Source organism: Euleptes europaea, chromosome 13 (genome assembly GCF_029931775.1).
Source record: "Euleptes europaea isolate rEulEur1 chromosome 13, rEulEur1.hap1, whole genome shotgun sequence".
Classification (NCBI taxonomy): Eukaryota; Metazoa; Chordata; class Lepidosauria; order Squamata; family Sphaerodactylidae; genus Euleptes; species Euleptes europaea.
The window spans coordinates 47,039,534-47,153,546 of record NC_079324.1 but is presented as its reverse complement, the minus strand read 5'-3'; the positions used below and the strand labels follow the sequence as shown (position 1 = coordinate 47,153,546).

Below are 114,013 nucleotides of genomic sequence, written 5' to 3'. Positions count from 1 at the left end.
ACCACTCCTGTGCATGCGGCCTGCTGGGTTACCTCAGGCCAGTCACAGTTGTCTCTGAACTCTCAGCTCATGCGGAGGCAGGCAATGGCAAACCACCTCCGAACGTTTCTTGCCTTGAAAAGCCTATGGGGTCACCGTAAGTCAGCTGCGACCTGACAGCGCTTTCCACCACAACCACTAGCCATGATGGCTCAATGGAACCTCTGTGTTCAGAGGGAGTACGTGTATGAATACCAGGTGCCTTTGGCCTCCATCTCCCAGATGATGGACCTTGCAGGGCATCTACTGTCTACTTTAGGCAACATCGGTCTGACCCAGCTGGGCTGTGCTGCTGATTTTACAAACTATTTTCTCTGCCAGGTTTGAGCTACCCAGTGTTCAAAGGGGTAATGAAGAAAGGCTACAAGGTGCCTACCCCAATCCAGAGGAAGGTGAGTGACCGGCAAACTTTGTATTTCGGGACGCTATGTCTGTTTTATAGCACTGACAAAACAAAGGCAGTTTCCCAGGCACTGCAGCTGTGGCAAGGAGGGGGGCAAAAAAGAGAGAAGGGCAGTGCCAGAGTGTGAGGGCAAAGGGGTGGGTGGGATGCCTGAAACCCATCCTTAAATGATGGCTCACTGATGCACATTAAGAAACATTTTCTGCTGTCCATCCTAAACTTGCTTTGCTACCTTTTGGTGAGCAGCTGATCTCCCAGTATCGTGGCAAGAATTTGCTGCTCTTATGGTATCGCTGAGCAGAGAATATTGGATCTGCTGCTCACTGCTGAAATTAAGCCTTCATTGGCTGCTGAAAACTTTGTGATCCACCTTGAGCCTTGATGAGAAAGGTGGGCTATAAATAAAGTAAAATAAAATAGAAGTGGAGCTGGCCTGTATCGATACAGGCTGCAGCGTTCAATTTGAAATGGTACAGTTCAGAAAACAATATCTTTTACTCTCTTGGTTTTTGCTGGTTTTGTGAACTGTTTCTCGTTCACAGTTAAGAGTTAAGGATTAATCTGATAGGTTTTACCTTATTCACATGGGGCTACCTCATTTCAGGCTATTCCTCCAATCCTGGATGGCAAGGATGTGGTTGCCATGGCAAGAACGGGAAGTGGGAAGACAGCCTGTTTCCTCATTCCCATGTTCGAGAAGCTGAAGGCTCACAGCGCAAAGACTGGAGCCCGGGCACTCATCCTGTCGCCCACTCGGGAACTTGCCCTGCAGACTCTGAAGTTCACCAAAGAGGTACACCAAACGTGGAGGAATTGGCAACAAGTAAAAGGAATGGGGAGAGCCAGAGTGGTGTAGCGGTTAAGGTGTCGGACTAGGATCTGGGAAACCCAGGTTCGAATCCCCACTGTCGTGGAAACTTGCTGGGTGACCTGGGGCCAGTTACACACTCTCAGCCTCGCTCCTGGCAGGTATTTGGATAGGAGACCTCCAAGTAATACCGGGAGTGACGCGGAGGCAGGCAATGTTAAACCACCTCTGAACGTCTCTTGCCTTGAAAACCCTATGGGGTCGCCATAAGCCAGCTGTGACTTGACGACAAAAAAAGAACGGGTCTTAGAAACCTGTTTATCAATCCCAAGTCTTCTCCTGAGGCTTTAGAGAGGTGTGGATGGAGCATGTGCTGTTGGCTGGTGGAACATACTTCTACTTGATTTCTGTTAAGTGCTTAGCATGACTTAGACAAGCATATGGTGATACAACATCTAATATGTAACCATGATCCTGATCTTTAACCTAGTGATAAACACATCTGTGCAGTGCAGTCTCAATATAATGAAGGGTGCAAACAGCAGAGCTGTATAAATGAGCCCCCTTCCTTGGCTTGGCTTGGCTACCATTGGGTCTTCAATCCCACTAGGAACTCTTCCTAGTAAGTGAAAGGGCCAATCCACCCCTGAAAACTGACACAATCCGCTCACTGTGTCATCTTTTAATGGTTGCATTTTGCCTTCTTGGCAGAAGTGAGCCTGCTGTCAGCCGACATTCAGGTTTTTCCTATTGCATGCTCCCTGCTGAGGTTTGGGGCCTGCAAACCTGTTTCAGGGAATTATGCAGTAAAGCTATGGCTGCTTTAAAAAATATCTTTGTAACGTTTTTGTTTTTTGGGGGTGGGGGGTTGACAGCGAAGGCTAGGAGTGGGCTGCACGGCCCTTTTGAGAATTGGAAAGTATAGCAGCAAAGTTCCCAAGATATCAGCCTAACTCTCCTTCGTCTGGTGTTGCAGCTTGGCCGGTTCACAGGCCTGAAAACTGCCTTGATTCTTGGAGGAGACAAGTAAGTTTCCGTGTTTCGATTTCTGATCAGTCCCATCCTTGAGGGCGTGCATTGCTTAAGACTGTCGAAGGAATCCTGGATGAGACCAAAGCCCCACCTCGCCCAGCATCCTGTGTCCAGCCAGTTGCCATGACTAGGGCATGAAGTCAACCAGCTCTCTCATATCCTGTTTGGTCCTAGCATCTCAAATTGAGGGGTACACTGCCCCTAAACATAAATGCTCCATTTAGCTGTCATGGTTAATAACCATTGAAAGACCCCTCCATCATAGATTTATCAGATCTTTGTTTGAAGTCTCTGAAGCTGCTAGATAAAAACCAATTAAATAGAATAAGTTTCAGGAACTGGAAGAGTCCCCACCCCAGCAAATCTATCATAGGCTCCCCGCCCCACAAATATCAGCGTAGAGGCATGAGGGGAAATGGTATTTTTGGCAGCACCTGTCTCAGATCACTGCGGGTGGGTGGGTGTTGAAGCCCAGCCAACTCCTTTTTTCATGAGATTGCTCCAGCATGGAGGTAGCCAGCATAGCGTAGTGGTTAATAGCGGTGGTTGGAGCGGTGGACTCTGATCTGGAGACCCGGGTTTGATCCCCCACTCTTCCACATGAGTGGCAGAGGCTAATCTGGTGAACTGGGTTGGTTTCCCCACTCCTATACACAAAGCCACCTGAGTGACCTTGGGCTAGTCACAGCTCTCTCTCTCAGCCCCACCTACCTCGCAGGGTGTCTTGTGGGGAAGGGAAGGTGATTGTATGCCGGTTTGATTCTTCCTTAAGTGGTAGAGAAAGTTGGCGTATAAAAACCAACTCTTCTTCTTCCTCCTTCCAAGAAAGCTAATTGTTGCTCTGAAAAGCAGAGAAAGATGAAATATTTGGTGCAAAGCTTGTGAATGTTGTAGAATAAAAAAGGTTGGCTCAGACATGTGCAAAATAAAAGTAACAGGATTGTGAGGAGTGCCACTTTGAACTCCCAAGTGGAGGACCCCCCTTTTTGGAATGTTCCCTTTCATTTAAAAAGAACTTGTGAACCAGGAAAGAGAGTGGGTAGAACCAGGAAAGAGAGTGGGTAGAACATTTTCCCCTGCTGTGCTGGATTTCCAGTTGCAGGGAGTGTTTTATGCCAAGGAACACTCAGAGCTGGAATCCATCATTGGCCACTGTGAAGTGATGCACCTCACTCTACCACCTCATTCTCCTGCGTGTCTGAATCAGGTGTGAATTGTGGCTTTCTGGTTGAGGGGAAAGGAAGGAATGGTATCTCTGTCCCTCTTCAAATGTTTGTCTGCCATGAATTTGCATTTTCTTTTCCAGAATGGAAGACCAGTTTGCAGCACTGCATGAAAACCCTGATATGTGAGTCAAAAAATTCCTGCTGGGCTGGGCATGTGTGTGTAGTGGAGAGAATTTCTCTTTCTTAACTTTGGGTGGGGACGAGTCATTTAGGATCAAGTCTAGGTAGCTGGAGCTGCCTTGAGACACACCTGTGTTAAAATCTCCATCTGGGAAAGGACTGGCGTTGCTCCTTGTAGCTGTCAATCTGAGGCAGGATTTGAACCTGGGTCCTAGTCTGACACTGTGCAACACTGGACTGTGCCTACTTGCTGGTTTAGGTCAATTTGCTTGCACTGTCACTTAAGTTGTACTCCTACCACTTCTAAGGTCTGTTCCTGCCTTTGCATGGATGCAAAAAGGTACAGGGAATGATACTTTGGGGGATTCCATTGCCGCCCCCCTTCCCCCAGCATCAGATGTAGTTCTGTCCTGAGGAGGTAAATCTATGTCTGGATTATACCACCTTGGACCACAGCTGGAGGCTGGCCTGACCAAATGCTGTTCCATATTTTAAAGGATCATCACACCTAGAAAGCTAGTATATCAGGGAGAAATGTAGGTTAGAACTCTTCTCCTGACATACCAGATTCCCCCCACCCATGTGTAGGTAAAAAGTAAAGGTCCTCTGTGCAAGCACTGGGTCCTTACTGACCCATGGGGCGATGTCACATCCTGCCGTTTACTAGGCAGTTTTTGTTTACGGGGTGGTTTGCCATGGCCTTCCCCAATCATCTACACTTAACCCCCAGCAAGCTCGGTACTCATTTGACTGACCTCGGGAGGGTGGAAGGCTGAGTCAACTTTGAGCAGGCTACCTGAAACCGACTTCCAGGTTCTTTTTTTTTCTTGCTAGGAAGGGGCAGCATTCAGTCACCTACAGTCTGAAATGGTACAGTCCATATTTAGGTTACCTGTAAAAACTATACAGGTTGAGAATCCCTTATCCAGACTGCTTGGGACCAGAAGTGGGTTGTATTTTGGATATTTCTGTATATTGGAATATTTTGGAATTTTTGCTTATACATGATGAGATATCTTGGTTATGGGACCCAAATTAATTTATATTTTATATACACTTCATACATATAGCCTGAATGTAACTTTAAACAATATTTTTAATTATTTTGTGTGCGTTGAACCATCAGAAAGCAAAGGTGTAACTTATCTTGCCAGAATACCTGTATCAGTGGCTAAACAATGACAAACAAACTAACAATTGCAGGCTTTCAGTTCTTCACCTACGATGCAGTTGTACACTGTAGTTTTATTTTTTTCGTTGAGAGGAAACATTGAAAGCAGGCAGCATGGATCTGTCTGCATGTCGTCCGAAGGGTCCGGTTTTCGGATCAGTCCAGTTATGAGATATCTTGATAAGAGATACTCTGCCTGTGCCTCTGTGACCCATTGGAAGGGTGTCGGACGCATCTTGGGATTAGTTCGCACAGGCAGAGGGCAGGAGAGAGAGAGAGAGAGCTCCTCTTTTCCTTACAGCAAGCAATCACTGTTTCTTTCCCCATTTGCCCTCCCACCCCCAGAATCATCGCCACTCCTGGCCGCCTGGTTCACGTGGCCGTAGAGATGAAACTCAAGCTACAGAGCATGGAATACGTGGTGTTTGATGAAGCAGACAGGTCAGTTTGGGTGCTGTTGTCCAGATAAGTTTCTGAGCAATCCCAAGTAGCCATTGTATCCCTGGGCATTGGAGGGGGATCTGGCCAGGATACGTGGGGTCCCTACCAGGGCTGGAACATACTCAACCACCCTTCTAACTAAAGGGGCTAGGAACTTGCTGGGTTTTTTAAGTTTGTAGTGTTGTAGTCAATAGGCACAGAATACTGAAATTGTTTTGCAGGTGATGTGTTTTTTGTTTTTGTTTTGTAATGAATTTTGAGCTATAGGAAATGTGGGGTATCAATATTTTAATAAATAATAACCCCCTTCCAAATGTCCCTGATTTATCAGGATGCCAGGAATAATGCCCTACCTCTTCTTCCAAACCAATGAGTAATACGATATGTGGCTGACTTCCAAAGCCATCTAAAATTTGGGGTTGAAGGTTGCCATGGATCCTGCCCGGTTGTTCTTCCCTTCCATCCCTGCCACTTGCTGAACTTTTTGTGCCACCTCCCTCCCCAGGCTCTTTGAGATGGGCTTTGCAGAGCAGTTGCAGGAGATCCTTGCCCGGCTACCGGAGGGCCGCCAGACGGTGTTGTTCTCTGCCACCCTGCCAAAACTTCTAGTGGAGTTTGCCCGAGCTGGTAAGTGGGCAAGCCTGGTGATGGGGGAGGGTGGAGAAATAGCTTTCTCAGCACCTGCTAGCTGCAAGTGTCAGGGCTTGATTCTGGTTTTTTTGTTTTGTTTTAAGGGGTTTTGCACACAAAACAAGGTGCTCTAGCTAGCGCTGAGGCACACCTCCTTTTCTTGTGCCCTGTGTCAAAATTGTGTCCAACCCAGCTGGTATTTGGAAGGAGATGGAAGCAAGGATAGGGGACTATGAATGATGCAGAGTTTGGCCTTCTGGTGGGGTCTTAGGACTCACCCAGGTGTCATTTTTGTGCTCTTGGGTGGGAAATCTCCCTCTTTTATTTTTCTCCCCCAGAACACTCTTCTTCCTCTGTTTAGGAAATCAGTGCCACAGACAAGTCCTAACAGCTGTGCAAACAGAGGAGGGGGCCAGGGTAGAAGGAACTTCTCAGCCTGCTTCTCGGTTTTGGCACCCATCCCTCCATCCCTGACACCTGCCCCACACGGTCTTCTGTAAGAGACAGGATTCACTCAGGTTGTTTTTTTCTCCCACTCCCTTCTCAGGCCTCACAGAACCAGTACTGATCCGCCTGGATGTGGAGTCCAAGCTCAGCGAGCAACTGAAGGTGGGGAAGATGCAAAATTCTGGAAAAGCTGTTTGTGTGTATGTTGGGGGAGGGTTGTTTTGGTGTCTCCTGAAACTGAGGTGTTAAGCACACCTCTTCCCTATTCAAAACCATTGCTTGATGTATTTGCTGTAGCTCATCTGCACCTTTCTTGCCTATTTGTGTGAAGCCAGCATGGTGTAGTGGTTAAGAGCAGTGATGTGGTGGAGTCTTATTTGGAGAACCAGGTTTGATTCCCCACTCCTACACATGAGCGGCGGAGGCTAATCTGGTGAACCAGGTTGGTTTCCCCATTCCTACACATGAAACCAGCTGGGTGACCTTGGGCTAGTCACAGCTCTTAAAGCTCTCTCAGCCCCACCTACCTCACAGTGTGTCTGTTGTGGGGAAGGGAAGGTGATTGTAACCCGGTTTGAGTCTCCCTTAAGTGGTAGAGAAAGTCGGCATATAAAAATCAACTCTTCTACTTGTGCGCATTAAACCCTTTTGGGTGGGAGGGCCTCTTGGCCTCAGTAGTTCCGCGCACTTCCTGGCTGTGGTTGCTGTTGGAATAACTTCCTACCTGTCTTAATCTCCAGCTCTCCTTCTTTCACGTCCGTGCGGATGACAAGCCAGCGCTCCTCTTGCATCTCCTCAGAACAGCGGTGAGACCCCAGGACCAGACCATCGTGTTCGTGGCCACCAAACACCACACAGAGTATCTAAAAGAGGTGTGTGTGGGTCTCTGGAGATGGGGCAGGGCCCATTATGGCAGTGTGCCTCCTTGGCATCTGTGCAGTGCTGTGATTCCTCCCCTCAAATCCTTCCTCAGATCTATTTCCATTACACGCTTTTTCTTCAGGCCACAACTGAACCAAAGCTTGAGTATATAGCCACGGTTGTCCAGATTCATTCCTTGCTGCATTTGATTGTTTTATTTTTTATTTACCTCCACAACAGCCTTGACAGGTAGGTTAGTCTAAGGGAAAATGACAAGCTCAAGTGAGCTTCATGGGTGAGTAGGGATTTGACCCCTGGTCTTCTCTAGCCACTATCACACACTGTCTTCGCTACCATGGTCTCTTTCCCCCCCATTCCATCCCCAGCTGTCCAAATTTACATTGTGACTGAGAAATTACCATTTTTCTTTGCCTCATAGGGCAAACTAACCTTTAACACCTATCCTGTTTTCTTAAACTATAGTCAGCAGTTCGTGTTGCACATGTAGCATATATATATAAGGTAGTAACATTCTTAAATTTAAGCAGAATGTGTAGAAGTTATGCAAAGTACTGTTGCTAACAGACCTGGAGGACAAAGAGCTTTGCCAGGATTGGATGATAACCTGCACAAATTCTGCACTGGCATGGAGCTATTGGTGCATGTTAACGTAGACATGAGATGTAAAAATTGCTGTAAAGTCATTTATGCAGGATCGATTTTGATGCTCGCTCAAAGCTGTTTTTTTTTAAATCCGCCCTTTAAAATTACTATTCACCGATCCCAATGCAAGAGGAGAAAGTCATTTGCATAGCTAAGCTGGGGCTGTGAGTTTTCATGGTTCCTTCAGTAAATTCTTCGGTTCGGGGGCAGAGCAAAAACAAAAGGTCACGTTAAAGGGGCTCTTAGGGCTTCGCAGTGATGGCTGAATGACGGTTCAGCTGGAATGACGGTTCAGCGTGAAGAAATCAAAAAAATATGCGGGGCACTTCAGCCTGAAATGCGCTGCTAATTAGCAAGCATAAATGGCCTAAGTTTTTTGTTTGGACAGAGGAGCGGAGTCAGTGTCTTGAACTCTTGCGGGGACAGATACTTTCCTTGATCGTGATCAATTAATACAGGCTTTTCTTCTACTGCATATAGTTTTCTTATTTGGACCCCTTCAACTGAACTCAACAAAACTTTCATTTCTTTGTCAGTTGTAAACTCCTTAGGCCAAGACCTCTCATTCTGCAGTGCAGTATGTACATTGGTGTCATGTAGTAATCTCCCCAAGCAGAGTCGGGATGTAGAATCTCCCGTCTGCTTCACACATGCCAGAGAATGAGGGGGCAGGAGGCTGAGGTGACAGAATGGATCATACCACTGTAGTTCAAAATGTTCCTTTGCATAAAATGCTCCTTGTCAACAGAGAACTAGCACAGCCGGGAGGAAGCTTCTACTCCCCTAAGAACATAAGAAAAGCCCTGCTGGATCAGACCAAGGCCCATCAAGTCCAGCAGTCTGCTCACACAGCGGCCAACCAGGTGCCTCTAGGAAGCCACAAACAAGACGACTGCAGCAGCACCATCCTGCCTGTGTTCCACCACATGCTCCTCTGATGCTAGAGAGAATAGGTATGCAGCATGACTAGTATCCATTCTAACTAATAGCCATGTATACCCCTTTTCTCCATGAATATGTCCACTCCCTCTCTTTTCTTGCTGGATTGTTCCCTCCCCCCATTGGCAAGGGAGTTTTTAACATAAGGGGAGCATTCCAGAATGGGCTTCTCCCCCTGCAGTTGAAAGTGCTTCCACCTCAGGTCTCAGCCACCTCCTTCTCCTGAATGTGGGGACCTGGCTGTTAGTTTCTCCTTTTCTGCTTGTAATGGGCTGGACCGTGAAGATGGATAGCCAGTTGTTGATCAGCCTGTGGAAAAGAAGTTAGTTGAAAAGGAGTTAGTTATGTGGAAAAGAAGTTAGTTGAGCTATCCCTGCCCCAGGATGTGGTGATGGCTGCCAACTTGGAAGGCTTTAAGAGGGGAGTGGACATGTTCATGGAGGAGAGGGCTATTCATGGCTACTCGTAAACATGGATACTAGTCGTGATGCGTACCTATTCTCTCCACGATCAGAGGAGAATGCTTGTTTGTGGGCTTCCTAGAGGCACCTGCTTGGCCACTGTGTGAACAGACTGCTGGACTTGATGGGCCTTGGTCTAATCCAGCATAGCCTTTCTTATGTTCTTATGAGAGGAGATTATTCCATTCCCCACCAACTACTGAACTGGCTTTCCCCATACTTCTGGGTCAGAAAATGGCCAAATGGCAGCTTGGTGGATCTAATTCTTGCAAATAGTGGATGGGCTTACCTGTTTCCTGGAATCTGCTGCCACAGATGGAAGGTGGGGTCTTGCAGGATGGACTGCTTCTAGGGGGAAAGCTGTTAGATTCACATTCAATCGTGAGGTGAACTGGCAGGCTGAAATTGTACCACCTCATTTGCTATACGTGGGAACCTTGTTAACTCTTTTAGAGAGTGGAGTTCCTTGTATTATGAACCTCTTTGCCCCTAGGCAGCACTTCAGAAATTAAAGATCTATACCTGCACTCCCATTTTTTTTGCCTTTAAAATCACATTCATAAAACAGCTTCATTAGCATGGCTTTCAAGGATTCATTGTGAACGTGGTATAATCTGCCAGCGACTGGTGGATCATGCTTCTGAAACTATTATTCTTCTGTACAGCCATGAGGGCTAGAAACGTGCCTTTTTAAAAAGGGGAAAAATGAAAAAAGTAAATTTTCAGTTCAGTCCTATGCTGTTTCCATGGAGGGCTAAAAAACGTGGGCAGTGCGATGCTTGTTTCATTGTTGGAAAGCTGGGCCTACTGACTTACTGATCTCTCTACAGCTGTTGACAGCTCAGGGTGTGGACTGCACACACATCTACAGCTCTCTGGACCAGACAGCCCGCAAGATTAACATTGGCAAATTCACCCACGGCAAGTGCTCTGTGCTGATCGTCACCGACCTGGCTGCCCGTGGGATTGACATCCCCTTGCTGGACAACGTGATCAACTACAGCTTCCCTGCCAAGGCCAAGCTTTTCCTGCACCGTGTGGGTGAGTTCTGGAGGCCTTGATCTAAGCCTGGAGCCTTATGTGTGTGAATCTGTGAAGCTGCCTTATGCCATCAGACTAGGCCCATGGTGCCTCAGGGTCCTCAGAAGCAGAGCACTGATGTAGATATAACTAGAACATATGGCTGCAAAAAATTGATTTGGTTTAGTGATAGGTTTCACATGATCTTTGGTAGTGCCAGCATTGTGGCTAGAAAATGGTGACAAGCAGCCCTGCTCCAAAACAATAAGGGAGTTTGGTACCTCTGGTTTCAGGTCCACCCCATTTATTTTATTTTATTTTTGCCGTCAAGTCATAGCCAATTTATGGCAACCCCATAGGGTTTTCAAGGCTAGAAATGAACAGAGGTGGTTTTCCATTGACTTCTTCTGCATAGCAACCCTGGTATTCCTTGGTAGTTTCCCATCCAAATACTAGCCAGGGCCGACCTTACTTAGCTTCTGAGATCTGATGAGATCGGGGTATCCTGGGCAGACAGGTCCAAGGTTAGGACAACATTTTTTTCATTGATTTATTTATATTTATATTTGCCTGCCTCTTTAGCAACCCTGGTATTGGTTGGTAATTTCCCATCCAAATGATAACCAGACCCAAGTTTGCTTAGCTTCTGAAATCTGATAACATCGGGCTCGCCTGGGCCATCCAGGTTAGGGCACTCCATATTTTGCCAGTGTCCAAATAACATCATTTTGCTAGCCATGCAAGTTGCTTATAGCAGATCTCTTCCTATGGTATCCTTTTCCACAAACTGCTCAGTGAAATGTTAAAGAGCTCATATTCAACTGATTGCTACCCCACCTTAATCCTGGCCCCAGAAAGCAGTCAGAGGATCCAAAAAAACTCTTTTGATTTCTGTATGTAAGGCCCCTTGAGCTTTTCTTTTTAAAAAGGTTAGGGCATACTTAAGTTTATTGTTTACTGCATTTATTTTCTGTCTTTTTCATTGAGACTCGGGACAGGTTACAGAGTTATAAGGGCAGTGCACAAAAGACCAGTGTAATGTATACAACAAACTGTGGAACAAGACTGGGTTGCACAATTTGAAGAACAGTGGAATATAAAACAGTGCCATGCGTGTAACAGCCTGGATTTCACAGATCACCAGATCCTATGACCTGGATATGATAACTGGAGAAAAATGAGTTTGCATTCAATAAAAATGGAGGGGGAAAGTAAGAGGTACCTTTTGAGTTTTCACAATCATATTCTGCATTTGACACTTCCTTTTTTTATTTCCACCCAGGCAGAGTGGCACGTGCTGGGAGGAGTGGAACAGCCTACTCTTTGGTGGCACCGGATGAGACTCCGTATGTCTTTGATTTGCACCTGTTTCTAGGCCGTCCCCTTATCCTTGCCAGTCCCCACAAGAAACCCACAGGTAGGTAATCCACTATCCAGTGTGGCTGACTGGTGAGTGACAGTCTTTCTGTATGTGCTGGAGTTTAAAACCGGAAAATCTGTATCGTTATTTGTTGGTTTGCCCACTTTATGCAATTCCAAGGCAAAAACATTTAGACATAACCTTGGCCGATTCAGGCCTAAGCACTGTGATAGAGAAAGTCTTATTTCTCCTTACAGGCTTGGAGCCAGAGGTTTCTCACAAGGTTTCCCTTTTTTCTCTAGCAGCAAAGAAAATCTGGGCCACACTAGTGTCTGCACAGATCAGTTAAAGACCTCATTTCTTAGTCATCTGATAAGACATACATGGGACCCTCTTTCTCTTTAATGAAATGAGTTTTAAACTTTTAAAAATGTAACTTCTGACAGTGCCTTAATCCAGTTTTAGAGTATTTTACTTTTTATTGTTTCTTGTAATGGCTTTTGGCTTTATGCAATCAAACTAAACTGAACTGAACCATCTTTCCCAAGCTGTGGCATGAGAGGGAGGGGTGCGTCATCAGGGAAGGTACATGGTAGCTTGTAAACTGTGGCTCGACTATCAAACGTAGTAATTACAGCAAGGAAAAGTTTGGAGAATTTTTTTTCCCCAGGCCATGAGCAACCAACATGGCCTAGCAACAAAAAATGTTGATGAGCGAGTAATGTTTGTAGACTGATAGTAAGGTTACTGCATGGCATCTAGGTGTTCCTCCAAGCCTTCTGGTGTGATTCTAGTTCTTCTCTGCTGCAAAAAGGATGTCCGCACTGCAGGAGATTGTGAAGGTAGTAATGGCAATGGCAGCATAGCGATATGGCCAGAACGAGGCTTCCTGACTGCCTGCAATAGCTGTTGGAACCAATAGCTTCTACAGTCCACTGGAGGCTTCTAGTCGTGCAGGGATCTTTAAGACTCTTACGAAAATGGCGGTTTGTAGACGTGGCAACGAGCCCACATCTCATTCATGCTAAAAATGCATAAACGTTTGCAACCAAGGGAAAATTTATTCTGCCTTCTCTGTGTACATACTTTCATTAATTTTCCTGCTAGGTGTTTGTTCCTGCTAGACAAATATGGGGCAAGGAGCTGTACAGAGAATTAGAGACCCTCCAGCTTAAAAAATTTCACCATGCATAGTACAGAGCTTGTATGCTTTTTGGCTTAAACTTTCAGCCCAAAGAATTAGGCACCTAATCACACACAACCAGAAATCTTCAGATCGATGAACTCCAAGCTTACGTACAAGTTGGCACATTCTTAATTGTAGGTTGGGGAAGTGGTGGAGTGGCTCAGTGGTGGAGCATCTGCTTGATATTCAGAAGGTCCCAGGTTCAATCCCCGGCATCTCCAGTTTAAGGGAACCAGGCAAGTAGGTGATTTAAAAGACCTCTACCTGAGACCCTGGAGAATCGCGGCCGGTCTGAGTAGACAATACTGACTTTGATGGACCAAGGGTCTGATTCAGTATAAGGCAGCTTCATGTTTTAGGTTAATCGTAAGTTGCCCATTGGTATTCTGCTGCCAAGGCTGTTCTGTCAAAACTCCCTCAGGCCCTGGCATTACTTCTAGTTGGTGGCAACCCATTTGCTTCTGAAACTGGATACTTGGCTGTATCCTGCCTTGGAGACTTCTCCATCGCCTGTTCCCACTCCTGGGCTCCGTGGCCAATCTTTTCCTCTGTTTCAGATACAGACGGCGTCTTTGGTCGTGTGCCCCAGAACATCATTGACGACGAGGAGAGTCTGCTGCAGACGGACCACGAGCGCTCGCTGGAGCTGCAGAGCCTGCGTCGAGTGTCCGACAACGCTCAGAAGCAGTACCTGAAGTCCCGGCCGGGTCCGTCGCCGGAATCCATCAAGAGGGTCAAAGAAATGGACTTCTCCCTTCTGGGCATTCATCCTCTCTTTAGTGAGTATTCTGCCCATAGAGTGGGAGTGAAATAACTGGAGCCTCTGGCTGCAAACAGGCCGAGTAGCAAGAGTCCCATGGCTTGGCTTCTGTGGCCCTTTCTCTCATGGCTGGCTTGGAATTCTGGACTGCACCATGGCAGATGGTGGGGGAGGCTGACATATGTTTGAATGTTCTGCCCCTCTTGTGGGAAGATTCCCCATATATATTAAAAAAGCCCATCAGCATTTAGCGTAGGCCTCTCCCAGACATTCTCATTTGGTGATTTCTGCCTAGCCTAGAATATGCAGTGACCTCCTTTGCTTTGTCTCTCTTCAGGTTTGCGCTTTGAGGGGGATGAGATAGAGCGGCTCAAATTTGTGGATAGCATCAAAACGTACCGTTCCAAGGCAGTAAGTGTAACAGCGGGCTCCTCTTGTCAGTCCCTGCCTGCCTTCCTGCTGTCAGTGGGGAGGGGCTGTGGCTCAGTGGAAGAGCCTCTGACTTGCATGCAGAAGGCTCCAGGTTCAGTCCCCCAGCATCTCCAATTAAAGGCAACAGGCTGTAGGTGATGGGAAAGACCTCTGCCTGAGACCCTGGAGAGCTGCTGTCAGTCTGATGATATAATACTGACCTTGATGGACCAATGTGAGTGTCATGGGAAAGCTATACAGGGTGAAATGACAGGACTGAGCCTACTTCTCCCAGCCCTTGCAAACTGGCTCCATAGTTCCTTTTGCTTACCACTCTGCACCATGGGGCTCCCAACCCATCTAGTAGTATAAATATAGCCTGGGACTTAGCTGTACCTGATGGGAGTTTCATTGGGGCATGAACTTCCAGTTCTGTCTGGTGTAGATTAGTGGGAAGGAGGTCGCCTCTGCCTCCGCCATTCATAATTTTGTGGGTTTTTTCTTTGTCATGCATCAGACTATCTTTGAAATTAACGCCACCAACAAGACTCTGGCCAGCGACATCATGCGAGCCAAACGGAACCACGACTGGCAGCTCATCGACCGGCACCAAAGGAAGCAGCAAGAGAGATTGGCCTTGGCAGCAGAGAAGGTCCAAGATCCAGCTGTGCTAGTTGCTGCTGAGCAAGATTCCGAGGAGGGGGAAGAAATGCTTCAGGTAAGGCTGTGGGTTATGGACAAGGCTGTGTGTCGCTTGTGCTCAAAACGAATGAACCAAAATCTCGCAAATTCTGCAATGATAAAAGCGGAATTCTGCAACTTGTATAAATTAAGCAAATATGCTTGGACATCTTCCTCTTCTTAATTGGATTCTGCTTCTGATAATCATTGCAAAGGGTTCTAGTGTAGGACTCAGAAGTCCTGGAAATATTGATTAAGCAGCTCTTCTTATGAGAGCCCATTGGTAATTTTCTCTATGCCCTTTAACAAGGACTAGAAACTTGGTTCCTTTTTTAAAAAAGGAAAGAGCCTCCATTTTCAAGAAGCTTAATTCTGTGACAGCTACTGGCCGCTCTTCCAAGAGTTCTGGAGAGTTGTGATGTGTGCAGAGTCCTGCTTAGGAAGAATGCCAGTGGATGTTCAGTAGAAAAGAAGAAGAGTTGGTTTTTATATGCCGACTTTCTCTACCACTTAAGGGAGACTCAAGTTGGCTTACAATCACCTTCCCTTCCCCTCCCCACAATAGACACCCTGTGAGGTAGGTGAGGCTGAGAGAGCTCTAAGAGAGCTGTAACTTGCCCAAGGTCACCCAGCTGGTTTCGTGTGGAGGAGTGGGGAAACCAACCCGGTTCACCAGATTAGCCTCCGCCACTCATGTAGAGGAGGGGGGAATCAAACCCGGTTCTCCAGATCAGAGTCCACCGCTCCAAACCACTGCTCTTAACCACTACACCATGCTGGCACAGTAGCACCTTAAAGACAAAGTTTCTGGCAGGGTATGAGCTTTCATGAGCCACAGCTCACTTCCTCAGTGGATGTCCAAGGAAGTCTTTCTAGGATGACCCTCTTGGAGTGTGGAGGCGGGCAGGCTCAGAGCATGGTGTGGAACAAGGGTGCTGTGCTGGGGGCCTTGTGGTTTCAGTGGAGCTGGCTCATGTTCCTGGCAGGGGGTCACTTACTGGTCTTAACTCTTCTGCCCCAGGATGTCTTCTCCACCGTGGTTGGAAGGAAGCGGAAGCAGCCCCAGATGGGAAGAGGCACAGGGAAAAAGAGGAAACAGGCGACGCAGAGAGACGAGGAATTCTACATCCCTTACCGGCCAAAGGACTTTGATTCTGAGCGTGGGTATGTCAAGGGTGTTGGGGGCGAAGCCTCTGTCTGAGCAGGGGGACACTCTTAGAATCATAGAATCGTAGAGTTGGAAGGGACTTCCAGGGTCATCTAGTCCAACCCCCTGCACAATGCAGGAAATGCACAACTACCTCCCCTCCCCAACCCCAGTGACCTTGATGTCCAGAAGATGTGGGGGGAACCCTCCAGGATCCCTGGTCAAACTCACCTGAAGGAAAATTACTTCCTGACCCCAAAGTGGCGATCGATCAGCCTTATCCTGAGCATGAAAAAAAATGGCCATGAGAGCCAAACACAGGCGCAACCCTTCCTGACCTTCTGACCTTGTTCTCTGCGGCCAGGCTCAGCATCGGCGGGGAAGGCAGTGCATTTGAGCAGCAGGCTTCGGGTGCCGTCCTCGACCTTATGGGTGACGAAAATCGGAACATGAACACAAGCAAGCAACTCCTGAAGTGGTGAGTGCCGGGTTTGAGGCAGGTGGAGGCTAGTTGATAAATTGGTTAGATGAGATGGGATGTGTATGCGGGAGGGGGAAAACAGGTTGAAAATGTCCCCCGCTGCGATGCTGGAGCTGGCTGAATTCTCTCCCACCCCCACCCCGGATGTCTTTCTCCCACTTTAATTGATTCTGCTACTGTATTAAATGTCCAGTCCCATCTGGAGTGTTTTCAGTCCTCGGGGTGATGTTTTTAGGCCATCCTTCCTTTTAAAAAAAAATGTACAAAGGCATATTTTTCTGCATACCTGTAGGTATCTGAGTAGGTTGATTCCCTGTGGATGCTTTCATTTTTCTCAAGATGACTGTTTTTCTGTACGGTGAAGAACTTTTTTTTAAAGTGTAAAGTGCTTATACAAGCTGCAGAAAGCAAGTGCCATCTTAGAAAAGACATTTCTCTTTTCTTCCCTCACGGGAAGGAATGCTTTTTTAAAGGTGGTGTCTGCTGTGACTCACACACACGCACCAGCTTGTTTTTCTCTTTAAAACATTTGTTCACTTGCAGGTTTTTGCAGATTTAATTAATTGAGCAATTAAAAGTCTTACAAATAACTGACGTTCCCCATCACTGGGCTACTGCCCCAGCAGAAAAGCCTGGAAGGTCGCACCCGGCATCCCGAAGGCTTTAGCGTTAACATATAGATCAGGGATAGAGGAACCGCAACGCGTGTGCCAAACAGCACCCCAGAGTGTTTTCTCAACACTCAGATCTGTGCCTGAGTAACCGAGGTGAGCCCCTGATGTGCTTCCAGCATTCCTGAGGACAACTGCCTGGGAGAAGGCAGTGGGGGTGGCTTATGCCCATCACCTTCTCCTGGACCAGCGCATCTGCTAGCTGGGCCCAAGGCAGGCCTCCTGAGATGCTGATCGGGAGAGGAATTGCATGGTTGATATTTATCGTTGCAAAAAAAATCAACCTGGCAAGTTGCAGGCAGCCTTATTGGCCCATACAAAATCCAGAGCAAGAAACCAAATCCATGTCAAGAACATAAGAAAGGCCATGCTGGATCAGACCAAGGTCCCTCAAGTCCAGCAGTCTGTTCACACAGTGGCCAACCAGGCGCCTTTAGGAAGCCCACAAGCAAGACGACTGCAGCAGCATTGTCCTGCCTGTGTTCCACAGCACCTAATATAATAGGCATTCTCCTCTTATCCTAGAGAGAATAGGTAGGCATCATGACTAGTATCCATTTTTACTAGCAGCCATGGATACCCCTCTCCTCCAATAACATGTACACTCCCCTCTTAAAGCCTTCCAAGTTGGCAGCCATCACCACATCCTGGGGCAGGATGTCATATCATTCTATTATGGCCAGCTAAAATGACCCAAAAGATTGTGCAAGCCCTTCATCAGGTAGATGTTACAAAAAAGTTAAGGAGGAAAAAGGGCAGCCTGCCATGCCTGTTGTGGTAGTACCAGATACTGACAGGCACACGGATTAGCTCAATAGCGGTACATGTTAGATTCTAGTACTTGCAACATGATGCCTGCCCCTCCCATCCAACCACCAGTGAACCAGAGGTACTGACAGCGCTCCCGGGGCTGTGTTTGGCTAGGTACAACCCTTGTCTTTCTCTTCCTGCTGCATCTTGGTTTGCCAGTTCACCAACACCATCACTGGTAGATGTCGCATTCTCTCCCACCCCAGCACTTAGGCCCAAAACGTTGCTTTACCTTTGATGTAAAACTATTTTAATTTGGTTTTCTCCCCCCTTCTTTTCCAAACAAATGACATTCTGGACAAACGCTTTATCACGCAGCAGCTGACATTGTTAGTGGCCAGTTTCAAATACTGTGGGGGCCACATGTTGTCCCTTAGGGTGCCTTTTTCCCCCCACAGCCCATCAAAAGAATGGGAATGAGACCCCAAAATCTGCCATTGCTTGAAGTCAAAAGACAAACAAAATACAGGATGGGGTTTTCTGGTTTCTGCAACCCTCCCTTAACCTCTTCATTGTGTTTCAGGGATCGGAAGAGGAAGCGGTTTGTGAGGCAGATGGGCCAGGAGAACAAGAGGAAAATCCGAACCGAGAGCGGGGCATACATCAGCAGCTCATACAAAAACAACCTGTATCCTTCCGCCAGGTTGAGGAGGGTGTCACTGCTTAATAAAAGTACTTGCCCAGAATTACAAGCAGCAGGAGGGACATTTCCTCTTTTGTTGTGACACAGGAGGGAATGTCTCTTCTGAAGCTTATGACACCTGCCACACCTCATCCTAAAACCAAAGAGTGCTTTTTCCCCCTCAGAATCATTTTGTTTGTTCATGTGCCGATTTTAGCCGATTAAAATGTGTACGGTTGGGTAGGATTTCTTACAATGGGTGACAGCCCTGTTGAGGTTAGCTTCATGGCGTCTCCTGTTTGGCCCCCCCAGCGCATCAAAAAAACCCAGTCACAGGTAAAGAGTCTGTTATCAAAGAAACCACCTCAGCTGCAGCTTCCACACAGCTGAGGTGATGTGACCTGTGTGGCAAGAGATGGGAAATAGTTTCCTTCTTAGTGCCTGGGGACAGGATGGGCTACTTGTGGAGAAGGCCACAGCTCCCCCCCCCCACTTCACACACAGAGCCTCGGTTGCGTGGGAGCTGAAGAGAGACCAGACCCCCCTGCTGTTCCTGTTAAAGTTGTCTTTATGGCATTGGTCCGTCTCACTCAGTGTTGTCTGCTTTGATTGGCATTGGCAATGGTTCTCTATGGTCGCAGGCTAGAGAAAAGCATTTACCCGCATCCATGACACTTTCTAAATGGAAGTGCCAGGGATTGAACCCGGGGCCTTCAGTACATGGGTCACATGCTCTGCCAGTGCCGAGGGGCTGCCTCCAAAGGCCTTTTAAAATGAGATTAAATGATGCCCGGGCAAGTATTAATGAGCTATCAATGCTGCTCAGGAAGGGTCCGGAAAGTTAAACTTCCTGAACGTGCTCCCGTAGTTACGAGAAATGGAAAAAGAGAAACAGGATCGATGAACGGGGTTCGGACTCAGAGGCTGAAGGAGAGAACAGAAGTGGAAAGAAACAGAAAGGCAGAGGTGAGTGGGGCTGCGCAGGCCAAATCTTACAGGTTCTCCTGTCTGGCTCAGTCATAACGTCTAGCGAATATTATGTAGCTTAAGCTAACCTGGACTCTGCTACTTCGTTCTGCAGGTCCCCCCCTACTTTGGTATATTTGAATGTTTGGGATTCTAAACTTCATGACCTGTATTCGATAGCTGAATGTGGCTTCTCCAGGCACATCTTAAGGGTACCTAACCGTGGCTCTGAGTATGTAGGACAAAGGATCCCCTCTGAACACTGGGACCTCTGCAGCTGTACGTCTTTAAACACCTCTCTGCCACCGTGCAACCTAGAAACTTGCTTTTGCTTTCCCAAAGACAACTTTTACAGGCTGTCGAATTCCTTACAGGTCCCAAATTCTTGACTCTTGTGAGAGGTGCTTTTCAGGCCAAGCAGACGACTTGTAGCTCTGTCTTCCAAGGGACAGAGAGCTGACCCAGAAAGGAGAGGGGATTCTTTGTAACGTGACCATGTGGCTTCCTTTGTAGGGGCACGCCCTGCGCCTTCCTTCCAAGGCCGCCGTGGCTCCCAGCAGACTCAGGCCCGCTCTGAGCTGAGAACCAAGCAGCAGATCCTCAAACGTCGGAAGAAAGAGGAAAAGCAGCACTTCCTGCAGAGCGGGGGTCTCAAACGCTTGAAGTCCCGCAGCCGTCAGCACGTCCAAGACCTCCGCCGGAGCGCTTTTGGGCGCGGAAGCTTCAAAAAGGGCAAGCTGCGGAAGAAGATGTAGGGGTGTGATGAGGGGACAGAAGGCTTTCCGCACCTGTTTCGTTGTTTGCAAACTCTGGGTTTCGAGGGAAACATTAAATGTTTCTAAAAGCTTTGTTTACAACTAATGTGTCTGAAATGGTTCTTTCGATCCATCGGGCCTGGTGCACCAATGAAGCCCTCCTGCATCTCCTGTTCTTGTGCCGATCAATTTGGAGTAATATTTCACCCCCAGGGTTTGGTCTTCTCTGTTTTCTGAACTGGATTTAGAACAAGCCTGTACAACATGGGTCTTGGCCTAGCCAAACGCAGTTTGCCAGTTGAGTGTTAAGATCAGCAAAGTACCTGACCTCTAAACCAAATGTATGCAATAAAAACAAGGGGCTTAGTGTATTCTCAGTGGAGTTTCATCATATGCACCCAGAGGGTTAGTTCGGGCTTTGTAAAATCTCGAGTGCAAGCTTAGATTACAGTCTCTTATATCACACCCCGCCAGTGATAGCATATGAAGCTAAGCCTACAACAGCATATTAAGAGGGGGCTAATGCACAGTAACAATTCCTAGTGTTAACTGTGAATGTGATGTGCCTGGCTAAGGGCCTCTTAATTGCCAATGAAAGAGATGAAGTGGGCCTCAATATGATGTATCATTAATAAATGTATATGCTGCCTTTCTTCCTAATACCGCCCCCCCCCCAAGATGGCTAACTTTTTTTCTTATTATGAACAAACAGCCTTTTAAAACATTGGAAACTAGAACATTTTGGGTAAACTCAAGTATATTCAACATAGTCTGTGAAAATCATAGCCATGGTCATGTGAGACAACACAGGGGTTCCTAGTTTGGCTAAGGTGAATTAAGACCTGTAGAGGATGAGAAATGCCTTGTTTTTAATTGGTGAATACAACATTCAGCTCTAATTTTAGGAATGGTGGAGAGTGTCTGCAGTAGTACGTCCTGGGAGATCAAAACGGTTCTCCCGGTGGTTTCTAAACGTTGCCATTTTTGATGTCAGGTTGGTGTCCATTTATTCTTTTGTGTAGAGAGTGATGTGTCTGTCCTGTGTATAAAGCAGAAGGACATTGTTGACAGATCATCTTCCAGAACATGGTTGCTTAAATGCAAGTAGCTGCTTAAATTTAATGTTTGTCGCTAACCCAAGTGGGAACATAAAAAGCCTTGTTTGTGTTTCTGAAAGACACCTGACCCACTGGAGAAGAAAGGGTGCTCTGAACTCAGAGGGGGCTGAACGGAATTTGTTCAAGGTTGCCCACTGGTCATTTCATCCCTGTGAAGAGACTCAACCTTCTTCCCATTGTGAGAGCTAACCCTTTATTCCTCCCCTAAATCCTATCCTCTTATCCCATGACTGCTAAATTTATTCAGGAGACTTTGATGAGGAACTTTCCAAAACCACAGTGGGAGCTCATCGATAACATCTGCTGTCTCATGTTTGTGGATAAACCACGAAGAACTCCAAAAGTTGGCGAAACAGCCCTTTGCCGAAGCCGTGCTTGTTCTTCTGTGTCTTTATTCCTGTAAAGTTACTGGGAACTGATGGTACACTAAATGGCCTGTAATTTCTTAGACTCTCCCTTTAGAAGAAGAGTTGGTTTTTATACTCTGCTTGTCTCTACCTTTTAAAAAGAATCAAACCAGCTTACAATCTCCTTCCCTTCCTCTCCCTACAACAGACACCTTGTGAGGTAGGTGAGGCTGAGAGCGCTCTAAGAGAACTGTGACTAGCCCAAGGACACCCAGCTGGCTTCATGCGGGGGAGTGGGGAAACCAACCCGGTTTAACAGGTTAGAGTCCGGAGCTCGTGGAGGAGTGGGGAATCAAACCCAGTTCTCCAGATTAGAGTCCACTGCTCTTAACCACTACTCCACGCTGGCTCTATAAAATCTCTTTATAAAATCTGCATTACTATTTACTACTGCATTACTACTTTTCAATCATGTGATACAAAGAAGTTGTTTACAGCTGTACTGGTCCAAATGCAAACTCCAAAACCAACAATGCTATCTACCTAATACCTTTAATTAGGACCAACCAAATAACATAAAACAGTCTGCAAGCATTGAGTTCACTCTTCATCTGGCTTCATGTTACAAAAACTAAAGAGAGTGGGGGGACATGATTGAAAGGCTCCCCCTCAACAATTGGCTCCCTGAATGGTAAACACTCTAATAATAAAAATCTAAAATAACTATGAAACCATTAACATAGTTGAAATCACCCATTATTACAAGACGTTCTCTTCTGACTATGGGAAATGGAAGAAGTCAGAAGAGAACATCTTGTAATAACATTCTCTTTGGACTTCTTCCCTTATTTCCCAGTTCAAGCTTACCTCAGTTTTGGTCAGGTAAGCAACAGTATATCCCAAGTATTCCTCTCAGTTTTCAGAAGGTACTTCTGAAGTAAAAAATAACGGTGTTGTATTTTGGGGGGAACCATCCAGATAAAAAGCTGAAATTTCTTGGAAGCAGAATCCTTAGTCTTTCCTGTGCTTCCACAGAACATTACCCACAGCTCTACAAATTATTACACAGCCTTTCAAGCTGTAGGTGACTCCTTATAACTTGGAAAAAACAAGACTGCAAACAATTGGTGGCTGTTTGCTGTTGAGATGGCTGGCATACTGGCAGATACAGGAGTAGCTGATGTATCTACTCACCTAGATGATGGATATGTCTTGGTGCGCTCAGACTGAGGAGTTGCTGTTGGCTCAGGCTGGGGAATGGATGGTGGGTCCCCTTTGCGGAAGTCAGCCAGGATGTCAATTAAGTCTACCATGCAGAGCTTGACCTGGTGGAGTTGGAATAATATGTATTTGTCAAGGTGTGCTGGGTAGAATCTATTGGTATTTTCATCCATGTAACCAGAAAACTATGTAGCATAGGGTCTGATGGTTCAATGTATCTAATCCAAGAGCCCTGGGTTCAAATGCCCCTATGAAGGTGGCCTTGAGTACCGTAAGTCACTCTCCTCCACTCAATTCTCCATCTGTAAAATGGGACTAGAACAATTGAACAGACTACAAACGTTGAACAAACAGTACCCTCTGCACAGGTAAGGTAGGTAGTGAGTAGAGATGTGGCTTTTTCAATGGCAGCACCTCACCTGTTGAACGTCCTCTCCCTTGAGACACACCTGGTTCTTATTCTGCTCTCTTTTAGGTGCTACACCAAAACATTTCTTTTTACCCAGGCTTTTAATTAGGGGGTTATTTATAAATTGCTTTTCCAATCTGCTTCTAGTTGCTACCTTTTATTATTATGTTTTATGTTCATGTTTTTATACGTTTTTAGTAAGGTTTATCAACATTGTGTAACTAAATTTATTGTACGGCTCAAGAAATCAGGTTGAAGGGGCTTTGTTAATAAAAGTAAGTAATCTGAGGACTGTTAAATGGATCACATAGACTGCTATATGTTTTATGTGTTGAGTGCTTCTATGCTCCGGCTTTTTATTGACTGAGTTTTTTTAACTGTTTGCTAATTTTAATGATTTTATTATTTTTTAAAGAGTGACTTGTTTGATTTTGTGAGCCAACATTAGTAGATCTCTGAAGAGGCAAAATAATAACTTATTTTGCACTTGCCAAATAAATAATTCTCCAGCCTGCAGTTATGTGAGCGCTCATAGATACTGAATACATATCTTGGATCCTACAAAATATGCTTTCTAGTAAAAACAAATGAAGATTCTTTATACCCAGTCAGACAACTGGTTCATCTACCTGAGTATAACATCTATCTATAGGGTTATTAAGAAGAAGAGTTGGTTTTTATATGCTAACTTTCTCTACCACTTAAGGAAGAATCAAACTGGCTTACAATCACCTTCCCTTCCCCTCCCCACAACAGACACCCTGTGAGGTAGGTGGGGCTGAGAGAGCTCTAAGAGAGCTGTGACTAGCCCAAGGTCACCCAGCTGGCTTCATGTGCAGGAGTGGGGAAACCAACCCAGTTCTCCAGAATAGAGTCCACTGCTCCAAACCACTGTTCTTAACCAATACACCACGCTGGCTCTCTCTGCTCCCCATTTTATCCTCACCACAACCATGTAAGACATATTGGGCTGAAGTCAAGAGTGACTGGCCCAAGGTCACCCTTGGGAATCTGAGCCTGGACATCACAGATGTTGGCATGACATTCAAACCACTTCCCCAGCCAGGTTCTGAATGGATCAGTATTGTCTAATCTGAATGGTGGCAGCTCTCTATGACTCAGGCAATCCCAGGAATTGAACCTGGGACTGTCTACATTCAAAGCACAGGCTTTACCACTAAGCCGCGGCCCCTTCTGAATATAAAAGACTGCAAGTTACTAGCCCTTAATGTCACACAAATGTGCCTGGAAGTGAATGGTCTATGCCTGATTTATGCTCAGAAAAGAGTCTGAATGCAAATCTCCTGTGGTTTGAAATACAAAGCCAGAATTTAGTGCCCTGAAGAGTTTTTCCCCCCAGGTAAGCAAAAGCAGAATAAATTATACAAAATGATAATAAAAACATGCCAGCTTTGAAGAATGTATACAGGCTGCAGAATTTGGATTGTCTGGGTGCAGAAATGGGTGTGTGTGTGTTGCAGCACAGAGCACACAGAGCTCTATAGCTGTCCCTGAGAGTAATTGGGGTGGGGGCAGACCTTCCATACATGAAACTAGTATACAGTGAACCAAACTGGATCTATCTGGATCTCAACTGACTGGGAACAGCTGCCTAGCATCTGAGGCAGGGATCTCTTCCAACTCTGCTGTCCGAGATCTTCATTTTGCAATGAAACAGACGTTCGCTGGAGAGGACTGGGCATGGAACCTTCTGTGGGAAAAGCCTACAACTGGGCTCCTGCAGAAAATGATTGACACTGACCGCATCCAGCTGGGCGTCCGTGTCCTCTCGGGCCACATCAGCCGGCAGTTTCCTGTGCTTGGCCACCATCTGGAAGAGGTTCAAAGCCGCCAGCTTGATCCGCCCCACCTCCAAGGTCTTCTCGGCCGCTGTGTTCTGGATTCTGTTCCAGATGGACTCCTGCAGTGAAAGTCACAGAACAGGGACTTTCTGGCAAGAACACGGCTGTTTGCAATTCCCCCCCTCGGAGTGCATTCCAGCATGCCCAAAGCTCTGCATTGTGTGTTGTTTTAAGCTACAGAGGCCCTGGGCCACCAGTAGCTCCCTCGCAGGTAGAAAGAAACTGACGGCACCTCGAGATTCAGCAATGGCAGAGGCTGAAGCTGTTGATTTGTGCCTGCTATGCAGTTATGAAAGGAACAGAGACTCACGGAGCCAGCGTGGTGTAGCGGTTAAGAGCTGTGGACTCTAATCTGGAGAACCGGGTTTGAGTCCCCACTCCACGTGAGCAGCGGACTCTAATCTGGTGAACTGGGTTGGTTTCCCCACTCCTCCACATGAAGCCAGCTGGGTGACCTTGGGCTAGTCACTGTTCTCTCCGAACTCTCTCAGCACCTCCTACCTCACAAGGTGTCTGTTGTGGGGAGGGGAAGGGAAAATGATTGTAAGCCGCTTGGAGACTCCTTAAAGGTAGAGAAAACCGGTATATAAAAGCCAACTCTTCTTCTTCTTCTCGGTCCACTAACAAAAACCAATCCTAGGATTCCCCCACACCACAGGCCAGGTAGAGTTGTCAGCCTCCAGGTAGTAGCTGGAGATCTCCTGCTATTACAACTGATCTCCAGCCGATAGAGATCAATTCACCTGGAGAAAATGGCCACTTTGGCAATTGAACTCTATGGCATTGAAGTCCCTCCCCAAACCTCGCCCTCCTCAGGCTCCACCAAAAAACCTCTCACTGGTGGCAAAGAGGGACCTGGCAACCCTAAGGCCAGGAATGGCCAACATTTTCAGCCTGAAGGCCAAACTGGTGTCTTTGCTTGCTTTTAAGGGCTTTCAGTTGGGTGCCCGCTCTTCCCGTTGCCAGCACTGAGATCAGGCAGAGGTACCGTCCAGCTCAGAGCTCTTGGAAGCAGAGGAGGCCAAGGGGAGCCCTAGCACACGAGCCACAGCGGCAGTCCGGCAGGCTAAGGCTCCTGACAAACTGATAAACAGCAGGAGGGCCGGGTGAAAAGCTCCCGCAGGCTGGAAATGGCCCCTCCCCGAGCTTTAATTCGCACACACACACCTGCTGTAGACCCAGTCAGTTCACCTGCCCCAGAATGCAGTTTCCTAGGATTCTGACCTGTTGCTACCTCTGGAGAAGCGGCCTTTTCTCCATCTAGCTAGTAGATTGTGGCAATATATCATTGTAATGTTACAGTGTTGTAGCAATCTAGCAATTGCTGATTTTTGTAAAAGAAAAAAGCCTGGAAAACCACTCCGTTGGCACAGGGGAAAACAGCGGTCCCAGGCTGCCGAGGCAAGGAAAACGGTGCCAAAATGGGAGGGACCTTCAAAAATGTGCCTCTTCCTGTCCACACAGTGTGCAAAAGTATGACCTTTCCAAAAAGATCATATCAAACCAGGTTTGGGAAAGATTGCAGCAAAACTAGGGAAAAACATTGGGAAGCAGATGATTAGGTAGGGCTGTCAGATGCCTGGTGGCAGCAGGGGAACTAGGATTGCCAACCTCCACGTGAGGGCTGGAGATCTCCTGCTATTACAACTGATCTCCAGGCGACAGAGATCAGTTCACCTGGAGAAAATGGCCACTTTAGAAGGTGGACTCTGGCATTATACCGCATTGAAGTCCCTCCCATCCCCATCCCCAAACCCCAACCTCCTCAGGCTCCACCCCAAAAATCTCCAGGTATTTCCCAACCTGAAGCTGGCAACTCTAAGGGAAGCCTCCACCGATGGTCCTTGTCCCATTCCCCCCGCCTCTGCCGGTGCTTAATGGAGAGGTGGGGGGAACAGTGTCAAGAGATGTTGTGACATCATTTCCAGCTCAGAATCTGGAAGTGACATCGCAACATTGTGTCACACTCTAGGAATTTCCTGATCTCTATGGTTTTTACCATTGAGCTTCAGGGGGACACTAGAGCATCGAGCAACACAGTGATGTCACTTCTGGTTACACAGCCTCAAGTGACAATGCGCAGTGCCATTCTCACCTGTCTCCATTCCCCTAAGACTCCTGCTGGTTGCCAGCCAAGGGCCAGAGCTTACAACCCTGTGATTAAACAGTGTCGTGTGGACGCTCCAAAAATCCCGCTGCAGTTTGGATGCCAGGCCAGAGCAAAAGTTCAATGCAGAAGCAACCTAAGCAGAGTCAGCCTACCCCTTCGTGAACCCTGATCTGGGCCTGTTCCAGCTGGGCCTGCAGCTGTGCAATCTGGTTGTTTTGCCGCAAGATCTGGTTGCTGCTCTCCTCCACGTATTTCTGCAGGCGGGCGTGTTCCTCTTCCATGGCTTCACGGTTGACAAGTTCCTTCTGCACCAACTTGGCCTGGGTAGCAATTAGGGTCTGGAAACGGCCGATCAGCTCCGGGATTTCCTGAAACTTGGGGTTGAGAAACAATAATAAAATGGACAGCAGGAATGTGATCATTCTCCTGAGATAACAGACACGAGTCCCTTCACTTCAACCTGTGTACAGCCAGAGTGCTCTACCGCAGAAGGCCTTAAACTAGTACCCAAGAGGTGTGTCGCTGCTTCTGAGCCTGACCGGCATTTCTTTCATTTCCCAGAAGGGTTGCCAAGAAGATAAGAAAGTGGTACCATCACTCGGACCCTGGGGCAGGCAGAAAAGCATTGCACGCCTTCCCTGCAGGAGCTCCTCCTTTTGGAAAGGGAGAGAGGCTGCATAGCAAACAAATCTACGGGACCACCTCTCCTGGTGTGTTCCGCAGAGAACGTTAAGATCTTCAAATACTAATTTACTGGTGGTCCCCAGCCCAAAGAGCATCCAGCTGGCCTCGGCCAGGGCTTTTTCTGCCCTGGCCCCTGCCTGGTGGAATAGTCTCCTTATGGAGTTCCGCTGGGCCTGTAAGACAGAACTATTCCACCAGGCTTATGGTTGAGGCCAGCTACGGTTTTCTCTATTAATGCTGGCCTCTCTACCTTACTCCACCTTGCCTGAAAGCAACCATTCCATCAGCAGGGTCTGCACCTTATGTGAGCCATCTGCAGGCCCTACTGTAAGAGCCAGCGTGGTGTAGCGGTTAAGAGCACCGGTCTGGAGTGATGGACTCTGATCTGGAGAACCGGGTTTGATTCCCCACTCCTCCACAGGAGCGGCGGAGGCTAATCTGGTGAACTGGATTTGTTTCCCCACTCCTACACATGAAGCCAGCTGGGTGACCTTGGGCAAGTTACAGCTCTGTTAGAGCTCTCTCAGCCCCACCTATCTCACAGGGTGTCTGTTGTGGGGAGGGGAAGGGAAGGCGATTGTAAGCCGTCTCCCTTAAGTGGTAGAGAAAGTCGGCATATAAAAACCAACTGGTGGTCTGAGAGGAGACCCAGAATGGGTCACATGGCTCCAGCAAGCTAAACCAGAGGTGCTTCCACAGGAGTTTGCTCAGAGGACCAGACCCTCAGTTGCTGTACACTGCTGAAGAAAGAGGGGGAATAGGTGCCCTTATTACCTTATTACCAAGAGGCAGCAACGGAGGCACCAGGGCTGCTCCCGCAGTGCTCTATACATGCCCAGCTGCTCACTGACCGGTCCGGCAGTACCAGTTACATGCCAGTGATACCACCGGACATCTGTTATGCAGCTTAAGGAGTGACCATACCCATCTGCCACAGAGTTCCAGGATGCAGACCTTGGCTTGCGCTGAAATAATTATTGTGGGGCTTTTTTCCTGGCATCCTCGCTCGGGCTCCTCCACTTGTCCCTCTCACCTGCTCTGCTTTTGCTACAACTTTTTGCAGGTATTCGGGGAAAGCATTGTGGGCCTCAAGCCGCCGCTGCAGCTTCTCCTTCACAGAGAGCAGCCGGGTTATTTCCCGCTGAAGGTGCTCCGCTTCTGCTCCTCTCTGCGCTGCTTGCCGCTGCTCTTCCTCAGCTTTCCACAGGGCCCGGCTGCGTTTGGCATCGTTGTCCTACAGGAGAGGAAATATGGGGTCAGGCCACATTTCCCCTGAAAAGTTCTTTTTCAATTGCACTAATTTAATTAACTTGATAGCTCTTAGTATACAGCTTTTAGACCACTTTGGCCTCTGCAGTTTCAGCCTGAGCTAAAAATCTCAACCCCAACCCTCGGTGTAAGTATTCCTAGCCCCACAATAGAACATCTGGCAACATCAGCTGACCCCTCCTCCGATGCCTCCAGACCTTCAGGAACTTGTCAAACTTCAAGACCGCCTCTTTGAGCTGTTTTTCCTTGCTCTCCAGCTCCTCCCGACGATGCTGCAGACTCTCCATCTTCATCTGAAACTCCTGTAAAAGGAACATCAGTTGGTGGGGAGGAGACTACATACTTTTGAACCAACGGGTTGAAATTAAATTACAAGTTTCCGTCTAGACATTAGGAAGAATTTTCTAACACTTTGAGCTGTTCCTCAGTGGAACAGGCTTCCTTGGGAGTTGGTAAGTTCTCCTTCCCTGGAAGTTTTTAAGCAGAGGCTAGATGGCCATCTGTCAGCAATGCTGATTCTGTGACCTTAGGCAGATCATGAGAGGGAGGGCATCTTGGCCAGCTTCTGGGCATGGCATGGCATGGTGGTCACTGGATGTGTGGGGGGAAGGTAGTTGTGAATTTCCTGCATTGTGCAGGGGATTGGACTAGATAACCCTGGTGGTCCCTTCCATTTCTATGGTTGACCAAAAAAAGAAGGTAAATACATGTGGCAACATTTGAGCGGCTAACCTTTCAACCTGCCACTGTAGCTGTGCTTGTAACTGCAGCATGATAACTGGTCTACGACAGAGGCTAAGGGATGCAATCCTAAGCACACTTACTAGAGAGCAAGTCCCATTGAATGCAATTGTACAATTCTTTTTATATATGCTTACAATTGCACTCCAAATCAGGAAGGTCCCCAGTTCAAACCTTGTCTCTGTCATGAATTCCTCAGCTAGCCTTAGGCAAGCCATTCACTCTAAGCCTCACCCTGCCCATCTGCAATATTATAGGGTTGGGTTTTTTTTAGATTACCATATTTAACCCCTCATAAGTGTTAACAGGACCCCAAAGGAATATGCTGGAGAAGTCAATCTGTATAAGCAGATTTGCTGCAAATTTACGAATACGAAGCCTTTATTGGCATTAGTTATACAACATCTATATAAACATGATAAAAACAATTTAGAATCATCTCCATAAAATTGACACTAAAACAGGTTTAAATACATTAGAAGTTACTCACTTCACAGCCCTAAAATTACCTCATGAGTTGCACAAGCTTTCACGCACTTTAATTGCCCTCAGTAAAAATCTTGCCACCACATCAATTATTAGTGGATCCTGCGCGTTCATAAGGATGGAGGCCTTAGTGCTTACAGGTAGCCATTCTTTGTCCGCGAAAATTGGGTCTAATAATTGAAAATGACCTCTAGCATACAGAGGACAGTTGATTAAAACGTGGGAGACTGTTTCAATTTTACCCTCCCCACAAGGACATACCCTTTCTGCAAAAGGGACTTTATTATATCTCCCTTGCAGCACGGCAGAAGAGAGAACATTTAATCTAGCCAGCATATAGGCTCTTCTTTGATTAGGATCAGTTAGGCATGTTAAATATTGGGGTCTAGAAGGGCTGTTGAGGGAAGGCTCCCAGCAGAGAGGTGAACACCTACTGTTTGCCAGTCTCCTAAGGTCCAGTTGTTCCATATCTAGAAATCTGTGCTTGATCAGGGCATAAGCTGCTTCCTCTGTGAGACAGTACAGCAAATCCAAGGGGATTCCTATTTGTTTAATTTTGCTTTCTATATGGTTTAACCAACTGGAAGATTTGCTGCATTTGTTCTGCTCCTTGTATTTAGTATTCAGGTCTTGAGTTTGATCTATGGCACATGAGGGTACCAAGTGCCACTGGATCCCAAAGTTATTCTGTTGTGTTGCCTGAAAGTTGTGATTGATAGTTTCATTGGATTTGTAAAGCCACTTTTATGAGTAAACTATAGAAGCTGGAAAGATACATGTTTATGTAGGCAGATTTCTTGAAATATGGGGCAAGGTAAATTATTGTTTCAGAACAATACTCAGGATAGAGTTAAATCTTATGTATTTTTTAAATGTTCTGTCTTTTTCTTATTTGTATTTTTTGAAAATTTTAAATAACACGTAGAAAGATATAGCAAAAACAAAATGATTATATCAACTTAATATGCACAAAGCCCTGTGAACACTAAAAATGTTAGCATTCCCATTCAGGTGTAGAAATTAGCAAGCAACGATGCTTATCTTCAAGTCATGAAAACCTTCACTGGCCGAGATCTGCTCAGAGCCTAGTTATTAGTGCACAAGAACAGGAGAAGGTGGGGGTTTTGTAGTCCACTGGTGACCCCCAGTACCAAGCACCACCCAAAAGTTTGCAAGATGACATTAAGTTATTGGGTTTGCAACCACTGCTTTATCTGGGATGTGGTACAGACTGTTCTTTCTCACATGCAATTTTTCAATATTAGGGTGCATGGAAAAACTGCTTATCTGCATACTATATTTACTCCATTCCTTCTCTGGAAATGTTGAGAATTTTAGTATTCTGCACCTTCAGGAAACTAAAGTTCCACAAATGCTTTGCAGGCAGCCAGGACAACCTTGCCCTAGTAAAAACCTATGACAATGAGTTTGCCGGAAGAATGAGGGCAGAGCTCGAACAATGCTGAAGATCTTGCATCTCAGTAAGAGACCCTTGATTTTTGTAGATGTAGAAGAATTCGTGCACATCCATCAACAACGGAAGCCTGTCCTGTAGACCCCTCTCATCCTAGTTCCTTCAACAAGCTCATGCCAGTGGCATAATTACCTCTTTCTGGGCTAAGAGCGCTTGTTGCACCTCCGTCAATTCTCTCCGTTTCTCCAGCAGGCAGCAACCAGGGGGCAAAAAGTCATCTTCTCGTTCAGGGATTTTCCTGGAACAAAGATTCAAGGACCACATCAACCTTCTCTTTGCTGTGCACTTTTGGAGATAACTGGTATCAATGTACAACCCATTAGATTCAACGTGTGCATTCTTCAGCCAAGTCCTACAATTGGCCATATATGTAAGGCAAATACCACTGCGAGAATATCTTTGCCTAAAGAAGTCTGTGGACTACAAGAAATTTCCATTTACCCACGCGGTGAAATATCAAGCAACAATATTAATTTACGAACTGAAGAAGACCTTTACGAAACGCTGCCAAAATCTAGAGGGCACGTACTCTTGGATTAATATTGTATTTTTGCCTGTGTTCTTTAACAGGATTTGTGCTTCCTGTATGTGAACTTGCACTTTGAACTGTATGTGGTGAATTCACACCATAAAGAATTGTATAAATAGTGTGTAGAGATTAGTTTAGAATTAGAATTAGTTTAGGATTAGTATTAATATATGTTTATGAAATTTAATAAACATTGTATTGAAGGACAAATTGAACTTTACTGAGCCCTTGTGCTGCTCCTTGAATTATAGCCTAAGTCCTACAACACAGCTTAGAGGAGGACCTATACCTCAAAGGTAGAACATGAAATTGACTCGTGGAACTCCCTGCTATGGGGATTATAGCGATGGCCACTATCTTAGATAGCCTTCAGAGAGCACTGGACAAGTTCATGTAAGATAGGTCCATCCATTGCTATTAGCCACTGGGTCCTCTTTGTTCAGAGACAGTATACAACCCATGTTCAGAGGTGGAGGGACAGAGCAACAGAGGAAGAGAGTTAGCTTCTGTGCCCCTGCTGTGGGCCTTTTGGGGCATCTAGATGGAAAACAGGAAGCTGGACTAGATGGTGTGATCCAACAGGGCTCCTCCTATGCTTTGAAAGCAGGAAATCCCAAATTCAGTCCTAGACATATACAGTTGCAGGTACTGAGGAAAATGTCCCTTGGCCTCAGACTCTGAAGAGCCGCTGGCAGTTTAACAATGCTGAGCCAGATGGACCGGTGGACTGAATCAGTATAAGGCAACTTCATATGTTCATACATGTCATGATGAGTTACATGGATAAAGGGGCCATCCTAGATCTAACACCATAAACAGACTTCCATACAATCTCCCATGCAATGCTTCTCAGTGAAGTCAGGTCTCATGCTCAACTACCCAGTCATCACATGCTTGGAAATCAGCTGATGTATATGAATACAAAAACAGCTCTCATGTACACAAACATGCACGCACCAAACAATACTCTGGTGTTAAGAGACACATCCAAAATATTATTGGGAGCCACGAGACCCTGAATAATAGATAGCCTACATATAGCATATTTCAAGTGTTTCAAAAGAACAATTGCATAAGAACTCAGTAGAGCTTACAACAGCCCTGTAAGGTAGGACAGATGAAATGCAGTTAATTTAAGACATTTGCTGCCATCATCTATGATGATGCTTATGTGGCCGTTGAAAGGGGGATTATACAGATTAATGGATGCCTATCAACAGCTATGAAGTAGCAACAAGAAACAGAACTTCAGTATGAACAGGAAGCATGCCACTGAATTCCAGTTGCCAGAGAGCAATGGCTGTGGAAATCGGTTGCCTTTATATATTTTTATAGGCTTCCTGGAAAAATCTGTTTGTTACTGTGGAATGCTAAGTTGCTTTCAGGTTTTTTCTTGCAGTTTCATGCCTAAACTTAAGCGGGATGCATGTGTTTGTTTTTTAGCATCTACACAATGTTGTCCACTATGCAGGTTCACCCTTGCTTTTCTCCAGTCATACACTTGGACTCTGGGCCACTCACAAGGTTGTTGTAAGGATAAAATGGAGAGGAAAGAACAACGTAAGTTACTTTAGATCCCCACGGTGGAGCAAGGCAGGGTATACAGTGAGGGGAAAAAGTATTTGATCCCCTGCTGAATTTGCCCGTTTGCCCTCTGTCGAAGAAATGACCAGTCCATAATTTTAATGGTAGGTGTATTGTAGCTGTGAGAGACAGAATAACAACAGGAAAAACCCCAGAAACCTAGAAGACAAAAGTCAGAGATTGATGTGCATTATAATGAGTGAAATAAGTATTTGATCCCTTTGCAAAAGATGACTTAGTACTTGGTGGCAAAACCCTTGTTGGCAATTACAGAGGTCAGACGTTTCTTGTAGGTGGCCACCAGGTTTGCACACATCTCAGGAGGTATTTTGTCCCACTCCTCTTTGCAGATCCTCTCCAAGTCAGTAAGATTTCGAGGCTGATGTGTAGCTACTCGAACCTTCAGCTCCCTCCACAGATTTTCGATGGGATTAAGGTCTGGAGACTGGCTAGGCCACTCCAGGACCTTAATATGCTTCTTCTTGAGCCACTCCTTTGTTGCCTTGGCCGTGTGTTTTCGGTCATTGTCATGCTGGAATACCCATCCTCGACCCATTTTCAATGCCCTGGCTGAGGGAAGGAGGTGCTCACCCAAGATTTGACGATACATGGTCCCGTCCATCGTCCCTTCGATGCGGTGAAGGTGTCCTGTCCCCTTAGCAGAAAAACACCCCCAATGCATAATATGTCCCCCTCCATGTTTGACGGTGGGGATGGTGTTCTTGGGGTCATAGGCAGCATTCCTCCTCCTCCAAACACGGCGAGTTGAGTTGATGCCAAAGAGCTCGATTTTGGTCTCATCTGACCACAACACTTTCACCCAGTTCTCCTCTGGGTCATTCAGATGTGCATTGGCAAACTGCAGACGGGCCTGTACACGTGCTGTCTTGAGCAAGGGGACCTTGCGGGCTCTGCAAGATCTCAGTCCTTCACGGTGTAGTGTGTTACCAACTGTTTTCATGGTGACTATGGTCCCAGCTGCCCTGAGATCATTGACAAGTTCCCTCCATGTAGTTCTGGCCTGCTTCATCACCGTTCTCATGATCATTGCAACTCCACGAGATGAGATCTTGCATGGAGCCCCAGACCGAGGGAGGTTGACAGGGTTAGGGTTAGGGTTGTCACCTTCTCACCAAGCTGCTTGGCAATAGTCTTGTAGCCCAGTCCAGCCTTGTGCAGATCTACAATCTTGTCCCTAACATCCTTGGACAGCTCTTTGGTCTTGGTCAGGGTGGCTAGTTTGGAATCTGATGGATTGATTGCTTCTGTCGACAGCAGAACCCTAACCCTAACCCTAACCCTAATCTGGCTGGTTGATAGGGAATCAAATACTTATTTCACACATTATAATGCACATCAATCTTTGACTTTTGTCTTCTGGGTTTCTGGGGTTTTTCCTGTTGTTATTCTGTCTCTCACAGCTACAATAAACCTACCATTAAATTATGGACTGGTCATTTCTTCGTCAGAGGGCAAATGGGCAAATTTAGCAGGGGATCAAATACTTCTTTCCCTCACTGTAAATGAAGTAAAATCAAATAAATAAATAACCTCAATGGGGTTTAATTTTGGATAATTTTGCATTCAGCACCCAGGCATGAGTCTAGGGTTGCCAGGTCCATCTTCGCCACTGGCAGCAGGTTTTGGGGGCAGAGCCTGAGGAGGGTGGGGTTTGGGGAAGGGAGGGACTTCAATGCCATAGAGTCCAATTGCAAAAGCGGCCATTTTCTCCAGGGGAACTGATCTCTATCAGCTGGAGATCAGTTGTAATAGCAAGAGATCTCCAGCTACTACCTGGAGGTTATAGAAAAAAGGCACTAATGGCATATACAAATATCAAATAGTACAATTTGTACAAAATAGAATGTTGCTAAATACTTTATAAGAACAATGCAAGAACATAAGAATTATATAAATTACAATCCAATTAAGACAATAATGGTGTCACAAGGTACAAGCAAAATAGAGGACACTAAGAATGGGGAAATAGTCTTATCATAATGGTAGATAAGGGTTCATAGTTCAAAAGCCAAGAGAAAGAAAAATGGGATTCTGGTATTATTCCCCATTTTGCATCATGCTTCTTCAATTTCAAGTCAGCTTCTTCAGTTTCAGGTCAATTCTGAAGACTACCTGAATAGTCTAGCAGCTCTTGTAGCAAATATTTTGTAGTGAGATTAACATTCCTTAGAACGTTTGTTCCAGGAAAAGGACTGTATCCTGCGTAACAAAATCTTTACTGATGGATGGCCAATTATGCCATTAGTGCTTTTTCCCCATAACTTCCTATTGCTGGCACGAGTTTTTGGTTTTGACTACCTGGAGGTTGGCAACCGTACATGAGTCGGAGTGGAGAATGCTTGGAGATAAGGCCTGCAAGCACAGCAGCTCTGGCCAGCCCGATCCCATCAGGGATGAGATGCAGAGGCAGGCAATGGCAAACCCCCTCTGCTCATCTCTTGCCTTGAAAACCCTATGAAGTGGAAGGAACTTCATGGGCTGGCCATGAGCTGGTTGCGACTAGAGGCCACACTTCATCTGCACCGTGAGGTCTGCAAACACGTTATCCTGATATGATCTACATTTCAAAAATACATGAAGCTGCCTCATACTGAATCAGACCCTTGGTCCATCCAAGTCAGTATTGTCTACTCAGACCAGCAGTGGCTCTCCAGGGTCTCAGGCAGGGGTCTTTCCCATCACCTACTTGCCTAGTCCCTTTAACTCACTGGTTCCCAACCAGGGGTCCGTGGACCCCCAGGGGTCCGCGAGAACTAAATTAAGGTCCGCGAAACAAAGTTATAAACCCATAATAAATTAATATTTTCAATTAAAAGTTCTCTATTATAAAAATATATATTCCAATATTATTCTAAGCTTAATGTTTAACTAACAGTTATGATTAAACACAGTGGGTAGCCGTGTTAGTCTGTTTGCAGTAGTCAAAAAGGGCAAGAGTCCAGTAGCACCTTAAAGACTAACAAAATTGTTAGTCTTTAAGGTGCTACTGGACTCTTGCCCTTTTTGAGTTATGATTAGTTTATTTTCAAATTCTTGGAATTTTTATTTTGAACCCTGGGGTCCCTGCACTGAACAAAAAAGTCCTAGTGGTCCCTGGTCAAAAAAAAGGTTGGGAACCACTGCTTTAACTGGAGATGCTGGGGATTGAACCTGGCACTTTCTGCATGCCAAGCAGATGCTCTGCCCCTGAGCAATGCCCCCCCCTTTCATAACTCAGGATATGGCTTAAATTCGACAGCACCAGGTGCATGAAGGGAAAGCCCATCGCGTGCTTCACGTTGGGGATGATGCTCGGGGCCCTGGGCGCACGGGGTCGCTCACAAGCCCAAGCGCTCCTGCTGGCACGGCTTTCCCCCCACCCCGCCGCCGTCGAGCATCCCCTGCAGCCCCGCTGCCGCCGCCCCCCGCAGATCTTACACGAGCAGCAGTTTGTCGCGGAAAGCCGCCCGCACTCTTTCCTCCAACTCCGCAGCCATGGTTCCTCGGTCCAAGGGCCACCTTACCCCCCCCACCCCCCGCCCGCGGACGCCCTTGCTGCAAAGGTCCGAGGGAGCCGGCAGCTTGCAAACCTCCCTCCCAGCAGCGTCGCGAGCCCCGCCCGCCCGTTGCCACGGAGACGGGCAGCACAACGTTCTGTTGCCATGGGCACGCGTCCGCGAGGCTTTGCAAGCGCTGGAAAGTTTTCTTTTTTTCCAGCGTGCGCGCCGACGGCTGGATGGGGCTGCAGGAGAGGGGGGCGTTTCTCGGTAGAAAAGCATTTTCGCCTTTCCCCGCCCCCCCCCCTCCGTCCAGGAGGGGGGTGTAGCTGGGTGGGTTGCGAGAGTCCCTGAGCATTTTATTTGATGCTCGACTGATATTTATGAAGGACACTGTTTCTCGACCATTGCAACAGACGGCTTTCTGTTCGAGCGCACAATAGCCAGGAGCCTTACAAAAAATAATAATAATAAAAAAAAAAACCAACCTGGAAGGGCAGGAGGAAGGGATTTCTTTGTTACTGCCTGCTGAAGTGCAGAAATGTATGCCCCATCGAATGTGCCAGCAATGTCAGGGGGCTAGAGCAACTGCCCTATGAGAAGCGGTTAAAAGGCTGGGGGCTGTTCAGCTTAGAAAGAAGGTGGTGAAAGGGAGATATGATAAAGGTCTATAAAATTATGCATGGTTTGGAGAGAATGGACAGGGAGAAGCTTTTCTCCCTCTCTCATACTACCAGAACGCGGGGGCATCTGCTGAAGCTGGAGGGCGAGAGATTCAAAACTGATAAAAGGAAGTATTTCTTCGTACAACGCATAGTTCAGTTATGGAACCCCCTGCCCCAGGATGTGATGGCTGCCAACTTGGAAGGCTTTAAGAGGGGAGTGGACATGTTCGTGGAGGAGAGGGCTATCCATGGCTACTAGTCAAAATGAATACTAGTCATGATGCATACCTATTCTCTACGTTATCAGAGGAGCATGCCTATTATATTAGGTGCTGTGGAAAACAGCAGGATGCTGCTGCAGTTGTCTTGTTTGGGGGCTTCCTAGAGGCACCTGGTTGGCCACTGGGTGAACAAACCGCTGGACTTGATGGACCTTGGTCTGATCCAGCATGACTTTTCTTATGTTCTTATATCTTTAAAGCACCAAAAATGAAAATGTGAATACAAACCAAACAATGAAAATCAGGAATCTAGGCAAAGCACAATAAGCAGGAGATAAAAATCATAAACAAGTATCATATAATATTATGCCAAATGACTGGGATGTAACTTACATCACACAGTTGGTGTGCTTTATTTCTAGATTCCATCATGAAATGTGTGGTTAAAATACTGATGTGTGATTTTAAAAATATTGGCTCAGTGGGTAGATCCTAATGGGACTGGTGAATCGAGGTGGGGCCCATGAAATGTGAGGACATTATATCAAATGGACACCTGCAGCACCTTGTGGTTGGTAATCCTAGGTTAAAATCAGTTCCATTTTGGTGACAATGTGTCTTGTTGTGTAACATGAAGAATGGAGCACAATCTGAGACTGCCTAATGCAGATCAGATGTTCAGAAAGCTCCACCCCCTAACACTCTGCCTTTGCTTTATGTGGAGTACATACCAGTAGCAGTGAACAACCAGTCACCGATGCCACCTTGTCTTTCAGGAATCAGGTTGATGCTGTTGTGAGGGGGAAAAAAAAAAACAATCTTTGAGATCGTGTGTTAGGGTTGCCAACAGGCATGGAGGAAAAAAATGTCCGGCCCCTTTTCAAGAGGCTTTATGGGATGTTATTTACTTTTATGCCCTGAAAAGCTTCACCTGCCTATTTCAACACATTAAGCTTTTATTAAGGATTTTCCTTCAGGTCTGTTGGCAACCCTTTGCGTGTGTAGCCAACCATATCTCAGTTTTGTTGGGATCAGAACCAACCCTGTTTGCATCTTTTGAAACTGTGGGCATAATGGGAGAGGGGGAAAGAGGAAAAAATATGCATGCTTAGAACAGGAAATACCTGCCTGCAATCATAATAATAAATAATATCAGTACAATAGCAGAATGCTGAAAAACAGCAACATACTGTCCCAGCAACATACTGAACTTTCTGAGCCAGGACAACCCAAATGGCGTAGATTTCTTTGTTGATCTTTGTAGGGGAAAATGCCTGTTAATAAAACTCTACAATAACAAAAGCTGAATGTTACTGCCTCTGAACATGACACAGATTAACCCACCTAGCACGATTGCTCTTATTCTGCATAATTTATTCTGTGGTTTTACTAGTCTGTATAATTTATTCTGCTTTGGCTGATCAAGGGGAGATGTGGATCTCTCCAGGGCACCGAAAGCCCTGCCCAGTCTAAGCACCGAAGGTCTTATTCAACATCTCCTCTAGCTTCAGAGAATTCTCTGGGCGCTGCCCACATATTTCCCAAACAGATTTTGCACAGCTAGAAGTTTTTTTTTAAATGAAAGTTAAGATTCTTAGGCAGCCAGATTCTACTGCCAATACTGACGTTGCCTGTTGTTCTGAACTCTGGCAAAACTGTAGCACAGACACAACTTTGTCCGTTTGATTTTGTCAGATTCACACCCCAGCTGGCGATTAGATTGTGAGGCTGCACTTTACTTACGCAACAAGGCTTGGCTCTTTAGAAGAAGTGAGGATTTAAATCCTGTTTACGCCTGACTCTGTATTTGGCCCTCTGACGGTTATGCAGGAGGAGGAAATTAGGTGGCGAGCATCCTGTTTGTTCTCCAGACGGCATCCATTTTTCACTCATCGTTCGTGGCACTCTTAATTGTAGTGGGTGGCTGCCAAACTTTCGGAAACGCATCCAGGCTTCAGAGCCTTGCTTCTAAAAGAAGATTGGTTCACTTCTTGCAAGGCGTACGTCTTGCAGCCATCGAACTCTGCTGTGCCTCTCCAGTGTCTTAAGACAGGGGCATTAGTGTTCGTTTCACAATTCGGCATTAAAGATGCTACTGTCCCAAACGGTCAGCTCAAGATAAAACAATTGGCTAATGCCCACTTCTTCATAAATCACAATCAATGGGTCAATAACACATAAGAAATACATTATCGATAAGAGCCAAACGACAAATTAAAAGTGGGCGATCTGTAATTAGGGCTGCAATTCTATGCACGCTTAACATAGGAGTCAGCCCCATTGAACTCGGTGGGAATTGCTTCCGAGTAAACATGGCTGTACTTCACATTTCCATTTCACTTAAAAGACCTTAGGGAGGGCTTCAAATAGGGATGCCAACAGGCCTAGAAGAAAATATCCTGTCCGTTGAATAACGGTTTAATGTGTAGGAGTGGACAGTTGAAGCTTTTCTGGGTATCTTCCTCCCCTTGGGGGAGAAATATACAGAGAAAAAACAGTGATCAAGAATGTCACGGTGTGATGCTCTCTTTGTTGTCTTTCAAAAGGCAGTTCAAGACTTTGTCTTTTCCTTTGGTCTGACTTCAATTGCTGATTTGTTAAAACTGTCATATCCTGAGGCATCTGTAGTACTGTGTCTTTCGCTGGTTGTGTTTGATTGTGCTTCCATTTGGTTGTTTCTATTGTTTTTGACTGCAAATTGCTCCGTGAATTTTAATTAGAAAGCAGAACTGAAATGTTTTATAGTGGTAAAATAAGCATACTGTGATAGCAATCCGAAACACCATGTCTGTCTCGCTATCCTCTCCCCTACCTGCAAAAAACAAATAAACAAACCCCCAGTAAATTCAAACAGCCAAGAGCATCACCTTTTGACTTTAGAGGACACATCAAGTTGCTTTTGAAAAAAAATGTTTGTTAGATTTTTCACAAGGCACATGAGTAGATTTCCATTCCCTTTCTTCCTGTCATCCCCAGTTTCAAAAGACTGAAACATAAACAGATTTCTCCAGTGTTTCCCAAAGTAGGCATTTGGTGGGGCCTTCCTTCATGAACCACCCAACAGTTGCTGAGAAAGACACACAAAGATCTGTGACACTCTCCCTTCATCGTGACGCTTCCAATTGCAAAGGGACAAAAGTACATCCTTTCAGGTTCTGTGTGAGTCATTGTTCTTGGCGTCTCTCCTGAATGGAATGAGGCATGCTCATGGCAGTGACTCATACAGAGACTCAGGAGGCACCCCCCTCTGCAAGTGAGTACTTTGAGCTCATGGGAGTAATCAATTTATTTCTCCTGGCGCACTATTTGGAAACCACTGCTCTAACACGCTTGGGAGGCAACTGCCTGTTCTCTCTCCTTTTCTCCTGTATCCAGCAAGAATGAGTGAGGGTAATCGGCCCAGCAAAGACTTTTGCCTTGATAACTGAATGGATCCTCCATGTTTAGAGGCCGGGCGCCTGCATTATCAAATGGCAGGGATGAACAGCAGGGATAAACATTTATGTTTTCCATGTGAGTTTCCCACTGCTGGAAACGTTGGACTGGCTGCAGCCCCCATGAAGGGTCACCATTATTTAGTCGACAAACAAAACAGGACACTGGAGATCTATCACCGGATCTTTCTAAGCGTCCTCTGAATGGTAGGGAACACCAAAACCAGGCCTTGATGCTAGGGGCAAGGGACTAAGCCACAAATGCCTCATTAGGGTTGCCAACCTCCAGGTACCAGCTGGAGATCGCCTGCTATTACCAGTGATCTCCAGCCAATAGAGATCAGTTCCCCTGGAGAAAATGGCCGCTTTGGCAATTGGACTCTATGCCATTGAAGTCCCTCCCCTCCCTAAATCCCGCCCTCCTAAGGCTCTGCCCCAAAAACCTCCCACTGGTGTCAAAGAGGGACCTGGCAACTCTACTCATTGAGGCTGGATCTGCACCTACCCTGTCCAGTGGGACAAGCCCACACAACCGCAGCACTGCCCAGGCTAGCACAGAAGCAATTCCATGTACTGTTGAACCAGTCAAGATAAGATGTAACAGAGTTTTTCTTGCTGGCCCTACCCTTCCTGTTTACTTCAGCTGGAGCCCTGGTGCTGCAAAGCTCAGAAGTCAGCAAGCTAGCCAGGGCCATCTTAAATAGGGTTGCCAACCTCCAGGTTCTAGCTGGAGATCTCCTATTACAACTGATCTCCAGCCAATAGAGATCAGTTCCCCTGGAGAAAATGGCCACTTTGGCAATTGGACTCTATGGCATTGAAGTCCCTCCCCTCCCCAAACCCTGTCCTCCTCAGGCTCCGCCCCCAAAACCTCCCGCTGTTGGTGAAGAGGGACCTGGCAACCCTAGTCAACAGCATTATAGCCCCTCGGGCAAAGCAGTGCCCTGGGGCCCCTACCTACACTGCCACTCACAGGAATAAAAATGTCAGTGGTTGATAAAGATATATTTATTGGTACTTCCAACAAAACCAGTGTTCAACCATTTAAAAAAACATGCTGCACAGCAAAGACTAATCAGCACAAACATTTGAACAATATAACATAATATTTATAGTTTAGTACAGTATTTATTTATTCATTGACAGCGTCACAACGTACATAGATTAGCATGGGGCCCCTATGCTTGTGGGGGCCCCAGGCAACTGCTCAGCGGGCCCATGCATTAAGACGGCCCTGCAGCTAGCATCCCTCCCCACTGGCAGAGGATTTGTATTGCATGCAGAAGGTCCCCTGGTTCAATCCCCAGCATCTCCAGTTAGAAGGATCAGGAGAAGGTGATGTCAAAGACCCTGAATAGCCACTGCCAGTCAGAATAGACAAAACTGATGCTGAGACACCAGGCAGCTTCATGTTCAATGGAGCCCGTGTGGTGTTGTTAGGGTTGGCAACTCCCGACTGGGAAATTTCTGGAGATTTGGTGGTGGAGACAATGGGGGTAGGGGAAGGGAGGAACCTCACTGGGGTATAATGCCATAGAGCCCACTCTTGAAAGCAGTCATTATCTCCAGGGAACTGATCTCTGAAGTCTGGAGATCAGTTGTAATTCTGGGCGATCTCCAGGTCCCAACTGGAGGTTGGCGATCATAAGTGTAGTGCCTAGAGTGCAGGGCTAGGATCTGGGAAACCCCAGTTCAAATCCCCCACTCCGCTACAGAAGCTCACTGGGAGACCTTGGGCCTGTCACTCATTCTCACCTGAGCCTACCTCACAGAGTGGTTGTGATGATAAAAAGAGAGTAAGAAAGAATGGTGTTGCGAGCTCTTTTGGGTCCCCACTGAGGAGGAAATAAATAAATAACGGGTACTTGGCCTTTTGAGAGCCAGTGTGGTGTAGTGGTTAAGAGTAATGGACTCTAATCTGGAGATCCAGGATTGAACCCACATGAAGACTGATGAATGACCTTGCACTCGTCACAGTTCTCTCAGAACTCTCTCAGCCCACACAGAGACAGGCAATGGCAAACCACCTCTGCAAGTCTCTTGACTTGAAAACCCTCCATAAGTCCTCTTTGACTTGAGGGCACACTAGGGTTGCCAGGTCCCTCTTCGCCACCAGGGGTGGAGCCTGAGGAGGGAGGGGTTTGGGGAGGGGAGGCACTTCAGTGTCTTAGAATCCAATGGCCAAAGTGGCCATTTTCTCCAAGGGAACTGATCTCTATCAGCTGGAGATCAGTCGTAACAGCAGGAGATCTCCAGCTAGTACCTGGAGGTTGGCAACCCCAGGGCACACACATACACGCTTTTTTGAGCGGAGCAGCCAGTCGGGCGTAAGAAGTCACCAGCTTATTTATAATATTTTTCTTATATCTAAGGAGCCTTGACTCCTTGCAAACGGGGAGCTGAAGAAGCCGCCCTGGTGGCGGTGAAAACGCAAAGCATCCGGACGGCGTTCCAACTCCTCCCGGCGTCAGTTTCTTCTCCCGTCTCTTGTGGGAACTTAAGAGATACACGAACTGTTATTGAGTCTTCTTGACCATATTTGAGACATATGAACTGCATGAGAGTCCTTTTATACTCGATTTTGTACATAGCAGTTCGTTGATTTGTGTCATTGTGTCCACTACTTCTTAGCTAAGTTTCCTTTGATACGTGTGTGCACGTTCACTTACTCTTTTGTCAACACAGGTTTTTGCAGTTATTTGAGAGCCTCCTACTATCCTTATCTCAGCTCAGTACCTGGAGGTTGGCAACCCCAGGGCGCACGCCTACACGCAGCCTTGGCCTTTTGCAAACCTTGTTTAAAAGCACACCACAACATTGCTGAAGGCTTTCACGGTCAGAGTTCATTGGTTCTTTTGGGTTATCCGGCCTGCGTGGCCGTGGTCTTGGCATCTTCTTTCCTCTATTACTCTTCCTACACACTTGACACGGAGAGACCCTGTCCTTCAGCGTGACCCCTCCGAAGATGCCGGCCACAGCTGCCGGCGAAACGTCAGGAAAGAAAATACCAAGGCCACGGTCACACAGCCCGGATGACCCAAAAGAACCAACACCCCAGTACATCGGTTCCATTCCGGTTTAAGGACCATGGCCTCCCCACCTCCAAGGATCCTGGGCACCGTCGAGGAAAAAGAGGCCACCTGCTGGGAAGCCAGGCGTGGCCGGAGAGTGACCAGCCCCTCCCGCAGCGCGGCCGGAGCCGGGGAGGTTCCCCTGGCGGCCGCTAGGAGGCGGCCCAAGCCCGCTCCTCCGCCCGGGCCACCTGCGGCCGCCCCCGACGCCGCGAGCAGAGCGGAGCCGGCCGAGCTGGAGGGTGGATCGGGCGCAGATCGCCGGCCGGGCGGACCGGTTCGCCTGCGTGCCTGCCGCGCTGGAGGCTTGCCCGGCGCGCGCTGCCCAGAAGCCGCCCAGCCAGCTGGGAGCCGCGGCTGCCGAGGAAGTGGGAGGCGGCGGCGGCGGCTGGGCTGGCCGTCCGGCCGTCCGTCGGGGCCGGCCGTCGCATGAACCCCGCGGAGCGCAGCCAGCTGGCCGCCCTGGGCCCCGGCATGGCCACCAACACCTCGCTGCACTTCCGCGTGGTGGAGGCGAAGGAGCTGCCCGCCAAGGACGTGTGAGTGCCCCGGGGGTCGCCAAGCTCCATCCCCCCCCGCTTTGGGAAGCCGGCCCTTTCTCCCCACCCTCCTCTTTTCCTCTCCGGGCCGCATCCCATCATCCCTGAGCCCATGTCCTCACGGGGAGAGCGGTTCCCCGGTGGCCCGGGCTTCCTCGGGAGGTGGTGGGCTCTCCTTGCCTTTGAAGCAGAGGCTAGATGGCCATCTGTCAGCAAGGCTGGTTCGATGACCTCAAGCAGGTCGTGAGAAGGAGGGCATCTTGGGCGTCTTCTGGGCGTGGAGTGAGGGGGTGGCTGTGGGTGGGGGGAGGGAGGGAGTTGTGAGTTTCCTGCATTGTGCTGGGGGTTGGACTAGATGACCTCAAGCAGGTCGTGAGAAGGAGGGCATCTTGGGCATCTTCTGGGCGTGGAGTGAGGGGGTCACTGTGGGTGGGGGGAGGGAGGTAGTTGTGAGTTTCCTGCATTGTGCTGGGGGTTGGACTAGATGACCTCAAGCAGATCATGAGAAGGAGGTCATCTTCTGGGCGTGGAGTGAGGGGGTCACTGTGGGTGGGGGGAGGGAGGGAGTTGTGAGTTTCCTGCATTGTGCTGGGGGTTGGACTAGATGACCTCAAATAGGTCGTGAGAAGGAGGGCATCTTGGGCATCTTCTGGGCGTGGAGTGAGGGGGTCACTGTGGGTGGGGGGAGGGAGGGAGTTGTGAGTTTCCTGCATTGTGCTGGGGGTTGGACTAGATGACCTCGAGCAGATCATGAGAAGGAGGGCATCTTGGGCATCTTCTGGGCGTGGAGTGAGGGGGTCGCTGTGGGTGGGAGGAGGGAGGTAGTTGTGAGTTTCCTGCATTGTGCTGGGGGTTGGATTAGATGACCCTGGTGGTCCCTTCCAACTCTGATTCAGTGGAACCGGCTTCCTCGGGAGGTGGTGGGCTCTCCTTCCCTGGAGGTTTTGAAGCAGAGGCTAGATGGCCAACTGCCAGTCAATGCTGATTCTCTGACCTTAGGCAGTTCATGAGAGGGAGAGCATCATGGCCATCTTCTGGGTACGGAGTAGGGGTCACTGGGGGTGTGTGGGTGTGGGTAGTTGTGAATTTCCTGCATTGTGCAGGGGGTTGGACTAGATGGCCCTGGTGGTCCCTTCCAACTCTATGATTCTATGATTCAATGGAACCGGCTTCCTCGGGAGGTGGTGGGCTCTCCTTCCCTGGAGGTTTTGAAGCAGAGGCTAGATGGCCATCTGTCAGTCAATGCTGATTCTCCGACCTTAGGCAGTTCATGAGAGGGAGGGCATCATGGCCATCTTCTGGGCACGGAGTAGGGGTCACTTGGGGGTGTGTGGGTGGTTGTAGTTGTGAATTTCCTGCATTGTGCAGGGGGTTGGACTAGATGGCCCTGGTGGTCCCTTCCAACTCTGTGATTCTAACTCAGGGGAGAGTGGATCCACTCCCTTCGGTGGTAGGGGGCTGGCCAGAGTGACACCACAATCCTAAACAGACTTACACCTTTCTAAACCCATTGACTTCAGTGGATTCTCCCTGGGGATTTCACATTTAGAGAAGGGGTGAACCGGAGCTCGGTCCTAGGGTCACTCCCTATCACAGGAATGACAACCCAGCGGTTTTGATAGTGGTCTTCCTTGTGATAAGGACTTTGTGGGTCTCCTGGAAGAGTTTTCGGACCCCCGCCCTGCTCCCGCACAGTGGCTTTGACTTGGCTTCACCCCCTGTTACCCCAGGACACCCCCCCCCCACACACACACTCTGTTTACCTGGAATTTTATCTAGGCATTGGAGTACCTTCCATGTAAGAGAGCTTGAAGGGCAAGGGGGCTTTTTCGTTTGAAAAAGAGGGTGACTATAGGAGGGAACTCTATATATAGATTTCTAAAACTAAGTATGGGGTGGAGAAAACAGAGAGAGAGAGAGAGCTTTTTTTCTTCCTTCTGTAATAACTAGAACTCAGGGGGTTATATATGCCGATAAAGGCTTGTGTTGTGTTGTGTAGAAGAACTCAGGGGCACCTGTTGAAGTTGATGGGTGGTGAATCCAGGAAGCACTTTTCCACACAATGCATATTTTCAAAGGTTTTAACTTGCGGAATCTTTTGCTGCCACGGCTGCTGCCTTCGTTGCCTTGAAAAACAAGCAGATTTATGGAGGTGAAAACGACCGACAGCCTTTAGCTGCTGCTGGCTAAGTCAGTGGAACCTCCATGCGCCGAGGCAGTATATTCCTGAATACCAGATACTGAGGGCAACAAAAATAAAATTGGGAAAAACCATCATGCCCTGCTTTCCAGAAGACCTTATAAGAAGAGAGCCAACACAGCAAAAGCAGTTATTTCTTTCTCATACCTCAAGGAGTTTCTGTGGGTACCCACCTACAAATGGGCAACATCAACAACTGCCCCTCCATGTACTTTCTCGTTGGTGCTCTCGCCTTGTGGAATGGCTTGCCTGAGGTCAGGAAAGCTCCCGCTGTCCTGGCTTTCCGTAAAACTATGCAAAGCTGAATTATTCGAGAGGGCTTTTCTGCAGAGGTGGTCGGGCCAGATCGGTACATGGAAGAGAGACCTCTAAGGAAGACTCTGAAGAGGAAGGCAATGGCAAACCCCCCTCTGCTTAATCACTACTGCTTAATATGTCATGTTAATACTTAGGCCATGTTTCAGTTCTTTCTGGTGATTCCAGACTTCTAAAATCCTAACGTACTGGTTATTGAATGTCCCATTTTGTTGATTATACTGACTCACTTTGTGTAATTCTCGTTGAGTCCCTGTGAGCAAAGGCAGACAATAAACAATGTAAATAAATAAATACATTGATATTTCTGGTCCCCTGTGAAACTAACAGCATATATGTGTCTCTCTCCACCCGGGCCCTAACTGGACTCAGACATGTTTCCGTTCAGCAAGGCAGCTGTATCATCTACAATTGAAGTAAGGGTGTCAAACTGGATCTGGAGAGACCTGGGTTCCGCTCTATACCCACCTGGCCACGAGGTTCTCTGAGTGACGTCTAGCCACTCACCATTCCTCAGCCTAAACTACCTTTTTAGGGTTGTTGTGAAGTTAAAATGGAGGAGGGGGAAACCGTGCATGCCTTCCTGAGCTCCTTGGATAAAGCATGTGATAAAAACGTCGTTGATAGAATTAGGCTGGAGATTGTTGGCAACAGGCTGCTAGTCTACAAGGCCCCATGGGCTGATCCTACCAGGCTCTTCTTACATTCTTATGCTGGAAAGGCAGCATCTTCGCTTGACTAAGATAGGCAAAGAGTGTTATTCTCTCTGGGCTGGGGAAACCTAGAATAAGAGCCATGCTCTAAGCCCCGATGCCTCACCAGGTGACCTGTACTGACTGACTCTCTCTCTCTCTGGCCTGCCTCACAGAGCTGTTGTGAGGATCGGAACAGTAAAAACTTTGCGTGTGCCCACCAATGTTTCTTTGAGGAAGGACAGGATACAAATGTAATGAATATATAAAAATAAGAGCACTGTGGCCTAATCCCAGAGAGTTTCGTGGCTTCCAAGAGACGGTTGTTGCTATTAATAAAATTTATAGCAGTTAAAATAAATTATGCACTGCACACAAAATTGAAAGACGAGTCCCTGCCTGAACGGCCACTTATGGCCAAATGACACATGATGTGGGGGGGGGGGGAGTTCAGATTTGGATTCCCAGATGTGTAAAACAAAAACCAGCTGTGGGGGACCCCAGTGTAGATAGGGCTGTGGCTCTAGGGAAGGGGATGTTTAACTCTTTCCTCCTCCACGTATCATTTTCCATATCAGAAATGCACCCCCCAGCCACCCACGTACCTGGAGCAAAGGATGTGTGGGTATCTGTTTTTTTGCTCCTCTTAGAGCTGCTTAAGCAGGAGGTGAGGGGGAGCAATTTCCAATTGTGGGGCTGGGGCTGGTGAGAAGATGAGAGGCACTCTGCTAGATTGGACAAATAATCCATCTGGTTGGCATCTTGCATCACTAACCACTCACTCGTCCTGGAAGGCCATCAGCGGGGCATAGAGGCCTTAACCTGATGTTGTCTCCTGGCACTGGTAATCAGAAGTTGACTGCCTCTGCATATGAAGGTTCCCTTTAATCACCATGGCCCTTGATAGACTTGTCCTCCATGGATCAGTCTTCTCCATATTGCCCTGTGCGTTTTGCAGCTGTTTTTAATGACACATCTGTAATTTCAGAGCCACTAAGATTGCGGCTGTATGGACACTTCCTTGGAAATAAGTCCCACAGAACTCGGTGGACCTTACTTCTGAGTAGACATGCCTGGAGGGGCCGTGGCTCAGTGGTAGAGCATCTGCTTGGCATGCTTAAGGTCCCAGGTTCAATCCCCAGCATCTCCAGTTAAAGGGAATAGGCAAGTAGGTGACGTGAAAGACCTCTGCCTGAGACCCCGGAGAGCCGCTGCCAATCTGAGTAGACAATACTGACTTTGATGGACCAAGGGTCTGATTCAGTAGAAGGCAGCTTCATGTGTGCCCGAGTCTAACTGCATGTTTTGGTACAATGCCTTCCATCCTTCCGAGGTCGGTAAAACGAGTACCCAGCTTGCTGGGGGTAAAGGGGAGATGACTGGGGAAGTCACTGGCAAACCACCCCATAAACATAGTCTGCCTAGTAAACGTTGGGATGTGATGCCCCCCCATGGGTCAGGAATGACCTGGTGCTTGCACAGGGGACCTTTATCTTTACCTTTTTAACATTATAATATCATATGGGGTAGCTGTGTTATCCTTACCGAAGTCCAGTGGCACCTTAAAGATGGAACACATTTTATTCCAATGTTTTATTCCAGTGTTCATGAGTCAGAGCTGGCTTCATTGGATGCACAAGAGAGTCCCTGCCAAAGGGCCCCTTAAGGCCAACTTTAAGTCTTTAAAGTGTACCAAGGCTCCTGTTTCATACATAATTGTGGCCAAAGAACAGTGAAGCCCGAGGTTTTGCAACTATTTTTTCCCGACAGCAGATCCCCCACACCACATGGCAAGCTGTTTTGGAAAGTGCAGCCACGAAACTACTTGTTAAAAGGCACAGATGTAAGCGTGTTTTTGTCTGTAATTCAGACCACAATGTTTTCAACTCGACTAGGCTAACTCAAGCCCCATATGGGAGCCTAAGATGTTTTATGGATCAGAGGATAATAATACTTAATATGCAAATAATATGTGTCCTGTGGGCTTTTTTCACATGAAGTATATTTGGATGGAGCGGGATTTTCTTGAATTTGCTTCAGCAACCTTTACCTGTCAGCGGAGCTAAAGTAAATCAACAGTTCCTACAATCACCATGTAATGTATCATAGCAGATTAACAATACTGGAATGAATGAGGTTGTATGCAAAATTCCATGTGATGCTGCAGTTCTGTGATTAGAAATCCAGATATGTTGTTTGGCCCAAAAAAGTTGGGGAAGCAGATATTAACTGGTGTCATGGTACTGAATATGAAATGGATTGTTTTCCCATGCCATTTCCCCAATTGGAAATCGCCCTCCCCACAGGTGCTTTTAGCCGCAGTACAGGAAATAAGATGGGCACTCATATTGTGCCTGTCTTTTTTCCTTACTGGAACTGAGCAGAGGGCATTTCCAATCACCAAAATGGCCCCATGGCCTTGATCCATATCCCTTCTCTATTTCCCAGCAGGTTTTTTTTTAAGGCAGCCAAATAACATCTACTCCAAATAACAAATAAAAGGGGGCCCCGTGTCGCAGAGTGGTAAGCTGCAGTACTGCCGTCCAAGCTCTGCTCACGACCTAAGTTCGATCCTGACGGAAGTTGGGTTCAGGTAGCCGGCTCAAGGTTGACTCAGCCTTCCATCCTTCTGAGGTCTGTAAAATGAGTACCTGGCTTGTTGGGGGTAAAGGGAAGATGACTGGGGAAGGCACTGGCAAACCACCCTGTAAACCAGGGGTGGGGGACATTTTTTCCGCCAAGGGCCATTTGGATATTTATAACATCATTTGCGGACCATACAAAATTATCAACTTAAAAATTAGCCGACCAATACGTTTCTCCATGGCCCGGGTGGGAAAGGTTAACACCGTTTCTTGGGCGGTCCTAGCAGCTCCACAGCTAATGACTCTTCTGCCAGTGGAGGGGGAAAGATTCCTTTTCTCAGCAAAACAAACTCACATCTGCCTTGAATAGAGACTATTCCTGTCTGCAGGAGGGTGCTGATCACCAGTCTTAGATCCTTCTGAGCTAGAGATCTGCCAGGACCCACAAAGGTCCAGACCAAATGATTTTGCGGGCCTTAAATGGCCCCCGGGCCTGACGTTCCCCACCCCTGCCATAAACAAAGTCTGCCTAGGAAACGTCAGGATGTGACATTACCCCATGGGTCAGGAATGACCTGGTGCTTGCACAGGGGACCTTTACCTTTTTTAATAACATGTCTGGAGTTCTAATTGTATGTTGTATGGCCACAATGCCAGGGACAAATTAAAAAAACAGAATAGCCAATGCTTTTGTACTTTACCTGTGAGTTTTCCAGAAATATCTGTCTGGTTGATGTTGTTAACATTAAGTGAAGCTTATTTTTGTGTTCCCGGGCAGAATTTGAACCCAGATCTTGGATGGTCCGAGAGCAAAATGGACTCTCAGTTTATCTTTAGCACATCGAGGCTTTTTCCTGGGTCAGCTTCAGTGGAAAGCCGAAGGATGGATATTTCTGTTTCCGAGCTGAGTCTGGCTTGTGGCATTTTACTGTTTCCATGGATGTGGTGACGGCTCTTCACGCTGCTAGTTTCAGAGGCTGGCTAACAAGATTGCAGGAGGTTGGGGCGGAGGGGGGAGGTCTTGCTGGTAAGGAGGACCGGCCATTAAATTGTGACACCAAAATTAACAGAAGGCCCTACAGAATTCTGTCAAACGCACTTGGCTACATGGTATTATTACTCTTGCCGGCCCCATGCCAGTTAGTAGGGAACTTAGAGATAAGGGGTTTTGCATCCTTGGGGAACTCCCCGGGTATACAGACACAAATACTTTCTCACACACACGAAAACCCAGTCTGACAAGTGCTCAACATGCTCATGGTCCTGAACGAACCTCAGAACTGCGGTTAAGCAACAGGTAAAGAGGAAGAGAAGGAGCCCCGTGGCGCAGAGTGTTAAGCTGCAGTACTGCAGTCAAAAGCTCTGCTCACAACCTGAGTTCGATCCCGACAGAAGTCGGTTTCAGGTAGCCGGCTCAAGGTTGACTCAGCCTTCCATCCTTCCGAGGTCGGTGAAATGAGTACCCAGCTTGCTGGGAGTAAAGGGAAGATGACTGGGGAAGGCACTGGCAAACCACCCCGCAAACAAAGTCTGCTTTGGAAACGTGAGGATGTGACGTCACCCCATGGGTCAGGAATGACCCGGTGCTTGCACAGGGGAACTTTACCTTTACCTAAAGAAGAAGAGAAGGCAAACAGAGAGGGATCCTTAAGTCACTTCAGGTTCGTAGAGGAGGATGTTAGGATCTAGGGATGCACAGCTCACAGCAGGCATCCCCCAGTCCTAAATCCCTACCGGGCCAGTCCTGGGTGTCAAAAGCATTTAAGGGCTCCGGCCTGTCTGAAGCCCAAATTGCCCTGTCTGAAAAATGAGTTGGGTTCCAAACAAAAACTCTTCCCCCAGTCTGAATTTCCAAGGATCCTTTTACCTGTAGAACCCCTATTCTGAAATTGTGTGTGAGTGTGCAAATTTAGGATGGGGGATGTGTGGGACAAGCCAGCGTGGGGTGGTGGTTAAGAGCGGTGGTTTGGCGTGGTGGACACTGATCCGGAGAACCGGGTTTGATTCCCCACTCCTCCACGTGAGCGGCGGAGGTTAATCTGGCGAACTGGATTGGTTTCCCCGCTCCTACACCCGAAGCCAGCTGGGTGACCTTGGGCCAGTCACACTCTCTCAGCCCCACCTCCCTCACAGGGTGTCTGTTGTGGGGAGGGGAAGGGAAGGTTATTGTAAGCCGGTTTGATTCTCCCTTAAGTGGTAGAGAAAGTCGGCATATAAAAACCAACTCTTCTTTTTCTTCTTCTGACGCCAGTTCCACACTTCTGTTGCTAATAATACAAGGTGAGGGAGGTAAAAATCCCCAATTTCTGTGTTTTGCTTCTCAGATTCAGGGCTAGAGAAGACGCTCTCGTAGTTGTTTCTCTCACCCTCCCAATGATTCTTCGTGAAGCCCCAATTTCCCCCCGGCTCTGGTTTCGAATGGTGATGTGGTCCCCCCGTGAGGGAGGACATTCCATGCCCGTCCCGCTAAGAGTTCAGTAGGCTGAGTCACCGGCTCAAGTTACTGTTATTAGTTATTGAGTTACTATCCAGGCTGATATTAATCTATAAATAATGGAGGTGGGTTGGACATAATAACATGTTTCACAGGGATGCCAGCTGGTGAGAACTCAGCCACGCATGAGGCAGGGAACAGAAGGGAAGTGGGGCTGTGCTCTCCCATTTATGGCTTTGGCCCTTTGCTTCCACTTGGGATGAAATCAAACTCAGGGTCCGACTAGACATGATGTGGAGTTCTGTCTTTCATTTCCTCAAGAAATTAAAAAAAAAAATGAAAAGGAGTCTTGAAAGTCTGCAATTGAGAATGGGAGAGCAAGGGGAAGAGTTCCTTTCCCTCCCTTTATTTTCCCCCTCACGGGTGAGAAAGCCGTTTGGGAACGCTGAGTGGACAAATGGCAGGAAATAGATTAAGGACCTCCTTCCTCCAGCCGTTCTTCCGCTCCAAGTTGCAGCCTCTGAGGCTGCTTTCCGTTAAACCCCCAAGAAAAAGAAACGTGTGACCGTGTGTAACGTGTAGTTTGGCTCGTAGGTCTTTTATGCATGGCTGTTTCACTCACCGTCACCCTCCGACGACTTCAGGTCTTCGGTTGATTATTATTTGATTCAGGAGCGGAGGCCTCTTATGAAGATTATCTTTCAGTTTCTTGATTTTATTGGGGAAGAGGTTATTTGCATCATGCTAGTTTTACTTCTGTGACTTGCCTGGGGTCACAGTTATCTGGAAGAATGGCAAGCTTATAAATGTCTTAAAAAAATTTTTTTTTAAATTGAGCCATTTAGGAAGTGCACGAAATGGGATTTTCTTTTAGTTTAATTTAATTTTTTTAATGCCTAAGTCAACAATGAAATCTCACCCGTTTCCTTGGCTCCCCCAGGTCTGGCACCAGTGACCCTTACTGCATCATCAAGGTGGACAATGAGGTGGTGGCCAGGTATGTAAAATGCTGCTGCTCCTGGGTCTGGAATTTTCCCTCTGTGCATTAGGGTTGCCAACCTCCAGGTAATAGCAGAAGATCTCCTACTATTACAACTGATCTCCAGCCAATAGAGATCAGCTCACCTGGAGAAAATGGCCGCTTTGGCAATTGGACTCTATGGCATTTAAGTCCCTCACCTCCCAAACCCCACCCTCTTCAGGCTCCGCCCCAAAAATATCCTGCCGATAGCAAAGAGGGGTCTGGCAACCCTACTGTGCCTCTACCTTGTTAGGATTTATACATGATCATAGCAATGTGGGATAATGTGTCTCTTTATTGATGTAAGTCACTTTGGGAGATGGTTGTCAGAACAGTAGGGTATAAATATTACAAACAGACAAATAAATCCATGCCTGCTTCCTTCTCTCTCCTCCTTTCATTTCGCGCAAGCTCTTGGTTTCTCTCCCCTCTTCCATCTCCTGTCGCCACTTTTTCTGCTTCGTTGCTCCTTGCATCTAAAACTAATTCCTCAATCCTCTCTTTGTTCTTCAGCCCCCCTCTTCAAGACTAATTTATTTCCAAAGCCTTTTATTATTATTTTAATAACCCCACTGAGGCCTAGTTTAGGTTGCCCATTCCCCCCCCCCCCACCCCGTATTGAAGCTTGCAGTAATTTAGGGTAGTCAATTCTATCTGACCCAACGTTCAGCCTATGCATGCCCTTATTATATTTTTTAAATGTAAAGACTGTCCTTATACTTACTTGAAGCTGCAATGCTATGCACTCTGCTCAGGGAGAGAGCCCTGCTGAACATAGTGGCACTTACTTTTGAGTAGACATGCCAAGGCTTGCACTGTTGGAGAGTCAGGATCTTATCTACACCATTCACGTTGCCTAGTGAATGGCTCTTGCTGCTGGGATTTCAAGTCCAGTATTTGTCAGTGACGTACACTGATGAACCTCTTGAGCTAAAAAATAGACTCGCTTCCCCGGGGATTGTGAACAACCAGTTCTTTCACATATTGATTTAGGCAGCCCCAAGGCAGTAGGAGCTGGTTGGGAGGTGCATTGCCCCTTTTGTGGCAGCCAACACAGAGAAGAGGTACAGGTGAAAAGAGGTTGCTAATATCTACAGGAAGAGCCAGCATGGTGTCGTGGTTAAGAGCAGCGGACTCTAATCTGAAGAACCAGGTTCGATTCCCTTCTGCTCCACTTGAAGCCCGCTGGGTGACCTTGGGCCAGTCACAGTTCTCTCAGAACTCTCTCAGCCCACGTGGAGGCAGGCAATGGCAAACCACCTCCGATCGTCTCTTGCCTTGAAAATCCTATTTTTTATTGGGTTTTTTTTATATGCCGACTTTCTCTACCGCTCAAGGGAGACTCAAACCGGTTTACAATCACCTTGCCTTCCCCTCCCCACAACAGACACCCTGTGAGGTAGGTGGGGCTGAGAGAGCTCTTAATAAAACTGTGACTAGCCCAAGGTCACCCAGCTGGCTACTTGTGTAGGAGTGGGGAAACAAATCCAGTTCACCAGATTAGCCTCCGCCGCTCATGTGGAGGAGTGGGGAATCAAACCCAGTTCTCCAGATCAGTGTCCACCTCTCCAAACCACCACTCTTAACCACTACACCACACTGGCTATGTGGTCACCATAAGTCAGCTGTAACTTGACGGCACTTTGCACACACACACACACAATATCTGCAGGGGATAGTGGAGCCGTGATGTTGGGAAGGCGGTGTTAACTCTTTGTCCCCTGTGACAAAAAGGACCACACAGGGCAGCTTTTAATCCCAATAATGAAAAAAGACAGGTCTTCCCCCCCTACCAGGGTTTAAAGCAAATCTGGGAGAGGACAGCAGCTTCCATCAGGGAAAAGGTGTGGCAGCAAAGTAGTTAATCCCCCCCCTTTCCCTTTGGAAGAGCCAGTGTGGTGTAGTGGTTAGAGCACTGGAATAAGATCTAGAAGACCCAGGTTCAAATCCCCAATCTCCCTTTGAAGCCTGATGGGTGTCCTTGGACCAGTCTCAGGCTAGCCTGCCGCGCAGAGCTATTGTCAAGATAAAATGGAGGAGAAGAGAACAATATAAGCCTCTTTGGGTCCCTGTTGTGGAGAAAGGCGGGTCATAAATGAAGTAAATACATAAACATGTGGGATGAGGGACAGATGGCAGATACTTTGAGGCAGTTATGGTGATGGACAGGCTGAGATGGAGCCCCAAAGACTGGGGACAGATACACTTCACTGGGATGGAGAGAACATAAGAACATAAGAAAGGCCCTACTGGATCAGACCAAGGCCCACCAAGTCCAGCAGTCTGTTCACACAGTGGCCAACCAGGTGCCTCTAGGAAGCCCCCAAACAAGACGAGTGCAGCAGCACCATCTTGCCTGTGTTCCACAGCGCCCAAGATAATAGGCATGCTCCTCTGATACTAGAGAGAATAGGTATGCAGCATGACTAGTATCCATTTTAACTAATAGCCATGAATACCCCTTTCCTCCATGAACATGTCCACTCCCCTCTTAAAGCCTTCCAAGCTGGCAGCCATCACCACATCCTGGGGCAGGGAGTTCCACAATTTAACTATGCGTTGTGTGAAAGAATACTTCCTTTTATCTGTTTTGAATCTCTCACCCTCCAGCTTCAACAGATGACCTCGCGTTCTAGTATTATGGGAGAGGGAGAAAAACCTCTCCCTGTCCACTCTCTCCAAACCATGCATAATTTTATAGACCTCTATCAGGAAAAGCATGTCATCTTTTTGATGTGTTAACGTCTCTCGATTGGAGCAACTATGATCTGGCGGGTTTGAGCTCCAAAACCTGGCACCCAGATTGGCTAATGCCCGATGAGGCCGCATGGGAGGGGGGGTCTAAAAAGGGAGCTGTTCCTTTGCGTCTGGGATGAAGGAGAGGTCGGATTTTATAGCTGCTTTGTCCGCCTTGGGTCTCTCTCAAATTGTGACTAGCCCAACACATGAAAGAAGTCACACTGTGGACTTAATGTTTTGCATCAGTTCTTTGAGGGAAGGTTGGATTTCAAGGCTGGAGATTCGCCCTGCACCATGGTCTGACCACCGGCTACTCCACAGGATAGATCCCACGTTGATGATAACAGGATAGATCCCTTTGAGTATGATCCATGAAGAATGATTTGAACCAGTTCAGCGTGTATTACCCAATAGCCACATGGTGTAGTGGTTAAGAGTGGTGGGTTGGAGCGATGGACTCTGGAGAACCGGGTTTGATTCCCTGCTCTTCCACATGAGCAGCGGAGGCTAATCTGGTGAACCGGGTTGGTTTCCCCACTTCTACACATGAAGCCAGCTGGGTGACCTAGGGCTAGTCACAGCTCTCTCAGCCTTACTTACCTCACAGGGTGTCTGTTGTGGGGAGGGGAAGGGAAGGCGATTGTAAGACAGTTTGATTCTCCCTTAAGAGGCAGAGAAAGTCGACATATAAAAACCAACTACTACTACTCCCCCCCCCCCCAGCTTCTGCCTCCAAGAATCTCAACAAGATGTCATGGTCCACTGTATTAAAGGGAGCAGATAAAATCCATAGGAACAACGAGGAGGCCTGTCCTTTGTCCCATCCTGTTGACTTTGTTGGCTCACTCTGCGGAATTCGCCTTGAGCCCCAGTGAGAAAGGTGTACGACAGTTAACATAAATAAATACACCAGTCAAGAAAGGTGGATGAGCTCGATCAGGAAAGAAATGTCACAGGTTGCAGGTGCACCCCTGGCGGCACACTGTGCATTCAGCAGCCAGTCTCCCACCAAGGCTGGACCAGATGTTCAAGTATTATAAGCTAACTAGCCAATAACCTTTCTTTCATGTTCTTCTATTTACTCAGCTGTACTTAGAACTGTCTTGTAGCTACTTAATGAGTTTGTGCCTTGTAGTAATGAAGTTGTTTATCTAAGGAGCCTTACACAATTCCTTACCCACGGCTGAGATTGCTTGCCAGCGCTACTGTAAAATTCCCCTTTGTTGTTGTACCTCTGGGCAGTGCGAGGGGTGGTGGTGGCAGGCTGTTGGAGATGGGTTCGAACATCCCGCCTAAGGGGGGTTGGAGAGGGGCAAAGGGCTGCAGGTCTGCTAGAGGATCTCACTGGGACAACTCAGGAGAAAGCGCTGTGAGCCTGTACATACAGAAGTACATTTTCAAGTGACATAGCCCTGATCCATGTTGCTCTCCTCACCCATGGCAGCCAAATTACACACTGGTGGGGTGGGGACCAAATCCAGTCCTACACCCCCAACATCATGTGTGGTTTGGCTCTTCCCCAAGGCCCGTACTGTTTTCAGAGCTTTATTCAACATGTAGATTTCCAGTTCAGGTTCAAATTCCCTTCTGGGAGTGGGAATGCTAACCTCCATTTTCCTTTCTGTGAATTGGGTGTCATTTCACTGGCAGCTTGGCAGTAGTTTGGCACCGTGCCCAAGGCATAAGGAGTCCTGATTCTCTCCAATCTTGTTAAGCTGGTAAAATCTTCTTGCCCCATGCGTTGCCTTGACACTCCCTTCTCATCTCAAATATTTGCTCGAAGTTAACGACATTTTAAGGGACTTGAAGCAAGCAGAAGATTGAGCTGTAAAGATTTTTTCTTGGAATTAGTAAGTGATTATGCTGGTGCAGGAGAGAGGTGGGGTTGAGGGTGTGTCACTCCTTGTCCAATGTACAGCCCTCAGCTATGTTCGGATAACCCCCAGAATTCCTTCTTGGGGATTCATTCTTTCTTGGGGATGCCAGAGGAGGAGTTGGAATGCTCCCTTCTTAGATCCAGAGAACTGTCGAGCATCCAAGACCCATTAGCAAAATCTTAGGGCACTTTTACACATACCGAATAATGCACTTTCAGTCCACTTTCAATGTACTTTAATGATGGTTTGCAAGTGGATTTTGCTGTTTCACACTGTACAATCCATCTGTAAAATGCATTGAAAGTGGATTGAAAGTACATTATTTGGCATGTGTGAAAGCGCCCTTAGGGTCTGGTTCACACATGCAGGGAAATGAAGTATCAGACTGGATTGCACTGCTTCTGACTGCAGGCAGAGAATGTCATTTTGGAACATTCCTCTCTGTTAAAAACTCATTGCAAATAGAAAGACAGCTCAGTAAGCAAAGAGAGTCAGTAGAACCTTTCAACCTTTCGTGTGAAGAAATACTTCCTTTTATCTGTTTTGAATCTCTCACCTTCCAGCTTCAGCAGATGACCTCGCGTTCTGGCATTATGAGAAAGGGAGAAAATGGCTGTTGGATTTCCTTAGGCAAAGCCTAATGCATACATTCAATAACATACAATGACCAGATACACATATTTGTTATAAATGATAGGAGCTTTCCACCACCACAGAAGACCACTTCTGGCCACTGACATTTCCATATGCATCTTCTTTGCAGGACTGCAACTGTGTGGAAAAACCTGAACCCTTTTTGGGGAGAGGAATATACCCTGCACCTGCCCATGGGGTTCCACAACCTCTCTTTCTACGTGCTTGATGAAGATACTATTGGGTAAGTGTGGGAGAGAGAAGGGAGAAGTTGTCTATCTGTCTAGCTAGCCAGCCAGCCATCTGTCAGACTGGATTTTGTGAAAGTCCCATGTAATCATCATACTACCCCTCTACAGATGTTTGTTAAAGCAATGTGCACATAAGTGGAATGTGCACCAGTGCACAATTGATCCTACACACGTTGTTGCAATGCGTGTAACGGCATCTGTACTAACATTATTAGCATTATGCTATTAGTAATAATTGGGTGTTTGTGCACTGACCTGGATGGCCCAGGCTAGCCTGATCGCGTAAGATCTCGGAAGCTAAGCAGGGTTGGGCCTGGTTCATTCTTGGATGGGAGACGACCGAGGAATACCAAGGTCATTATGCAGAGGAAGACACTGGCAAACCACCTCTGTTAGTCTCTTGCCTTGAAAACCCTACTGGGTTGCCATAAGTCGGCTGCGATTTGACAGCACTTTACATACACACACACACACACACACATTGTGTACCGGTATTTGTGGCTTGATTACTGTGAATGGGCCTATTGCTGTGGACTTGATCTCAAAGTGACACTCCTCCTGGTACTGGCCTAAGACAAAAGAACATGAATGTTCCTCCATGGCTTTAATTGTTGGGAGATGGTCTGTTGGTAGATCTGTAAAGTACCCATCACTTCGGAGGTGACCCCTCCTCATGGGTGCATATGTAATGAAATTGTAGTTCTGAGTTTGGAACAGACAGAGAAACAAAGTCAGTTCTGAGCTGGCTGAAACACTTTGGGGTACAGGATTTTCCTTTTTTGTCTCTTTGGGCATTTGATGTGGGATAGCAGATTTGCGGCCTTGTCATCTGCATATACCCTAGCAGTACCCGTGGAGTTTGTAATGTGTAGTTGGGTCCCTAGAACTTCTTGCCACTCAGTCAATCAGGTAATGCATGTGATTTTATTTATTTATTTATTTTGCTCATTTGAAGAGACAACAGAGGCTAAAGGAGAGTTGTTAGCAAACGATGGTGGGGAACAAATGCAGTTGTGTGTGTGTAAAGTGCCGTCAAGTCGCAGCCGACTTATGGCGACCCCTTTTGGGGTTTTCATGGCAGGAGACTAGCAGAGGTGGTTTGCCAGTGCCTTCCTCTGCACAGCAACCCTGGTATTCCTTGGTGGTCTCCCATCCAAATACTAACCAGGGCTGACCCTGCTTAGCTTCTGAGATCTGATGAGATCAGCTAGCCTGGGTCATCCAGGTCAGGGCACAAATGCAGTTACACATACATAAAATATAATTGGATACTTTTCTGTGTTGATTTTCATGAGATTAGTCTGTTTAGAGGCATTCACAATGCTGTGAAAAACGTTCGGGGGATGGAAAAGCTCCCGGGTACAAATTTGGCCGCCTGGGCTTGAGTAGGTTCTTTCCTGGAGTTGCCTTCAGCCTGGCTGTTAAATTAATCTCCGTGTCTAATTTTTTTTGGCAAGTGCAATTGTTTCAGTTGTTCCAGGCAGGTAATGACGGAGGAGGTTTCCATGTGTGCTGGAGGGGATGTCAAGAAGGTAATCCTATTATACGAGAAGGAAGTCACGTTGCTTATTTGCACTACAAACTTGCATAAAACATAACATTGAAAGAAACCATGATTCAGTACAGCCCCGGGCAAGTTTGATTTGGAAGTAAGTCCCATTGTGTTCGGAGAGGTAAGGGTGCGTAGGATTGCAGCTGTGGACATATCCCCACCCCCACCCCGGTTGTTGCTTTCCTTTGAACACGCAAAGCTGCCATATGCTGAAAACCACCAACGATCCTTTTGTGCTCTGACTCACAGCTGCTCTCCAAGGTCTCCAGCAAAGGTCTTTTCTCCACACCTGCTAGCTGAGGTCCTTTGAGCTGGAGATGCCGGAGATGGAACCTGGGGGCCTTCTTTGTGCACAGGGGGTGCTCTTCCACCAAGCTAGTGGTCTTCCCCAAGTCCTCTGTACACAAAACGTCTGGGTGGAAGAGGAGTTGACATTTTCTGAAAGCAAAGTTGACATTTTCAGAAAGTACACCACGCTGGGAGCCAGCGTGGTGTAGTGGTTAAGAGCACTGGTTTGGAACGGTGGAGTCTGATCTGGAGAACCAGGTTTGATTCCCCACTCCTCCACATGAGCAGAGGAGGCTAATCTGGTGAACTGGATTTGTTTCCCCATTCCTACACACGAAGCCAGCTGGGTGACCTTGGGCAAGTTACAGCTCTGTTAGAGCTCTCTAAGCCTCACCTACCTCACAGGGTGTCTGTTGTGGGGAGGGGAAGGTGATTGTAAGCTGGTTTGAGTCTCACTTAAGTGGTAGAGAAAGTCAGTTTATAAAAACCAACTCTTCTTCTTCTAAAATAAACCAGCCCTCCCAGAGGGTAACGAGCAGCCCGAGATGCTGGCAAATGCAGCTCTTTCAGGCTCTCCATCACTGCGTGTTTTCAGGGTCAGATCCTAATGCCTAGAAAACAACACAGGTGACTTGGAACAGAAGAGGTGGCAAGGGTGGCATCTACAGCCTGGATGCAGGGCCACAGTTCAAATGGTCAAATGGGGAGGGGCCGTGGCTCAGTGGTAGAGCATCTGCTTGGCATGCAGAAGGTCCCAGGTTCAATCCCTGGCGTCTCCAGTTAAAGGGACGAGGCAACTAGGTGATGTGAAAGACCTCTGCCTGAGACCCTGGAGTGCTGCTGCCGGTCTGAGCGGACAATACTGACTTTGATGGACCAAGGGTCTGATTCAGTATAAGGCAACTTCATGTGTTCATGTGTCAAGAAGGACACAGTGTTGAGTTACCCAAACTGAGGAATTGCAGCAGGACTTGGAGCTTATGGTTAGGGTTGCTAGCTCTGGATTGGGAAATACCTGGAGAATTTTGGTGCAGAGCCTGAGGAGGGGCGGGGCTTGGGGAGGAGAGGGACTTCAATGCCATAAAGTCCAATTGCCAAAGCGGCCATTTTCTCCAGGTAAACTGATCTCTATCGGCTGGAGGATTGCCAACGTCCAGGTATTAGCTAGAGATCTCCTGCTATTACTACTGATCTCCAGCCGATAGAGATCAGTTCACCTGGAGAAAACGGCCACATTGGCAATTGGACTCTATGGCATTAAAGTCCCTTCCCAAACCCTGCCCTCAGGCTCCTCCCCAAAAATCTCCCGCCGGTGGTGAAGAGGGACCTAATCAGCTGGAGATCAGTTGTAATAGCGAGAGACATCCAGCTATTACCTGGAGGTTGGCAACCCTACTTATGGTAGGCAGAAGAAAGAGACTGGTCTTCTGACTTCCAAGTTCTGGAGGATTCTGGCTAGGAATGTCAGACTGACTGGCCTGAAATGATTGCCGTTCTTTCCTCCAACCAGTGACGGCAATGTTGCTAAATGTGTAAATGTGTTGTGAGAATTCTGATGCAGGTCTGAGAAGCCAGGGGAAGAGACCTTCTGCATTCCTCTGTGCAAATAGTCATGCTTGCTCGGTGCATCACCTATTTTGATACCAACTGTATTTGGGAAGGTGGCACTGCACGAACCCGCAAAGCAGTCTCAAACCAATTCAGACCACAGGTCCATCTAACTCAGCACGGTCTCCTCTGGTAGACTGTGAACCTCAATCAAAGAAAGGTCCGCTTGGCCCCTGTGCCTTCAGAGCCTTCTTTATCTGGAGTCTGAACTTGGGTTTTTTGCATGAGAAGCACATATCTTGCAGAATCGGACAAAGGGTGTGTCAAATCCGGCTTTTGATCTCCAACTGTAGCAGATGGCTCCTATATATACTACCTACCACTGAGCCAGAATGTTGGTGTATCTGTCTCAGTATTGGCTACTGTCTAGTGGTAGCTCAGGCAGAGAAACATCCTTTGCAACACCTACTCCCTGAGATGTGTTAAAGGAGAAGATGCCAGAGCTTGAACCTGGGACCTCCTGCATGTGAAGCAGTGTTTCACCACTGAGCAGGGTTGCCAGGTTCTCCCTAGCCACTGGCTGGGGATAGGGGGTAGATTTGCCAGATCAAGGCTGGGAAACCCCTGGAGATTTGGAGATGGATCCTGGGGAGGGCAGGAACCTCAGAGGGGCACAATACCATGGAGTCCACCCTCCAAAGCATCTATTTTCTCCAGGGAAACTGATCTCTGTAGTCTGGAGATGAGCTGTAATCCCAGGGGATCCCCCAGATGTCACCTGGAGGCTGGCATCCCTACCACTGAGCCAAGGCCCCTCTTTGGCACAGCAAGCGAGTCTTGAGCTAAAAGTGTGGGTGGAAGAATGCTGGGTGGCTGGAGAGGAGGCGCTTTTTCTGTTCTCCTCTGCCACCGAAATGCATTTCTTGGCTGTTGTCCGCCCTCTCTGGCCGCACCTGCTATAGCGCCTCAGCCGAGTATGGAAGACAGGGCTCCCAGTTTTTCTAGCTAAATTGTGGGTTGCGTCTCTTTGGTGGTGTTGCAGGGGAAAGGGAATGTTTCTTAAAAGGCTGAGGGTGTTTGTTTTGTTTGTTTTGCAAAAGAGAAGGGAAGGAGGATCATAGAATCAGTTGGAAGGGACCACTAGGGTCAACTAGTCCAACCCCCTGCACAATGCAGGGAATTCACAACTAGCTCCCCCCCACACCCCCAGTGACCGCTATTCCATGCCCAGAAAATGGCCAAAGGTGCCCTCCCTCTCATGATCTGCCTAAGGTCATAGAATCAGCATTGTTGACAGATGGCCATCTAGCCTCTGCTTCAAAACCTCCTGGGAAGGAGCGCTTACCACCGCCCGAGGAAGCCTGTTCCACTGAGGAACCACTCTAACAGTTAGAAAATTCTTCCTGCTGTCTAGATGGAAACTCTTTTGGTTTAAAGGATCCCTGTCGCTTCCCTTTATGCATTAGGCGCCTGGAGCCATTGCTTCTTGGAGTAGCAGGGCAGCTGTTTTGGAGGCACGTGGCAGCTCTGCTCCTCCTCCACCTTTCTTGAATGGAGCACCTGATGATGATGTTGTGAGGGAAAAGGCAGGGGGTGCTGAGGAGGCTGGGTTTCCCTTGCCACCCCCGTCTCACCCTGTTCCATATGAGTTCTAAGGGGGGGGGGGAGAGCTCCAGGATTCGGATTCCAAATGGATAGGGTTGCCAGGTCCCTCTTCGCCACTGGCGGGAGGTTTTTGGGGCAGAGCCTAAGGAGGGTGGGGTTTGGGGAGAGGAGGGACTTCAGTGCCATAGAGTCCAATTGCCAAAGCGGCCATTTTTCTCCAGTGAATTGGTCTCTGTCGGTTGGAGATCAGTAGTAATAGCAAGAGATCTCCAGCTGGTACCTGGAGGTTGGCAACCCTACAAATGGACATTGTGGCGGGTGGAAGGATTTGGTGCTTCCCCTGTCTGGGTCCTTGGCTGAGCTCCACAGCACCTAGCATGTGCCCACAGGAGATATTTGTGACTAGAGAGAAAATATATGGGTACTTCTCTGAGCTCTAGGTTTGGAAGGCTGAGAGGATGAGCCCTTGATCCTCCATCCTGCCCACTTTACATTCCTTGATGCGTCCTCCTTCATCTTCCGCAGACAAGGGGATGCCAAAGCCAACGGAGGAGGCAACCCTGGCTTCTTTCCTCTCTCTGGGTGAAAGATGGACACTGGGAGCTTGCAAATCTGGCGTCTCCCTTCAAGTCCTCTCTGAATCAGACACAGCGAGACGCCAAGGATTTCTCTACACACAGAGACCAGCTGTTGCTTCCATCTGCCCTGCAGAACTCTTTCGGAGGCCTAGCGACACATTATGTTGTCCTCATCCTCTCCCCCGTTTTGTCAGTCAGTCTTGGGCTGGGAATTGCATGCTCAGAGCTAAGGTTACCAGGTCCCTCTTCACCATTGGCGTGAGGTTTTTGGGGTGGAACCTGAGGAGGGCGGGGTTTGGGGAGGGGAGGGACTTCAATGCCATAGAGTCCAATTGCCAAAGCAGCCATTGTCTCCAGGTGAACTGATCTCTATTGGCTGGAGATCAGTTGTAGTAGCAGGAGATCTCCAGCTAGTACCTAGAGATCTCCAGCTAGTACCTGGAGGTTAGAATTCAAAGCAAAGCACAAATACAGACAAGCCAAAATCGAGGCAAATAAAAGAATGTCACAATGGAGTATGCTGATAATAAATATATTATGAGGAAAACCTCAAAAGGACAACCACAGTTGTAAAGAACGAAGGCACAAAAGTCCAAAATATATACAATAAATAGAAACACGAAGCGTTAATAAGTGCAAAAGGCGTAAAAACGCTCACAAATCATGAAAGTCCATATATAGAACAAGAAGCACGGAATAAGAATATAGCGCAATGGGCTTCCGGTAAAATTCCGATTTCATAGGGATTTTTTCAAGCTTTAGATTCCTCCATGTGCTTGTAGCTTCTGAAAAATAAAAATATAACTAGAAGCCATATGTAGAGATTATACAACGATATATCTTACAGTGCTTTCCATATAATTATACAAAGTTAAAAATAGACACATACCATTCAGAAGACAAAGGAATGTACCTTCCTAATATATACGGACGGCTAGATAAGACGTCTGAAGAGAAAAAGAACTTTACACCATTTTAAATCTTACTGAGAGCGCAGTACCTGGAGTACCTGGAGGTTGGCAACCCTACTCAGAACTGAATCCCTCAGCCTGCGGGGCCCACTTAGTACAAGGGCCACAGCATGTGGGAAAAGGGGACTTAATCCTTCTCCCTGTTCAGCTTTCCTGACCTCCACAAACCCTGGGTAGCTACTCCTAGCCCCATTGAAGAAGCTTACTATTCTGATGGGCAACCTGCAGGTTTCTGCAGTGGAGCAAATAGCAGCTCCCTGGAGCCTTTGGGGGCGGAAAATAGCCCTGGCTTAAACCCCCTCTAGCCATGGCCCCAATCCATAAGCCTTCCTTCCCCACGTGCCTGAGAATTAGGTTTCAACACAGAACTCCCAGCTCACATCCAGTCTACAGGACTGGGGTAGACAAGGGGAGAGGGAAGGGTGTGTGTGAGGATGAAGTAACATCTAGTCCATGGGTGTCAAGCATGAGGCCCGTGGGCCGGATCCGGCCCCTTGAGAGCCAGCCAAGGCAGCCACCCCTGCTCTCAGATCTGGGCTGGCCCGACCAAGTGACATTTGCATCACACCCGGCCCTCGTAACAGTTGTGTTCGACACCCCTGATCTAGTCAGTCTGTGGGGTACCCCTACTGAAAAGGAATGCACATTTCGTCAGAGGCAGAGTTGTGACCAAGAGACATGCCAGAAGACTGACTGTGTGTGTGTGTGTGTTTGCTTATTAGTTTAGTCATTTTAAAAACTGAATATCTCATTACATTTTCATTCAACATTTTATATATTAATAGTAATGTACCTGTAGTTAAGACAAGGGATTGTTTCCTAGCATACAGCAGATGTCCCCAACGGGCCCTTAGGGTTTCTACAAACCAAACCACATGTGTGAACACACGTGAAGCTGCCTTATACTGAGCCAAACTTTTGGTCTGTCAAGGACAGTGTTGTCTACTCAGACCGGCAGCAGCTCTCCACGGTCTCAGGCAGAGGTCTTTCACATCACCTAGTTGCCTAGTCCCTTTAACTGGAGGTGCTGGGGATTGAACCTGGGACCTTCTGCATGCCAAGCAGAGGCTCTGCCACCAAGCACAACCCTTCAGTATGGGTTGAGTGGGTGAAGAGTTACACATGATCACACATGCATCTGCCTTACACTGAATCAGACCATTTGTCCATCAAGATCAGTATTGTCTACTCAGACTGGAAGCAGCCCTCCAGGGTCTCAGGCAGAGGTCTCTTACTTCACCTACTACCTGGTCCTTTTAATGGAAGATTCAGGGCCCTGAGCCTAGGACCTTCCGCATGCAAAGCACGTGCCCTGTCAGTGAGCTATGGGCCACCTCAGATCCTCGCCTCTCATAAACTCAGACCATTCCTTTGTCAGACCCCATTGTGTGCCGTCTCTCTTCTTGATTTTTTTGCAGGCACGACGATGTCATTGGCAAAGTCTCACTCAGTAAAGAGTACATCTCGTCCCACCCACGGGGTAGGTATTGGTGGCCAGAGGACTTTTCATCCATCAGGAGGCAGCAAGCCATCTGCTCCTACTGAGAGGCAATGTGGTGGAGTGGTTAGAATGTCAGAATAGGATCTCGGAGACCCAGGTTGGAATCCCTCACTCTGCCATGGAAACTTGCTGGGAGACCTTGGGACCATCAGTCACACACATTCAGCCTAACCTACCTTGCAGGGTTGTGGTGAGAATAAAATGGAGGAGAGGAGAGCAATCATGGCAGCCACTGTGGATCTTCGCTGGGGAGAAAGGTAGGGTATGTAAATAAACCTGCGATGTGTAAGAAGGAGGGATAGGAGGCCTGATGCAGAATCTTAGGCTCCTACACTTAGGCTTCCACTGCATACACACAGTGACACGTTAGTGCTAAAAGTGGTCAAAAATGGGAGGGGGGGAATTATAATAAAACACTAATTTTTAAAAATATATGCAAAGGCCATGATTGAATAGAGCAGTTCTACTGGAGTGTAGTGCCCCCTAGTGTTGTGATGGAGAAATTCTTTTGGATGGAGATGGTGTTTTCTGCTGTACTGTCCACTAAATTTTAATTTCGTGTTTATATACTCTTGAACAGTGGTTCTCAGACTTTTTAAAGTGGGACACACTTCTAAACTTGCTGTATTTTTTTGGAATCATCTAGAATTATTTTGGAATGTACTTGCAAAGTAACTCCATGTTACTTTCTTTCCTTCCCAGTGTTGATTGCAGGGATTTCACAGGACTCTCACAATTAACACAAAATAAGTTTGTGTTTTCTTTTTTCATGCATAGTACACACACATACACACAGAGCAGCAGACTATATGTTATGGTCATTTTTCACATTATGCAGGTGCAAACCCAAATTTGCCATTGAGCCTCTTGGAGCCTCATTTCCCACCTCTTCCTTCCTGGCCTCCTGAACCACCTGTGAGAAAATCACAACCCACTTTTGGGCTCTATCCTAAAGTTTGAGAACCTCTGCTCTTACAAAAAGGGGGGCATTTTAAAGGAATTTTTATATCTCTGCTTGACTTTCCATGTTAACCGAGCCATTCTGTGTATCCTGGAGCTCGATGTGTTTTAGGGATAGGCCTTGTTGGGTTGGTTGTTTACATTTCTCTCCATTTTTATCCCATCCTTCCTCCAAAGTTGTCAGCGTGGCTCTCATGTTTCTTTACTCTTGTATTTTATCTTCATAACAACCCTATGAGGAAATCAAGCTGAGAGACAGTGACTGTCCCAAAGTCACCCAGTAAGCTTTATGGGGACTTGAACCCACATGAACACATGAAGCTGCCTTGGTCAGAACCTTGGTCCATCAAAGTCAGTATTGTCTATTCAGACTGACTGCGGTTCTCCAGGGTCTCAGGCAGAGGTTTTTCATATCACCTGCTTGCCTAGTCCTTTTAACTGGAGATGCCGGGGCTTGAACCTGGGACCTTCTGCATGCCAAGTAGATGCTCTACCACTGAGCCACGGCCCCTCCCCATCTTCCTGGTCCTAACCTAACACTCCAACTGCTACACTGCACTGGCTCTCACTGATGAGCTGAAGCCTTCAGTGTCATTTTAGAAGTAGTGTTTATTAGAATATCTGGATACGATCCATGTTGTGTTACTTCTTTTAGTTTAATAGAAATGAGTGGGGGGTGGCGAGGCTGAGATTCATTCTGCAGAGATTCTCTGCATCTTAAGGCCTGCTGGATCAGAGCACAGGCCCACTGGCCAGGTTTCTGTCTTCTACTGTGTCCTATCAGATGCCCCAGGAGTCCTGCAAGCAGGGCACAGAAGCCAAAGCCCTGCTCAGCCCTGCCTCTAAACATGGAGGCTCAATTGTGGTGGCAGAGTTGGGAACAACGGCCAGCTGTATGTGAGCTAGAACCCAATTCTGGTGAGTTTTCTCCCTGTTGCAGGTATCGACAGCTGGATCAACCTGAGCCGTGTGGACCCCAATGAGGAGGTGCAGGGCGAGATCTCTTTGGAGCTTCAAGTGTTGAAAGAGGCCCACAGACAGGTGCTTAGCTGCCATGTTATTGAAGCCAGGTAGGAGAGGGCAGTAGCTCTGTTTTTCCTCTTCCCCTTCCTCTTCTAGAGAGAGTCCTGGCATTCTCAGAGCTAGGAAGGGACCCAACGGCATGTTCTTGAACAGCTGCCCCTGTTGAGGGTGAGTGGCAAAAGGAAGTGCATCTTCACCAGTTAAACTTACAGAACTCATTGCCACAAGATGTAATGATGGCCACGCACTTAAATGGCTTTAAAACAGGATTCATCCAGGGAGGATAGGTCCAGCAAATGCTACTAGCCATGATGGCCGTGTGTGTGGGGTACAGGAAGGTGGGTTAGATAGACTGATCTTCTTACGTTCTTAAAACCGGTTGTGCCCCCCAAAACGGGAGATGGGGATTGCTCAGTCTTGGAGCAGTCATTGCAATGCAAAGCGGTCGTTGCAGCCTAAGCCCACTGCAATCCACGGTGTCAGGCCTTATCTGTTTGCACAGTGAAGAAAGCAAAAAACAAACAAAAAAAGTCCCCAAATGTTGGGGCTTTGGTGGGGGGCAGCTTGACTGATAATTGGCACTTATTTTTAAATAGACAGAGCGCTTGAAAGTTCTCACTTCCCCACTTGTGAACAGAAAGGGTACTGGAGTAAAAAGGTGTTTGTGGGTGTTGAAAGGGGAGTGTGAATTCTCTGGCCCTCATCTTCCCCCTCTCCAGAGTTCTTTACGAAGTGAGATAATTAACAGCTCATAAAAAAAAATAGCAGAACGCCAAGTTGTGAAAAGCTTGGTGGAGGGGTGGGGTGGGGGACGCTTCTGGGATGTCCTCATTCTGAGCTGAACTTTCTTTCTGGATAAGGTTCCAGTTGCCAGGACAAAATATATTTATCCCTCCCAGCAATTATGTTATTTGTTTGTTTGTCGTGTGTATAGTCCACCTTTCTCACTTGACACTCGAGGCAGATTGCGCAGTGTAAGTTGATAAACAGGCCCTGCGAAGAGACACCCATTAAACACAGCATAGGGCGATACAATCAGTATGAGGAGACACTGAACGAGCAGCATCCTGGGACTAGGATGACCGAAATCTGAATGAGCGAAGCATATTAGGCATGACAAAGGGTGTGGATATAATGAAGAAAAATGGTATAATATCAGTGGGAAACAATGAAAGAACAATAGGGCAATACATACAGCAAGCTGGTAATACATAAGAACATAAGAAAGGCCATTCTGGATCAGACCAAGGCACAACAAAGCCAGCAGTCTGTTCACACTGTGGCCAACCAGGTGCCTCTAGGAAGCCACAAACTAGACGACTGCAGCAGCATTGTCCTGCCTGTGTTCCAAATCACCTAATATAATAGGCAAGCTCCTCTGATCCTGGAGGGAATAGGTATGCATCATGACTAGTATCCAATTTTACTAGCAGCCATGAATACCCCTTTTCTCCATGAACATGTCCACTCCCCTCTTAAAGCCTTCCAAGTTGGCAGCCATCACCACATCCTGGGGAAGGCAGTTCCACAATTTAAATACGTCCTGTACAGTGGTATAATTCACAGTCCCTTTCCCTTCCTAGAGCATCTTCCTGAACCATTCTGTTATCGTATCTCCCTGCTGCCTTTCTAGAAAAGCTTTCCTGTTTTACATCGTTTGCAGAATGAGTGAAGCACGGGAGCCCTCCTGGTCGCCTCCGGCAGGCCATTCCTCAAGGTGGGGGCCACCTCAGAGAAAGCAGGTGTATGGGCAGTTGCTGATGCTGCCGGTTTGCAAGGTGGCATCTGCTGAAGGCCCTGGACAGATGAGCGGAGCTGTTGGGGCGGAACATGGGAGGAAAGGCGGTCCTGCAGATATGAGGGCCCAAGGTTATGCAGGGCTTTGTATGTGATAGTCAGTACCTCATATTGAACCCAGCAGCCAATGGGCAGTCAGTGGAGTGTATAGTATTCAGGCCCCATCTAACTCCTAGTAGCCAATGGGTAACCAGCGGAGTGCCTGCAGAATGGGTATAGTATGCAGGCCCCATCTAACGTCTGTTAGTAACTGAGCTGAGGCATTAAGTGTTTGATAGGGCTGTCATTTAGAGGAGGGCAGGGAGCTGTTCCTGTTGGCAGCAGAGGATAGGACTTGCAGTAATGGGTTTAAATTGAGGGCGGAAAGGTACCGGCTGGATATTAGGAAAAAGTGTTTTACAGTAAGAGTTTGACAGTGGAACCAGCTACCTAGGGAGGTGGTGAGCTCCCTCTCACTAGCAGTCTTTAAGCAGAGGCTGAACAAGCGCTTGTCAGGGATGCTCTAAGCTGATCCTGCATTGAGCAGGGGGTTGGACTAGATGGCCTGTACGGCCCCTTCCAATTCTATGATTAGATGGGCAAGAGTGATCCTTGCCCTGGGACAGCAGCAGAGTAGTATCTTAGGTCAGGATGGACCACTGTGTCACCAACTAGCATGCAAGGTCTCTAGAAAGCTTCATCAGGCTCTTTGCTTGCAGCAAAAACCAGGGCGAGGCAACAACAAAGGGAAGACTTTGGCCTCTGTGCCCTGCTCATAGCCCTGCTAAGGACATCTGGCTGGCCAGTGTGGGAAACGGATGCTCAGTTACACGGACCATTGTTCTGATCTAGCAGAGCTCTTAGGAAGCTATAAGGGATGCTGGAAGGAAGATGGTTCCTAGTTTGTGAGGCACTGCTTTTTGTTTTTGTTGTTAAACGCTTAGGGCTGTTTAGCTTGGAAAGAAGGCAGCTAAGGGGAGACATGATAGAGGTCTATAAAATTATGCATGGTTTGGAGAGAGTGGACAGGGAGAAGCTTTTCTCCCTCTCTCATAATACTAGAACGCTGGGGTCATCTGCTGAAGCTGGAGGGTGAGAGATTCAAAACTGATAAAAGGAAGTATTTTTTCACACAACGCATAGTTAAATTGTGGAACTCCCTGCCCCAGGATGTGGTGATGGCTGCCAACTTGGAAGACTTAAAGAGGGGAGTTGACATGTTCATGGAGGAGAGGGGTATTCATGGCTACTTGTTAAAATGGATGCTAGTCATGATACATACCTGTTCTCTCCAGGATCAGAGGAGTATGCCGAATATATTGGGTGCTGTGGAACACAGGCAGGATGGTGCTGCTGCCGTGGTCTTGTTTGTGGGCTTCCTAGAGGCACCTGGTTGGCCACTGTGAACAGACTGCTGGACTTGATGGACCTTGGTCTGATCCAGCATGGCTTTTCTTATGTTCTTATGTTGTTCATTACCTGTCTGTTAGTAAGCAGTGAGTTTCCAGATCAGACAGCCTGAATTTAAGAACGGCATATCGTACCTCTCATTTTTTAAATGAAGTGCTAGGAATCCACCCTAGCGGAGATGTCCCACTCTGCTGTACAGTTCTGCAGGAAGGCTTGAATGGGTGGGGGAGGGGGGATGTGGAAAACAACTCTGTCCTGGTCTTATGCCGTGTCTCACTAGAGAGACAGTTCATCAAAGCAGAGAAAGCATCCTGCTTCCCTGGAAACAGAAGCGGGCACCTAGGCAACCAGATGGCCAATGGAGGAAGGGGAGATAGCAGAGTTTATATGGAGGGGTGGCTGTAGTGAGTGAGTGGTACAGTCAGATATGGTATTACAGACCAGCATAAGGTCGAGCTGGGGCTACCGGCATCCCTCTGTAAACTTTACAGATCCAATCCCCTTTACAGATCCAATCCAGCCCGGATAACCTACAAGAACCCCTGTGTTTGTTTGCTTTGGGACGATGTTCCCATGATGGGTCAAAGCGTTTGGAACTAAGAGTCCCTCAGCCTATTGAGGAAATGACTGCTTTATGTTTTATGACATTTGGATGTGTTAACTTTTTCTTTTGAATTTAGGCCTAAGGCAGTGCCAGTTAGTGATAAGAAACAAAGTGTCCCATGTGATAGCTACCCGGAGATAATGTGAATGCCAGTCTACCCACCAGTCCCAGAATGCGAAAGCAAATTATAGGAGTACATTAAGTGTGTCAAAGTTAACCAGATACAGTAGAAGAATAGAAGGAAGACACATAAAAACGTAAGAAAGGCCATGCTAGATCAGACCAAGGTCCATCAAGTCCAGCAGCAATCTGTTCACACAGCGGCCAACCAGGTGCCTCTAGGGAGCCCCCAAACAAGACGACTGCAGCAGCACCATCCTGCCTGTGTTCCACAGCTCCTAATATAATAGGCATGCTTCTCTGATCCTGGAGAGACTAGGTATGCATCATGTCTAGTATCTGTTTTTACTAGTAGCCATGAATAGTCCTCTCCTCCATGAAAATGTTCACTCCCCTCTTAAAGCCCTCCAAGCTGGTAGCCATCACCACATCCTGAGGCAGGGAATTCCACAATTTAACTATGTGTGTGTGTGTGTGTGTGTGTGTGTGCATGCCATCAAGTCACAGCTGACTTACGGCAACCTCTTGGGGTTTTCAAGGCAAGAAACATTCAGAGTTAGTTTGCCATTGCCTGCCTCTGTGTCAGCTGAGAGAGTTCGGAGAGAACTGTGACTGGCCCAAGGCCACCCAGCAGGCTTCATGTGGAGGAATGGGGGATCGAACCCGGTTTGACAGATTAGAGTCCTCTGCTCTTCACCACTACACAATGCTGGCTCTCAAGACACTCATTAGATGTTGTTAAAAAACTGGGTTTCTTTTATCGGCAGTCAAGCTCCGACATGTCTTTATGCATGTAAAATGTGTCTGTTTTTAATCTTTATATCCTGCCTTTCTTCTATCACAGAACTCAAGGCAATTTACATAGGATTCCCAGAAGCTATCCCATGCTGGATCCATTCTTGCTTAGCTTCAGCAACATGGTTGTTTGTTGCACCCTCCAGAAACGATTCCCTGGGACCCTAGTAGACCTGTTTTCATGTTACACTGAACATCTGTGCATCCTGCATGCATGCTTCTACATGTGTTTGTACTAAAGATCAGGTGCACATTCACTTTACAGATGAAACCAGGGACTAGTACTCAGATGACTATGGAGCTTAAATCACATGTACATGCATTGAATGTAAAATGAGAATTACTGAATGCACGTTTGAAGAAAAATCAAGTGTACACTTAACATTTAAAGAAAAATCAAGTGTACACGTATGTGCCTTTGCTGTAACTTGTGAATGAGGTGAATGCGTATCTGGGTTCAAAGAACACAAGAAGAGGCTGTGTCTCCCCCAGACACATTGCAGTGGTTCCTTGCAACATCCAAGCTCCTCTTTCCACCTAGTTAGGAATTTTGCTAGCAAATAAAGAAGGTTGGAGGATAACTAGAACACACATCCTTTTGGGATTCAGTAGGTTCAAGTGAGTCTGAAGGGCGAAATAATCCCCCTTCCTTACGAATTGCATCCCCCTACCCTAGATATTGCCTGGAATTCGTAGAATACCTCCAGCTTCTATCTGGCTTCTTTTTCCCCTTAGAGATCTTGCGCCACGTGATATTTCGGGCACCTCGGACCCCTTTGCCCGCGTACTATGGAACGGGCAGGTCCTGGAAACATCTGTGAGTATAATCCAGAAACATTATTATCCCCCCTTCACCACAGATCTGGGGGAATGAACCCTTCAGTAGTCCTTCCTCCACTTAATGAACTCAGTCCTGCCAGCGCTGCTATCTCAATGCATGTTAGCGGTGGGAATTGTCAAGTTCCTGGCAGCCGGTCACAGCTGAAGGTCTTGAACTGGAAACTTCACCGCTGGTGATCAGAACCGAACCTGGTGAGCTGTGGAGATTGTGCCTGTTCAGATTTCACAGCCCCTTGAGGGACAGAGAAGGGTGGGCTACATTAGTGTCTGTGACTGGCACACATTAGGAAGCCTCTGTAATTCCACTGGGAAGACAGCTCATCTCTGGACTACTGAGTTCCCCTGGAGAAAACGGATGCTTTAGAGGGTGGACTCTATGGCATTGTACCACACCGAGGTCCCTGTCCTGCCAGGCTCCATCCCAAAATCTCCAGGAGTTTCCCCATCTGGATGTGGCAACCCAACCCCCCCCATCCCCTACCAGTGACCAAGGGGGACATGGTGACCCTATACCTCGGGGGTGGGGGGTCACCCAGCAGGCCTCATGTGGAGAAGCGGGGAATCAAACCCAGTTCTTCAGATTAGAATCCACTGCTCTTAACCACGATACCATGCTGGCACTCCATTACACCATGCTGGCTCTTCAGGTTCAAGACAGGGAAACCTCTTTCTGTGGGTTCAAGTGCACCTTACAATTGCTTCCACATTTATTTTAAGCAGTTAGCTCCCTGGATTTACCAAAGAGAATCTAGGGGGAGAGGGGGGGGGACTTAAATTTTTTCATCTTCTGCTGTTTTCTTGCTAAAAAAAAAAAAGTCACCCTGAACTGATTTTACCTCCACTGGCAAAAATGTATGGGAACGCATATTTAGGGTTGCCACCTCTGGGACATTTCTGGCAATTTAGGGGTGGAGCCTGGGGAGTCAAGGGACTTCAGTGGAGTATAATGCCATAGAGGTCACCCCCCCAAAGCAGCCAGGGGATTTTATCTCTGTGGTCTGGAGTTCAGTTGCAATTCTGGGAGATCTCTAGGCCCCACCTGGAGGTTGGCAACCCTATTTTTCCTCTTCAGGGGGTAAAACAGGTTCTGGGGGGGGGCGTTTTTCAGGGAGAAAATGGCAGGGGATTAAATGGTTAAACTTTCCCTCTCTCCCCACACAATTCTCCTTCTAGGTAAAAGCAGTCCTAGGAGCTAAATTTGCAAAGGGGAAAATGTCAAAGTAAACACGGATAAAACCATAATAATATAGTTGAGCCCTATGCGTAGTGTAGTTTACCCGTCTGCTCAGATGTGCCATGTGAATAGATTCCAATTTGGGATCCTGACAGACAAGGTGAATGGTGTACCTGAACATGGAAATTTATTGCATTTATTTAGCTATGTATACCCCTCCTTTTCACCCCAATGGGGATCCAAAGCAACAGTAACCCTGTGAAGTCATTTAGTAGGGTTGCCAACCTCCAAGTAGAAGCTGGAGATCTCCTGCTATTACAACTGATCTCCAGTCGATAGAGATCAGTCCACCTGGAGAAAATGGCCGCTTTGGCAATTGGACTCTATGGCATTGAAGTCCCTCCCCTCCCCAAACCACGCCCTCCTCAGGCTCCTCCCCAAAAATCACCAGCCGGTGATGAAGAGGGACCTGGCCACCCTATCATTTAGGCTGAGAGTGTAACTGGCCTAAATGTGGGCTGTGACCTGGCTAACATGCAGCTGGTTACTTCTGCTGGATTCCAAGGAACTCTTCCTGCCCCCGCCCCCCAAGGGCTCTGGTCCTTGTAATACGGACAATCGTCTGCAAAGATGTCACAGTTTGAAGGAATCTGGGCAGCAGTGAGGGGGGTAGGATTCCTGTCTGCCCCGTTAAGCTAGTGTTCCCTAAATAGTGCTTGAATCATGAACTTCTTCCTTTAATCCATGTTCCCTCTTCTGGCACATGCAATCCTCCGTCAAAGGAGAAAGTGAAAGGGAATGGTTACACTCCTTATAGGGCTGGAGAGAGCTTGAGTGTCTTACGCCTTCTCTTGTCTCTACAGATTATCAAGAAAACCCGCTTCCCACACTGGGATGAGGTACTGGAGTTTGTCCTGGAAGAGGAAACTGTCGGAGGAGCCCCCCTTGCTGTGGAGGTCTGGGACTGGGATATGGTGGGCAAGAATGACTTCCTGGGAAGGGTGAGTGCCAAGGAAGGTGTGAACAAAGACCTGGAAGAGACTGGCCGTGGGTCTAATGCTGTTAAGGGCTTTGTAATTGATAGTTAAGACCTTAAATTGAGTCCAGTCATTGACTGGTAAGCCATGGAGTGTCTGCAGAGTTTCCATCCCCTAGCTGAAAGCTTGCAGGAACTTAGGAAGGCAGAGCCTTGGCTTGGGAGTCTCTCTCTCCAGTGTCACTGACCATGTGCCAGAAGACACCCTTCTCTCTTTTGTGCAAGAAGTTTATACCAGAGTACGGGTCCTGGGAGGGTTGTAGAAGTGATGTTGTGTTTTCTGATTCCATTGTTTGCCGGTTGCTCCTCTGGACCTCTCCTCTGATCCTCCTCTGTCTCTGATACACGCAGGTCAAGTTCTCTTTGGACACCTTGCAGAAAGTCCCTCTCAAAGGCTGGTACCGCCTGCTGCCCTTCCCCAGTGCAGAGGAGGACGCTGGGTAAATGTGGAACCTCTTCTGATGTTCTCGCGTCATAGGGTTGAAAAGGGACTGAAAGGCCCATCTGCTCCAGCTGTACACCCAAAAAGCAGATCTGCCCTGTCTTATTTCAGAATTGCATGAAGCAGTTTTTATTGGGCAGTAGTGATAGAAAGCATAGGGGGCGGGGTCACATTTAAGGTTATGTCATTCCAGGCCTGCTCATTTAATTGCATTGCGTGCAACTTTCCCAAGTTTGCACAAAAGAACTCTTCAAATCATCCTTTGCGATCTACATTTTGGGACTGTGTGTATGCTGACTGTATTCTGGTTTCAGTGGAAAGCTGGGGGCACTGAGGCTGCGAGTTCGTCTTGCCGAGGATAGGATCCTGCCCTCCAGGTACTACCAGCCGCTCATAGACCTGCTGATGGAATCCATCTTGTGCCCACCAGAGGTGGGTACTTGACCAGACACTGGCTGGATAGAATTGTGATGGGTTTTTACCTGTTTTGTTCTTCAGAGTGTGGGGTTAAAAGAGAGAAAAAAATGGAAGGGGTGGATCAAGTAGGAACGTATACAAAATGGGGGGTCGTAACAATGCCGAAAAGCAGGTTTTCTTTTTCTAGCCAGATTGAAAACTAGTTGGGAGGTAGGCAGCCTTTGGCAGGTAGGTACAGGCAGCCAGAGTAAGACATTGCAGGACCTTGGAGAGTTCCTTAGAATAGTAGGAGTTGCTCCAGCAAAGTCCATCGCTCAGCAGAGCCTTGATGTTCCCAAGAAGGTCTGAGGACAGCCGGAGCCTTCCCCTTGCACAAAAAAACCCCCTTCCTGTGTGCAAACACATCAAATTACATATGCACATCGTTCCAGTACTTCAGTCTGCACCCAAGTCTATTTTGGGCACTGAAGGAAGGCAGTCTTTAAATGCATATTGACATCTTACTTGGGGATGCTATGCTGCACTGCAGGAGAAAGGTGATGTCACACCCCTGGCCATGCTGGAAGAGGTATGCTCGGTGGAGAGTCGTCAAGATGTGGCTACCAAACTAGTCAAGATCTTCCTTGGGCAAGGCCTGGTGGTACCCTTTTTGGACTACCTGAATCTCCATGAAGTTTCCAGAACCAGTAAGCACTCTGCATTCAGACAACCGTTGTATTTCAACCTGGTCCCAGGTTCAACATCACAACCAGAACGACCACATGACCAGGGCTATCTCTGTGTGTGTTGCAATTCTGTAGGAAAGTCGAAAGCTGCAGGAACTGGGGCTAGGCGCACACTCAGGCTTTCTGAGAATCTCCGTTTTCATTTTTTAAATAAATGGGTTTTTAGTCCATATCAGTGGTCGGCAAACTCATTAGTCAACAGAGCCAAATATCAACAGTACAGCGATTGAGATTTCTTTTGAGAGCCAAAACGCCTTTTAACAACCATTCATGCACGTTAGGTTTTGCCTTGGATTTGCCGCTCTCTGGATGCACATTTTCCCCATCTGCATTCTCAAAACTCTGCAGGGGGGCTTATTGTTGAGTTTTGAGAATCTGGATGGGGAAAATGTGCATCTGAGTGGCAAATCCAAGGCAAAACCTCCCATTCATAAAGGGCCAATAACCCCCCATGCAGAGTTTTGAGAATCTGGATGGGGAAAATGTGCATCTGAGTGGCAAATCCAAGGCAAAACCTCCCATTCATAAATGGCCAATAACCCCCCATGCAGAGTTTTGAGAATCTGGATGGGGAAAATGTGCATGTAGAGAGTACAAATCCCAAAAAGAGAGTACAAATGAATCAAACATGGCTTTGCCCCCCGGGCCCCGACCTCCTCCTCCTCCTCCTCCTCCTCCTCCTCCTCATAAATACACAAACACACACGAAGCTGCCTTATACTGAATCAGACCCTTGGTCCATCAAAGTCAGTCTTGTGTACTCAAGACAGGCAGCGGCTCTCCAGGGTCTCAGGCAGAGGGTCTTTCACATCACCTACTTGACCCTTTAACTGGAGATGCCGGGGATTGAACCTGGGACCTTCTGTATGGCAAGCAGATGCTCTACCACTGAGCCACGGTCCCTCCCTAGTCATAACTATTATAAAAACAGAGATACTTAAACGTTTGGAACGAACCCCTCGCCTTCCTAGCGTGACCGCTTCTCGCAGACTAAGATCCTGCGCCTGCTTACTCGGGAGTAAGCCTAATGGAGGCTCACCGACAAACTGAGGAGTCGCTCCGAGGGTGGAAAGGAGCCCATGAGGAGCCCCGCCGAAGGCTCCAGAGGAGCCCGGATAAAGCAAACTAGGACAGGGAGAGGGGAGGCCACCTCAGTTTCTGCAGCCCCACCCAGGAAAACCTTCGGGGGGGCAACAGGCGGGCGGGCAAAGCCAGCTTTTCTTCGCCACCCTCCCTCCTTTCTCCCTGGGGGCTAAGCGGCTCCCCTTACCCGCGCATGGCTCGACCGCACCACCGCGGCACCCACCTCATCCTCCTCCGGCAAAAACGCTTCGGCTGCCCAGACCGGGGCGAACTTCTCCAGCACGTTGGCGTCCCCGGCTTCTTCCTCCTCCTCTCTTTCCCCTCAGAGCAGGAGCTCTGGATATCAGACTCCTCCTCCTCGCCGCCGCCTGGGCTCTTCCTTCCTTCCGTCCCCGGCTGGCATGCCGTCCGCCCATCCGCCCCTCCTCAGCGCCTCGGCCTCCTCTGCCAGCCAAAACCAGCAGGAAAAATCCCGCCCGCTGATTGGCTGCCGCAGCCCGCCTTGGCGCCGCCGGCCCTTGAGCGCCGCGTGCAAAACCCGGCCGCACTGTGAGGGGAGGGAAAGGGGAGGAGGAGGAGGGCGCTTTCCAGAGCCTCACTCAAGGGACGAAAGAGCCGCATGCAGCTCGCGAGCCGCGGTTTGCCGACCACTGGTCCATATAGATATGCTTGAAAGGGAATGGGTAACAAGTGTGGAACTTACAAAACCCAAAGGTACTAAATAAGATTTCCAGTTATTACAGGGCAGGGATTCAGTGTCCTGTATCATTCCTTGTCCATCTCCATGAGCAGAAGCCGAATAAATTACGCAGACCGAAAGGAGTGCAGCTTTCCTTTCTGGAGGCCCAAAATTTAGCTTTTTATTGGCCCAGAATTCAGGTTTTCTCTGCGCACTAATATGGTAGTAAGAAGCTGAGAGAAAAGGGGCTTGTAGAGGTGGGATTTGAACTGGGGGACTCTCCAGCCCACACTCTGCTATGCCCAACTCCATCTATCTTTGTAACGTTAATGTTATAATAAGGGTCTGGTTTGTAACACACGCCAATCCCAGTCTCTTTCTGTCCTTCCAGCGGATCCAAACACGCTCTTTCGCTCGAATTCGCTCGCCTCCAAATCCATGGAGCAATTCATGAAGGTAAGAGAGAGGCAAAGGAACAACTTGCTGTTCTTGGAAAGCAGCAGAGAGCATACTCGCCTACCCGAAAGGTGCTAGGAAGTAGTCTTTGATAAGAAGTACCCCGTGTGTTTCATGTAGCATTGTGCCAAATATTTGCGGGGCTCCAATTTTTACTGCAAAAGTTGCTATTATGTTGGGAGTGATGGTGGGAAGAAAAGAGTTCCCATCAGAAGAGAAATTTCTCTTTATGAAATATGACTTTGCATCTGCAGTACCTTCTACTGTCATCAAAAGAGGGTAGGGGAGGGTACATTGTGTAGCAGGTTGATTTTAAAAGGAAGATTTATTAATTATTGTAACAAGATACAAGATACCGTATTTTTCGCTCCATAAGACGCACTTTTTTCCTTCTCAAAAGTGAGGGGAAATGTGGGTGCGTCTTATAGAGCGAATGTGCGCACAGAGCCGGCTGGGCGCGCTGGGAGGCAGCCGGGGAAAGCTGCCTCGCGCCGTTCCAGCGCGCCCAGCCGGCTCTGTGCGCCCGCCCAGCCCGCTCTGTGCGCTTGCTCGCCTCCCAGCTGGGAAGCGGAGGGGGGGCGGCTTGGCGCGCCCGCCCGCCTCCTCCCCGCCCGCTCTGAGCGCTTGGCGCGCCTCTCCCGCCCGGCTCCTCCCAGCTCGCTCTGAGCTCTTGGAGCGCCCGCCCGCCTCCTCCCCACCCGCTCTGAGCGCTTGGCGCGCCCGCGCGCCCGCTCCCTGCCCGCGTTTTTAGAGGAGGAAAACAAGATTTTTTCTTGTTTTCCTCCTCTAAAAACTAGGTGCGTCTTATGGAGCGGTGCGTCCTATGGAGCGAAAAATACGGTAATATTAATAGCAATAATAACAAGATAATTATTGTAACAAGATATTGTAACAAGATACAAATACTAAATACACAAATTATCTGAAATATAATAAAGTGTAAGTAATTTAACAAGCAAACAGGTGGGAAGATACTTGTATCATATATATATATACACATTCACACACACACACACACACACATGCAAAATCCAGATAATGTTTATCTAATCAGTAATTGGATATATTGCTAAATTTTGAGGTCTTGATTAACCGTACTTAATAAAGTTCCATAATTTTGAAGGTGGAGAGGTATCCGTGGATAATAATTCTCCATACAACAGTTTTATTTTACTGCAGATCTCCATGTATGGATAAATTCAGCTGTATGATATTGGTAATACTAGCAAGCACTTAGCCCTGTAATATTGATTTTAGAATTATTCCAGATTATTATGTGTAGCATTTCTCCCACTCTGATATTAAGACTCTCAAAAAATAATGAGCATTTCCTAAATAAAAAAGGACCTAGATTCATCTGACAATTCAGAGTTCAGATATGGCATTTATTCTTGGAAGTGGGAGCTGTCAATTCAAAGGAAGAGCTGTCCAGAGCGACCCCTGCCCCTACCAAAATACTTGAGAGGAGAGGGTGAAGGATTCTAGATCTTTTCCTTTGAAGCGACAGCTCTCTCTTAAAAGGAAGATATTTTCACGCTTATTCATATGTGCTTATGAGGTTTACATGGGATCTTTTGTAAATACGTAGTGCTCTTACTGGTTTAAAACAGATTGGGTGATTCTTAGTACAAATCTCTTCTTAGCCACTTCATTCCAGCTGCCATCTGGTGGTCTGAACTGGGGTAAAACCTGGGCAAGCCAAAGTCACCAAATTATTTAGGGTGTGTGAAAACTACAGATTTAACTTAGTCATCCCCTTTCCCCAGAGAATTCTGGGAACCGTTGTTCCTGAGGTGGTCTTAGGGATCGCTATCAGAATATTAGTATTATCACAAACTACTCTTCCTGGGGGTCTTTAGCAGAAGCATCAACTTAAAAAGCAATATAAATGTGTAGAGTAGATATGCCCTTATTGGTTATCCCTTTCCTTCCTGTTTCATTCCAAGTATGTGCTTTTTCAATATGCATTTTTTCCTTTCCATATCCACTTGTCCTCTCTGCACCCATCTAGGTGGTGGGAATGCCTTATCTGCATGAGGTGCTGAAGCTCATCATTAACCGGATCTTCGAGGAGAAGAAATATGTAGAACTAGATCCCTGCAAGATTGAGCCAAGCCGAGCCAGGTGAGGGCAGGTGCTATGGTGCTTCGTGCAATGGGGGCTGCAAGGTGCTTGGATTAGGCTGTATTAAGAACCTCCCAGAATGTCAGGAGAATGAATTCAGGGCTGATGTGAGCAAGGTCTATTCTGATGTGAGTATAGGTCTATCCCAGAAATGCTGGAGAGAGGACAAATGTACTGTTGAAACTATCATGCTCACCTGACATGTTATTTTTTCCTGTTTTCATCCCCACAAAATAAAGCTCTGCTCAGTTATTTTTTGGAGGGAAGCTTGGAATATGAGGTACCATTCAGACTGAGGTCAGGAAACACTGACCTTGCTCTGATTTAGCTTTATGGTATAATTTCCTGGCCAAATCTAAGTGGGCAAGCAATGCAGTATATCTCGGTGCCTACAAGATATTGCCCTCCACTACGTCGCCTCAAAGTGGGTGGGAAAAAAGCAAAGAAATCCGCGATCCCAAGGGAATTGCATAGCAGTATCCAAAATGTAAGCCAGTGAGTTGCGGGGGGTGGGGGGGGGGAGACGCTTTGTGCTGTGAGTTTGAAGAAGATAGCCGCGGAGACTGCTTTGGTTGACGAGTGGGGGTAGGGTGGAAAATACAACGAGAAATCATTAAAACAGTGGCATGTAGAAAAGGGTGCCGTTCACAGGTAGGATTTCTCACTCCTCGGTGCTAATTAAAGCAGCAATGGTGAAACTCGGCCTGGGTGGATGATTTATGGCTCTAAAAATAATTGGGGAGAGTGGTGCTGGCCAAGAGAAACAACTCTACGGGGTCTAGTTTGTAAGCAGGAACATTAGGAGCTGTAGGAATGGGGCGGAAGTCCAACAGGGAAAGAGGGTTTGGGTGGGGAGGCTATGCCGAATGACAGCTGCCCCCACATAATTGTGGCTTCCTAACTGGGAAGAATCAAGCCATGGCAAAGGAGCTCTTGAACTAGTACTTTTTTGCCATCAAGTCACAGCTGGCATATGGCGACCCTGTGGGGTTTTCAAGAATAGAGATGTTCCGAGGTGATTTGCCGCTGCCTGCCACTGCCTTGCAATCCTGGACTTCCTTGGTGGTCTCCCACCCAAATACTGAGTAGGGCCAAACCTTCTTAGCTTCCAAGATCTGATGAGATTCTGCTAACCTGGGCTATCCAGGTCAGGTCAGCTCATACACAGGCCCATTTTATTATTTATTAGAATAGCCACGCAGTGCATAAAATCAGTGAGTTTGAGCCGGAAGCAAAGGTGCTGCTGAAGAAAAGATCACATGTGGGGACAGGGGGTTGATATCTCCCTGTCCTCTCCAAATAGTTCCTGAGCGATAGCAATCCTAAATGGAATTATGCTCTGCTTAGAATTACACTGTTAAGGGTAGCAAGTCACTGGGCTTATACCTGAGAACTACACAGGTATGCCCAGAAAGCCAGCGTGGTGTAGTGGTTAAGAGCAGTGCTTTGGAGTGGTGGACTCAAATCTGGAGAACCGGGTTTTCATTCCCCACTCCTCCACATGAGCGGCGGAGGCTAATCTGGTGAGCCGGGTTGGTTTCTCCACTCCTCCACATGAAGCCAGCTGGGTGACCTTGGGCTAGTTACAGCTTTGTTAGAGCTCTCTCAGCCCCACCCACCAAACAGGATGTCTGTTGTGGGGAGGTGATGGGGAAGGTGATTGTAAGCTGGTTTGAGTCTCCCTTAAGTGGTCGAGAAAGTTGGTGTATAAAAACCAACTCTTCTTCTTCTTCAGGAGTTGAACAGACTCAATGGGGGAGTTTTGATTTGTCTTCGTGGCACAGTGGCCTCCCTCACACACACACACATACACACACACTCCTGTTACATGCTGAATCACCCCCACTGGGAGAATTCTGCTGCTTCAGAATCATAAGCCCAAAGTCTTGCTGGACATAACAAATGTGACTGACTGTACAATCAGAGGTAAAACTATGCATCAAGTACAGATTTTTGACCAGCTGAACAGTCATTCTCTCTTCTTAGGGAATCCTGGGAAGTGTAGTTCTGTGACCAAGGACTTCTTCCAAATAATTCTCAAGCCCCATTCTTGGGATGATACAGGTTGAGTATCCCTTATCTGAAATGCCTGGGACCAGAAGTGTTTCGGATTTTTTTTGGATTTTGGAATATTTGCATATTCATAATGAGATATCTTGGGGATGGGACCCAAGTCTAAACATGGAATTAATTTATGTTTTGTATATACCTTATACACATAGCCTGAAGGTAATTTAGACAATATTTTCAATAATTTTGTGCATGTGGGCCATCGTGGGGAACCTGCCATTGGCGCGACTGGCCTGCACACGTGCCATTTTATTACCCTTTGTGGGCATTCAAAAAGTTTTGGATTTTGGATCATTTTGTATATCAGATTTTCAGATAAGGGATACTCAACCTGTACTGAGTTTTGCAGGCACGCCTTGTTCCAATTTAAAAAACCCGTCCCTCCTTGGGCTGAAATGGTGGTAATCTTTTAATCCCAGAAACCATAACAGTAAAACTTGGTAAAAATATTGCTATGAAAATAACTGCCCGTTTTTCATCAGCCTTGTAAAAATTGTGTGTATAAATGCAGTAAAAGAGTGAAATGAACTGGAAACACCAGCAATGAATGTGGGCAAAATGAAAAGGCTTGCAATGATAGCACATGGAAATGAAAAGGAATGAGAAAGTGTATTTGTATGCCCAAGGGCAAGGCAATGAAAAGTACAATCTTAATTTTTTTTAAAATCAGACACACAGTAGTGACAGCTTATTTTCCTTCACAGTGTTCCCCTGAAGCTCACCCCGTGTCTCTCCATGAGTCAGTGCAAAGAGGGAAACCCAGAGCAGTGATTTAAACAGAGACACAAAGGCGCATCCTTCTCAGACTAGGAAATTCTGCTGCATTTGGATTTCACTCACAGATTTGCCCGCTGCCAAGTGAAACCTGATGAGATAGAAACAAGGCAGTGGGATACAGATGAGAGCAGTGATTCATGCAGAGTTGCAGCAAGTAGCCTTCTTTGTTGCATTCCCTTTCCACACTACGATTCCCAAGATTCTTTGGGGGAAGCTATGAGCACTTAACTGAGTACATTTTCCTAGTATACATAGACCCTACATATCTTTGGGAAATGCAACAGTTTGGGATAAGGAAATCACTCAGTAGAGAAGCGGGTCGGGGGGGGGAGAGAGTTGACTTCACAAGAGAAACAAGCATGGACAGGAGTACGCATGTGTGTGCGCATAAACTTTGATTTATGTGAGGGATATTGGCCTCAATCTTGTCTACTGACAGGAGTTCTGCCAGTAGATCTAATAGAACATCAGCACTGAGGACATGTATTCAACCCGCTTCAAAGATTTAAGCTGCTCCAAAGATAGCAACGTTCCTGAGAGAGATGCTCTTTGTGCAGGTTGCTAAGCAACAGTATCTCCAGGATGCTGTCAAGGAGAGCATGGCTCTGCATCAAGCATAACATTGTGCTGGGGCTTTCAATGTTGAGTTAAAAGGGTCTGACCACTGGAAAATGTTCCTCCTCATTCCTGATTCATGCAGGACACATTCAGTGTACAACTCCCTTGGAGAAGATTTGTATCAGGGTCATCAAAGAAGATTTTCTGTGCTGGGTACAAAAACACTAAGTCATTCCCTTCTTTTGTCACATCCTCGCCATGTGCTTATCCCAAGTATACCTCTCTAAGCTCTTGGAGATCTAACGTAATAAAAATGTAGCAAGGTATGAAAGGGTTGATCGGGAAGGATGCATGACCATGTACATGAACAAGCCATAGCTGCAGAATGTTTTTTGTGCTCAGTGGTAGAGCATCTGCTTGGCATGCAGAAGGCCCCAGATTCAATCCCCGCCATCTCCAGTTAAAGGGACTGGGCAAGTAGGTGATGTGAAAGATCTCCGCCTGAGTCCCTGGAGAGCCGCTGCCGCTCTGAGTAGACAGTACTGACTTTGATGGACCAAGGGTTTGATTCAGTATAAGAAGAAGAAGAGTTGGTTTTTATATGCCAAGTTTCTCTAAGGGAGATTCAAATCGGTTTACAATCACCTTCCCTTCCCCTCCCCACAACAGACACTCTGTGAGGTAGGTGGGGCTGAGAGAGCTCTAAGAGAGCTGTAACTTGCCCAAGGTCACCCAGCAGGCTTCATGTGGAGGAGTGGGGAAACAAATCCAGTTCACCAGATTAGCCTCTGCCGCTCATGTGGAGGAGAGGGGAATCAAACCCGGTTCTCCAGATCAGACTCCACCACTCCAAACCACTGCTCTTAACCACTACACCACGCTGGCAGCTTCATGTGTTAATGTGTTCCCTTGCTATGAAAGCACTGCATCCTCAGCACAGAGACATGAGGGTTGGTCAATGGAACTGAGATGCATAAGTAGAGTCAGCCGTAATGCATTTGCTCCCCTCTCTTCTCCTCTCGTGTTTCTCTCAGGCGGATCTCCTTCAAGGGCTCCTTGTCCGAGGCCCAGATACGAGACAGCAGTTTGGAGGTGCTAAAGGGGTACCTGGGGGACATCATTGAGTCCATTGTGGGCTCAATGGAGAAATGTCCCCACACCATGAGGGTGGCTTTCAAGAAGCTGCATGGGCGTGTTGAGGACCGCTTCCCAGAGGTGGAGAACCAGGTGGGACAGTTTTGAGCTATTTGTGCTTCTCCAGCTAAATATTGGGCCTGGGTACCATTCCCTGTCTCCAGCACTTTGTTAGGCCTGAGCAGGGCTGAGGTTGCTTCCACATAGAGGTTCTCCATGTTCTTCCCATCCCCAAAAAAACTGCAGTGGATTTTTAAAAATTGTTGTACATTTTCATTGTGTATTCATTTACCTTCTGAGTTTTCCCTGTCTCTATTGTGTGGTTTCCCAAACCTGCTTTGGTGTGACCTTTCCTGGAAGATTTTCCTCAAAGTGGGTTGGGTTGTAGTGTGGACAGGAACGTGAGGATTTCCACCCCTCCCTTCCCACACCAGGCACCACTTGCCCTTACACTTGCCGTGTTCTCCCTCCAATGGCAAACTGTTTGACGTTGTTGTTGTTTTTTAATTGGTAGTTGGCATATCGCTATAGCATGATAATGATGGTAGAGAAAGAGGTACCTGAAAGAAATCTGCCGGGCATTTATGTTCAGAGAAATGGCACAAAAAAGGAGAGGTAACTCCCCCTTAGGAGCCCCGTGGCGCACAGTGGTAAGCTGCAGTACTGCAGTCCAAGTTCTGCTCACGACCTGGGTTTGATCCCAACGGAAGTTGGTTTCAGGTAGCCGGCTCAAGGTTGTCTCAGCCTTCCATCCTTCCGAGGTTGGTAAAATTAGTACCCAACTTGCTGGGGGTAAAGTGTAGATGACTGGGGAAGGCACTGGCAAACCACCCCGTAAAAACATAGTCTGCCTAGGAAACGTCGGGATGTGATGTCACCCCATGGGTCAGTAATGACCCGGTGCTTGCACAGGGAACCTTTACCTTTTAACTCTCCTTTCCCCAGTACTACAGTTTTGATCCATATCAGCCCCTCTGCTGAGGCTCCTTTTCAGGGCCAAAAAACCCCTTCTGGAGTCCCGGCACATGTATTGACCATGTGGATTTATAGGAAAGATTCAGCAAGCCTGAAGGATGACACATGTCCAGCTATGGTATTCAGGAACACATCAGGAAGGCAGATTAATTCTTGAGAATGAGTAATTTGTGATCTGAAGCCTTGTACCTCCAACAGACAAGACACTGGGAGGTTGACAAACTACCTTTCAGTGTTTCCCCCCCACCTCTAAAAATCAAGAGCATGAAGCCTCATTTGGATCAGGGCTGTTACAGGAGATCCTAACCCATTTTCTCCATTTGAAATGGCCCCAGAGGGTCGCTATTTGTCCTGTTGGGCAATCATACAGGTACTCATATGTATGTTTCCCCAAGAGAGAAAATAGCAACCCGCCAAAATGTGTCAGATGAGGAAAACAGCACTGGGTAGGGGAGGATTAACCTTGCTCCAATCCAAACTGGGCCATATGCTCATAATATTTAGAGTGGAAAAAAATTGAAATTCATGCCATTTCTAACATCTTGTATGTTGGAGTGCATAGCTTCTGATTTGAAAGAGGAGACGACTGAGAGTTGATATGACAGCCATCTTCAAGTACTTGAAGGGCTTGTTTTCTGCCGAGTTGTTTTCTGTTGCTCCAGAAGGTCGGACCAGAACCAACGAGCTGAAATTAAATCAAAAGAGTTTTCGGCTCAACATTAGGAAGGACTTCCTGACAGAGCGGTTCCTCAGTGGAACAGGCTTCCTTGGGAGGTGGTGGGCACTCCTTTGGATGTCTTTAAGCAGAGGCTAGATGGCCATCTGAAAGCAATGCTGATTCTGTGAACTTAGGCAGATCATGAGAGGGAGGGCCGTAAGGGATGAGTCTGTGCTCGGCTCTGGTGGCCCTTTCCTACTTATCCAGGGTAATGCTAATCGCCAGTGGTCAAGAAGGAATTTTCCTCCAGGCCAGTTTGGCCAGGGATCCTGGAGGGTTTTTGTCTTCCTCTGGGCATACAGCAGGGGTCATTGGGGGAGGGAGGTAGTTGTGAATTTGCTGCGTTGTGCATAGGGTTGGATTAGATGTCCCTTGAGGTACCTGCCAGCTCTATGTTTTAAACATAATGATCTGGTTTTTAAAAACCTAGCAAACAGAAATGAACAAGGAAATATATCATGTCAAAACATGGTTGGCAGTCTCACCTCAATGAAAAATTACTTTCATTAATATATATTTTGCTGATGTTTCTGATTTGTCATTCTTAGGGTTTTTGTGGTGGATGTTGAGTAACTGAGGACTTTTTAAATAAACACGATAGATTTTCTACCTCAAGTTCCTTTTGATCAATTTTTGGGTTTTTGGTCTACCTGGTTTTTTTTCTCCTCAAGGATGCCAAATACATCTCCATCAGTGGGTTCCTCTTCCTCCGATTCTTTGCTCCCTCCATTCTGACCCCAAAGCTGTTCAACCTCCGAGACCAGCATGCGGACACCCAGACCAGTCGCACCCTCTTGCTGTTGGCAAAGGTATCACTGGCGCATGGGCACATGGTTGGGAAGAAATGTTGCTCCATATTAACACAACAAGACTGAGGGAAATCTGAGTGACAGTCCTTTTTTTTAAAGGGACTTCACATCATTAAGTCCATGACCCATGATAACATAAAGGCAGCCCTTTGTGGAGAATATCCAACATTGAAATGTCTTCCTTAGAGCCAGCGGGGTGTAGTGGTTAAGAGTGGTGGTTTGGAGCCGTGGACTCTAATCTGGAGAGCTGGGCTTGAATCCCCACTCCTCCGCATGAAGGTGACCTTGGGCTAGTCACAGCTTTCTGAGCTCTCTCAGCCCCACCTACCTCACAGGGTGTCTGTTGTGGGAAAGGGAAGGAAAGGTGATTGCAAGTTGGTTTGATTCTTCCTTAAGTGGTAGAGAAAGTCGGCATATAAAACCAACTCTTCTTCTTCCTCTTCTTCATTATCTCACCACTTGTACAGTCTATTTAAACCGTGGGCTGGTGTCTGGAGTCAGTAGCCATTGGTTGTTGCCCAGGCCCTATTTTCCTGAGAAGGTCCATGTTGCTGAGGACGAGGAGGAGCTTTCAACTGTAATAGCAGAACAACCCCCTCTCTCTTTAGCTATAAGAAAGGCCAGTTTTCTGAGGAACTCTGCAGACCAAAACTCCATTTCATTAGCTGCAACAAGTCACATAAGCTCCAAAGATTTGACGTCTCTGTGTGTGTGTAAAGTGCCTTCAAGTCGCAGCCGACTTATGGCGACCCCTTTTTGGGGGTTTTCATGGCAAGAGACTAACAGAGGTGGTTTGCCAGTGCCTTCCTCTGCACAGCAACCCTGGTCTTCCTTGGTGGTCTCCCATCCAAATACTAACCAGGGCTGACCCTGCTTAGCTTCTGAGATCTGACGAGATCAGGCTAGCCTGGGCCATCCAGGTCAGGGCAAGGGAGGAGAAAAAATGGTGAGTCCCATCACAACTTAATAGACAGAAGAATCCCCACCCATTGCGTCCTGGCCCCAGAACTCACCAGAGGAGGACCTGAAACCAAACTTCCTGCTGTGCTTTTATCAGCTGGCCTCCAGGCCCGACCTTCCCTTACAATCCCTCCTTTCCCTGCTTCTCTTCCCCGGTAGGCAGTGCAAAGCATCGGCAACATGGGTTTGCAACTGGGTCATGGCAAGGAGCAGTGGATGGAGCCTCTGCACCCCTTTATCCTTTCCAGCATTGGACAAGTAAAGGACTTCCTAGACAGGCTCATTGACGTGGACACTGAAAATGGTAAGCTGTGTTTGGGGCTAGGGTTGCCAGGTATCCTGCTATAGCAGGTGATCTCCCACTGGCAGCCACCCTGACCCCCCACCACCACTCAGTAGGCCAGCAGAGGAAAGAATGAGAAAACAATCACTGTTGCATTGTTGGCATGACATCATGTCCAGGGTGAACATGGAAGTGATATTATACCACTCTAGGATTCAGCAGAAGCTCTATGGGACCCTAGAAATGATGTCATGCCATCGATGCAATGGGTCCCCTCCAAGTCCCTTCCTCCCCAATCTCTTGCCAGCTGCCAGCCCTATGGGGCCTGGGGGTGTTTTCTGGTGGTTGGAATTATCATTTAGATGGGTCATAGTCACCTCCCTCCCTGGCCCAAGCTGTTCCTGCCCCATAAAGAATCAGCACCATTTGGTTTGGTTGTCACAGTTGAACAACTCTTATTCTGCATTCTGGAATAAACGATTAAATCTATGCCAAGGTCTCAATGTGCTGTACTTCTTTGAGCAGAAAAAAAGAGAGGTGCTGGACACCCGAGGTAAAAATGTCACTTTTCTCTAGAAGCAAGCGAGAACCAGTCTTGGACACCCTTCCACCCTTCTGCCACTATCAAGGAAGGCTACCTGCAGAAACGCAAAGCTGAAGGCCTCCACTTGATCTCACGGTTCACCTTCAAGAAACGCTATTTTTGGCTGAGCAATGAGGCTCTGTCCTACTCCAGATCTCCCGAGTGGCAGGTGGGCATCTTCTCCTGGCTCTGGTGCTGTGCTAGGCGGTTAATGGCATGGTGTAGTGGTTAAGAGCGGCGGACTCTAATCTGGAGAACTGGGTTCGATTCCCCACTCCTCCACAAGAGTAGCGGACTCTAATCTGGTGAACCGGATTTGTTTCCCCACTCCTACACATGAAGCCAGCTGGGTGACCTTGGGCTTGTCACAGTTCTCTCAGAAATCTCTCAGCTCCACCTGCCTCCCAAGGTGCCTGTTGTGAGCAATTGGGAAGGCAATTGTAAGCCGCTTTGAGACTCCTTTCGGTAGAGAAAAGCAGGGTATAAAGACCAACTCTTCTTGTTTTATATAAGGAAACTATCTGAATAGCCCATAAGGAAATTAGTATTTTTAAATCTTAATTGACTGGGAATATCACTGATTTTGATAATCCAAAGGACAGATTTTTTAATGCTAGAATATGAGATAAATATTTTTTTCCCCAAAGACTGCCATTCTTTGTGTTTACATATCTTTTGGGAAAGTACTTTCACTTTGCAAGATGGATTTTGAGAAGCTGTTAAAGGATGGAGAAATGCATCCATCCTTACTAACCAGGGCAGGGGGGTTATTTCAAAACTTCAGGTGCACACCTCCATCCCTGTCCAGAGGATCTGTGCGGTGGAGCGTGTGGATGAAAATGCTTTCCAGCAGACGCACATGATGCAGATTACAACTCGTGACAATGGAGGGCAATTATCCACCATGTACATCCTGTGTAAGGTAAATCCTGGCCTTGCATTTGGCCTTAGATTATGAAAGTCCTGTGTTGTGTTGAATAGTGTTGCCAACCTCCAGGTGGTGGAAGGAGATATCCTGCTATTACAACTGATCTCCAGCCGATAGAGATCAGTTCACCTGGAGAAAATGGCCACTTTGGCAATTGGACTCTATGGCATTGAAGTCCCTCCCCTCTCCAGACCCCGCCCTCCTCAGGCTCCATCCCAAAATCTCCAGGTATTTCCCACCCCAGAGCTGGCAACCCTAGTGCTGAAGGAGGCAGTGCCAACAGTTGGTGAATGAGGTGGTCTCTGGCATTCAGAAGCTTCAAAGCAAAACCTTTTTAGCTGACCTAAACCTCCAAACAAGCTACTACCTCCCTATTTTGTACTCTGGCTCATTTGCCCAAGTGGCTGAATCGAATGCTACAGATTTTCCTGGATTGTACCACAATCAAACTGGGGTACAATTCTCCACAGATAATACGACTGCTCGAGGAGAAGAGTTTGTGCCATGAGCAGTTTAAATGCCAAACCGCAGCCATGCCCCCCTCTCCAATTGAATCAAGTTGAACAGGGGAAGGGGGCCTTCACTTTCCCTCTTCCTGTGCTTTTTCCCTTGACCTCAAACAGACCCCCAGAGCTGCTTTTGCCTGGCTGGGAGAAACACGCAGGCATCCTACGATTGCCTCTGAAGTTTCCCAAGTTGGGCTAATAGCAGCTCCAGGGGGATGGTTGAGATCAGAGAAAATGGTACAGAGAGGAAAGGTAAATAACTCCTCTCCTTTGTATGCACATCAGTTTCTCCCTTTAAATCGCAGCACCCAGTCTGTCTTTTTTAAGATGGGAAAAATAATCACCTGTTCCTGGGAATGGCTACATCAAAGCAAGTTCCTCTTTATTTGTGCTATCGATTGTACCGTGCCTGTTCAACACAATGGTTGTGGGAGTGTTTAAAGAATGTTAACAATTCTCCTACAGTGAGGCATTGTGCACAGAGCTGACTCTAAGCCAGGTATTGGGATGGTCCGGGTATGAGGAAGCTGAGTATCTTAAAGGGGTGGGGGGGAAAGAAACCTGTGTAACCTTAGTACCATTAAAGATTAATACCAGTTACCAGAAGATCATTGTTGTGCAGCAGTTCTGTGGACCACACATCCAAATGACTTGGGTGCATGTATCTGGCCTGGAAGTCTGGCTACTAGGTCAGGGAATGGGGCAGTAGAACCAATCATCTGCATGATGGCCCTCGTAAGAAAACAATTTTACCCTTGACTGATAAAATGAAATCTAGCCAAGAAACTTCTGTATGTCGGTTTTTAATGTATGATTCTATCCCTGAAGTCACATTAAAGGTGGCGGAATTTTTGACAGAAGTTGTTGAGACTAGGATTAAAGTTTAAATCATATTTATATGAGAAATGTATGGATTGAGGATTCTTGTGTACCGTCTATGCTGTATTTCTGAGAATATGCCAATAAAGGTCAATTGATTGATTGTTTGATAGAACCGATCACGTGAACTCCTCAGGGTCTTTTCCTTTCCTTTGGCAGAACATCAACGAGTTGAATCAGTGGCTGTCAGCCATCCGGAAAGCAACCATCTCTAATGAGTGCATGCTGCCCTTCTGCCACCCGGGAGCCTTCCGCGGCAATCGCTGGACTTGTTGTTTACAAACAGACCGCACGGGTAACCCAGCTGAGGTTCAGCATACATAGGTGGGGGTGGGTGGGCTCCATTTGTGTGATGCCAGCAGGCAGGGACGTCTCTGGACTTGAAAGAAAACTCTTATCCTTGGGGAACTCTTTGCAGATTTTTTTTTTTAATCCAAGTTTTGTGGGTCGTGCAGTCGAGGCTCATTTCAGACATTTCACCAAACAAAGGAACCTTAAGCATGGTTTGACATGCTGTCCAGGTTGCAGAACCATGGTTTTCAGTCCACCTGCTAACTAGAATGAGAAACCGGGGTTTAAAGTGGGTTTGCAAGCCGTGGTTGGAGCTAGCTATGCTTTGGCATTACGTCCAAATTGACACATTGTAGGTATGGCCCTCACTCTGGCAGGGTTTACAAATCGGTCCTATATTTGGTGCTACATGAACAAGCCCTGTGCTGAAGCAAACAAGCAATGGTTTGAAAGCCTAGTTTTCAGGGTAAGTGCAAAAAAGCAAATTATGTCTTGCATGAAAGCAGAAATTATTAATTGAAACTGAAGGGAGGGCAGGAATGGTTGCATCAGTGTTTCGCTCTCGCGGCCCTTTCTTACATGCCTGGGGTAATGCAGATTGCCACTTAGGGCTCAGGAGACAATTTTCCTCCAGGCCAGTTTGGCCCGGGATCCTGGAGGGTTTTTTTTGCCATCTTCTGGGCATGGAGTAGGGATCACTGGAGGTGTGGGGTGGAGGTAGTTGTGAATTTCCTGCATTGTGCAGGACTAGATGACCCTGGAGGTTCCTTCCAACTCTGTGATTCTATGAATGTGTGACAGGAGGATGAAGGAAGGCGCGCATGAACAAAGAGCTTGTTCACATATCACCAAGCTGTGATCTGGTGTAACATCTAAACCACACTTGTGTCTTGGGATGACTTTCTGAAGCAAAACAAATACACACCTCTAAACTATGCTTGTTTCTTGTTGCATGTCTGGAAGTTCAACCCATGATTTGAGTTCTAAACCGTAGTTAGCACAAGTTATGGTATGGTGTGATGTCTGAATCCATCCAAAGAGAAACATATGGCCTCACCCAGTGGTGCCTCTCGTGGTCATCCCCTGTCACTCAATCTTTTGCCAGTCTTTTACCCTGGGACCATCTCCATTCAAGGTCACTTGTCATTCGATTCATGGCCAGACAGATAATGCGACGCATCACACTGGAGACTGCAATTGTTAAAATGAATTATAGCGATACCAGCCCAAGTCCAGATCAGATCCTATGCTATGTGGCCGTCCATTCCCTCACCTTACAGGACCATCCGTGGTTGTGGTTTGGTTACAGTTCGTGGCTGCAGCCGCACCCATTCTGCCGTGACCCTCGGCGACTGGAGCGACCCTCTGGACCCAGACACGGAGGCCCAGATGGTGTACAGGCAACTTCTGTTGGGCAGAGACAAACTCAGGTCAGTGGTTGGTTGGTTTGTGTTGGTGACAGCAGTCATGACGGAGGCAAAGACTCCTCTTCCGAGGTGGATGGGAGAGAGCTACGTTGTGGTGCTGTGTGGCTTCCCAATGGGATGAGCACAGCTTTTTTTGTGTTATGTGGCCCATAGCAAACTGCTACAGCAGGTGCTGAACAAGCATCTAGATAACATCATACTATAATAATAATTTATTGCGGTCATAGACCAGTAAATATCATATTGCATTGCTATGCTACAAATCCGAACATCTAAAACCTTACATTAAAAAAATTGGTAAAGGACAGATAAAACACAGATAAAATACTATCACCAGTGTAAAACTTGGAGCAGAATTGCTATACTTACTAAATTTCCTTACCCTTTCCACCAGCCCTTTTCTTGGTCCGGGATTTTATCACACCAGTACAAAAATTGGCCACTTGTTTTGAAATCATGGGGTTTTCGTCAATTAATAATTACCTGCTCTGGCTTTCCGCGAATTTAACTATTATAGGATGGACAGACGTAACCCTCAGACCATACTAAAACAACGACAAGCCCAGAATTCTGCACCGGGCGTGCAGAATTCTGAAACACGGGCGTAAATCAGGTCAACTGAGAACAATTGCTTCCCATAATGTTTCCCATAATTTATTCTGCTTTTGCTAAGGAAGGGCACAGAACCCCCTACTCTCAGATCTCTGGAAGTCATACAACAGTGCCTCAGATTTCATCCACAACCGTCCAGTCTCTTTTTGAAGTGTATGCATGGGGCTAGAAACTTGCTCTTTAAAGTTTTAAAAAAAAATAAAAATAAAAGATTCCTAGGAAGTTGAATTTTTGGCCTAAATCACATATTGCAGTTTTTCTGTGCCCCTACAGAACTGCAGTGGGCATTACTTTCTGGCCTCGACTAATCTTTTTTGGGGCCACGCATTGGGTCCCACCGCTGCACGTTTGTACAGTCTTTCCAGCAGAGGGCCTCCTTCCTTAAGAAATTCTCTCTTCACCGGCTCAGCATAAGCTGTATTTCAAATTTGCTAAGAGGAAGAGAAGCAATTTGATGTGCCCATCTTTAAAAATATATAGGACCAAGCCCTTTCTCCAGACCACATAAGGACGTGAATCTTGAGAGTCACACGTTTCTAAACACTTAGAAATTCAAACAACCTTTGAACATATACAACTAACTTAAAAGAGAGATCTTTCGCCATACCTGGAACCTGAGTTAATTTTTGCCAGGAGATGCCAAGGATTGCTCTTGGGGTCTTCTGCATGCAAAGCAGGTGCTGTCCCACTGAGCCAGTCCTTTTCTACTTTATTTACTCTCATTTGGCCTTAATACCTCAGATCCGTTGATCTAGGTTGATCTTGGCTTATATCTTTCATAGAGCCGAGGATACTTTGAAAAAGGGATGTGTATGTATGGGTCATTGTGGAGAACTATACATTACAAGAGATGCATAGCTGAGGGGAGGTACAGACGCAGGACTGCTGTTTTCAGTGGCAGTCTTGCGTCTTCCTAGATTTATGAATACACCCTTTAAAGAACAGAGACAGTCTTTTTTAATGGCTATTCACCTGGTTCTTGAGTTAAATGATTTACCTGTTCAATCAGGTAAAAACAATAATGAATAATCAGCTGATTTGTTCTGGCTGGTGAATAATGGTGTTCTGTAATTTGGGGAGGAGCCATGGCTCAGTAGTAGAGCATCTGCTTTGCATGCAGAAGGTCCCAGGTTCAATCCCCGGCATCTCCAGTTAAAGGGACTAGGCAGGTAGGTGATGTGAAAGACCCCTGCCTGAGACCCTGGAGATCTGCTGCCAGTGTGAGTAGACAATACTGACTTTGATGGACCGAGGGTCTGATTCAGTATAAGGCAGCTTCATGTGTTCTTTAAAATGGTTTGTCTCTTGTGAATGCAGCTCTGAATGCAGTTAGCTGGGCCACAGATGTCATTTATTAGTTAAAGAAATGAGTGTTAGCAGATTGCTGTTTAGGCTTGGTTTGACTATTTGACTCAAAGTTCTTTTTCTTTAATGTAAAATTATAACGAAAACATATATACGTTTTAGAGTTTGGGATACACAAAGGTTTTTTTTTTTAATTGGCATGTGAATATAAATTCCAAGTTCCTTTGCCTTAAGCAAAGTCATTTCTGGGAGCAGAAAAGGAAGTGAAACTGTTACAGCAATTGAAGTGTTAGCTGGTTAACTGCATTGATCCGTTCATGCTTAAAGCTTGCAGCCCTAGAGCATATTATCCTTGTCACTCTCCCTAGGGAGAAATGCCTGGAATTTGCAAGCAAGGAGACGGTGCTGGAACAAGGCAGAGGAACCCAGAAAGGTAGGATCGGCTCTTCCATTGCCTGAACTCATGATGATCAAAAGCAAAACAATTGGAAGGTGGGGAATCTCACAATTTGATAACCAGCGCACAGCTGCATGATATTAGGACCTAGAAGCTGCTGGTTGTCAACAATCTGTTGCTGCATCTCCTTTCCTGGCACCTCAATGAGTGTATCATGACATCACAGCAGCCAGCCAATGGTGGTGGTTGTTGAGGGAGGGACTCATAGGGGATGTATAGATTGTGCCTTCTCACCTAGGTGAGAAATTCTGGAAACACATTCTCTGGTTTGTTCTTCTCAAACAAGCAACTCCTGATTTTTTTTTAAAAAGGATTAGATTAGGGAAGATGACATTTCTCTCCCTGCCCAACTTGCCAGAACCATGGAAATGTGAATTGCTGTCACATGACAATGATAGCTCTGCTTATCCCTAACCGAGTGTAACTGATTCCATCTCCTGGATGGGTGATCGGTGTTCATAAAGCTGGAAAGTGAAAACACTCTGAACTTGTAAGGAGGGAAGAAGGAGAGCCCTCTGATGAATGGCTGAACAGCTGAATGAGCACAGACCTTCTCTGGTGCTCAGCAAGACCTAACAGTTGTTGTAGGGCCTCAGCAGGACGCCAGTCCACGTTACGTTGCCTGCTTCGTGGCCCCAGCTGGGTGCAAAATGGTGCCTTCTTGCCGGAAGACATGCTAGATCTATCTGTCCCAGTATCCCTCCCAGATGGGGTGGCTGCCTTTATACCCAGCCTCTTCCAAGACAGGGATTAATGCTCCTTTTCTCCACATCCAGACACCAACAACCGGCGGATGGCAGCAGCTGCCCGCTTGCTAGAAGTCATCCAGGATTTGGAGCAGGCCCACAATGCCTTTGAGCATCAAGAAGAGGAAGAGAGAGCCTCAGCCAGCTCTGCCCCCCAGCCCTGAGTGGCCGCCTCTATTTGGGACTCCACTTGTGTTTACTCCGTAATGTGATGACGTGTGTATGTCTGTCGGGGAGGGGCTGGGAGGCTTTGCCTGTGTTTGGGGCCCCACCTAATTTTTGCTTCAGAGAGAGAGAAGGCACCTGGGAGAAGCTGCAAAAATCTCTTTCCCATGTGACTGCTTCAGTTTGTGTGCTGCTGCTTGTGACCTGGCCAAAACTTGGTTGGGTCCCAGAAAAAGGAAGATCCTGAGGTGGGTCTTCTTTGCCTGCAGGCCTCCTTGCTTGTTGACAAGGCAGGTAAATGCATCCAGAGCTGTGCGCGCTCAGTGATTCTCTGAGGGTGTGGAACATGGCACTGGGTACAGGATTGAGCATCTCAAGAATCTTATTCTTTTTTTTCTTTTTTAAAGTGCGCCAGTTTTTTAGTCTCACTCTTGCCAAGTTGTGTGGGTGATGCCTGGTTGCATCTCAGATAGCCGGTGGGTTTGGCAGGTCAGAGGGTGAGCCTTTGGGGTCCTCCCACAGCTTTCCTTCTCCCTCCCTACGAGTAGCAAACATTGCAGTGCAAATGATGCGGAATAAGAATCACTGTGCAAATAGAGATCTTATTATTTTGGGGCGGGGTCAGAAACTGGATTTGCTAGAAAGCCGGTTTTAATGTTAAAAGCACACAGCCCCACTTCAGCCTTTCCCTCAAACTGCACAGTGCCGTTTTCCTGTTTACTCGTCAATCTTGCCACACAAGGGCTGTCCCACATAGTCTGGGCCTGAGCAGTGGGGCTGTATCTGAGCGCAGCAGAGCAAGAAGCCACAACAGGGTGTCTTTGGTTGGAGGACTGGGCCAGCGAGCTGTAGGCCATGCCGTGGGGTAAAGTGATGTCTGACTTCTTTCTGGCCGGATCTCCCAGCTTCTTTCTGTCAAAGCCTTGTGGCACAAAGAAGCGGCAGCCTTATGAAGTCCATCTCCATCTGCCAAAGCATTGTAAGAAATTTTAACTGAGATATGTTCTTCTTCCCCTCCCCTGCCTGTACATTCCACGGTCGTTAATGTTCATTATATTATTTGTTTATTTATTTGGATGACTTTGGTGCTGCCTCCGTAGAGCCTGTACAAGGTGGTTAACAAAGTAAAATATAGTGATGATGTAATAAAAATGACAAGATGCACAGAAGTTATAAAATTCGTTAGCACAATGCAAACACGTGCCCACTGTAGCATCTGCTACTGCTGAAATGCCAGTGAATACCCTGAGGTAGGCTATTGGAAGAGGTGGGGTTGGATCTAGCCAGCTTTATCACTTAGTCTTGCCCAGTTCTACCTCCACTACAGCCCCTGACCCCATGGTCCTGTAGGTCCCATGATCCTCAGCACAGCCTTTTTGGTGCTCCAAGTTCACCAGTAGAAAATGGGTTGGGTCTAACCCAGATTACATTAGATGTTGGAATAAGTGGCAAGCTAGCAACCAAGGAACCTCACCTAGAGTACTATGTTCAGTTTTGGGCACCACAATTTAAGAAAGGTGTAGACAAGCTGGAATGTGTCCAGAGGAGGGCAACATGAAGCCTTCTGGGTGACCTTGGGCTAGTCAGTTCTCTTAGAACTCTCTCAGCCCCACCTACCTCTCAAGGTGTCTGTTGGGAAGGCAATTGTAAGCAGCTTTGAGACTCCTTAAAGACAGAAAAAAGCGGGGTATAAAAAACAACTCTTCTTCTTCTGCCTAAGTTCATAGCATCAGCAATGCTGACAGATGGCCATCTAGCCTCTGCTTAAAAACCTCCAGGTAAGTGCTCCTTCCCTGGAGGTTTTTAAGCAGAGGCTAGATGGCCATCTGTCATCAATGCTGATTCTACGACCTTAGGCAGATCACGAGAGGGAGGGCATCTTGGCCATCTTCTGGACATGGAGTACGGGTCACTGTGGGTGTGGGGGGAGGTAGTTGTGAATTTCCTGCATTGTGGAGGGGGTTGGACTAGATGACCCTGGTGGTACCTTCCAACTCTATGATTCTTCTTTGCGGCTTGTTTTAGAAACATATGCAGAGCAGCAAGCTGAAGGCTGGGTGAGCCAGAAGCCTGCTATGCAAATGAGATGCGTCAGCTCTTAGGTTTGTCCCTACCCTTCTGCGTCGGGCAGCTGTCCACTTTTTAGTTTATTTTAAACAGACATTTTGTGTTTGTAGGTATATTTTTAAATCACCCCAATGGAGTCATGTGATATCTTTGAAGATCAAAGGATTTTGGGGTTGTAATCTTCAATAGACAGAAGCCCACTTCAGCAAATGTAAGAAGTTTGCCTTTATTTGACATAATGGGGGGGGGTGTAAACCATGGAGGTACAAGACCACAAAATGGAAGAAGAAGAGTTGGTTTTTATACGGCGACTTTCTCTCCCACTTAAGGAAGAATCAAACTAGCTTACAATCACCTTCCCTTCCCCTCCCCACAACAGACACCCTGGGAGGTAGATGGGGCTTGAGAGAGCTGTGACTAGCCCAAGGTCACCCAGCAGGCTTCGTGTGTAGGAGTGGGGAAACAAATCCAGTTCACCAGATTAGCCTCTGCTGCTCATGTGGAGGAGTGGGGAATCAAACCCGGTTCTCCAGATCAGACTCCACTGCTCCAAACCACCGCTCTTAACCACTACATCAAGAGATAAACAGAGGAAGGAACAGTGTGGCTTGGGCTTCAAAGGAACATAAGATAAGGCCAATGATCACTTGCATCAGCAGTAACAGAACACTTGCTAAACCAATTAAACACCTCCAGTGTGAAAGAAAACCATCATTGTGATTGAGCCCTAATGGCGTGGTGTCCAGCTGTTTGAGAAATTCTCATCCAGAAATTTCAAAGGAAATTTCAAAAAAACTCTCCCTTTGAAGTTCTTTTGTCAAATCACGGCAGCCTTGAGGTCAAGGACAGTGTGTCCCGGGAGACTGAAATGATTTGTGAATGTTGCCGTTTTTTGATGTCCGGGTTTGTTCTGGCATTTAAAAACTGGCCTTTTTTCGTCCTTGGTGTACAGTAAACCTTGGTGTACAGCAGGATGAGCAGGTGAATGAGCCCCTGATAGTGGTGGCTACTTATCAGCCAGAAAGGGCCACCTGTCGCAAATCCAGACCGCGGCTCTAACCTCATCTCCAACTGAGCAATGATACTGCAAGACTTACCGCCATTCGATCTGGATTTGTGTTTGCTTGGGAATGTCATGAACGGTACCCACATGAAGCTGCCTTATACTTAATCAGACCCTCGGTCCATCAAAGTCAATATTGTCTACTCAGATTGGCAGTGGCTCTCCAGGGTCTCAGGAAGAGGTCTTTCACATCACCTACTTGCCTAGTCCCTTTAAGTGGAGATGCCGGGGATTGAACCTGGGACCTTCTGCATGCCAAGCAGATGCTCTACCACTGAGCCACGGCCCCTCCCCTTCATTTCATTGCTTTTTGAGTCTGCTGTTAAGCATAGTTTTCCCCCTTTGCCTAAATATATACCTATATGACTTTGCCAACGCAGAACACTCATCACACAACTGAGAAAATGGAATCGTCTGCCATAATAAATCTGTTGCAGTTTCAGCCTAGGCAGATCACCTCGGGATATTCAATGGGGCTTCCTCCAAGGAAAGTGTTATTAGCGTGATACCATCAGTGTTTAAGGTCCCAGGAAATCCTTTTTGTTGCAGCCGGCTAACACAACTACCTGTCCGTAGTTTTAAAATAGTTGGGAGTTCGCATGGTGAGGCCAAGGGCATTAGCCAATAGCCACCCCTCAGAGCTGTCTTTTCACTGTTGAAAATTTGCCAGACATTCCCCCACCCCACAAGTTCTCCTCAGGACAAGAAAAAAAAACTATGTGTTCTTGATCATGGTTCTGTCAAACCACCTCCACCACATTTAACGTATTATGTCTGTCTTTCACTGTTGTGCAGGCAGCTATGACTCATAGGTAGACCAGAATAGGTTTTCCCTGGAGGGCCAAAGGCAGGTCAGGACAAGCAAACGGAAGCAGGTGTTTGGAGCGGGTCACCGTGTGGCTTGTATTGGCCAGTGCATTGGCTGCCAGCCCATCTTGATGAAACCCTAAGCGAGATCACTCCATCTCTCTCTCTTTCTCTCACACAAACCCACAGCTGACCCTCCGCTGGAGAGATCTCCATGAAAAACACTGTCAGGCCAATCTTGCAACATGGCGGGTGACCGTTCGGGGGCTGACAGGATGTCAACTTTGCTTCACTAAGCACATTTCCTGAGTGCCACAGCTGCAAGGCCCAGTTTCCCCAGGGACATCCTGTGGAGAAGTGGTGATGAAGCAGTGCTAAATAGCTCATAAATCATGGCTCACACCAAAGAGCCTATGAGCAACACTGTCTCTCGGGGGATCCTGGAGCCCTCTGGGAGGAGTCCTCTTTCCCCTCTCAATAATGTGGAAACTGCCTGAAAAAAAACCCTGCAATGTTTCCAGTCAGATGGTGACTTGGAAACCATCAACAAGCTGTCCCAGGTCAAGTTGGTAAGAGAACCAGGATGCCAGGGCAAAAGAGGTATGTGTATGAGGTGTTTGGCCAGGAGAGATTGCTGCCCAAGGCAGAAGATCTGCATCCTTCGCCTGGACCAGGCCCAGGATAGCCTGATCTCATCACATCTCAGAAGCTAAGCAGGCCTGGCCCTGTTCAGTACTAGGACGGGGGACTACCAAGGAAGTCCCAGGTTGCTACGTAGAGGTGGGCAATGGCAAATTACGTTCATTCATCTCTTGCTTTGAAAACCCTAGAGGGTCATCATAGGTTGGCTGTGACTTGACAGCACTTTCCTCCACCAGAGTTCATCGAAAGTTTCTCTGTTGCAATGAAGAGTAGTTCAAGAACATAAGAAGGACCTTGCTGGATTAGATCAGTGGGCCACATAGTCCAGCATTGTTTCATGTAGTGGCCAACCAGTTGCCCTGGAGGGCCAACAAACAGGGCACAGAGGCCAAGGCCTTCCCACAATGCTGCTTCCTAGCTCTGGAATTCAGAGACTTATTATCTTGGCATCCTGAGGTTCCCTCAGTTATCTTGGCTAGGTAGCAATTGCTGGGACTCTCCTCCGTGAATCTGCTTAGTTCCCTTTCAAATGCTTGTGGGTATCCATATAAAGCCACTGTGTTAACAATGGTGTGCCTGACAGAAGTCTAATAGGAGAGGTTGTATATTTTCCTGTTGTAAGGATGGTGGGCAAAGTCCTTGTTTGAAATCAGGGTGTGCAGTTTAAAACCAAAGCTTTGCCCGTACCCTTTTCTGCCTGGCAGGCACACAACCTTGGTCTGTAGAAACGGGGCAAATCCTGGACACGCCCGAAGTCAAAATGGTGTTTGAGCAGGACCACCGCTGTCGTCGTGAGCCAAACAGCTGTCTTCCCTTAAGGGGACATCCAAATTGTACATTTGGGGTTTTAGGCCTGGTTCACGCATGCGGGAGATTGCAGTGGCAGAATACAGAGGTGTTAGAATGGATGGTACCTCTTCAGACTGCAGGTGGTCGACCCTGCCTTAAACATTACTTGGTACTGAAAAACAACAACCGAAAAAACCTCCCCACAAATGAATTAAGACCCCTTGCACTCAAATGCAGCATTGTCGGGTGAGCCGTGTATTGGAATATATGACGCTACCCACTATCAGTCAGACGATGGTCCATCTAGCCCAGTATTGTCTACTCTGATTGGGGCGGTTTCCCTGTTGCTGCTGCAGCTGCCAATACAGCACAAGCAGCAATGGGGCTTCCTTGTGGCAAGTTTTCCTTCCCTGGTCCCCCAGCGGCACCCAATCCCCCTCCCACAATATGAAATTGATGACTGGAAAAAACACAAACCCCAAAAGCCTCCCCCCCCTTCCTCCCCAGTGTGGAAGGAGGAAATGACAACTGTGGAGACCGTGTCAGGGGAAATCCAGACTTTCCACCCCGCAACGCACTCATCTCGGCTTTACTGTGATGTTTCCCCACAGATCAGGAAAGCGCACAGGAAACCCTGGGAGGTGCATGAATGCACCATGATGCTATAGGGAAGCGGGGGGGGGGATGCTCCCTAACAGCATTGAATCTGGGGCAGATAACCTGTGTGGAAATGAGGTGTTAGTGGCTCTCCAAGGTCTCAGGCACAGAGAAAGAGAGACTCTTTTGCAGCCTTTCTACCCAAGAGCTGGTGCTGGTGGTTGAATGCAAGCCCTTCAGCATCCAGAGCAAGTAATCTTCCACTGAACCGTGGGTTGTCCCCAACCATACAGCGTCTTTTTCATTTCTGGCAGGGAGAACCCAACAGGAGCACAAACCAGTAGTAGTAGGACGCTTGCTCACCAATTGGCTGTACCCTGTTGGTCTGGGACAAGGAGAGACCTGGGTTCAAATCCTCCTGGTTCTGTTGGAAATGCTCAGTTGGCAACTTTGGGCCAGTCATTTTCTGTCTATCTGACCTACCTTCCGTGGGGTAAGGATAAAATGGGAGGGCAGGGAACCCCATACATACACTACCTTGAGCCACGGAGAATGGATAGGGTACAAATATGACAGAGATACATAAATACTTCAACAGTCAGCATTTGTGAAGCTTTGTGGCTCTTGACATCTGGCACTGTCAGTATTAATTTTTTAAAGTGTGACTTCAGTGGCTAATTTATAAATAAAGATTTCGCTATATCGCAGTGTTTATTACTTGGTTCTAAGTGTTACCTGCTCTGAGCCTTTGGAGAGAGTTTAAAATCTAAATAATAAAAACTACCTTTATGTGATTTTTTTTCAGATTGCAAATTTTTATCTATGTTAATTTCTCATGATATTTTTAATGTTGATTGAAATGGAATAGGCAGAAATGTATGTATGGGCCTCTGTCACCTCCAAACCCAGTTCAGGGCCTTCTGGAGACCTTTCCCTTGCTGTACTTGGAAAGAGGATGCAGAATATATATTAAGGATGAGAAAATGTTCCCTACTTTGTGTGCTTTTAACATTCATCCAGATTTTCTGCCAATGGTTTTCATTCTCCACTTTCCAGCCTTGTTTCTGAAGATTTGTCTGCCCAGTATATGCAATTTACATGGTCTTTATCTGTACAGCACATCTGATTTATACCCATTTTTATTGATGCACAAATCATGTTGAAAGATGCATACATTTTACAGGGGAAAGTCAGTGCAAGGCAACAGAAAAGAGTGCAAACGTAATAAATGGCTTTAATTTGCACAAATAATGGCATTGGAGGGACCAAACAGCTGGGCTAAGGAATGGGTGGGGGGAGCCCTATCTATAGATTTGACCAACTGGGTCTGTTTTAGCAGAGCTTTTTTTCTGAAGTTTGGAATGTTCAAAAAATGCAGTACACTGGTTGCCTTTGGATTCCACATTTACTGAATAAATTTGTAAAGACATCAACACATGCTGACCATGAACAGAGAGAAAGAGAGACAAAGAAAATTACAAAGCCCTTAGGAGATCTCCTGTCGGGAACCTCAATCAACCATGCTATTGATCTAGCAACTTCCCTTCCCTCAGAAGCTCAGGCCAGGGCTGGGTATATTATGAGATCTAGACAACATAACTTGTTTCATCTTGGGCTGCTGTAACTCATCCCTCACTCCCACAACTAACTCTGGGAAAGGTATGGGTTTAGACAACAGATTTCTTCTCCCCCCCTCCCGCTCTGCCCAAGAGAATGGATTTTTGTGGCTCTCATATGGTGGGACTGAAGAGCTAAATTGCCTAAACAGCTCAGTGTTGTAAACAAGGGGGGGGGGAACCTCACTCACAGGTACTGCTGGTCTTCTAACCACACGCTGCCCTTTCACTACACTGTCCCTCCCATCTTTGGCTACACCCCTCACAAACTGGAGGAAACAATTCCCGCTGCACGCAGACAATATGGCATCCATTGTGCTAAGGTTACTAAGCTCAAGGTGGGATTTGGAGCTCTCATGGAATTATAACTGATCACCAGACTAGAGCGACCACTTGCCCTTGAGGGAATGGCAGCTCTGGAGGGCAAACATTATGGTACCCCATAGAGTCTAGGAGAGATGGAAGTGCTAGACTGACATCACATCCATGCTGAGCTCCCTCCCCAAACTCTGACCTCCCCAGGCACTAAGCCCCCAAATCTTCACGAATTTCCCAAGCTGGGGTTGGCAACCTTCCATCAGGCAGTTCTTCAAGTCTTTCGGATAAAACTTTTAAAGCTTACAGCTCATGGTGATCTTCTCCCATCTGGTATTCAAACCTCAGGCTGGTATTCATACCAACTGCCAGGCTTTCAGTACCAGCATGGTGGCATCTGTATCTCCATCTTGTCAGGACAAGACCTTTGCAACTTCCAACACCCCGAGTTCCCCACCACTTGCTCTCTGCAAAAACCTGGACTTCCTGAAGGAAGTGACTTAATGGTGTCCACCTGGGGCCTTCTGTGCCTCATTGATTAGAAGCTGGGTGGAGGAAATTTTTTATTTCCCAAAAAGCTGTTAATCAGATATTGTTCCTACAGAGGGGAATTGCATCCCACAAAGCAAAACAAGCTGAGGAAGATTGTTAGCCCACTGAGAACAAGCATGTGGACAGCAAACCAGGTTTTTAAAGAAGAAGCGATATAGAGAGATTATTTTTGCTCTAATGCAAAACTGGGGGTTTAAGGTGGGCTGATTAAGAGTTCTGCATAACTTGGAAAGGCTAAGGCCTTTTATGCACAGGTGGTTTTTGTGACAATCCCCCCCCCACTACTTTGGGGTTTCGTTTTCGTTATGCACGTCTTTTCCAATCTTTGGAAGTCACCAGAAACAGCATCCAGAAAACGTGGGGGAAATGTGGGAAGAGAACGAAGTTACTTCTAAAGGTTGGAAAAGATATGCATAATGAAAACGAAGCCCCAAAGTAGTTGGGGGCTGATCGCGACGGAAACAACTCATGCATAAAAGGCCTATGTAATCTAATGCCAATAAATTCAGTAAGGAGAAAAATGTCCCAGGTATTTTGCCTTTCTGAGTGATGCCCTAAGGATGCTTCAACCTAGCCTGATTCCACCAATACCGGCCTCCAGTACAGGACATGTTGTACAGCTGAAATAGCTGGCATCGGGGTCTTAGTGTGTTTCCCCCAGCTGCCCTCCCAGGTGCTCTGAAGCTCTTGTATAGAGAACTTCCTGGACCACGACTGCAATTGATTCCTGTGAGGAATGGGAAGGCTGAGGCCTCATCGTCATGACTTTCTATCGCTGCAACACACCCAAAAAAGTCCAATTTTGTAAAAAGAAAAGACAAAGGCACATGCACAGCATCAATTTGCAGGCTTAGATGGTGTAAACAATAGTCATAGATTAAATCATTGACATTTTCACCCTTCAAGAGCGCCACAAATATCTTCCACCTCATCCTGTTGGCCCTCGGCATGGCCAATAGGGCACAGGTTCCACAAGGAAGCAAGTGATGTTGTCAAATTTCCTTATCGCTCCCTGCTCAACCCAGGCCAGGCACATTTTTTTAATGGAACTGGCATATTCTGAAAGTAACCACTTCCTGATGCTATTGAAAAATAGGGGGGGGGGGAAAGGAGCAGAGGGATTTTTGGCCACCTTCATCCAACACTGAAAGCATAAGGCTGATGCCAGTTTCTTGGGGTACATTGCTCAAAGAGATGCTACAGGTAGGAAGTTTGTGCCCTGGAAATCTTTCCAGTATAGCCCCAGTTGTGTGTTTGCGTATAGCGTGGGGTATGCATGGCTGTTTGGGGTTGCACAGTGGTGAGAGAAAGGCACTTTGCACATGCTCTGAGGCACTCTCCTGCATTATCACTTCCTGCATTCCAGGGGCAAACACCTGTCGTTGACCATTAAAAAAATACCATGATGCTAATCCTTGGTTCAAATCAAGCCATGATGACCTACACTTGACTGAAAATACTACTCACTCATGCAGGATGGAGGGGTAGCTATAGTGCAAAGGGGGCAAGTTTGACATGGGGTGAAGTACTTTCTTTAATGGGTCACACAGCAGGCAGAGATGGGCATACAAGAGGATCAGGGAAGGAACAGGTGGGGAAAGCTGCACTGGTTTGGTTTCTGTGTCTTTCTTGCGTTTCAAGGTACAACACAAATGTCCAGGTTGCAACACAAATGTCCAGGTTGCAATCTGGCAAGCCAGGAAGCACTGCTCTAGCCTGATAGTGGGACTGAACTCTGGAAAAAAAAACCTCTGGATAGAGAAAACCCACACTATGCTGATCTATTATAAATAAACCTTTGTAGTTATGCTAACCTATGTCTAACCCCATATACAGGCTATTTGCTTTTCATTCTGAGCTCCAAACCAGTACATGCTGCCCAAATCAGCAACCACACATTTATTTCCCCTCTCCGATGCAATGTTTAGCACTGCTTAACCTACCATTGGCTGTCACTGGAGGACTGTGGTGCCATGACACACAATAAAAAAACAGATTACAGAAGAAGGGCAGATGTGCAGCTGCTGTTTTTTGCACTCAATACACAATTGGCGTCATGTCTGAGCTGCTCCTTGGCAAGCAGGTTATCCAGTCAGGGATCCTATGGCAATTTGGCCAATAGGGATGTTTCCTTGTCCTTTTTTAGTGTATGTTCCTGGGCAGGTCCAGTGCCCAGGGGCCTTCCTCAGCCTTCCATCAGGCCGCCCCAGCATATGCCCCCTTTCTGCCCCCCATGCACCACCTGTGCATCCCTCCCCTGCTCATGAGCCCTCCATCCACCTACACTCCCAGCTGCCCACACTGCCTGCAACCCCTTTGCACAACAGAGCTGGACTGTGTGTGTGGCTATGAATGTCGGTGCCATGACCACCAGATGCACTATGGCCATGCACCACTGGCATGCTCTTCCCAAATGATGCTGGGAGGTACATGGAGTTGGGAGCATGAGTGGTGAGGCATTCACAGGTGGGTGGGGGAAGGGCAGGGGGAAGGGGAGGTGCATAAATGGGGGGTCAGCGGCAGTAGGCCCCACTAGAAGCCCTTGGCAACTGCCCCACCGCAGGGTATGCTGACGCCAGACCTGTGCCAGGGGGTTTTCGAGCTGGGGACACAATTTTTCAGACCACTTTCTCACACTGCTAAAGGCCCTTCTTGTTTCAGTCCTGCTCTGGCAGCTGACTCTGCAAGCAAGGTACAACACAAAGCAGGGATGCCTTAGTTCGTGTGCTGGGTGGCAACGGTTGGACTTGCCAGCATTTGCTTGCCAGAATTCACACCCCCATGGTGACCCCACTGACATAACAACATATTAGCCTCGCTACCTTCTGCCAGCTTTGTCCTGGAGACCTTCTATGGAAGAGACATCCCATTGAGAAGCTCTGCCATGGCTCCCTTTCCATTGGTCAGTTAAGGGCAGCCAACAAAGTTATGGGCTGTAGGAATGGAATGGAGCTTTAGTCAGTCGGCCTATTGCAATTCCAAGTGCAATTCGACACGAATGGTGGTTGTTCCTGAGTTAAACGTGAGTGTTTTGAAATGCATTTTCTGCTATACTATCTATAATTTTCGATGTAATTTATTATATTTAGAACTAAGGAGATCACACAGACAAACTGTAATGACTCCAAAAAGTCTGGCAACCACAGCTTTAACGTACTGGCTAAGCCATTCCCAATGGGCACCCCCTTTCCCTTCCTTCTCTCTTTCTTGATTGGCTAAAATGTTAGCTGGAAGCCTGCAGGTGGGGGTCAGAGGAGTGCAGAATGGAATAAGGTTTTTGAGGCTGGGGCTGCGACAAGGAAGGAGAAGCTGCATCATCTGAAATTCTCCCTCGGGGCAATTGTTATGTGGCCTTAGAGGTCGTTGAAGGGTGGCCGGATTCCACCTAGCAGGGGATTCTGTACCTTTAACATTAATGGGAGAATTTGGGGGAAGCGTCAGGGGAAACTGTTGCTGATCATATTCTCCTTTCCACTGTGCTATTTACAATGCAAAAATCTACGCATCCTGCAGATCTCTTAAGACATATGCTTACAACCAGTCAGAACTACCACAAGTGATATAAACACCATGTGGAGGCAGGTCCAAAAGTAGAAACCTGGAAACCAGGTGTGAGGGAACCAAAGGTAAAATGTTATAGAAACAAGGGGCAGGTAGACTGCACCCAGCGTTCAAAATGGATTTATCTTGTTCTGACCCTGGTTGGGTTTTTTTTTTAAACGGTTGCAATTGCTTCATAGGGCAAAAAGTAATTTTACATGTGTGGGCTGGGGTACGCTCCACCCTCTCAACATAAGTGGTAACTGAGGGCCAAGCTAGACGTGACGGCATCCTCACGGCTGCCACAAAGATGCAGCTGCCATTTTTAAGACATTTAAAAATACCACGAGGGCCCGGTCCTGATTGGGCCTGCAGCGTGGGGGGGCTGAGACGCTCTTGTTTTTCCTCTCCTCCCACACCTTATCAAGTGCCAAAACAGCCTCACCCCCCATGCCTGTTTCACCACTTGGAAAAAAGGGGGGGGACAAGACGGCTGCATTTTAAAATGATTTTTAAACGGTGGCGGAGTCCTTGTGGCGGCCACGAGAATGCCGTCACATCTAGCTTGGCCATGAGGCTGGGAGGGTGGTGGTGGTGGTGGTGGTGGGTGTCTAGCCGCAGCAACAAGAGGGAAGGGTGAGAAGCTGCTTGGTCCACCATGGCAGGAGGACAGAGCCCATTTGGCTCGGGCTGGCAGAGGGGCAGCGTCTTGAGAGCAGAGGTGGATCTGCTGTGAAACTAATGAAGCTTAAGCTTCAGGGCCCCTAATCCCAGAGAGGGCCCCTGAAGCAACTTTTTTAAATGAGTGAATTTCTCAACAAAATCGATGGAGTTTTTTTAGTGATAGTATCATAAGCAAATGGGTTGAAGTACTTAATATTGACTTTAGAATATGCTCTAATACCCATTTCACATGGCTTGAAAATGTCCCTGTAATTGGTCAAATTTTAAAATTTTCTCGGGGGCTTGCAGCGCTCGAACCTCCAGCTGAATCTATTCACAGCCTACATTTTGGCAGCTGGATCCTCAAATCCTTCGTTGGTGCACTGTTTCATAGTTCTGTAGTTTTATTTCGTCACTGTATGGCCCATTTTCAAGGACTCCACCCCACCACCCTGTCCTCCAGCATTTCGGCCTCAAGGTCCTCGCAAGGGCAGCAAGGCCCTTTGGACCTTGTTGGGTGTTGCCCTATTGTTGCTGGTTGCGAAGGGGCCCCCCCATAACAGTTCAAGCTTCAGGGCTCCAAAAATGTAGGTCCGCCACTGCTTGAGAGCATTGCACTGGGCTCCTGTTCAGTCATGGGAATGGTCAAAAGACCCCCTACCCAAATGACAAGACAGAGCATTGGTCTGGGGGGGGGGTCTAGGACAAGCTCTGACAAGCCAGGCAAGGCTGAGAAGTTTTACAAGACCTGGTTGGAAGGAGGGGGGGGGGGAACCCAGGGCGCAGAAGATTAAGGGCGAAAACGCATGGTCGCTTTATCCTCCTTTATTCCCTGTTTCAGCCAGGATTCAGCCAGGATCGAACACATGCGTTTCGCCAAACATGTGTTCGATCCCGGCTGAATCCTGGCTGAAACAGGGAATAAAGGAGGATAAAGCGACAGTGCGTTTTTGCCCTAAGAGAGAGAAACCACTGAGGAGAATTAATCATGGGTTCTCCAGGAGAGAGAATGGCGAGGAAGAAGAGGAGCTGAGAGACACAGGAACCCCCTTCCTTCCTGCTGAGGCCCTGGGGAGATAAGTCTAGGGCACGGGAACGACCCCACACATGTATATGCCACTCTAAAATCTAATTTTACAAAAAAGTCAGACGGTCCGCCTGAAGCGTGAAGAGAGGGACAACACTGAGAGCTGAGCCAGTGTTCAACTTGCTGGTATGTACGTGTGTAAGGCAAACTGCAAAGCTGGGATGAAACCGCGGGCAACGAACCGGCTGTTAAAAAAGGTTACATCTGGGTTCGCCCGTTGGGTCTCCTTCTCGCCTCCCAAACCAGAATGCCTTCCTATTGCTTCC

At 47.3% G+C, this 114,013-nt stretch overlaps 3 protein-coding genes across 4 annotated transcripts in view; 2 read left to right on the top strand and 1 right to left on the bottom strand.

The window, feature by feature from the left end:
- DDX54 (DEAD-box helicase 54) overlaps window positions 1–20,162 on the top strand; it is a 22,884-nt gene extending 2,722 nt beyond the window's left edge. Inside the window, exons 3-20 of the mRNA XM_056859328.1 lie at window positions 361–431; window positions 1,047–1,235; window positions 2,227–2,276; window positions 3,589–3,630; window positions 5,145–5,240; window positions 5,746–5,867; window positions 6,418–6,479; window positions 7,058–7,189; window positions 10,072–10,282; window positions 11,544–11,678; window positions 13,365–13,586; window positions 13,905–13,978; window positions 14,496–14,696; window positions 15,681–15,823; window positions 16,171–16,284; window positions 18,292–18,396; window positions 19,259–19,356; window positions 19,870–20,162. Of these exons, the coding sequence (XP_056715306.1) occupies window positions 361–431; window positions 1,047–1,235; window positions 2,227–2,276; window positions 3,589–3,630; window positions 5,145–5,240; window positions 5,746–5,867; window positions 6,418–6,479; window positions 7,058–7,189; window positions 10,072–10,282; window positions 11,544–11,678; window positions 13,365–13,586; window positions 13,905–13,978; window positions 14,496–14,696; window positions 15,681–15,823; window positions 16,171–16,284; window positions 18,292–18,396; window positions 19,259–19,356; window positions 19,870–20,111 (2,309 nt within the window). The 3' untranslated portion in view covers window positions 20,112–20,162. The remainder of the gene's footprint in view (window positions 1–360; window positions 432–1,046; window positions 1,236–2,226; window positions 2,277–3,588; window positions 3,631–5,144; window positions 5,241–5,745; window positions 5,868–6,417; window positions 6,480–7,057; window positions 7,190–10,071; window positions 10,283–11,543; window positions 11,679–13,364; window positions 13,587–13,904; window positions 13,979–14,495; window positions 14,697–15,680; window positions 15,824–16,170; window positions 16,285–18,291; window positions 18,397–19,258; window positions 19,357–19,869) is intronic.
- Window positions 20,163–21,050: 888 nt separating this feature from the next.
- Window positions 21,051–37,442, bottom strand: CFAP73 (cilia and flagella associated protein 73). 2 transcript variants are annotated; one of them, XM_056859678.1, is made up of 8 exons: window positions 37,384–37,442; window positions 31,965–32,070; window positions 29,329–29,433; window positions 28,896–29,096; window positions 27,331–27,552; window positions 24,969–25,127; window positions 22,771–22,901; window positions 21,051–21,150 (listed from the first exon to the last, which is right to left on the bottom strand). In XM_056859678.1, exons 1-8 carry the CDS (start codon window positions 37,440–37,442, stop codon window positions 21,102–21,104), a joined length of 1,032 nt encoding a protein of 343 aa, XP_056715656.1. In that variant the 3' UTR covers window positions 21,051–21,101. The 2 variants fall into 2 exon arrangements, with proteins under 2 accessions (XP_056715656.1, XP_056715657.1); XM_056859679.1 differs by having other exon boundaries at window positions 27,331–27,546.
- A 7,865-nt stretch (window positions 37,443–45,307) lies between these two features.
- Window positions 45,308–100,008, top strand: RASAL1 (RAS protein activator like 1). The gene is made up of 21 exons (XM_056859053.1): window positions 45,308–45,372; window positions 54,539–54,595; window positions 59,999–60,112; window positions 68,080–68,141; window positions 70,063–70,192; window positions 75,586–75,667; window positions 77,728–77,865; window positions 78,252–78,340; window positions 78,657–78,774; window positions 79,289–79,445; window positions 81,638–81,702; window positions 83,714–83,826; window positions 88,266–88,458; window positions 90,730–90,867; window positions 91,987–92,131; window positions 92,687–92,862; window positions 93,478–93,615; window positions 95,166–95,301; window positions 96,607–96,727; window positions 99,010–99,074; window positions 99,875–100,008. The coding sequence occupies exons 1-21, from the start codon at window positions 45,308–45,310 to the stop codon at window positions 100,006–100,008; spliced, it is 2,436 nt and encodes an 811-aa protein (XP_056715031.1).
- The last annotated feature ends 14,005 nt before the right edge of the window (window positions 100,009–114,013 follow it).

What these genes read in the sequence shown, in the direction of transcription:
- CFAP73 (XM_056859678.1), bottom strand. Translation starts at nt 37,442, where the DNA reads ATGGCTGCGGAGTTGGAGGAAAGAGTGCGGGCGGCTTTCCGCGACAAA. An exon ending in TTGTAGCAAAAGCAGAGCAG is followed by an intron (nt 27,553 to 28,895) that starts GTGAGAGGGACA and finishes CTCAACCCCAAG; the next exon opens with TTTCAGGAAATCCCGGAGCT. An exon ending in AAGACATATCCATCATCTAG is followed by an intron (nt 21,151 to 22,770) that starts GTGAGTAGATAC and finishes CTTTATACACAG; the next exon opens with GACAGACACATCACTCTCTA.
- RASAL1 (XM_056859053.1), top strand. Translation starts at nt 45,308, where the DNA reads ATGGCCACCAACACCTCGCTGCACTTCCGCGTGGTGGAGGCGAAGGAG. An exon ending in AGAATGACTTCCTGGGAAGG is followed by an intron (nt 77,866 to 78,251) that starts GTGAGTGCCAAG and finishes TGATACACGCAG; the next exon opens with GTCAAGTTCTCTTTGGACAC. An exon ending in ATTGAGCCAAGCCGAGCCAG is followed by an intron (nt 83,827 to 88,265) that starts GTGAGGGCAGGT and finishes TGTTTCTCTCAG; the next exon opens with GCGGATCTCCTTCAAGGGCT.